This window comes from Patagioenas fasciata, chromosome 2, assembly GCF_037038585.1.
Source record: "Patagioenas fasciata isolate bPatFas1 chromosome 2, bPatFas1.hap1, whole genome shotgun sequence".
NCBI classification, from domain to species: domain Eukaryota; kingdom Metazoa; phylum Chordata; class Aves; order Columbiformes; family Columbidae; genus Patagioenas; species Patagioenas fasciata.
The window spans coordinates 58,572,996-58,717,174 of NC_092521.1; the positions used below are offsets into that span (position 1 = coordinate 58,572,996).

The following is a 144,179-nucleotide window of genomic DNA, read 5'->3' on the forward strand; positions in this document are numbered from 1 at the left end:
AGAAGAAAAACTGCTTAAACTGTCAAAAAAACGAGGGAAGAAGGAATTATGTATGTCCATTTATTCCTCAAATGGTTACAGTATTAGCCATTACATGGTAATTTTAGAGTTGCCAATGAAAATATCTTTAGAATAATAGCAGCCACTGCTTACAAGTGTCAGATGTTCTTTATTGGGAGCCAGAGGAGAGGAAAAAAATAAATCTACCACCAATCCACCCCATAAAAAAATACAAAACAAGCTCTCTCTGCCCTCACTTTTTGTGATAGTGCTTAGACATACACCAAAGGACTCCAAAATAGACAATTTTAATAGAAGTCAGTATTTTATATGAAAAGTGAGCACTCACAAGCCTCCCATCAAATTAATTATCTGAAATTCATAAATAAATTACTGAAAATTTCCCAACTCCTCTGTACATTAATGATGTCACTACTTGGGTCTCATGTTTAGAATTTGGTGCTAATGATTTATTGCCAACATAAATTTGGAATTCAGCCTATGAAATCAAGACCTTTATAAATGACTTGAAATACACTTCAGTGAATGCCAAGTTAGAGCTTATTATTTTCTTTCTTTGAAATCCCAGATAATTTTGCAGAGTTCTGTTAAGCTTGAAATATGATCCTTTTACAATCTTGCATCAGAAAAGTGTATTTGAAATGTCCTTTTCTTTTTTTTTTTTTAGATTATGCACTATTTTAACATATTATTGTGTTAAATTGTACAATAAACTAATTGATGTGAGACTGATAAAGTGTTCCACTTGCCTAGATGTATCAGAAAATAGAAAAAAAATACAGAATACTTCTAATTAATGAGCCAATTTAAAGCAAACTTAGTCTATTCCATATGAAGCAGGAAAATTTTATTTAACCTGTTTTACAGATAGGAAAATCAATCAACATTTTCTCAAAGTCACAAATATTCCTCTGGAGGCTTGGAAGTTGACTTGTGTGAGATTTTACTGTGAGACTGGTATTTAAGTACAGTAGAAGATAGAGCATAAGTGAAAAGTAAAATCTTCTAACAACCAATCGTAGAAACCATTTCCAGGCACATGAGGGACAAGAAGGTGATTGGGAGATTTGGTGTAGCCAGCAGGTACTTGCAAAATGGAAGCCATGCTTGACCAGCATGATAGCCTTCTACAATGAGATAACTGTCTGGGTAGATGCGGTGAGAGTGGTGGATATTGCATACTTTGCCTTCAGGAAGGGTTTGAGTCCTCTTCAACATCTTCATTAATTATTTGGATAATGGGGCACCCTCAGCAAGCTTGTGGATGGCATAAAGTTGGGAGGAGGAGCTGATATGCCAAAAGGTTATGCTGCCTTCCAGAGGTACCTTAATAGGCTGGAGAAAACAGCGGACAGGAATGTCATGGAGGTCAGTACAGGGAAGTACAAAGTTCTGAACCCAGGGAGGAACAACCTCCCCAGTATACACTGGGGAGTGGTGCTGACAGCACCAGTATATTCTGGGGGCTGACCATCTGGAAGACAACTTTGCAGAAAAGGACCTGGAGTTCCTGGTGAACACCAAGTTGAACATGAAGTAGCAATGTGCCCTGGTGGCAAAAAAGCCTAACAGTATCCTGGGACTCACTAGGCAAAGTATTGCCAGCAGGTTGAGTGAGGTGATCCTTCTCCTCTACTCTGCACTAGTGAGGCCACACCTGGAGTACTGTGTTGATTTCTGGGCTCTCCAGTACAAAAGAGACTGGAAACAGTCCAACAAAGTGCCACAAAGATGATGAAGTGACTAGAGCATCTCTCCTATGCAGAAAAGCTGAGAGACCTGGGACAGATTAGTCTGGAGAAGAGAAAGCTCAGAGAGGGGATCTTACCAATGTGTACAAACACCTGAAGGAAGGGCATAAACAAGACAGGGTCAGGCTCTTTTTAGGCACCCAGTGGCAGGGCAAAAGGCAATGAGCACATGTGGAAAGACAGGGGGTTCCCTCTGAACATCAAGAAACACTGGTTTTTTTAACTGTGAAGCTGACACAGCACTGGCACAGGTTGCCCAGAAAGGTTGTGGAAACACTCAAAAGACATCTGGACATGGTCCTGAGCAACCAGGTACAGGTGTCCTTCCTTGAGCAGGGACCTCCAGAGGTCCCTTCTGACTGTAACCATTCTGTGATTCTGTGGAAGTATACCACAAGCAGTTTCAAATATCTGTTTTGTGAAACAGAATATGAGTGTTTTCAGCTTTTCATGAAGATCTGTAAAGGTGGCTTGTGAAGAGCCGAGGGGAAAACCTTAGAGGCTTTCCCCCCTCCAAGACTAGATATGGCAGTGCAGGGCAACAGCTAAATAATATGAATTTTATAAAGAGTGGTGTAATTATTCCTCTCAGAAAAGATAATTCAAAGCAGTAGTAGAAGAGTGAAAAATTATGACTGAAATGTAAAAACAAATATTGTAAAATCAGAGAATGTTGCAAAGTCAGAGAAACTATTACTGAACTGAAATAAGAGTTTCAGAGGAAAAATAATAGAGTACAGATACACATTAAGACTTCAAACACAACTTGAAAGAAAAAAAGATGCTTTTTGTATTTTAAACTAATATTTTCCTGCAGGATTTTGTCATTTTTAGTGATCCTTTTCCAGTTTTTCTTATCAAAACATTTTTAAAAACACAACAGAATTATGAAAAGTATTCAGTTATGTAGTTTAAAATGTTGAGAAGTTTGAGCTTTCAATAGTTTGTCCTTATAAACCATTTATTTTAAAAATCTAAGTATTTAATCTTTTTTTTAAAAAATAAAATGAAAACATTACTTTGACAGTTGCTTCTTGCAGACAGATGTTAATATGTAACAGAACAAAAATATTAATGTATTTCAAAATGCACATCAATAGAAATGATAAGACAGCAACCAAGAAGGAAGTTAATATTAAAGCCAATGCTTGAAAGTTTGGAATGAGCGGAAGAGAAACACACCAAAACAACCATTACCATAGACTATGATTGTCTTGCTTGCCTCTGGGCTCATGCTGTAATCCCTTCATACCTGACAAACTGAAATGAATGTCATGTCATAGTCCCAAATTTTCATTATGAAGACATATACATATTATATATATATGGAGCTAATATAATAGCTGTAAAATTTCTCACCCCAGAAACTTCTACTAAGAAGAACATGAATGAAGAGTAATTTCAATAAAACTGAATGAGCAAGTGCCATCAGCTGTGATAGCTGGTGATAAAAATTCTGTCACAGACTGAAGAACCAGAATTTGTCATTCCTGCTTGGTGCCAACTATCTGTCCTGGGATATCAGCCAAGCAACTTGATGGGCTCAATGGACCCTTCATGTACAATTTTGTAAAACAGGTTAAGGGCGAAGGCTGCCAGCTGCATGGGAATCTCTATCAGAATTGCTTCATATGGTATTTTTAAATATTTGGAATTTTTTTATTCCCCTTGCACAGACAGTACAGGCAAAGCATATAATGCTTTAGGATCGTTCAGTCTGGAATCATGTTCCTTCTGGCTATCATTCCAATCTTTTGAGCACTATGTTTGTTTTTCTTGTTGTTTTTAATAGTTGTTTGTTTGTTTGTTTGTTTTTTAGCACAATCATCAAGCCTTACTTACTCTCAGCCAGGCAAACCGCCATGGAGGAAATTAGGTTTATTCAGAAAATCACATAGTCTTCAGACACCGTGAGGTCACTAGGCTAAATAATCTCTCCTTTTGTCCTCTAGACTTTTTTAGTGGGTAAAACACAGTATGCAAAAAGAACAAATCTTACTCTTTGTATTTGAGTAGTAGCCAAAAACATGTTCCTGTAGTGCTAGAAAACACAACCAAGGATTTTCATATAGAACACAGATGTGTTCTTAACATCATCATGCAGAAAGCGGTTTTCTCCTCCCTTACCCTTATCACAAAGAAGTATCCCCAATTTATGAAATCTGTCGCTTCATAGCATGAGTCTGGGAACACGTCACCGCCATGTGCCCCTGGTGCTGTAAGAATATGCATCTGTGTTCCTCATGGAAGGCGCTGCTCAGAGCAAGGTGTTTCGCACGAGCTCTGACCTCATTACCAACAAGGAGGATGAGACGGATGCTTTTTGCCAATCTTAAGCTTTGCCTGCTTTAAGAAAAAGCTGGTTATTTTATTCACGATTCCCTTTCCCTGGCCTTTGGCTCTCCTACAGAAATCACTGCAGCCTCCTGACAGCAGGACACCCATCGTGATAGAGAAACAAAGAAAGCTCAGTTGATAACCCCTTTCATGATTTCTTTTTTCTTCTTTTTTTTTTGTGTGTGTGTTTTTATTATGAGAATGCTTCCTTTATTATTTTACTCAGAGATATTTCTAAGCAATATTCTCTCTTTGTTTGGTTTGTCGATTTGTGCAGTATTTCAAAGCTCTTCATTTATAGCAATAACATTTCTCTATTGGCTAGAATTGCTTATTCTTCATTCTTTTTATTTATAACAATAATAATGACAAAACAAAACAAGCATCTGTTCAACTGCAGTAAATTATCTGGCTTTCTATGCTCTGTGCAGAGTAAAAATAGATGAAGTTTATTTCATAAAGTGAATGCTTTCAGGCTATAGTCTGCTTGACATAAGTACTGCTCAAAGGCAGAATTTAACCTTTGTTCTTTCATGGCTGGTTTAAAGTGCTCAGCTACACTCCCATAATTTTCAGCATTTTCTGGTCCTGAGTTTCTGTAAGTCTTATATGACCAATTAATTAGAAAAAAAGAGCACCACTTGAAGAAACAAGCGATTTATAATGGAAGGTCCACTTCTGCAATTTGCAGTGTTATTGGATACTGTTAGAGTAGTTAACTCACAAAATACTAATGCCAGTTCCCCTGAGAAGCTGCTCTTTTGAATTTGACCTCTAATAGTATAATAATCCTCACAGAATAAGTCAGGGCTAGGCTAAAACTAGAGCACCTCCCTGCAGAGAAGTGCAGGCAGGCAGGTGTACATATGTCAAGGCAGCCACATGTAAGCCAGTTATGTTTCTGAAACTGCATACAGGAGCTGGGTTTAGATCAAGTTAGTATACTTCCTTGCTAATGAGGGTTTATTTCTGTGTTTGAATGGTAATATGGTTTCTATACTTACAGCTTGCTGGCATTTGGACAGCTCAGATGATGGTGGGAATATTCACGATATTCTACATGTATCTATTTATTTGTATGTACATATATACCCCTGAACTGGGGTGACAGGAATGAAACATCTCCTGTGCAGACCCCTACCTGTACTACACTTCTGTTGCCACTTTCCCAGTAACGTCTCCGACAGCAGAGCATACTACACAACTTTATGCTGCATTGGGTATCCCTTTGCACAGCATTTTTGGTGAACTCATCAAGCCTTCCTGGTCCCTTGCACAGAAGCTCTTATTGTCTGTGTATATTGTAAAGTAAATAATTTTCAGCTGTTGAAGGGTGCGGATCAATATCCAGACTAACAATTTGTTTTTACAGTTAGTTTCACAATGACTATATTTTTAGAAACTGGAGGCAAAAGCGTCTCAGGAGGCAGATAAATGTTGCACTTAAAATGGAATAGATGGGGAAAAAAAAACAGGATGCAAGTTTTAATATCTTGTAATCAAACTAAATTGATGGGCATTTCTGAGACAAAATAACAACAGCTACATTCAACAACATTGGATTACATAGGTTTTAAGAGCTCTACAATGATTCTATACCTGTTTCAAGAAGAGTAACACTGTAAAACATCAAATAATTTAGCCTATTGCATATAGAAGAGTAATAAAAATAACAAAATCACTGTCTCATAAACAGAGACTGAATGCTCCAGGCTGCTGTTGGGTGATGGCTGGTCAACTTGGAATTCAGAAGTCAACTTTTAGAACTGCATAGGTGGACATTTTCTGAGCATGATTGTTCTTATTTCTTTAATGTCCCAAAGTCAGTTAGAGGGTTGAAGCCAGTCATTTCCAAAACCTTTGACAAGACCTTCAGTAACTTTTAAGTCCTTATTATTTACCGGTTTTCTCCTCTCCTCCTCTAACTGAACCCATATAGGTAAACCACAAAGAAGCCTGATTTAACAGTGGATGCTACAGTAACAGTTATGTGTGATTCAACAGAAAAGACACTTGGAAAGGAAAATAACTGAAATATTGAAGTTTGAAAGCCTTGTGTGAGTCTATTTTGAAATGAATCCTTTAAGAAAGAATAAGCATTATATGCACAATTGGTTTATGAGAAGCTAAAAGAAAAAAAAACAAAACAGGATGTAGGATAAAGACATTCCATATGAGAATAGTGTATTTCTAAGCAAAGTGTTCAGCTGATAACTGACACAAACTTATTAAAACCTAGAATTAAAAATCCCATCCTGCTGGCACTGAAAAGTTAATCACAGTATAAAGCTAATCCTGGATATCAGGATTTTCCCACCAATAAGCTCTGTGGTATATAAAGTAATATAAAGTAGAACCTACTGTAGCACATCTAAACTTTATATACTAAGACTTGAACCCATATGAACCATTTGATTTTTTTTTTTAAATAAGGAAAAATAATAAAGAAAATGAAAAAGAACAACAATAAACAGCATTTAAGTTAATATAGGAGCATGAAAGGATGTATATAATCATCTACTTAGTGGAAGCTGATTGTGCAGTAAGGACTGTCTCTTCAGGTTTCTTGTAAAGTAATGAAAAATCACTACTTAAATAGATGAAACATTATTTTATGCAATCAGCAGAAAAATATATAAATAAATAAAGCTGGCGGACTTAGCTATAGTTCATTAGGATGGTTTCAATAACTTTGCAAAATAAATTCAGTTGATGAGAGCTTTCAACACTGCAAATAACATCCTGCAACAATGAAGATGTATTAGAGTAGTGGTTCAAAAACCAAGAGCTTAGTCCTCCCAGTTTATTCTGATGATTTGCAAAGAGTTGCACAATCACACAGAATCACACAGAATCACAGAATGTTAGGGATTGGAAGAGACCTCAAAAGATCATCTAGTCCAATCCCCCTGCTGGAGCAGCAGCACTTAGATGAGTTTACACAGGAAGGCGTTCAGGTGGGTTTTGAATGTTTTCGAAGAAGGAGACTTCACAACCTCCCTGGGCAGCCTGTTCCAGTGTTCTGTTACCCTCACTGAGAAGAAGTTTCTTCTCATATTTAAGTGGAACCTCTTGTGTTCCAGTTTGTACCCATTGCCCCTTGCCCCATCATTGGTTGTCACCAAGACGAGCCTGGCTCCATCCTGATGACACTCATCCGTTATATATTTATAAACATTAATGAGGTCACTCCTCAGTCTCCTCCAAGCTAAAGAGACCCAGCTCCTTCAGCCTTTCCTCATAAGGGAGATGCTCCACTCTCTTAATCATCTTTGTGGCTCTGCGCTGGACTCTCTCCAGCACTTCCCTGTCCTTGAACTGAGAGGCCCAGAACTGGACACAATATTCCAGATGTGGTCTCACCAGGGCAGAGTAGAGGGGGAGGAGAACCTAATTAACTAACCATCCCCCTTGTAATACACCTCAGGATGCCATTGGCCTTCTGGGCCACATGGGCGTGGTGCTGGCTTATGGTCATCCTGTTGTCCACCAGGACCCCCAGGTCCCTTTCGCCTTCCTCTCTAACAGGTCGTTCCCCAATTTATACTGGAACCTGGGATTGTTCCTACCCAGATGCAAGACTCTACACTTGTCCTTGTTATATTCAATTAAATTTTTCCCCACCCAACTCTCCAGCCTGTTTAGGTCTCGCTGGATGGCAGTACAGCCTTCTGGCATGTCAGCCACTCCTCCCAGCTTGGTGTAAACAGCAAACTTGCTGACAGTACACTCTATTCCCTCATCCAAGTAATTGATAAATATATTGAATAATACCGGTCCCAGTACTGACTCTTGAGGCACTCCACTAGATACAGGCCTCCAGTTAGACTCTGCCCCATTGACCACGACTCTCTGGCTTCTCTCTTTCAGCCAGTTCACAGTCCACCTCACTACCTGATCATCCAGACCACAGTTCCACAGTTCAGCATCAAGGCTGCTGTGGGAGACTGTGTCAAATGCTTTACTGAAGTCAGGGTAGACCACATCCACCGTTCTGCCATCACCTGTCTACCTTGTTATGTCCTCATAAAAGGTTACGAGGTTGGTCAAGCATGACCTCCCCTTGGTGAAGCCATGTTTACTGCCCCTAATGATCCTCTTATCCTTGATACGCCTTGAGATGGCACCAAGTACAAGTTGTTTCATCACCTTTACAGGGATGGAGGTCAGGCTGACTGGTCTATAGTTACTCGGAAACTAGAAACCTAGTAGACAACTGATAAGGTTCTTAATAAAGCTTCTAGGCTAGTCCAGCGATCCAGAATAACACTCATATGAAAGTGCTGGGCAAAGATTGTAAAAATTATTTCAATAGTAAAACAGTCTATACAACTGTTCAGTGTCAAGTGTATGAGTATAGTCTTAATGAGCCCATGTACTTCTACAAACACTCAGAATTTCTAGCAGTGTGACTGTTCTGTGATCTTTTTTTCCAATCCGTTAGTCTAAGCAAACCTGCATGAAACTTCATCATCAGTGGATAATGCCATGCTTTGAAAAAAAAAAAAAAAAAACACACCATAAATATTTCCAGAATTACAGTATTATAAGGACTTTTCTAATACGATTTCTCACTATATTAATGGCTTTTCAAGATCTGTAAAAGATTTTTTGATTGTTTCTTTGTTTTTACTTTTTGTTATCAAAGATGATTTGTGACTTAGTTTCTAATCTGGGTTTTGAGTTGCATGTCTTTTGTTTTCTTTCTTATCCTCTCACATTCTTCTCTAAGGTACATTCTGGAGGGGTTCCCTTCAGCAGCTGTTAGGAGAGATAGTAGTAAGGAGGTAGAAATACAAAAAGTCATTCAGGTATACCCAGATTCAATCTTTCTTCAGGGTACTCCAGCTTCTGAAAAATGGCAGGGAATATTAAATTCCCAGGAAGTCAGGTGATTCTCATGTGTTGTTTTGCTTCTAATTATGATAAAACAAAGAAATAAGCAAGACTTGTTTCGTTTAGGATGTCATTTATCTCAGAATACAGTTTCTATGTTTTGTCTACCTGCAAACACATATTAAAGTGTTGGCAAAAAGTTGTTTGCACCTCTTAAATCATAAAAAAATAAACCAAACCAAAAACCCCAAAAAAAAAGGAAAGCCTATACTTTGAGCTCATCTCTGTACTAACAGATTTCTAGATAAGTACATGGTTATGCTACTTATTGCGTACCTTTCTTTTTTTCCCAGCTATAATATTTCTGGATGTAACTATTACGTTTGGTGAAAACTATCCCTAAAGTTAAATTGTCTAATATGTTGCTTTCCCTCCTGAATTAACTGAACAAAAGAGTTGGCAGTGAGTATCATATTAGCATGTGAAACTCCGTGCTCAAACAACTATTACGTCTTCCTGTTCACTAGTGGTATTTGGACACCTCTTGTTTTGGTTGTTGTCCATTTTTTTTTAACGTAAATCTTAACAAATTCATTCTATCATTCATACAAATGAGTGACCTTTGTCAGAGCAGGACACCTACAAACAGCCATAGAGCAATGTTTGCCTATGTCCTGATTTCAGCTGGGATACAGTTAATTTTCTTCCTGGTAGGTGGCATAGTTCTGTGGTTTTGATTTAGTATGAGAATAATGTTGATAATACACTAATTTTTTGATTATTGCTAAGCGATGTTTATACCAAGTCAAGGACTTTTCAGCAAGGAGGCTGGAGATGCACATGATGCCAGGAAAGGACAAAGCCAGGACAGCTGACCCAGATTGGCCAAAGGAATGTTCCATATCATATGTTGCCATACTCAGTATATAAACCTGAGGAGCTGGGGAGTTGGCCAAGGTGGGGTACAATCACTGCCTGGGAATGGCTGAGCACCAGTCAGCAGGTGGTGAGCAATTGCATTGTGTATCACTCGTTTTGTGTATTCTTTTATCCTTATTATTATTGTTGTTCTGCTGTTCTGTCTTCTTTTGCTGTCATATTAAACTGTATTTATCTCAACCCATAAGTTGTTTTTTTTTTTGTTTGTTTGTTTGTTTTTTATTTATTTATTTATTTTATTTTTTGCTGTTTTCTCCCTCATCCTACTGTGGGTGTAGGGAGTAGTTAACGAAAGTCTGTGTGATGTTTAGCTGCCTGCTGGGTTAAATCATAACACCATGTCATTTCAGCATATTGTTGCCTGCACCTCTATACTTCATCAGGTACATTTTGACAGCATTCCTACCCTTCAACATATTGAACTTCCAATTTGATGTTGTCCATGAACTTCCTTAAGCTGCACGGCCTACCATTACCCAGGGAATTGTTGAAGATGATAATCAGTATTAAGTTCAGCAACAACCAACTCCAAAGGAACACCACTACACTAGAAACTGGTGAAGTGTAGGTTATAACCCATTGAGCCCAGTGGTCTAGCCAGTTCCTCATCCATATTGTAGTCCATTCAGCCAACCATATTGATCTACTAGTTTAGGTAGAGTACCTCCTAACCACTCCATGGCATTAGTCCTGTAACTAGCCCATCAGATTCGTACATTAAACAGCTGCCACTTGGCATGTCAGAAGCTCCCAGATTGCTTGCACCCTACTGTGTTGCTCTCCAAGCAGATGTTGAGGTGATTGAGGTCAGCTATGAGAACCGATACAACATCTGTCTTTTTTTTTTTCCTTGCTGTGTGAGCTGGCATAAAGATTTGATTATCTTTTCCTTAGATGATTCCTGTAGATGAGGAATATCTATTCTTATATGTTTCTAAACTGTCTTGCTTCAACTGTCAAATTATTTAAAATAAAATCAGTAATAATAATAAAACTCAACAGGAATATGAGATCAGATCATCTGCATGCAACCATCCTGGTTATATCTACCTTAAAAACACCTTTCCTATTATCAGTTCCCTAGTAAGGGTTACAAAATGTTTCCCAGTACATTACCACAAGCTTAAGAGTTACAGTAAAATATCTGTAACATGCTACACTAACAGAATAAGATGATGGAAAACATCTCTGATGTCCCAGGTGTCTTTGACAGCAGGAAAGTTGTCAAGTGTTGTCGAGGTTTTGATTGCGAGGTGACAATAAAACCATAGCAGATGTATTGTTAACACCTTCTATCCTGCCTTCCCCCTTTGGCCTGTCCCTCTCCCCCCTTCCCACTAAGGACAGGCGATCGGGAGAGAAAAAAGGATAGAGAGAAGAGAGTTGGAAAAATTAAAAATGTTTTACTAATGCTACTGATAAAATAGAGGAAAATAATACAAAATATATAAAACCAATCTTGAAAGTCCCGGCAAATCGGAATTGCTCCAGCATATTGTAGGGCCGGCACCTGAAGTCCTGGACTGGACTCTGCAGCCAACTGGAACTGGATTCAGTCTGTCACTAGGCCTCAGTTCTCAGGGACAACTAGCAAGGTACTCTCCTAATGTCGATCATAAGGAAAAGGGACGATATTCTCGTGATCTCCCACTTTTATATGAAATAGTCACAGGAATGGGATGTTATACTCCATTGGTCAGCTTCTGGGCACCTGCTTCTTGTTGCCCCTCTTGCGAGATTTGTGTCCATCTTTATCAATAACCTCACATTACATTGTTATGTTTACCAAAACATGTATCTGGTTTTCCAGGAAAATGAAGATAATATGAAAGCTTTATCTGACAGGGAAATTCACTAAAAAAGAAACTTGTGTTTAACAAAACCAGAACAGGTATTTATAGGGTATTTTGTGCCCTGCAAAGGGAAAATAAAGGACCAAATTCTTCTTTTGCTACAGCTTAATTTGTAAAACACCTGGTAAGCTCCGTTTCTGATTGTGTTTCAAACTGCATTCCACAGTGGCATTTCTACATGCTGGCTGAGTTTTTGGTTCCCTCTTGCTCTTTCCCTTTTCTTTTTTTCTTTTTTTTTTTTTTTGTTTGTTTGTTTGTTTTTAAATAGCACACAAAAAGAAGCATCAAGGAAATGCTCAGAGCAAAAAGTGCACATCTGTCAGAATCCTACTAGCCAGTAAATCAATAAGGAGGGGAAATTTGGAAAGCTCAAATTGTTCTGTATGATCTTTGAAGTAAACCAAGAAAGTGTGAATTTTACAAGGAATGTCAGAAGCAGTTGATTTATGTCCTGAACACTGCAAAATAAAATTAGAAAAGTGGTACAAACTGGATGCAGTTTTCAGTGTCCAGAAGTATTGTTCCTTTCCGTTGACCCCACTGCTCAGGCCTAATATCCCACAATGATTTACTTCATCCCTAAGCAGTGAAGTGGGGCTCCATAGTGCTTTGCTGCAACAGCTAATTGGTGCATTTTGATTGTCCTCACAGTGACTTGCATTATGAAGCACTTTTCCTGGACAGCAAAAAAGAAAAAAACAAAACAAAAGAAAACAAAACAAATAAACAAAAAAGCAAACAAGAAATCGTCAGACACTTAGATTCTTCTTTAAATTTCTACTCTTCCAAAATTTTGCAAGTTTACAACAGAAGTATTCACTTTGTGGATCTTCTTTAGAAGATTTGGTCTCTAATCAGCAGGTCCTCATTGTCTCTCCCACTCTCCAATAACAATGGAAAATGACTATTACAATCCATTTGCAGTAAGTATTGCAGACTGCTTGTGGGTTTTTTTGTTGATTGTTTGGTTGTTTGTTTTTTTTTTTTTTTTAGCAAATCTGAACCATCTAGCACATAGTAGCAGCTATGCAGCAGAAGGCTGAGGAACTTTTCAACTGGGGGTAAGTATCTCTGAACCAAAACATATGTTGAACAGTCAGGAACTTCATATTGCCAATATAACCTTATGAAATAGTAAGGATGGAAACACACTTCTGGCAAATATTTACATATTGTCTTAGTTCTAATGTTAATTTATTTTTTTCTGGTAACTTAGACCAACAGAAAGGTCAGGGTTATCCTCTCCTTTCAGAGGTGATTACTCTTCCAGAAATTGTAGGAGACATTTAATTCTTAGTTTCTGATTGCGATTTCCATTTGAAAATCTTCCAGGCATTGTAGACTTGTAGGTAGTAAGTATGGAGATGCCACTGTTTGTAAGAGGTTTAGTGTCACAGAATCACAGAATAGTTTGGTCTGGAAGGGACCTCTCGAGATGATTGAGTCCAACTCTCCTGCTAAAGCAGGTTCACCTAAAGCAGATTGCCCAGGAATGTGTCCAGGCAGGTTTTGAATGTCTCCAGAGAAGGAGACTCTACAGCCTCTCTGGGCAGCCTGTTTCAGTTCTCTGTCACCCTCAAAGTAGAGAATTTTCTACTCATATTCAGATGGAACCTCCAATGTTTCAGTCTGTGCCAGTTGCCCATTGTCCTTTAATTGGACACTGCTTGAAAAGAGCCTAAGCCCATCCTCTTGACACCCACCATTGAGATATTTATAAACACTGATGAGATCCCCTCTCAGCTTTTTCTTCTCCAGGCTGAACAGACCCATCTCCCTCAGTCTTTCCTCATAAGAAAGGTGCTCCAGGCTCCTAATCATCTTTGTAGCCTGCCACTGGACTCCCTCCAGTAATCCCTTGTCCTCCTCAAACTGAGGAGCACAGAACTGGACACAGTACTCCAGATATGGCCTTCACCAGGGCAGAGCAGAGGGGGAGGATAACCTCCCTTGAACTGCTGGTCACACTTTTCCTAATTCACCCCAGGATACCATTTGCTTTCTTGGCCACAAGGGCACATTGCTGGCTTATGGTCAACCTGTTGTCCACCAGGACTCCCAGGTCCTCCTTTGCAATGTTGCTTTTCAATAGGTCAACCCCCAACCTCCACTGGTGCATGGGGTCGGTACTCCCTAGGTGAAAGACCCTACACTTGCCGTTGTTGAATTTCACCGGGTTTTTCTCTCCCAGCCCTCCAGCCTGTCCAGATCATGCTCAATGGCAGCACAGCCTTCTGCTGTATCAACCATTCCTCCCAGTTTTGTATCATCAGCGAACTTGCAGAGGGTGCACCCAGTCTCTTCATCCAGGTTATTGATAAACAGGTTGAACAGGACTGGACCCAGTGCTGACTCCTGGGGAACACCACTAGCTACAGGCCTCCAACTAGACTCTGCACTGTTGATCACACCCCTCTGAGCTCTGCCATACATTCAGTTCTAAATCCATCCCACTGTGCACTCATTCAACCCACATTTTGTAAGCTTATCTATGAGTATGTTGCAGGAGACAGTGTCAAAAGCCTTGCTAAAGTCAAGGCAGACAACATCCACTGCTCTCCTCTCATCTACCTAGTCAGTCATACCATCGTAGAAGACTATCAGGTTGGTCAAATATGAATTCCCCTTGGTGAATCCACGTTGACTACTCCTGATAACCTTATTTGTCTCCACGAGCATAAAGATGTGCAGAATGAGTTGTTCCATCACCTTTCCAGGATGGAAGCTAAGCTGACTGGCCTGTAGTTTCCTGGGTCATCCTTCTTGACCTTTTTGAAGACTGGAGTGACACTGGCTTTCTTCCAGTCCTCAGACACCTCTCCTGTTTTCCACAACCTTCCGAAGATGATGTAGAGTGGCTTAGCAATAACATCTACCAGCTCTGTAGGCACTCATTGGTGTACCCCATAGGAGTCAGGGTACTATAGGCTGCAGGACCTGCCAGTTCCATATATCTAACTGCCTTCGCTGGCAGATATCCCCTTGTCAATTATGGATATTTCTGACTACTCGTATTATCTATTTGCTGTGGTTAAAGTGTTTCATACTGACCTAAGTGGTCTCTCTGTATATGTTTTTTATCCTTCTGTACGCTATAGTTAAATCTTATTGTTCCTTGGACTCTGTGTATGAGAGATAAGGCTGATATAGACCCATATATGAAGTTTTTATTTCTCAATAAATATGAGAGTATCCAAATTATTGCTGTAAAATCTGCCAATATAAACATTAGTCCACTCAATTTTTCTTTAAAAAATATAGTTTTACCAATTTTCTGATAGAGAAATCTTACAGAATTTACTAATAGTTACTCATTTTTTTCATATGACTTCTATTCTATTTGTTCATATTCCGGATCAAGGGTAAAATGTATTCTTTGCCAGAACGTAAAATTGCATCATCTCCTTCAACTTCTGCTCCTCAGAGACCATACATCAGATCTGACTTTGAAGCATAAAATGCACACTGTCTTTTCAGAAATATTTTACTCTCATCTGACAGGGTTACCCCATACAGTTAAGAATGAGTTTTAAAACAACTACATTTCCAATGTAAATTTTGAAAGCAAAACTAGGAGTGTAATGACAGTATCTGTGAGAAAATGCGGTAGGAAAATTATGTGAATTAAAGACTGAGATCATCCTCGGTGACAAGCAGGATTGCTTCTCAGTGTTATGATAATAAAAAACCTACATTGTGATATGCAAAATGAAAAGCAAATGAAACCATTTTATTTTGAGTGAATTTATAAATAAAATACCCTTTTCCAGTCACAACAATGAGCCTAAAGGTGCAATGTGCTGTCAAGTGATTTTGTTCTTCTGAATGTTAAGCATTTATTAATATATACATAGTATTTATTTCCTTGACTTTTAAATAATAAAATCATTAACACAACACTCTGAATCCCTATGAGTGAGGAATGAAACAGGAAGCCAATGTTTTATCAGATATTTCAGTAGTTCTCAACCTATCTCATCACCATGTTACAGAAAAAGAAATATACAGGAACATCTCTTCAAAGTATCCAGAGACAAAAGCAGTACGTACAACCATAAGTCTTATGATCAGGCAGTAAGTCTTCCTTATATTCCCTCAGGCAGGTCATGAACAGCGCAATATATATTTACCATCTGATACTCTTTTTGCAATCTTCACTTCAGCCAAGAGCATAGCAAATTCTAGTTTCTATCAAATTTTAAAAGATAAAGCTAATAGAGGATTATCTTGGGAAAACCATTCCACAGTTTAATAGATCTCATATTCAGTAACTTTGGCTTATAACTTATCTTTATTAATTTCATAATATTAATTTTAGTGATATCTGTTATGTATTCAGTTTTGGCTTCCTCAGGATGTTTACCCCCTTCAAATAAGCAGACACTTCTACAAAAGTTTTTTGCAGACATTGTATAAAACAATTAAGAAGAGTATATTAAAATAAGTGTAAAGTTTCAGCTAAAGATCATTTAAGATCCATTTTAGACCATTATTCTCTTTCATATAGAAGTGATTGACAATGGCATACATTGGTTATAAAAATTACATGACAGCGGTATGTACTGGTTACAAAATTATTTATCTCTGAAATTCCTTCCAATGCAAAGAGGAAATTATAATGGAAGTGCAAATATGGTTGAGTGTTCAAGGCTATTTCCACACATAAATGGACAAAATCTCTGGATTGAGAAAGGATCAGACACTATTATCCTTTTTCGTACTAAATACAACCCGAAAATACATGGAATTCTATTAATGCCACTGGGACCATCTGTGGAATAAGGATTTATTTAGGGTATAACCCACACAAATCTATAGACCTAATCCTTAAAATGTACTTTTCACCATCTCCAACAACTAGTGCATGGATAGTTGTTCTCTCTCTGCTCCTCTCCATGAACAAATTACTAATATATACAGTATTATCTCAAAAGTTATTTTCCCACATCTTTTTGAGAGTTATTAAACACAAATATTACAGTTGTTAATACAATGTTTTTACTTATGCAGCATGTAAAGCTGTTTTGTAGCTGTGTATTCATACAGGCATCCTAGCATGAGACTAGCAAGAACCAGTTTTTTCCTTATGAAGTAGATGCTGCTTCGTCTGCCCCTGGTCAGATGACAGCCGTTCCCCTTATTTTTCCAGCTACAAATATAATGTATAATGTTTCTGCCCTTACCAGACATCACATTGGAAATCTCTCCTGATTTTCAAGCTCCTCCACATGTTTTATTTTTAGCTGACAGGAATTTAAACTCTGCATTGGCACTTTTCCATTAAGCCTACATGCCTTGGTTTTCTTCAGTGAACAGCAATTGTAGCCAACATTGCAGAGCCTGTCTGTTACATGTCTTTTTTTGTTTGTTGTTTCTGTTTGTTCGTTTGCTTTTTTCCTTGCGTAAGTATTTCCTGGCTCTCCATAGTACTTATCTAAAATCTTATTAAAAAAAAGGGGGGGGGGGAATCCCAATTTTGTTTATTCTGATGCCAGTTTTCAGCTGTGCATCAATGGATTAGATGATGTAGTTTCTGTAAAATAAATAACTGATGGAAGAGAAGTGAATAAAAAACAAGCAGCTTGCTTTTTCAGAAAGACTGTTTTGAACATGTTTGATGACCCTCAGATCCTGCTGGGTAGTAGTATAAGTAAGAATAAAGAAATATTCTGAGACAGCTTTATATTCATTATCAAATGTTTGGAAATAATACAGTGGGAAATTAATGTTGAAGTCTGACCTGAGTCTTTCAGAAGGTTTCAAGATCATTTTCAAAGTGGCCTAACATTAAAGCATTTTATTATCTTATTATCTGATGTTATACATAAAGTTTTATAACTATCAGCTTAGCATTTTAAAGATTCTTAATACTGTTATAATAAAACTGACTACTGCAGATAATTTTATATTCCACAATAAAAAAAATACATCTGTGCCTGTAATGCTGTTATCTTTTAAACTCTTAATAAAAGGAAAAATGCCTGTATTTGGATATCATTTTATTCTAATTACAGTAATATATAATATGGTCAATTGTAATATTTACATTAAATATTGATTCTGACTTGGACTGATTTCTTTTTTCTACCTTATCTGCTAAATTAAGTATTGGTTTATGCATTTTCCAATAACTCCATTAAAAACTAAAATGGCAGCAAATACTTGCTGATGCTATAATAGGTCTTTATTTCTACAATGACAGGAAAAAAAACACTTGTTTGAGTTTTACCATCCTAAGAATAATAAATAGATGATTCTATGAGTGCTTATATTAGAATATTTAGGGTCTATTTTTCACACAATTGTATTTATATAGTGAAGCATTATACAAATATGCATTTTTAACTTTGGTTAATGAACATATTCAACTGCAACAGCAAAAGTCTTAACTTTGGAAACAGTTTAAAGCTTATGGATGACAGAATATTTGCAATATCCAGTTATGGCTTCTACTCCTCCTTTTGTACTTACAGGATGCAGGTTTTCAGTATCCAAAAGGGGACCTAGATATCCAAAGCAGCACAGTTTGCATTTGGGCACCTAAATAGCCACCAGATTTTCAAACGGGAGACCTCATGACACACCTGGTGTGATTTTTAGAAGATCTCCACATCCAAGATTTTCCAGAAAAAGCAAACTTGGGCTTTTATTTTTCATGTTTAAATTTGGGATTTCCTCCTTTTTAAAAAGCCACAGGTTTTTTTGGTTGCTGAAGTTTAGGAAACTAAACAACAAACTAAATGGTACCTAATCCCCCACACTTTTATGGGAAGTGTACATGCCTGCAAGGTGTTTAAAGTGAGGTCCCCAGTCTCTAAGGTAGTCATAACTCTGATCCACATCTGACATGTTTGAACTTAAAGAGCTTAGGGATCCTGCCAAAGAACCAGTACCCTCAAACGCATAGGTCTGAAGTGAATCATATGGAGGTGCACTGGGATCCGTATTTGCCTCTTCAAGCTTTTCTGAAATGAATTGCCTGAAGACCGCGCTGTCAGGGCCAACTTGTAGAGACTGTCTGTAGAGGCTGTGGATTTCTGTGGTGACCTTCTTCCGAGGTTTGTGGGTTCGCATGACAGTGTGGGTTCTCAGTGCTGAAATATCAAAGGCTTTCGTGTCCTCCTCACCACCTCCTTCGTCATCATACCTGACAATGTTCTCTCTGAATTCTTCAATTTTCTCTGAAAAGGGAGACTTCTTTCTCTGCTGCCTTATGGCTAGAATTGCCAAAAAGAACACTGAAAAAGGGGAAGAGAAGGGAAGGGAAGAGAAACAAATAAATGGCAACCTTTGTTAAGATCAAAGCTATTGCAAAGAGAAGCTATTTTGACAAATTTAGAGAGCTCTAATTTTAATGGATTTTTTAATTTTAAGGTGAGCATAATATGTGGTGGTAAAATAGCTACAAAGGGACTTATAAAATAGGTACATGAAATGGAGCATTTGTTTTGTTAGATAGGAGTTTGAAACTGATGGAAACACAGGCTATGCTTTTTGAAACTGCTTTGTTTTATCACATTATATACCAGTTTCACATTCAGAATTTAAATTCTTAATCCTTTCCTTTCTCTCAGATCAAAGCCCCAGGAAGATCAAATGAAATATGAGTCAATGAGTAGGATGTTCTCCTCCGCTGGTTGAATCATTGAATTCCATAGACCATGCAGAGTGTGGTTCAATTATTTCTGTTATACTGGTTGGGATATCTGAAAACTATCACTAAATTTTGCCTAATGTTGCAGCAGTACTGACTACCAAGGTATATGAATCAGAGTAACCTGGTCCTCTCATATATGAAAACCTTTTAAAATTTTATTTTAAAGTATTATTTTTTAATCCTACCTCATTTCATTTTTTTTTTTTTCTGAATGATCCTTTAGAAATAGTACATGACTTTCACAGAGATTGATTTCAGTTTTTAACATTTAATGCAGTTCTCTTTAATAAGTAAGAAATTTGTGAACTGTAATTTTTTTCTCTGGACACAACATGATACAACTACCAACATCGACAAGATTTTACCTCACTTGGGGATATGAGGGTCCTAAGCCAGTTCTCTGTTTCCACATATTTACTTTATGCTATGTCATTCAATTGGGAGATACCAACACCAAACTTGAATGCATTGGAAACAGGAATTTCTACAATGTACTATATATTTACAAAACTCAGATACTTTCAACTCTTCTTACACTTTGCATAGTGAATGATTCTAACAGTACACATCATGACACTGGAAAATGGAAAAAAATGGAACTTAAGATTGCATTGGAAAACATACTGTATGTAGAACCTTCTGTTATTTCATTTTAATATTAATAAAAATTCATTTGAAGATTTAATGCATTTAAAATCATAGAATCATAGAATTGTTTTGGTTGGACCAAATATTTAAGATCATCGAGTCCAACTGTGAACCTAGCACTGCCAAGTCCACTTCTAAACCATGGCCCTAAGAACCTCATCTACTAACCTTTTAAACACTTCCAGGGATGGTGACTCAAACACTTCACCGGGCAGCCTGTTCCAAAATATGTGTGTCTAAGAAGAATGTGGTAGATTCTTTTTCTTTTGAATTAATATATTTATCTACATCCCTGCTTTCACTTTTGTGATGTGCATAAGGCCAGTACACACCAAGGGTTTATTCTATATGGAGGGAGGACCTCTACAAGCAACCAAGAAGCCTTTGATAAATAATTCCACTGACAGACTGGATAATGCAGACTGGATAGTTTGCCTCATCCTCAGTCCCTTAAAATCACAACACAAAGTGACCATAGTTCAGACATCCTGTAACAATCAAAGAAAACTTGAAATGCACACTGGCCAGACTGCAAGGTCTGAGGCAGAGACTTCAGTCAGGGGGCTTGCTTTCCAGTACCACTATTGAAGATTGCCTGGGACAGGGAAAGCTCAAATTTAAATAAGGTGACTCTGGAAGTACAAGCAAGTCTAGAAAACACAAATCCAATTGTATGTTCCTGTTTCCTCTGTTGGAAACCAAGAGATGGAAGCAGGGGAACTAGGGCATCCTTGGACTTTGCTATAGAGTCAAGAAATGCCTAATGTCTGGGCAAGAGTACTGCTTTCCAGACATAGTAATTATGAGGTACCCCTCTGTTGTTTTCATCCCTTCCCTTTCTATTCAATCTGTTCACAGCAATAAATAAAAACACATGTATTTTTTTTAGGTCATTCTGTTTCTCTGTTTCTGCAGTTTCCTGCATGTCACTTCATCTTGAGAGTTCAAAGCCATATGAAGGTGCTGACTCACAATTAACAGGCACACCCGTCTAACTTCTTCTGGGAAACCCATCTAACTGTGGGACTGAATTATACAGTTCCATTTTAGAATTTTCAATGAGTTCTCATGAAGACATTCAGTCAGGAGGCCAAAGGTACAACAGGAAATAAGTAGACACAGTTTCTGTTCCTTCTGCTAAGGAAAATAAGCAGTAACCTTATGTACAGAATGAAAAATATGGGTGATTTTTAACTTGTTAAATTTCTTTTTTTCACTGCTGTAAACTCAAAATAATTCCATTAGCTTTATTAGACTTGTCATTCTTGTCTTCTACTGCTACTATGGCAGATCAAAATACAGCATCACAATAGAGCTTCATTTTCTAGATTCAGCTTTCTTGTAGTTGATGGTGATATGCTTAATATTGTATGATGTTATTTATAGACTAGTAGAGGTCGTACTGTATGAAGGTAGAGAAAACAATGTTCTTTACCTAGATATCCTTCATATGAGAAAGAAAAAGGGGTGTGCATCTTTTTCAGTGATATGAGTTTAAAAATACTGCTATTGTATTTGATCTCATTAACAAATACATTGAGAAAATAATTTTCACTGAAGGATATTGTTTCTTAAGGCAATGTAATTTCTGTTATTATTACTTTCTTTCTGGACACTATATTTGTGTAGCTAGATATTATGGTGCAGTTTTCTTGTTTTTTCTTTTGTTTACAATTTTATTGAAAAACAATTTATTATAGGTTTGCACAACTTATAATGATGAGTTGATGTCAAACTGCTCATTGAAATCCTGATTCTATCTTCATTTTCTCACTTTGGAGTTGGTTGTAGTTTCATTTGTGGCAACATGGGTTTACTTACATAGCACATTGATTATTTTATGATGGTTTTGGATATGGCATTTTATGAAACATACTGCTATAAGCACTGTATGATATGTCATATTATTACACAGGCAACAGGGATTTGGAGGTCTTTCCCTGTCGCTTTATTTGCATCAGCTTGAATTTGGTCTTGAGGCCCATGACCATAATCAGTGACCAAGCTCTAAGGTCATTTTGCCTTGGAAAACAAATCTACCCATCTCTATCACTTTTTCTTCCATGGCCTCAGAAGCTACCATACCTTAGCCTCGCTAAGTCTGACAGGTACAGAGTTTCAGGATGGTTTTGTTAAAAAACAAGTTTCTCTTTTAGTGAATTTTTGCCTGCCAGCTAAAGCCTTCATATTAGCTGCATTTTCCTGGAGAACCAGACACATGTTTTGGTTAAACCTAGCAATGGAATGCAAACTTACTGATAAGCACGGATGGACATCTCGCGAGAGGGGCAACGAGAAACTGATGACCGAGAGACTCACCAACGGTGTATAACATTCCATTCACGTGAATACTTCATATAAAAGTGGGAGATCACGAGGATCTCGTCCCTTTTCCTTCCCTTTTTCTTCATGGCTGACATTAGGAGAGGACCTTGCTGGTCATGCCTGCGAACTGAGGCCTACTGAGAGACTGAATCCAGCTCCGGTTGGCTGCAGAGTCTAATCCAGGACTTTGGGTGCTGGCTCTGCAGTTGCTGAGACTTTGAAGATTGGTTTTGTATATATTTGTATTATTTTCTCTATTCTTATTAGTAGCATTAGTAAACCATCTTTAATTTTTCCAACTCTCTTCTCTCTGTCCTTCTTTCCCTCCCGATCGCCTGTCCTGAGTGGGAAGGGGGGAGAGGGAGGGGCAAAAGGGGGAAGTGGAGGGGAGAGGAGGTTAACAATACATCTGCCAGGGTTTGATTGTCACCCCGCAATCTTAACCCTCGACAGATGGATATTTAAACTTTAGGGAATGATTAGTGCAATGTGCCTGCCATTATAATGTGTCAGTGTCATCAAATCACTCGTAAGACACTGCAGGAATATCATTTTGCTGAGAAAAGGTAAATGCATTACAGCAGCGACAGCTACATGCTTCACCAGGTGAGGAAGCTGTTTTCCTGAGTACTGTCACTCCAATATGTCTTGCAGCATCCCTGGCCCCACGCAGAGCAGGAACAAGCAGCCTTGGACAGCTAGTCTGGTTTTGAGTGCCATTTGCCAGCCATGCATGACCCTTTGCAGAGGTATAAGCACAACTCCTGTGCATTTAAAGTGCTCTCAAACCTACTTTTCACATCCACAATCTTCCAAATGTAGTGGAGGCTAATCTGGTCTCTCCTAAGAGGAAAAAGGAGATGTCCAAAATTTGCAGAAAAATCTGTCTGGAGATGTAACCTTTTTAATTGATCAAGAAACATTCTGTTTTGTTTTGGAGTCGGTTTCTAAGAGTATAAGGTTATCTTTTTCTTTTATTATTTTTAATTGTTCTTAGCTTTGTATTTGGTATACCTAAGGCAGAAATAGTAGGGTGATGTGCCTTTTATTATATTCTTATAACTAATCAATTTTCCTATGTAGCATTGTCTTCACCTTAACCTGGGCTCAATAGAGACTTTAGATTCCGAAATCTTTCTTATTATCAATCCTGCAGAAGTAAGTAGGACCATGACTCAACTGGAGCCAACATTTAGGAAATCGTGTTAAAAATCAAATTTTACTGAAAACTGGAGGGGCAGGTAGGGAATTATAGTTAAGGAAAATGAAAACAAAACCAATGAAGCAATATTTGCCTTATCGCAATTTTTTTCAATGACACAGTATTTTCAGTCTTCTAGTCAAGAGAACATCTTTGTCCCTTAACCAAGCCCACTGTATAAAGAAACAAAGTAATTTCTCTTACTTGTACTTACCTAAGAGTATTAGTATGCAAGCCAAAATAGCAACTAAGGCTTCTGTGCTGAGACCTACGGAATACAGGAAAGCTCCATATCGACAGTAGAAGGTGCTAACTTCAGTGTCACAGTTGCAGACAGTGATGGTAAGAGTATTTGTGCTTGTCAGTGGTGGGGTTCCGTTATCCAGAATTAAAACTGGCAAGTAGAAATAAAACTGCTCTTCCCTCCTGAAGCCACTTTTTGCTGTGAAAATTCCAGCTGTGTTATCTAGAAGGTAAATTATTATTCATTATACACGTTTATCACTATTTAACAACATTAAAGCTCCAGTGGAATCTGGCCTATTTAAAAACAATAGTACAGTGTGAAGCTATACTTTTAAGAAAGTTAGAAAACTAAAACCAGGCACTGACATGTGGAGGACTTTTTGTGTCAATCATGAATAGATCACATTTATTTTTGACAGATGTATTCTAGGCGCAATAATAACATTTAACATAGGAGCTCTATTTTTAATATGCAGAGCAAAAAAATATTCCACTGTGTTCAGTACCTGACACCTGCTCAGACTAATTAATTGGTTCTCAAATAGTTCCCTGTAAGCAGCTGCTACCAATCCAGCAATTCACAGATGAAATACAGACAGTTTACCAGTTAAGAGGTTTCAAAAGTGTGTCTGGCAGCACACAGAGAAAGCAGGTGGCAAGTGAAAGAAGATAAACCCAGAGAAGATACACTAAATTAGTCTTTTATTTCTTTCTCTAACTCAAATATCGGAACTAGCTGAGCACCTACTATCTAAATTAGCAAAGAGTTGCTGGAGGTTCTTGTCTAGCTCTGTATTTAACTATTAGTGTTTAGAAATCAGTTCTGTACAAAAAGCAGTAAGCAGCTTAGGTTCAGCTCCTGCTGCATATCAGCTCATTCAAATCTGAAAATTAGTTTGTTGCAAATCCAAGTAACCCTTTCTAAATGTGTGTATGATGGAAATTAGAAAAATATATAAATATTTACATGTCAGAATATTTTAGCATGGCAGGATGAATTACTGAATGTGAGAATACATGTAAGTGGGGAAAAAAAAAAAGTTTCTGCCATTGTCTATATAATACATCTATCCAAACAGCCTACGGAAGTTAGCTCTCTCACATTTAAGTCCTAGGTTTCTGTCATCGTTCAGAAAGTAGCTCTGAGATAAAATGCTCCACACCTGCAGAGTCACTTTTGCTCTTGCCTAAGACTATCCCAAGTCACCTCTCCATTTCTATCAGTCAGCTGATCGGAGCCAGCCCAGTAAGAGCCAGAGCCGGCGAGGTTCAGCCGACCACGAGGTTCAGCAGAGATTAGGAAGCTCAGAGGGAAACTTACAGGGACAGCATGATTTCCGGCGTGTCCCCACCCCCGAAGCCCCGGCAGCCATTGCGAGAGAGCGGCTGACGTGGCGGGGGGGTGGGGGCGTTCCCACGGTGACGGCGACCACACCCCCTCCCCTTGCCTTGAAAAAGCCTTTGGAAGGTGCAGAAAGGAGCAACTGGCTTGTGCAGTGGGTGAGTTCCACCTGCACTGTGCTGCAGCAGCGGGTGAGGTAGCTTGTGCAGCAGGGTGCAGAGAGCGCTTGTTGCTTGTCAGTCCCTCTAACTTATTGCCAGCGTCCCAGAGTGCTGATGACCGTGGTCACCTCCAGAAGGAGAGCTTGTCTCAAAAAGACTGTGGCAACGCAGACTGAGGTTCTGTCCCAAATGGTGACTATTCAGGTCTCCGGCTGCAGGGAGTGCCAGAGCCTGCTGCTGCTGGGGGATGGAGGCCAGCACTCCACTTGTGTGAGGTGTGAGCAGGTGCAAGATCTGCTCGACATGGTTGTGAAACTTGAGGGTGAGATTGAGACGCTGAGGTCCATCAGGGAGTGCGAAATGGAGATCAACTGGTGGAGTAACACCCTGACATGCCAGTTGGAAAGGCCCCAGGGAGGTACCCCCGAAAAGGAGATGGACCTCCTGCCCTTCCGGACAGAGGCGGAAGTCCTGAGACAGCCCCACCCTTGTTGTTGTCAGGCAGAGGTAGGGGACCTGAAAGACGACAAGGGTTGGAAGTGTATTCCAGTTCAGCATCACGGGAAGCCCCCCTCCCTGCCTGCTTTGCCTCCCCAGGTGTCCCTCCGTAATAGGTTTGAGGCCCTGGATCTGGAGGAGGAGGTGGTGCCAAGCCTGCCTACAAGAACACATAGGAAGAGGCAGTTGACTTCACAACTTAAGACTGCCTCTGATAAGAAAGAAGGGTGATTGTAATAGGAAATTCCCTTCTGAAAGGAACAGAGGGCCCAATATGCAGGGTTGACCCTCATCTTAGGGAAGTCTGTAGTCTACCTGGAGCCCGGATCAAGGATATTGCTAGAGAGCTCCCCAGACTGGTGCACCTGACAGACTACTACCCACAGCTGGTCTTCCAGACAGATGGGGAGGAAGCTGCTTCCCGTAGTCTGAGGGGAATGAAGAACGATTTCAAGGTCTTGGGAAGGATGGTGAAAGACTCAGGGGCTCAAGTGGTCTTCTCTTCACTCCTTCCATCTCCAAGTGACAATGTGGGATGGAATAGGAAAATTCAGTCTCTAAATGGTTGGCTCCAAGACTGGTGCTACAGGCAGGGCTTTGGATTTTTTGATAATGGCTGGTTTTATAAGACTCCAGTCCGGACAGTGTTATGTGGGAAAGGTTTATCTCGCAGGGGCAAAAGGATGCTGGGGCAGGAATTAGCTGGGCTCATTTGGAGAGCTTTAAACTAGGCTCGAAGGGGGGTGGGGTAGTAGCTGGGCATGTCCCAGTGGGGCAGCATTCTAAACTGGATGAGGACCGGGTGGCCTCCTATGCCCCTAGAGAGAAATTGGTGTGCTCTGCTCTCTCCCTGAAATGCCTGTACACCAATGCGCGCAGCATGCGGACTAAGCAGGAAGAGTTAGAATCCTATGTTCGGTCAGGAGATTATGATCTGGTGGCAATTACAGAAACGTGGTGGGACAGTTCACATGACTGGAATGCGGTCATGGATGGCTACGCCCTTTTCAGGAAAGACAGGCCAACCAGGCGTGGTGGTGGAGTTGCTCTCTATGTGAGAGAGCAACTACAATGTACTGAATTCTGCCCAGGAGTGGATGAGGAGCGAGTTGAGAGTGCATGGGTCAGAATTAAGGGGCAGGTTGGTAGGGGTGATACTGTTGTAGGTGTCTATTACAGGCCACCAGATCAGATTGAGGAAGTTGATGAGGCCATCTATGGGCAGCTGAGAGTGGCCTCACAGTCACAGGCCCTGGTTGTTGTGGGTGATTTTAACTTCCCTGATGTTTGCTGGAAGGACCATTCAGCCAGCCAGCCACAGTTCAGGAGGTTCCTCCAGTGCATTGATGATAACTTCCTCATGCAGATGGTGGAGGAGCCATCCAAGAGAGGTGCACTACTGGATCTCATCCTCACTAACACGGAGGGTCTGGTCGAAGCAGTAAAGATTGAGGGCTGCCTGGGTTGCAGTGACCATGAGATGGTGGAGTTCAGCATCTTGTGTGGTGGGAACAGAATAGCAAGTAAAATTGCAACCCTGGACTTTGGCAGGGCTAACTTCGGCCTTTTCAAGCAATTGCTATGGGAAATCCCATGGGCAAGACTGCTTGAAGGAAAAGGGGCCCAAGATAGCTGGATTGCATTCAGAGATTGCTTCTTCCATGCTCAGGATCAGAGCATCCCCACATGTAGGAAGTCGAGGAAGGGAGCCAGGAGGCCTGTGTGGTTGAATCTGTTGGGTATGCTCAAGCAGAAGAGGAGAGTTTACAGGTCAAGGAAGCAGGGGCTGGCCACTTGGGAGGAATATAAGGCTACTGTTAGAGGATGTAGGAAGGCAGCTAGGATAGCCAAGGCCTGCTTAGAATTACAGCTGGCGAGATGGGTCAAGGACAGCAAAAAAGAAATTTTTCAAATACATAGCAGATAAAACTAATACCAGAGACAATGTAGGCCCACTGATGAATGGGGTGGGTGCCCTGGTGGCAGAAGATACAGAGAGGGCAGAGTTACTGAACACCTTCTTTGTCTCTGTCTACTCTGCTGGAGGCTGTCCTGAGAAGCCCTGTACCTCTGAGACCCTGGATGAAGCCAGGTCAATGGAGGAGTTTGCTTTAGTCGATGAGGACTGTGTTAGGGAGCAATTAAATAGTCTGGACATCCATAAATCCATGGGTCCAGATGGGATGCATCCGCGGGTGCTGAGGGAGCTGGCTGAAGTCATTGCTAGACCACTCTCCATCATCTTTGCGAAGTCTTGGGAAATGGGAGAGGTGCCCAAGGACTGGAGGAAAGCAAATGTCACTCCAGTCTTCAAAAAGGGCAGGAAGAAGGACCTGGGTAATTATAGACCGGTCAGCCTCACCTCTGTCCATGGGAAAGTAATGGAACAGCTTATCCTTGGTGCCATCTCAAGGCATATCAAGGATAAGAGGGTTATTACGGGCAGTCAACATGGCTTTACCAAGGGTAAGTCATGCTTGACCAACCTCATAGCCTTTAATGAGAATGTAACAAGGTGGATGGATGATGGCAGAGCGGTGGATGTGGTCTACCTTGACTTCAGTAAAGCCTTTGACACAGTCTCCCACAGCATCCTCACAGCTAAGTTGAGGAGGTGTGGTCTAGACAATAGAGTAGTGAGGTGGGTTGCAAACTGGCTTAAGGAGAGAAGCCAGAGAGTGGTAGTGAATGGTGCGGAGTCCAGTTGGAGGCCAGTATCTAGTGGAGTGCCTCAGGGGTCAGTACTGGGGCCAATATTATTCAATATATTCATTAACAATTTGGACGAGGGAATTGAGTGTACTATCAGCAAGTTTGCTGATGACACTAAGCTGGGAGGAGTGGCTGACACATCAGAAGGCTGTGCTGCCATCGAGCGGGACCTGGACAGACCGGAGAGTTGGGTGGGGAATAACCTGATGAAATTTAACAAGGGAAACCCCAGGTTCCAGTGTAGGCTGGGAAATTACATATTAGAGAGCAGTGTAGAGGGAAGGGACCTGGGGGTCCTGGTGGACAACAGGACGACCATGAGCCAGCACTGTGCCCTTGTGGCCAGTATGGCCAATGGCATCCTTGGGTGTATTAGAAGGGGGGTGATCAGTAGATCGAGAGAGGTTCTCCTTCCCCTCTACTCTGCCCTGGTGAGACCACATCTGGAATATTGTATCCAGTTCTGGGCCCCTCAGTTCAGGAAGGACAGGGAAGTGCTGGAGAGGGTCCAGCATAGGGCAACAAAGATGATTAAGGGAGTGGAGCATCTCCTTTATGAGGAAGGGCTGAGGGAGCTGGGTCTCTTTAGTTTGGAGGAGACTGAGGGGTGATCTTATTAATGTTTACAAATATATAAAGGGTTAGTGCCATGAGGATGGAGCCAGGCTCTTCTCGGTGGCAAACAATGATAGGACAAGGGGTAATGGGATCAAGCTGGAACACAAGAGGTTCCACTTAAATTTGAGAAAAAACTTCTCAGTGAGGGTGACAGAGCACTGGAACAGGCTGCCCAGGGAGGTTGTGGAGTCTCCTTCCCTGGAGACATTCAAAACCCCCCTGGACATGTTCCTGTGCAACCTCACCTAGGCGTTCCTGCTCCAGCAGGTGGATTGGACTAGATGATCTTTTGAGGTTCCTTCCAATCCCAAACATACTGTGATACTGTAAATGCAGCAGAAAGGGAGAAATTGAGGGCTGATCGTACCATATTTTAAAAAGTTGTGGTTTGGGGTATTTTAAGGGTTTTTTTGGTTTTTGGTTTTTGTTTTCCCATCAGTAGCCACCAAAAGGAACTGGAAGTATTGCCTTGTGTGTGGCTCTGCTCTGGCTTTGTGCAGAGTGAGCAAAGGTGGGAAACCCTTGCGGCTTGTGCACTATTTAACCTTAATGTAACAACTCATCTCTTTCTGGCACTGGGAGAGAGATTAATGAGGTTGAGAACTGAAATACATATTAATACATTGACTTTAACTTTGGGGATATTGAGAGAAGTTGTTCGTTGTTTAATATAGTCTGGACTTTCCAAAACTTATTTCCATTGATTTATTCATCTAACCAGACCAATTAAATAATTAGCCAAGTAAATTAGAACAACGTGTACTTTAGCTGAGTCTGAAGAAGCTCTTCTTTGTATTCTCAACAGGCTGACTCTAAGTAGTCATCTTCCCTGAAATTCCACCAGATATTGCACTTGTACATTTTCACCTCAGATTGGTTTTGCTTGTTATCTCTCTATATCACTCTTCTAATAGGAGTTTCAATAAATATCAGTGCTGAATATCATTCAAATATATATAGAAGACATGTTTATGTTGCCATCAGTAGTCAGTGTATGCAGTTTAAAATGTATTAAGGAATAAGATTACATTCTTATTTATTCTGTGTTTTGCCTTGCTGAAGTGATGAAGTAACAGACTTACAGTAACAGCAATCTTCTATTTCTGGTGATCTTGTTTCTTAGACAAATCACTAATTCTAACAAGAAAGTTGGAATTTTCCACCATATTGTATATTAATAAAATAAATTCTAAGGAATACCAGAGTATTTTTCATTTCAGTATTTTTTCGTTCTTTGAAATAACACTGTCTTTTGCTGTTTATGCTACTCTGCTGAAAAAGGAAAATAAACTCCTTGATATTACTGAATTATGTTTTTGAAATTCACTTCATGACATGTTCATATCTTATAATGACAATTTCTACCACTAGAAGCATGCATATTTCATTCAGAAGGTGTTAAAAAGCTACATGAATGACACTACCTTGATTATCTTTGATGGAAAAATGTGTGTTGTTTGTGGCCTCCTGAGCCAATAAGAAGTAAAAATGGTGACCTTCTGGTGAGTCATCTTGATCCACTGCACTGATGCTTTGAATTAGCTGGAAACACAGATAAACAATATTGTTTAAGAATAAAAGTATTTACTTGTCATTTAAAACAATAAAAGGACATATCAGGTAGGTTAAACTCTTGATGCTAGAGATATGAACTCCGAATACATATTGAGTTCGTGTTACGTACTCACAAATGCATATATTTTATACCCAAACAGGCTTATTGAGACTTGTATTCTGAAAATAATCTGCTTTGATTTTTCATCTATTTGAGAGAGGCAGGCATTACAAACTAGTGAAAATGTAAAAGATTTTCTAGATCAAAAGACCAGGTGTAAATAAAGTTTCCACAAATTGAAAAAATAGCCATGTATATAGTGTTTTGTCCTTTTTTTTCAAGGTGGAAAGTATGTCATTCTACATTTGAAAAATCCCTCTATACAAAACCCATTTCCTTCTGGTCCGCAAAGAAATTGACATCATTCAACTGATACACTGTAGCTCCAGTAAGTGAGGTATGGTGACAAGTTCATGTGGTGAATTGTTGATTCTGTATAACAGATTGATTATGTAACTTGTTGGCTGCTTTTTCTCAAGAGAGCAAAATAGACTTAATTTGTAAATATGTCAAACTAGACAGTAATTGCAAGATTAAATAAAAAAGAACAGTTGTAATTCAAAATAATATGGTTCATCTCTGTAAATAAACAACCAGCCACACAGCAGTTAACATAATTAGCAATAGTTCTGTTTAAAAATAGTTTATATTTGTTACTTTTGTCAGTAAATATCTAATGATCTGAGCATCAACATATATTAGTGAGTATCCTTAGCAATCAGGAGAAAAGCAAACTGATGCAAGCCCACCAACTTTCAGAAAAATAGTGTCCAAGTTGACCTTGGTCTGTATTTTAAGTCATTTCATGCTTTGTATTTATTTGTACCTAAGAAACTTGAAACTTCAACTTTCCCCAAATCAGAAAGCACCCAAATGGTACAAGCAGTGCTTTAAAAACAAAGCAGTAAGTCAACAGAAGTGACTACAGCCTTCCATCTGTGCCTTTGAAAACTCTTTCCTGATTAAATCATTTTTCAATCAAAGATCTAAGACTTCAGCAAACATTCTTTTTCTTTTCAAGCAAGCTAAGTTTGATTAAAACATCACAGCAGAGTGCAAAATGTGGCTGACACCCCAGAAACTTTATATTCTTAGCATTCTGACCTTTTTATATGTGACATTTATTTCAAATCTGTATTTTTACTCTATGGAAAAATGAGGACCCTTGGGATTTTTTTATTGCCACTAATGAGAGGAGTGATTGTTATTTATGTGCCTGGTGATATTGTACGAAGGATGAAGCTTCTTGAGGGAATTTTTTCCCTTTCCTCAGACCAAAGAAAATAGCTAAGGTGGTACAAATACAGGTCTAGCCATGCAGGTCAAGAAATCAGTGAAAAGTGATAACTGATCACTAATATTACTTTGATAATAACCCACAGGCTGCATTTTTATAAGAGAATACAGTTCCCAGAATATGTTCAATATGAACAACAACAGAGAAGAAAAATATTTATCCAGTATAAAACACAAACAATGGCACATTTTCATGATAATATTCTGCCATATGCCTCAAAAAATTAAAAAATACTATATTAGTGTTTGTTGATGATCTCCATGGCTGCAGCTGAGAAAAAGCTTTGTATGTATGTCTGTCTGTCCATATAATCCAGGGTGTATCAAGATAAAGTGAATAGTAATCCACAAAGACATCCTAGACATATCTGTTTTATTTGTTTGTTTGTTTTGTTTTTTAGCTCAGTTACTTGGTAGAGAAGAATTGCCTACCTACCAAAAAAAAAAAAAAAAAAGTAAATTATAGATATGATTTTTATACTTCATTCTGATTAATAGTTATTTAAGCAGGTATCAGCAATGTCTTTGTAGAGGATATTTTTAGGAGTCTATCATGTTTGAAAATCATAACATTATTGCAGTTGAGAATTAGATACTCTTTTGATATACCATTATTAACTGCAATTAGTTCACATACAGAATGTATTTGCCCCGTCAATTTTGTCTATACTTGATCCAATAAATAAAATTCTGAGGACTGTGTGTGTCTAGCTGAAAAAATCCCCACCTTCTCTTGTTTTGATCTATACTGTGCCGTTCTACACAAACCTATCTCCTATGGTTATTCTGGACATATTCATATGCCTTTAAGGATTCACCCTATAAGCAGGGGAATAGTTGGAACATAAGGGGGAATAGTTGAAACATAAGGACAGGGCAAACCCTTATTGTTTATTTCTTACTGTATTACTTCCACTAAGATTCAGCAAAACCCAGATGAGTCTATAAAATATTCATCGAGCAATAGGCAGCTCTGATTTTGCTGACTCTAAAGGAAAAATCACCCAGAGAGAAGGAAACTGCTTCTTATTTTTCAGGTTTCCTAGGCTTTTGTGCATCTAACCTTAGAGAGTCTAGCCTTTCACCAGGGAAACTGGCATAACACACTGAAAACTGCACTTATTGCTTGCGAGTCAAGGTTTAAAAAACCCCTGCATTTTAGAATGTAAACAAAGAAACAGAATCAATGATGTGTTCCTTCTGCAAAGTTATATCTGTTGCCATATTGACTAGGCTGAAATTTCATTGCTGTAAAATTTATTTCAGGTCTCATTAATCTAGAACCTAAAGTTCCATTTGAAAATGTACATTTCTTCAAAGCTGAGATTAATTTATTCATTTTTTTTCTTGAAAAACTGATATGAGTTCATGGTGGGTGCACCTCATTTACTATTTATTTCCACAGACAGAGATCACCACTGGGAGCAGCAGGACCTTCTTTGATCAAAGGTCAGAAAAAAATGTGACCTACTATGCTCAACTTCCCCATCCACCTGACTAGTTGGCACTTTCAACTGATAAATATCATCTGTCAGGGACTCTATGATATCAGTAACAGCTCTGATCTTTCATTCATTAATTATTTTGCACAAAAGAGATTTTCTGTAAATCCTTCTGGACTGTATATCTCACTGAATACTGTTTGTCTTGCAAATAACAAGTTATGGAGTATAAAGTAGTTGACTGCCTGGTAGTCTTGATGAAAATTCATTGAAAGTTTATTTCCTTAACCCGAAGTGATCTCACTGAATTGGAATTATAAGGGTCTTCAGAAGGAAGAAGAAAGCTTCTCTGTTACAGTCCTTTCTGTTTCCAGGGCTTTCTCTTGACGGAGTTCAACTTAAGGTATAGACTGTCTGAACATCAGTACCATTAATTTTTATGGTAGAGTACTTGAGTGTATACTTTGGAGACCTGTGTCCATGCTTCCATATCAAACCATAGTCTTACTATTCCCTTTTAGACAGATGGAAAGAAGAACAAATTTTCCACCTGTCTCTTTCTACTTCAGTTTATTTTGTTTTGTTTTCCACCCAACATCCTTTAGTAGGAGCTCTGCTATGTTTTATGGGATGTAAGAGATCTGATCACTCATCTGTTTTAGGAGTACAGGAGGGTTTTGTTCAAATTGGCAGAGGTCTTATGAGTACTAGGATTTTTCTTGTTGCTTAATTATGTTTGATAATCATCAGAGTTTAGTGCAGGTAAAATATTAAAATGTTCATTAATATAACCATCTGCATTTTCCAGGTAGAGCTTCAAGACCAAGGTTTTCCTTTTGACTGCTTCTCTGTCTTTTTTGATGAGCAAACTGGCACTATATTGATCTAATTTCTCTGGGTCTACTGTAGGGTGTTTCTCCTCAGCTATAAAAAAAAATGGTGTACATCTCAGCAAAGGAATGACAAACAGAAAGTTCATGCCATAGCACTTAGTTGCCTTTTAATGTTTGTTTGTATATGCTGATAAACTCTTCCTACCTGTTCCATCCTGCTATGAGATAATGTTGTTGAATCGTGGTCCATATAAAGCAGAAAAAAGGAATTTTCAATTGGCCACTGTGTCCATTGTTTCAAAATATCACAAGTTACACACAGTGCATCTTCAAATGTAGCTTAGAGTCAGGGCCTGTTAGAATATATGATGCTTTCACAGCTTCAGCCAGTTTTAATACTCTAAGATAGGGATGTCAAACTCATTTTCACCAGGGACCGCATCAACCTCTTGGCTTCAAGGGGCCAAATGTAATTTTAGGACTGTATAAATGTAGGAGTAGTTAGGAGGAGGAGTTTGACACGCCTGCTCTAAGGGATGCCCTCATTCCTTTTTTTTTCTTTTTGACTGTTTATTTTCTTATCATTACTGCTCAAATGTTACTTTGTAAATGACAAAGAGAACACAACAAGGTGAAATAATAAACATTACCTTACTAACCTATCACTATCATCTCTGTACTATCAGAAGTCATTTTATATCACGATTTATTAGAAAGGATCAGTTTTAGCAAACTGCTTGTTTTTAACATTGATCACATACCTCTAGAATTTGGTTAAAGATTTCCCCTCTTCTGTCAACATCTCATTATGTGAAGAAGAAATATCAAATGAGTACTCTTCACTTTCACTGTAACTGATGATTATTTTATTACATGTGAAGTACCAAGTATTTTTTTCCTTATCTCTAACTTGAAGTGCTTTGCATACATAGTCACTTCTTTGGAACTGATAAAAATTACTAGGCAAGCTGCAACATCAAAGCCTCTTCACATGTGTTCCCCAAATTACAAGAACTCAGAATTGCCAGAATAAAAATGCACTAGAGAAGACAGCATTAATTCAGAATGTAGGTGTGTCCAGTGTGCCTATAATCTGTTTTCTGCATGATATGGAGAAAGAAAAAGGGGCTGAAATTACCATGCATACACATCAGTACATTTTGGATGGTCAACTTGCTTACACGTAATATACAACTTTTGATATGGCTTACATCAGACTTTCAAGCTGCAATTTCAGGCTGAGTTAATTTATTAATGCCGTAGCAACTCAGTTTTCTGGGTCAAATCCATTCTTTCTGAGATGTCTCTAGTGTTATGTTTGGGACAGATTTAGTCTGCTTTGTGTTGTGATTGTTTTTGCAGAATATTTCCTCTGGAATTCAACAGTCTGTAGTTACCATACATGCACATAAAGGGTAACTATAAACAATGAATACGACATTATGGTCATCATTTACCACATCTACATGCAGTTATAAAGTAAAAAAGTTCAATCAAAATGGAATCCTGTATCTGGATGCCTTATTGATATTGTTCTATTTGATTTGATGCTAGCTATAGCTGTAGTAGGATAGGAGTCTACTTTGCACAGCAACTTTCACATTCAAGTAATTTTGCAAAGAATGTATTTAATACTAGTGGTGCCGTGAAAGTGCTTTTTCAATGTGCAAAATAACAATTTAGTTGTGGTTAGTATACAGCTGACTTTTGGATTATGGGACAGTACAGAACTATAACAACAAATGGATAGTGAAAAATCCATTCAAAATATCTGATAAACATGATGAATGGATTTTCCATGGTGACAAAAAAGTCACCTATCTATTTTCTTCACATTCATTTTTATTGTTAAATTTCAGATTATAGTCCCACAGACAAAAATGTGATCCTTTTGTTTGAATGTCTTTTGAAGGCTAAGCTAAACATTCTGTAACTCTCACAAAACCATGTAGGGATACAAAGATCAACACTTATTCAATAAAAGCAGACAAAGAATCTTTGGTAATCTTTCAGAAAATCCAGAACTTCAAAACAAGCCTTTTTCTCTGGACTGAAGCCACCATTAACTGCCTCTGAGTTCGGATAGATAGGACAACAATCAGTGTTATTCACTATGTGTTTCATATTCTTTATCATAACATAGTGTATGCTAAGGCTATATAAAAATGACTTATTTGCTGCATTGTAAACCAGGCAGACACCTAGAAAAAGGTCACACAAATAAGACAACTTATTTTTTGACATTAATTTTCCATTTGCAGTCCCTTTCCTTTCTTTCCTCCAAATACTATAAAATATGAATATATTTTGGAGTGTCCCATGAAAGGAGACACCATTCAGCTGAGATGAGGGAAGGAAGTGAACTCCAGAAGTCCAGAACTTCTCTGAGAATATCTCTCAGCATATCATTTACAGCTAAATTAATAGAGACAGCTACTTTAGAAATTGAAATATGATAGAGTATCTATAAAAGCTTTAATCTCAACTCATAACATGCAAGCATATTCCTGAGCTCTTTGGAATTGATTGCAGAAATATGGCTAAGATAAAAAGGTATGTAATGTCCTGATTAAGCCCTTCAGCTGCTTAAACTGATTCTTCTGAAATTTAAATTCTGTCGTTCAGTGGACAACCACACCATCTATAAAATCACTTTTGAACCTTTTGGCTTCTTGATGATGAAAATAAAGAAACTTTGTTTACTGTGAGTGAAAAAAAAAAAATTGCACTGAAGGAGACAGATCAGCTATCAATTCTTTTTTTAAAATCAGAAACATTACATAAAATATCATAAACTCTGTAATAATTATGTACTTCAGTAGTAATTTCACATTGCTCTTCCTAATATCATTTGTTAATAAGATTATTTAACGTTACTGTTGTGATCTTCAAAGGCTTAATGAAATATGTCTATGATTCTCAAAAACATATAGCAATGAAAAACAAACAAGCAAACAAAAAAACCAAAACCAAAACAAACAAAAAACCCCACAAACAAACAACACACTAGCGTAACAAATTGCGTGTCTGTAAAATAGGAAAAACATTCTTCTCATCCCTAATTCAGATATTACTATGTTAAACTGGAATAATTCTGTATCCTTTGCTCAAAGAGTTTATTATTGTTGTTAGTACTACTATTCTTTACAGTGCCACTTTCTCCAGTGATTGTGAAAATACTTACAGATATGTGTACTTAATTTGTTATTGAAAAGTAGACATCAATGGACTAGCATACAGATGCTATTCTTCAATAAGCAACTGTGGAATAATAAAAGCCTTGGCAAATAAATCACCTGGGTTTTTATATTGTAGGGTAGTCCAAAACATGAATTACAAATATCCATTGTATCAGCTTCCATATTTAATTCATGGTGCCCTGAAGACAAGGAACATGAAGTAGCATTTGCTTTAATGCCTGCACTTTGATCTGTTGATGAGTTACTCAAAGACCAAAAGAAATGGTTTGCTCCAAGCACCTCTGAACCAGAGGTAGCCTTTGCAGAGTGGAAAATTATCAAATGCAGAACAAACAAACCAACTGCTGATAGAGACACACAGAAATGGATGCAAAAAGCTATAAAGAAATTATTTTAGCTACAGGGAAAGCTTTATTTAAAGGGAGACTAATCAAGGTCAAAGTAATCCAAGCTGGTGTAAAAAGAGATGCTCTGTGATTCAGAAATCAAAACAGCAAAATGTTTGAATGGAACCATCACAGATATCCCAAAGGTCTCTTTCATATGTCCAAATAATACTTTAGACTGGTGAAAAACTATGTAGTTTTCTTCTCTCTATAGCTTTTTGTTGCTGTTTTTTTTTTTGTTGCTCATGTTGTACCTTTTATGTTTTTTTAAAAACTTTGAACATCCTGTTTTCCTTTTCACAGATTCCTTTTAGAATCTTGTGTGGAGCCTGGCAGAATGTTTATCGCACAGTTTGGTGGGCAGACTGCAGAACTGGCTCACTTAAAAAAAAAAAAAAACCAAAAACAAACAACAACAACAAAGAAAACTGTAGAGGAAAATTTATGCAGGAAAATAAAAAGTCAGCAGTGTACCTAGGGGTTTAGGGCATTTGACTCCCCATTCATGTGTGGAGTGAGTAGGAAATCAAAAGAAACATTCAGGGAAGGATGCTTAATACAACAATCCTGTAAGCTGCCAGTTAGGGAAGGTGCTGTAAGGACTGTGACTTAAAGATCTTCAGACTTCCACTGAACTAGACAAGGTTTGAATTCAGTTCACAATAAATATTTTCTAACTGAATCTGGTTTAAATCTGGTCTAAGTCTGGTTGTTCCAGACTACATTATACTGTTGGTGTAAATGTAATACTAAGCCTAGGTTTTACATCTGTGACATGAACTGCAATTAAATCCATGTTTTATGCTAGTTTCTTTGGTTGGTTGGAGTTTTTTGGTTTGGTTTGGTTTGGTTTGGTTTGGTTTGGTTTGGTTTGGTTTGGTCTGGTTTGTTTTTTTTTTCCCCCGGAAGTTTCTGCACGTATTTTTCTATTACCTGTTTTGCCAGACTAACAAGGAAGTATATTAATTTTGTTGTAAAGGGGGGGAAATGTATGCCAGTCTTCTGAAATTTAATTTTCAAACTATGCATATACCAAAAAAAAGCAATTTTGTAAATTGATTCAGTACAGCCTATACTCACAGTACCAAAATGATATTACGGTAAATAGTAACACCTCAGATCAAATCTTCATTGTAATTAGAAAACTAATGGCTAACTCTTTCACACTTACCTGTCCAGAAACTGCATTTTCACAAACAAAAGTTTCATAATATTTGGGGAACTCTGGTGCATGATCATTGACATCAAGAACTTGGATATACACATTTGTTTCTGAAATTTTTTCAGGGTTTCCTGATGGTTAAAAGAAGACAGAAATAAAGAATTATAAATAATCTACTGTCCATTTCAAAGTAATGTGAACATTAGAAAATTTTACTTGAATTCTTCGGAAAATAAAATAATCACTAAGATCTACAGATACATTTTATTCTGAATCTTTTTAATAAGTTCAACTATACCTTATACATATATATGATTTTTCATGTTCTTATAAGATTAGGGAAAAAATTCTTACCTGAATTCCCAATCAAAAGAAAGAGAGCATTTTCATTCTTTATTGGGATTCTGTTTAAAAGAATTGGTGGGAATTTGTTTTTCACCAGTCCATCACGATAATAGTATAATTTGAAATATAGAAGGATATTTCAGATAAAATTAAGACTTCTTCACTGTTTCATTTGCCAGGTTGGAAACTGATTTAAACATAAAAATAAAATCTGATCTGGAAAAATCCAATGAGGTTTTGTTCATGCAGAACAATTTACTGTACTAGTCATGTACCAAGGTACATGGAAGTGGGGTGTCTAGTTCTCTAAAGGTATCTGGTGAAGTACCTTTTTCAGTGCAACAAGAAATAATAAGCAAAGGAGGCTGCCATAAGCAAGAACATACAGGGACACAAACCTGAGGGACAAATGATAAGGGAGGGAGTGATGAGAACTGAGAACTTGAGTGATGAGAACTTGGTCTGGCACACTAACTGACAGAGACACGTTAGAGTGTGAGAAAATTTATTCCTGCAAGCCTATGTGATCAGGGAACTTGTCAATTAGGGAACCAAGGGAGAAAAAGGGGAAAACAGAAAATGTACTGAGGCACAGGCTTGACAAAATGTAGAAACAATGACAAGAAACAAACCTCACACTAATCAATGGGCTATTCAGATAACACAGGGTAACACTTGCAGGTAGATCAGCCTGGACTTGGAAACAAATAAGACTCTAAACCAGGGGCACCCCAAATCCAGAGGGCTGCAGAAATTGATGGATTTCTATGGACTCACGAGAGATGTGTAGGGAAAGGGGGAGAAAGGCTGACATAGAGGAATATGAAAGAGACAAGTCACGTGTAAAACAGAGGTTGTGGATGTCTGTGGTCTATGATGCTAGCTACTGGAGTGAGAGGCACAGGAGCTGAGTGTCCGTATCCTCCCCAAACTGGGTTTATGTGGGCTTATGCACAGATAATTTGCTTACAAAACTTAAGCTGGACGCAGTGGCAAGGAGGAAGTCCTCAGGTCTAGGCCAGAGTATTAGGTGGACAGGGGTCCATGCTGGTATGCTCAGGGGGAACTTGTGAATGTGGGGTGTCTGAGGGATGAGTGTGTGAATGTTGTGTTTGCCAGTGAGCATCAAGGTGGACCAGCTACTGACTTAGAGACCCATGAAGTGGATAAGAGGACCAGAGGTGCCAGACAGACAGAAGGTCTGTGCAGGTACTAAAGGGATTCGTGAGTGTGTGTGTGTGCTTGTGAACCTGGTAAGTGTCCTTTGTGTGTGTGTGTGTGTGCCTGCACTAATGACCTTCTGCCTCTGGTAGACGAAGACAAGGAATGGAGTTGGCTGGCTGTGTTTGTGGTTTACATAAGTCCTGTGTGAAGGTGCTGCTGAATGTAGCACCTTGTCTGCGACTGTCTGTGTGACCCCAGCTGTGTCAGTGTCTTCTGTGCATATGTGTGTATCTCTGGGACACATGTTCAGGTTGAACCTGCAGCTGGGAAAGCAGCAGTCATGTCCTTCAACTAGGGCAGAGGTACTGGGTTCGCGAGCACCAGGCTGGGCTCCAGTGGCTGGGCAGGAGAGTCCTGGGCTGGAGCGGCTGGAGGAAACGACCATGCTTTCTTACATATTTTAACATCATGGATACCACAACAATTGGTCACAATCCTTAAAAAAATCATTAAAAAAATCTTCCTCTTCTGTAATATTATGAAATTTTGAAGTTTTGTGAGAAAATTTCACCCAAACTCATATGCTTTCAAAATATTTCTGCCGCTGCTACACATGGAGTAATTGAAGTGGAGGCTGATACCCAGCACTAACCAAGACAGGAAGCTGAGACTCTTAGAAAGAAGGGTTTGAATTTGGAACAACAGTGGTGCTCAGTCCACTGTCCAAACACACATTTGCAAAGAAACCTGATTTTGCTCAGGCATGTCTAAAGCATTACTGATGACAGTTTTCATAGACTGAGCTTACGGTTTTGTTCCAAACATTATTCGCACAACAGGTTTATTTCTAGGCATTTTGTACTCACAGAAACTGTACTATTTCTGTTATATAAGTATACTTTATTATTGTGTCTTCAGATATAAAACCTATGTCAATATGACTTATTCCCACATGAAAAGGAAAAGAAACTTTGCTAATATAGGGAACTTTTATTTTTGGATTTACTGCATTTACACACGGTTACATTGCTACAGCTATCTTAGACAAGGAAAAGCCAGACCTGACTATGTTAGTTTCACAGTACAAAAGTTGATTGTAGACCAGTTCTAAAAAATATACTTGTTTATGTTATAAAAATGTTCATAAGTATGTTACCAGAAACCAAGACAAGGAAGATCTGCAGGTACTGAACACCTCCTGGGGGCCCTTCACCTGTCAGCACATTGAATCTTTACATTGCATAGCTCTGAGAACTGTCTGCCTTTCCCAAAATGTAACAATACTCTAGTAGGCTAGAAGTTTTACTGCAACAGAATCATTCACATCAACTTGGATGTGTTGTTCATTAAGGACCATAATGAAGGCATTTTTCAGGTGAATAAAATAATTTTAAGACATTCCAGAAATACTCAATGTCTATCAATATCTCAACCAGTTCTGTCCAAAGCAGAAGTATGTCACTCACAAGAATATTCATTGTTGTTAAAATATGCCTCATGGTGGGGACTGGTGCAACTGCTTCTGACCTGCTCAGAAGTCCTTAAGGCATTTTCTTAAATTAGTTAAATGGACCACTAAGAGAAGAACAAAACGTATTCCTTTCTGCCTCACCTCAAATTATACGGGCTTGGCTGGTTCTTACATTGCTTTTTTATGTATAATTCACCAGTTGCTTGAAGCAAACATTTGTTTTCTTGGATCTTATGGAATCTGTGCTGATAGCTTTGAGTGTTTTGCCAAAGGAAATGGCAACAAAACCAGCTACCACAGAGATAAAGGGCTAGATACTCAGCAGTTCCACATTGCTATTCCTCTTGTGAAATCATTAAAGACGTGCTGATTTCCCAACGCTTATGATCTGTCAGACTCATCTCAAAAATACTTCTTTATGAGATGACATTTCTCTTGTTGAATTCCAACATCCATAATAACACAATAGGCAATGAAACAGTGCTCAGTTTATCTTTTAAATATAACAAAAAAGTAGCACACATTCCTTTTAGAAATAATACCAACCTCTTTTACTTAGGTCAGAATTGGATGCCTAAGGCAGAGATTTGGCTGGATTGGAACTGAAAGGAAAACTTCATAATGCTCATTAGGAGACAGAGAATACCTTTGGTGGCTTCAGTTGTACACAAAGTGTAGTGGGAAGGACCCAGCTATCTTGGTCTGTCCCTAGCTTGCTTGTTTGTAAGAATCATGGATACTATATTGCCTTTAAGACCTACTATTTTCTTGCACATTTATATAGCAACTTCCAGCTTACAGCTGCCATTCACACCTGTTTTCTTCCACTAAATAACCCTTCTTTTTAATTTGTTTTCTTTGGTAATAATCTTGTTTCTACTTCCTTAGTTTATTTGGGTTGCTGCATTGTAGTTGTGGGGGTTTTTTGTTTGGTGGTGGTTGTCTGTGTGTTTTTTATTTTGCTGGGTTTGTGTTATATTTTTGCCTTTTTTTATTTATTTTTTTTCCTCAGCATATGGTTAAATGAAAAGGAAGAGCATTTCTCATGTTGTTGGAAAATAACAGTATAGAAGTTTTTAGTTTTTCTGAAATCAAGGGAATTTTTTGGGGGGAGGGAGCAACACATAATGAAGCCACTCTTGAAATAAGCATTTGGTATATATTTAATTATTATTTTGGGTGAAGCAGAATGACTCCTTTGGTTGCAATAGAGGAAGATAGTAGGCAACACTTATTTTATCTTTTATCTCTTACATGGGACAATAGTAGTCAGATATTGAATACAATACTTATGTCCTACATTAGGCTAATGATCTTTCAATAAGTAGAAAATTTCTTCGTCATAATCTCCATGAGAGAGATCAGAACTTGAAAAATAAGATATGAGAAAACACGTTATCAAGTGCAATAGGCTAGATCAGCATGAAGAATGAAGTTGATGCTTTAATTATTAGAGAACAAAATTAGTAACTTCCTGATTTTGGAGCTATGTGAAATGAGAAGAGCTAACCGTGTCTAGAGACAAGGAAGAACTCAATACTTACAGGGGATTAAAGAAAGCTAGGCATAGTCATCATCCAGTTAAAGGAAACTTGTAGTAATAATAAAAATAATAGTAATAATACTATTTTTAAATTCTAATTTAGGCTAAAGAATAATTACTTACTTCCTGAAGGAAATGGAAACTAATTTTTTTTTTTTTTTTAAAGGATGAACCTAAAAACGTGGAAGTCTATCAACAAAAGTATATATGACCAAAGTGGGTTGACACTAAAATAATGAATGAATTATATTACCCATGACTGAAACCTTCAAAGAGCTACAAGTTCTGTAGTCATGTAGTAGCTCTGGAACTCACTGTGAAAAGACATTTGTAAAACCCAGTGGAAAAATTACTGTTGTCTCTTGAGGTTAAGTTTGCTTATAACTGGTAGTGCACTTTTCCAGTGGACATACAGAAAAATGAGGATTGAAGTAAAATCAAGCTAGTTGCTACCATTGAGAATTTTTGTTGGTCATCTATAGTTCAATAGAGAGAAAGCTGAAGCAGATATTCCTCTTTCAAATTAATTAATTGTCAATTATTCTCTGACTCAGTAAATCAGTATCAAGTAAAGTTGATAGCTTAAAGATTTCTTGCTCTCATGAATGGTTAGAATGTTGCTGTTTATGTTTCAGCCTTCTACTAGGTGGAGGCTGATTACAGTTAAGTAAAAACTGATCATAGGAAATGATTTCGCCTGAGCTAGAATCATTTTATGCATAAAGTGGAATGAGACTTAACAGCTTGTAGGTTCTGACTGTTTGTACTTAAGGTCCAACGAATTAGATCTACTTATGGGTATCTTTAAATAGGCTATCTCAATGGTATGAGGATAGGATGATCCACACCACAAGTCTGCAATAACAGAGGCAAGCTGCTCTTACTAATCTCTGATCCATGTCATTGCAATGGAGGCAAAATGCTTGTGTCCTGTATTAATGCCAGGACATAAATAGGCTCTTGGAGAGGTTGCTATTGTAATGCAGTTTCAATATATGTTTCAGCTGCAATGAATATCTTGTGTGGATGAAGTATAACGGCATTTTGATTTGGCTGCAGAGAAGCCACAATGTCATCCACGAAGTGTTTCATACACACATTGTGTGTTATGACTATATTTCAAGGCATAAAATGCTACTAGTTCATAATATACATCTTTCCAGGTATGTCCTAACTTCAATGCTTTTTAATATGGTCTTATAGACAGTGACCTTATCATCATTAAAAAAAGAAAGATCAAGAATATGAAGATAATGAGGGCTGAGTCTCTCCACAGTAACTTTCATTACTGTGAAAGACTCACTTTCTTTTGCTGCAGGAGGCACTTATTAATTTGTAACATTTGGTTCTTTCCTATTTTATTGTTTAACTAAACAATAAGTCCAGACCAAAGTCAGCCTGCTGTGTTTCCATAGTGCTATTCAAGACATGACAAAAATACGCCAGAGATCAATTTTACCAACACCTGCCACCTTCACATGAGAAGTAAAATACATTTATGCTTAAAATCTCTCAGAAAAGCTGAAAATGAAGATAATGCTACCAGTTCCCGAACACCAAAGAAAGATATCAATGAAAACAGCTACTAGCTATCCCATATTAAACTTCTAGCAGCAATTTTTTATATATGTGCAGGAAATGCTCCCTTTGGGGAACAGTGCAATTTATGAATAAGTGTTTAAAGTAGTGTTAGCAATAAATAACATTTAACTGAGATTCGTGATTAAAAAAACATGATAAAGGTATTTGGCAAACCCCATCTGATTTATTGATTGTACTCTAGTTTTATATGTTTTTTCTCCTTCTTGAGGATGGATGTGATTTTTTTTCTAAATAATAATATCACAATAATCGTGTTAAACTGCCTTATAAATCAATAGCTGTTAATTTTCTAGAGTGTTGTTCCAGAAATAGGGTAATCAGATCACCAAAAGGACAAATGGAGACAATTTGCATTTGACTTTCAAACAAAACTGATGAGTGAAATCTATATAAAGGATGCTTCACAGATTTAATTGTCACTGAAGAGAAGTCTAGCTGATTTAGGCCTTACATTCACAATTAATTTGAGGCACAGGTTTCTGCCTGGTGTTAAATTAGACCCTGGCTAATTTCACACTAGTCAAAAATCCAGTGTGAAATTAACCGGGGTCTAATTTGACATAAGATCTTGTACTGCAGGAGCAATTCATATGCTTCAGTGTAATTTGAAAGCTTTACAATCTCGATCCTATTACAATTTCCTTTCTTTTTTTATAAGGTCATCTTTTATGAAAGAGCACAGGACCTTGGAGCTCAAATACATTTTGCTTCTATTCAACTAATCATTTTAATAATGCTCCTTAATGTAGCAAGCAACAGTAATATAACGAGAAAGGAGCATGTATTCTCCACTTAAAAGAAGGCGTATTCAGAGGATAATTACAATTCCCAGTGTATGAAACACAGCGTTCCTTAAATTTCTTACTCACTTGTTTCTGTGGCTGTAACAGTTAAGTTGTGCCAAGAAGCTATCTCTCGGTCCAGAGATTTAGTTGTAATGATAGTTCCATTGTGTTCATTGATGCTGAACAATCTCTTTAAATGCATGCCGTGGACAATAGAGTACCTGCACCAAAAAAAAGTAAAGAGATTCCGTAATACTGGAATGTTCCGTCAAAAGCAAGGGCATATAAAGCTATTGTCAGCTGAGAAAACAGAGTTGTGCATACATGCATATAAATGCGTGCTCCAACAACACTGGAGTCATGAAAAATGTACACTTATAAACATTTAAAATTCACTGCTGCCAAAATCAAGGCTCTTCTTTTTATAAAACTAAACATGTCTCAGATCTATATTAATGTGAACTGAATCCAAAATGCATTATTCATTCTTACTTCTAAGTCAGGCTCACAGCAGGTGAATGACTTCGTTGAAAAGAAACGGAAAAAGTGCCACTTGTGAAGTGAATAACACTAACAGCTAAGTGGAGGTATAATGGCAAATCTATTTTATCATTTGTGACATGCTCTGATACCAAGAGAACAGGCATTATAAAGAACAACTGACAACTATCTGTAATGAGGTGTCACTTAGGTAAGGTACAAAATCCTAATGCAGGAGACAATTGCAAACAAGTCCAGTTCCTGAGTCTTCACTGAAAAGGCTCAGGATACCATGTCTGTATGCAGACATGCACATGCACACCTACGTACATACCTGCCATTCAAATTGTTAAACTCTAACTACTGGTCACAGGCCAGAGGTGGACTGAAAAAGACACCAAAGATATTGGTTCAAATGGAAAGGATATTTACACATATTTTTCACAACATATAAAAAAAAAAATATGTCACAGTTCCTAAGAGAGTTTATTTCACTGAAATTAAACCTGCTTGAAGAGTTGAAAGGTTAATAGCATTCCAGTTTGGAATTCCAAAATTCAATTATTCCCTCTTTTATTGTACCTTTAATTGTGCTTGACAAAGTCTTTCTGTCTCCTGTTGGCACTTGGGACTCCAGCTCAGGTTATGTACCAGTGGTTGGATGACTCTATGACTTTGTTTTGTCTATTTTGAAAATCACTTAGAGCATAATTCAAGGTACCAGTACCACACAGTCAGTGAAACTTCTTATCATTTGAGACAAACATGTGATAGTTTTAACGTTCTGTTTTAGGGTTTTACTTTTTTTTTTTTTTTTTTTTTAATGTGAGTATTTCTCATCTTCTGCATACAAAGCTTGTTTAGAGTTTTCTGGCACTGGTGTCTTTTTTGGTTTAGGTTTGGTTGGTTGGGTGGTTTGGTTTGGTTTTTGGTAATCTGATCTGTGATAGATAATTTTCAGAAAATCTATGTTGGATTTTTTTTAGTTATTTTTTATTATTGATGTAGTGAGGTTTTGCCTTTGCTGGCATCCACAATGCAACACAGCTGGTTTTCTGTATTATAAGCAACTGCTGTCATTTATGAAAACAATGGTTTAATTCATATGCGTGGCACTTAGCCCAATAAACATATCTTTACATTAGAAGTTACATGCTCTATTTTAAAGAAACTCAGTGATGCAATATATGTGTCCCTGTTTTGGAACTATGCAGACATATTCACTTTGTAGCAAGTACCATCAAAATATTTCAAACTACGAAGTCATAGATGTGCACTATGTTTAAATGTTTCACAGGAGAAGCTGCAGTCATCTAAATAAACCACAAAACAGCCCTTTTATCTTGGGAAAAAAAAGTACACGTATATATATTTATCTAATCTTATTTAAAGAAATCACAGTAAAATCATAGTAATTGACTAAACCATTGCAATCGTAAGTATAGGTAGCACTCTCTCGATGTATATTTCTATTAGGATTCTGCAATAACCAAAAGTTATTTTGTGTCTCATCCATTTGTCCCTGTATCCTAGATTGTCTAAGTTGCACAGTACACGGTGACATCAAGTAACTTAAGAAGATATTTTAATTATAAACTCCCTGTTAAAGATTAATTACCTGTTTTCTCCCTTAAGAAACAGCAAAATTATTTTGCAATATTAAAAGCCTGGGGACTCTATTTATATGATATCTCTAGGAAGCACTTGTGGTAGATGTAGGGAACTGGTAAATTTTTGGTCATGCTGAGCTGAGCAGATGCCAGTGGAGCCATTCTGTGTCTCCCGTTCTGTCTCCCTCCGAGCAACGAGTCCATCTCTCCATATTTTAATTTATTTGGAACAGACTGGAACACCTCCAGGCACTTACAGGTTTGGCTGAGGTACCCTAGCTCTACTGTTATGCACAGTCTCTTCCAGGCTACTGTTTAAAATATTACCCCATCTCAAAGTGATTGAAAAGGCACACAAACAGAGCTCATTTATTGAGATTTAGGGCTAAGGGTCAGCTGATAACATGGAAGTGTTATAGTTACTGCTCAGCAGTGCTTAGAGATCATCATGGCCTTTTCTGCTTCTCACACCGCCCCACCAGCAAGTAGGCTGGAAGTGCACAAGAAGCTGAGAGAGGACACAGCTGGGATAGATGAGCCCAAGTGATCAGAGAGATACTTCATACCATATGACTTCATGCTCAGCAATAAAAATGGGAGGAAGTGGAGGCTGACCATGGCTACTGTTGCTTTGGGACTGACTGGGTATTGGCCAGCTGATGGTAAGCAATTGGGATTTTTTGCCTTTTTTTTAATCACTTGTTTTTCTTATTTTTGTTGTTGTCTGGTTGGGTTTTTTGTTGTTAATGGTGGTGGTTTGTTTTGTTTAGTTCCTTCCTTCCTTCCTTCCTTCCTTCCTTCCTTCCTTCCTTCCTTCCTTCCTTCCTTCCTTCCTTCCTTCCTTCCTTCCTTCCTTCCTTCCTTCCTTCCTTCCTTCCTTCCTTCCTTCCTTCCTTCCTTCCTTCCTTCCTTCCTTCTCCATTTGTTGTTTTATTTTTTTTTTTAATTTCATTATTAAACTGTCTTTATCTCAACCCATAAGCTTTCACACTTTTATCTTTCTGATTCTCTTCTGCATCCCACTGGGCGCGGGAATGAGTGAGTGGCTGTGTGGGACTTACCTGCCAAGCAGAATTAAACCACGCACCTAGAATAACATAGGTTATCACAAGAAAGCATGGTAACTGTAATCATACACCAAGGCAAGGAACAGAAATAGCCTTTGGAAATCCCAATCATGTTTGTATTTGAGACCTGTGCACATTTTAAGTCAGGTACCTGACTGGGCAGTCATCAGCGTCTGGATCTCTAGCAGTCACAATTCCCACCAGTGAACCACTCGCAGTCCCTTCAGCAATCTCCATCATATAGTTCTCCAAGGTGAAAACTGGAGGTTCATCAGCATCTTCCACATTGATTTTGACAATCGTTTTGTCTTCAAATGGTTCTTCTTTCAGAAAACGGTCATCAATGTATCTGTTTATAACTTTTGCTTGAATACTGTACCTCCTCTTTCTCTCATAATCCACTCTCTGTTAAGAAAGAAAGAAAGACATGGAATATTTATTTCTTCCCACTTAAATTAAACACAGTGCAACGAGTGGTGTGAGATCAAAGCCAAAATAGTGCTATCATTTTTTGGGAAATGTTTTAAAAGTAGCTACTTACAAGATTTCTTTTTTAACATTAAAAGCACTTTTAACTATGCTATGTGTTGTTTGCATTCACAGGTAGGCTGGCTTTAATGTTACAGTTAATACTGTAAAAAAAATCGTTCCTGTAGAATGTCAGCCCTAAGAAAAATAACAACTTCTGTTTGTACCTGTATTTCTAGCATAGGTGTAAACTTAGTGAGCGCTGTTCTTGACTCTTACGTAAAAAATGTGAATCAGTTAATCTGTAGGGGTTAGCCTGAGTATGTTAAAATTTGGTCCCTAAAGGAAATAAATTCCAGAAGGTAACAATGTGTGTTTAATAAACTCACAGTTATATTACGATTTTAGACATCCGTTATCTTTTTTAATTAAAAAAAAAAAAAAAAAAACTAAATAAATACCTTCCTGAATTGTAATAAATCTAAATAGAAAAACAAAACAAAACAAACAGAAACCAACAAAAATGACAAAACAACAAAAACTAAACACACACCCTAAATCTTATAGGATTCAGTTCTTTAGGCTCCTGGATTTCACTAGAGTATCAAACTCTATCATTATTTCAGATGATTACCCAGAAATCTTCCTCTTCCCATGTGATTCCAAAATAAATCACACAATATCAAAGCTTCTTAAATATCTTAATTCATAAACTGGTATCTTTTTGAGTGTCTTTTCAGAGTTTTGTCAAAACAAAATCTCCACTGTCTATTTAATACTGTAATATATTCCGCCTTTAGTTAAGTTTAACAGCACGTATTAGAAGAAGGGAAGGAAATACTGTGTACAATTTATTGATAAAGGTTTTACTGATAATGCACAAAAGAGGGAAAGCATTTTCTCACAATGGGATATGCTGTGTTGCACAGCTAGCTATAACATTAAGATACTTCAACTGCAGTATTGTGTTCAGCAGTAATAGGAACAAGGAATAAAAAGTAAACAGCAGGAAAAGGATGTTTCATTTTACCCTCCTAATATTCCAATCAAATCACAAATCCTGAAAAAAAGGGAAGATAATAGAATCCAAAGCAATAGACATTTGTGAAACTTCCAGCTTGCTTGAGGATCTTCTTTCCAGTATTTAGAGATTTTTTATTAGAAGGTCTCTGAAGTCTTACCTTTTTTAATAAGATAATTCCTTCTTGAGTTTCATTGTTAGTAATTATATCAAAAACATCCGAGTCATGTCCTTCAATGGAATAGTTCATGGCTGCATTCTCCCCTATGTCACTGTCTTCTGCGCAGACTTTGCCTACAGTAGTGCCCACAGGAGCATCTTCAGAGACATTCATGTAGTAGAGTCCTAAAGAAACAAATACTGGCATAGTGAGCTGCCATGGTTAATAGCTGTTGTAGATATGACAGCCTAAGGCTCTCAGAGAGTTGGGGAAAGACCTCAGCTTTTATTAGAGCAACGGATCTAATTCAGCAAGGAATAGATCTTGGGGGCAGGGGATGACAACCTTTCCACTTGTGAGTCTTCCTCTCTCAGCTAAGGAGAGCAAACAACATTAATAAAGAGTGGAGGGCAGCACTTCCAAACTGCATTTCACTAGTTCTTCCTGACAGACCAGTTAGCAGCTCCCATGTCTGGGAGAAACTCTCTGGACAGAGAAAGTCACATAATTTACCACAAAGTTTACCCTATCTGTCAGCAAAGGATTAAGGGACAAAATGATATTAAATATCTCTTTGACCAGAATTTAGGCTTGGGTAGGAAAAACTATGTGGAAAACAGTTCAGTAACTCATTTGTCTTCAAAGCCTAGTGATAAAAACAGCAGACCTGAGTCCTTTTGTAATGACAGATTCTATTTTCTACTTTGTATTTGGGTGTTTTTGTGGGATCCTTTTTTTGTTCTATTTTCTTTAAACCACTATGCTGAAGTGAAAGCACAGACCTGTTCTGAAAAGACCCATCTGTGAACTTAATAGAGATACAGTAGATCTAAATTTGCTCAGGACTTCAGATACTGTAAGTAGCCTATACTCACGCTGTTGAAATTTAGGTGGATTGTCATTGACATCTGAGAGGTTGATGGTAACTGTGGCTGTTGCTGAAAATGCTCCTGCTTGCCCAACCATATCTTTGGCTTGGATGATGACCAAATACTGATCTTTTGTTTCTCTATCCATTTCAGAAGCCATTCTGATGACCCCTAAAAATGAAACGTATAATATGATATCATCTAACAGTCCCATTTTTTCCCCCATATCTGACTATATAATATGGGCATAAAACACATCGCTGAACACAATTATGAATTTACATTCTAGACCACACACAGCACAATTGCCCTAATACTGGGAAGTAGTACTTCTGGCAACATCTACACTTTATGACAGATTTATTCTGCAATCTTAGAGTTATACACCATATATCTCCTTTACCATATATAACCATCTGTCTTCCTCAGAAATTGAGATTTTGTAGTGGTGTCATTATCTGTGATTTCTCCAACATAACGAGTGATAGAACTCTTAACTGAGAAGTGTTCCTAGGTCCATTTGTTGAATGGGGCACACAGAATCCAATTATTTTCTTTAGCAAGATAATTTGCTGAGTAAATTGTTGATTCTCTAGAGAGAAAGAAATTTTTTTTTTTTTTTTTTTTTTTTTTTAGATCTAGGAACTATGCAAAGATGTATAAGTGTAAGGTGATAACAGTTGATCTTTGTGTGAAATGAAGAAAAATATTTCTGCTTGAATCCATTTTATGTTAGGTTATGAATGTTTTCAAGTTACAAGATCATTTGTAGTACCTGTCTTTGGCTCCACAGAGAAATAGGGCTGTCCTTGAATTAGACTGTAAAGCAGACGGGCACTATTTCCATAAGAAGGATCATCACCATCTGTAGCTGTTACCTGTGTAACCGAAGTACCTCAAGGAAAAAATATATACTGTTTATTTTCTTCTTGTACAAATTATTTTTAATTACAAAACAGAAACTCTTTAAAAGCCTTTTAGCATACCAGTAATATTAACAAACAGTCCTGAAAATTTACAGAAACACAAGGTATCTTCTAAAATTTGCCATTAGAAAGGGAAAATATTTCCTTAGCAACTGTTCTTGTTGCATGCAAATTTTCAATTAAAAAAACAAAACAAAACACTTTAAAGCACTATATTTATGTTGCTTAGAATACTCTATATCTCATGCCTTTTTCCTAATTTCTGATATGTGAATGAACTATAGCAAATTGTTTCTTTAAATTTTTCCAAGTATTTTATGGAAGTTTCCCATGGAAATAAGAAAACGCAACCCCTTTATCACCAGTAGGCTCACTGGAGATAAATAAATTACTTGTTAGCAAGCATAGCAGCCAAGAAGTATAACAAGGCTCTGATAACATTTTTTGTCCTTGAGTCTTTAATGAGCCTGTCCCAATACAAGAGCCACAGCTGAATTCCCACTGCAAAGCCACAACAGAATCAATCTGTACAGCTTGATTTAGTCTCTAGCTGGTAGCTGGTTATATCCTAAATACAAGTTTGACAGCAATCTCATGGTACCCTCAGTGATGATGTCCTTTAAAATAAAATAACCACAGCATCATTTTATAAGTTAATTATTATTTTTAGCATTTTTTCCTCACCTAGGTTCTGTATAAGAATACAAATTTCACTTCTTGTGAGAAACAGCAGGAAATCAAGCTACTTTCTAAAACTTTCTGGCATATGTTCGCATGGTTGCACCTGCTTACCAATATAGCAGTATTGTTATGCTGGAGGAGAAAAGAAGAAGAAACGATGGAGTGCAAAGAGTTAGACCAGATACACCTTTTTTATGGAAAAATTAAAGTTGATACTTATCCCAAATAAAACAAATATATTAATTTCTCAGTTTTCTAGCTTTTTTTTTTTTTAACAGAAATGAAGAAGATTTTCTCATGTAAGGATACACTGATTGAAATATTTTGATTCTTTTATTCTTTTTTTTTTTTTTTTGCATTTTTCTGAATTTATTCAGTAGCACTCCAAATGATTCTATAAGGCATTTGTTTTCTGAGTACATTAAAATGTTATTTAGCACACTAAAATGTTATTAATTTCCACTAACTTTCGGAGTTATATAACCTTCAAAATATACCTCTGTTACCAGTCTTCTGCCATTAGGTGTGTATGTAGATGTATGCTTAGATATACCGCTCTCTATTGCTCTGAAGAAATGTTAAAGATTAAATGAGAGATTAATATCTAATAGGGGCACACATATTCTTCAGAAATAACAGTATTCTTTAAAAGATTGAAGGGGAAAATAAATCCTTAGCTACACAATTGTTAACTTCATGTCAGCTGTGGTCTATGTAAACTATTCTAACTAATCATTCATTCTCTAAGACAATTTAGCATGACCAGAATACAGTTACTTTGAAAAAAAAAAAAAAGAGTGCTAGATGGGAAGGGATCAAGTACTACGAACAATCCAATAGGTACAGTCTGTTATAAATGCTGTTTTCTACTAAAGAAACTCAACTACCCACAACCATGTTTAGAAAAGGACTTGTTTACAGCACCATAGTTAAAAAATCAGGAATAAAATCCAACTACAAAGTTAACATTACAGCTTTCTGCTTCTCATTAATTTAAGGTAGATTTATTTTCTGTACAGTTTCTAAACATTAGAAAGAAATGTTTAATCTAAACCAGCATATACTGCTTGTCTAAGCCCTAGCCTACTTTTCTGCTTGCCTGTTGACTCTTCCGGAGTATAGCAGAAGGCAGAATCATAGAATTTGCCCAGTTGGGCTCATGAGATGCAGCTGGTGAATGTAACAGAAAGGTGAGCAGGCAATGGGCATCTAGTAAAGACAGAGATGACCTTGAGAGAAGTAATAACAGACCTCCTACATTCTCAAAAGGAAGACAGAATCTGGCAGGACACCATGTGAAGAGACGACTATGACTTCTCCCTTTTTTTTTTTTTTTAGGACAAAGACTTCATGATCACAATATGAACCTCTATATCAAATTTGAACTATAGAATCATAGAATTGTTTTGGTTGAAAAAGAACTTTGAGATCATCAAGTCCAACTATTAACCTGGCACTGTCAAGTCCACCTCTAAACCATGTCCCTAAGAAGCTCATCTATGTGTCTTTTGAACATCTCCAGGGATGGCGAATCAACCACTTCCCTGGCCAGCCTGATTCAATGCCTGACAACCCTTTCAGTGAAGTTTTTCTTAATATCCAATCTAAACTTCTGGTGAAACCTGAGGCCATTTCCTATTTAGCAAGAAGAAGAAAAATGTTATCCTGGGTTTCAAACACCTCTTCATTTTTAAATTTTTTTCTCTGCTATGAAACCTATCTTTCTTCATACATTTAATCTGCAGTAAATAAATCAAGCCATTTACTGAATGGAATCATGTTTACCTAGACGTTTGTATTTGAGTGATAAAAATTACAATGCTAATATTACATACTCAAAAACTCCAAAAAGCCATTTTTTGTAACTCCATGTTTGGTAGAAGAATAATTGATCACATACAAATACTATATTTTTAAAAAATCCATTAACACAGAACTTTCTCCCACAAACAAACAAACCAACCCAAAAGTCCACCTTCTTGACACCGCAACCATGACATGATATAATTGACAATCCAACCAAGATATAGTTTTACAACATTTATGTGAAAATGGATATCATGGCAGAGGCAAATTAACTGAATATGTCTGTGGCTTTTCGAACATCCATTTTTGAATATGGGAGCCTGTGTGATGTTGATACAAAGTTTAGTTCCAAATACAAGTTTTATGTACACAGTACTGTTTTAAGTGGGACAGTAAACATGCTTAGACATTTTTTGCTTTTTTTAAGCTCTATTTAAGGAAAACTACATTTTGCTGATTGCTGTATAAGATTTTTGTATTCCTGCACCCTTGGTTTTACCCTTCCTGGGCAAAACATAGTAGTACCACTTGTATATTGCATCCCAATACGTAAAATGTAGGACCCTCATCTGGCAAATAGTTATTCATTTTTCTAACTAGAGTTTGAAGTCTTAAAAAAAGCCCAAAACAACCCATTGTGTGCTGATATATTAGGGTATCTTTCACTTAACCATTTCATCAGATATGCTGCATTTTACAAATTTAACAGTTATATAGAAGACAGCATAATTTTTTTTTTCAAATGCCTTAGTGAAAACCACAGTCCTGTGTTCTCTGAAGAGAGTCCATTTGCTGACACACTTTTCATTTACAGTGACACTTGTATATAAAATCCTAATATAATTTAGTACTGAAGATAAGAGCTAAGACAGAAGTAAAATGTATTCTAATTTGTTGTCACATTAGTATATTTATATTTGTATCTAATATCAGGAAAATTATATGTGCTTATTTTCTGTTTTTCAGTGATTCTCTGAGGCAAGTGGCTAGCTGTGAGTTATGCTCTGTTTGCTTTCTTAGTTGCAGATGAAATGTTCACTAATAGTGGGCTGCTTTTCCAAGTACTGATCAAGATTCCTGAGCATGTTTTCTATGAAGAAATTATGAGGATATGCCAGGTCTAGCACCAGTAAGCTGAACTGCTGCTAGAGAGCGCTGGCATAGAGCAAGGCCAGTCTCTGTATTGCACTGTAATATCTAAACTAATTCTGGTATATATCCATCACTATACAAAAGTATATTTTATTTTACTGTGAGAAAAGAACTGATGTAATGAACCATTACAATAGCAATGCTGCAAATTTTGGTTGGTTACTGTTTCCATCTATTGGGAGGTTAGAAATTTCACCTCGGAAGTTCAGTCTGTACCCTTTGAGAAGCAGGATGAGCTCAGAGAAATCCTCATGGTATGGCTCAGCTGTTTCATGTATTGGAGCTGACCACTATTAAGGTGTATGCTATTATCTACCACTCACACTCTATTTGCCAGACACAAATTAGTATGCCACTAGTGTAGTGGTGCCTATATGGAAAAAGTAGGTGAAAGAATGATCTCTGAAATAGCTATGTTTTACTGATAGACAGGTCAAAGTTAGAAGAAGCAGTGTAGAAAATATTTCAAGATCCATAGGACTGAATTAGGTTCACATACACTGGATGATTACAAATCTGTGATTTTAATTTTTCAGGTAGCCTGTGTCTAAGAGGGGAGGCACTAAGCATCTTGTGTTATGTTTTACCCATTCTGATAAATGTGAGGCACTGTAACTTCTGATTTTTTTTTTTTTTTCATTTTATCTACTTTTACATTTTATTGGAAACTTTAATAATCTTACAGGAATATCACAAAATAAATTGAACGTTTTACAGTTTAATTAATCTTTTGTTGAATTGACATGGTATTTTAGGAATTTAAATATATAATGGATGACACAGGAGATTGGATAAAGACTGCTGAGCCTTCCATTATTAGGATGTCAGTTTATAGCCAGCTGAAGCCAGTATAGATTGAAAGTTCCCATCTGTCAACTACTAGTTGATGATTCCAGGTTAGAAACGGAAGAATACGGGAAATAGTACTACTCTTGGTTTTGGCCATAAGTACTGCCCTGCCTACTTTTTTCTCACTGTATAATCATTATTAAGACAGGAGCTCATCATTAAGACAGGAGCTCATCATTAAGACAGGAAGATAAAATAGAAGGAATCCGTAATTGAATTTTTGTATATACTTCTGTGAACTGTTACAGGTGTGTGAATGCAAATTAAGCTGTATTAATTTATCAGCTACTTTAAAATTATTTTTACAAAAGACAAAATGCCTCATAAAAAATGCTTTAGCACAGGAATTATTACTGTGAGCACATCAAATAAATGCAAAGTCCTTGACAAGGCACCTGTCTTTTCATCTCCAAACCTGAGTCAATGAGTAAGATGTAAAGGCCAGAAGTACACTGTAAACAACCAACATATATTTAAAAAAGTTATTTGATCAAAAGCTCAGCTGGAGAAGTCTCAAAACAAATAAGTTTGTCTGCATGGAACAAAGTGGCAAGGAAGAAACAATCATACACCTAAAAGTTATTTCCCTGGTAGAAAGTGGATGCCTTTTGTAGCTACTGCTGGTTGTGATGGTGAGCTACTGCTTCCTGGCAGAAATTAGGTTACTAACTCCACGTTTGATTAAATCCCAGGCATGAATAGCCTTTTCTTGCAACTACTATCCAGGCTGGCAGAAAGTGATAAAATTTACAGCTTTGTTTGAAACTTTTACTGAATCTACTCTAAATGTTGACCAAGTAATACTGAATAAAACATGGTTTTTTATTACCTTTTATGATCACTGATGCTATTAAGTTAATTACCTCATTAATTCATACAGTTTTAGGTAGCACAATATTTGAATTTCTTTTAAATATTATTTGCAAGAGTAATATACAAAAGAGACAGAGGTAGGAATTTAAAAGATTATTGGGATCCTTTCTGTGAGATTTAAAGAAGTCAGTGATTTAATGTACTTGTTTATGTCAGCTGCATTCACATTTTGGGTTTTTTTAACGATTTAAATATATGTGTACACAAATGTGTATGTCCATGTATATGTATACATACACCCATACTTGTCAAATGTTATCTTTGCTTCATATTTGTTTAATTAGGTTTCCAGATACATGACAGATCCGAGTACAAGTCTGTTTGATCATGAGAAGGTGGGAAAGAAGAGATGCAGGGGTTAAGTTGTTCATCTTTGCATGAAAATTGCAAATCATATGCTTAGGAAATCAGTAGGTAGTCTTTTACTGTACACTATCTGATCAAAGAGAAGCTGACTGATGGGAGTCCTGGCGGTGTAAATAGCTAGGCATCATACCTGGTGTGAGGATAGTCATCACATCAGTCCTGCATTGGCTTCATACCATTCCTGCTCAGAACCCATTACTTACAGTAAAGAAACCCCATCCCTGTCTTTGGGGGTAGAAATCATGCGTACCTGTGATGTGAATGTGATTTTTTCCTGTTACGTACAATTTTTGTACTACTCGGGGTATAACAAAGACATAATGTTTAGTTATTAAGCAGAATCAGAGTAGACTGAAGGATGTGGTTCAGTACTTTTCAGTTCAACCAGCCTTATATTTCTGTCCTTAAAAGAGTCATCTGAGGTTAGAGGACTTAAAAATCTACATGTATGCTGCTTTTCTTTCAGATTGGTAGAAACCTGAAGAACTGAGAGGTTGTAACAATAATGATACCCTCAACAATTTTCTGGAGACTAAGGTGAAAAAGCATTGAAAAAGCAGTGAAATCTGTCAGCCCCAAACCTCCTTTGCAGTACTAACTGGTGACAGTACTCCGCCTATTTCAAATGGTCATGTTGTATTTTTTAAACAAGTACCAATTTCAAGGCTGAATCACTGATGGGAAAGACAATAGTCAATTCAAGCATATATCCAGACTCCGTAAAAGGACTTGGATACATGTAAGTACTTAAATATTTCAAGGCAAGGATGATAAGCAGAGGTATTCACAATCTTCAGTTTAAGCATATACCTTTGCAATTTCAGACCTTGTAAAATAGTTTGTTTCCTTCTCACTGAAAAGCAGTCCATAAAATAAGCTATTAAGATTTTATATTAACATAGATATCTAGAAAAAAAAAAATCAGGAATTGAAGTTTGGTTCACAGCATGTCATACCTTCAGGTGACATCTCTGGAACAGTGGCCACATAAGGTCCATCCAAGAACTGTGGTTCATGATCATTGATATCTCGAACGTTGATAATGAATTCTGATTCAGGTTCAACAGGAAGCTGAGTGCTCCTGTTTATTGCTTGTGCTCTTAGAGTGTAGAAAGGTTTCTTTTCTCGATCCAGCTTTTGTGTTACATAAATTTTGCCGTTATATTCATCAATGATAAAAATGCTTCCAGCTCCCTCCCCAGTCAAAGTGTATTTTAGGTTACCATCCTGCTTCTCTAAATCTGATTTCAGCTGCAAGTACAAAACAGAAAAACAAGCCACATTTTTTAAGGAATAAGTTTTGGAATATTCACTTTAGGCTTTGTTTGTTTTCATTCTACACTAAACCTTGTCACTAGTGAGCCTTCTTGGATACTAATATATAAAAGAGAGTACTGTCGTATTTTCAGCCAGTCATGGCTCAATTCTAACATAGTGATATAACAGACATGTAAATACATGGTAAACCTGAAAAAGATGCTTCAGCCACTTTGAAGTGAAGGGAATGAATGTAAATACCTGCTTTAGTTCATTGCTTTATCAGCTCCCATAAGCTTCTGCTGAAAACAAAGCAAAGGTCATTAAAATTATCTAAATTTTTTATTATTATGAATGACAAGTGTATTTTGCAAGTTTTATATATATTTTTTGTAATCACCAACACTAACTGTAAATATGAGATACAGTGGTGTTCTACTTCTGTTGAAACATGAAAGAGATGAAAAGCCATTCTGGGTTATAAGACTGCATTATTTATTCTGAAATAAATTGATAGACATTTTCCATTTCCTTCCAGGATTATCTGCATCCTCTGTTGTCTTGCTAAGATGAGCTTTGTGATGATGATCCCTCTGATGAAGCTGAGCCCTGGAGACCATTGAAGTCCAACTGCATTTGTTCATGCCAACAAAACAGTTTGTTAATGTTAACAATATGTAAGAATACATTTTAATAGCAATAACAGAATTTCTTAACATGCCAAGCATCCACAATTAAATGCTAAGGGAACAGCAATTTCTATTGTATCATTAATTCTCTAATTTTTTCTTTATTTATTTTGGGTTTAGAACAAAAGATGTCAAAATCACTATGACCCTGGATAATTATTGAAAAAAAAAACAAGCTTATCTCACCTGCTTATCCTATAAAGGAGCAGGTTTTAAATGCAAATAATATGTCAACCTGCTGACTTCAGTAATCTCACTCTTTTTATTCATGCTTATCGAACCTACAGGTCAGTGTAAGTCATGAGGGTACAAAATGGGAAAGAAGTAATATGGGAGTAAAGGGCACGGTTTCCTATTGGATCCAGTCAAAATATTTTGTAATAACTTCTGAAGTTGCAAAAATAATTTAAACTTTTATTTGGAACAATCATAGAATCATAGAATATTTGGGTTGGAAAAGACCTTCAAAGGTCATCTGGTCTGATGCTCCTGTAGGGAGCAGGGACATCTTCAATTAGATCAAGTTGCTCCAAGCCCCATCCAAACTGACCTTGAATGTTTCCATGGATGGGGCATCTACCACCTCTCTAGGCAATCTGTTCCATTGTTTCACCGCCTTCATCCTAAAAATTTTCTTCCTTATAACTAATCTAAATCTACCTTCTTCTTATTTAAAACCATTACCCCTTGTCCTATCGCAACAGGTCCTACTAAAATGTTTGTCCCCATCTTTCTTATAAGCCCCCTTAAATACTGAAGGGCTGCAACAAGGTCTCCTCAGACCCTTCTTCAGGCTAAACAACCCCAACTCTCTCAGCCTGTCTTCACAGCAGAGTTGTTTCATCCCTCTGATCATTTTTGTGGCCCTCCTCTGTACCGTCTCCAACAGGTCCATGTCTTTATGTACTGAGGGCTCCAGAGCTAGACACTGTACTCCAGGTAGGGCCTTAACAGATCAGAGTGGCAACTCCCATAACTTTGAAATATTTTCATAATGCATACTTTTCTTCATGCGTCAACTAGATAGTTAATTCAGATTGCGACTGGGCATTGCTCTGAGATACAAGGAACAGTTTTGAGTTCCTGCTCTAAGTTCTGACAGAGTATTTTATCCCTAAATTATACAATTAATTCCCCTTGCCAGTACTACAGATAGAATTTTCAAGACTGTGGAGTTTAGAACCATTTAAAATACAAACAATTCAAAGTGAAACGTTTTCAACGTAAATAGTTGTGTGCAAAACTTGGGGCAGATTCACCACTTTAAGAGTGGTCTAATCACACTCATTTTAACATCATCCAAATTTGGCATCTAGGTAAGGGGCACCACTGATTCTTTTTGATCCATAAATCTTAGTTTCCTTGTCATGAACCCCAGGGCATGGGAAAGGTGATGACTAACTAGATCTTTAACCAAAGATGGAGTTCAGATGTGATTACAGAGGACATCAAGCCCTTAGAGACTGGAAGCATGCCTCCGACTAGCTGTTTAGATGCAACGTGTGTTGAACCACTTCACTCAGAATCATATGTGCCCAAAAGATTTTCATGACCTTGACCACATTAAATGAGAGGTCTCTTACAGGTGACATTTTCTCAGAAAGCATACTGAAGGTTCTCAGCTTACCTGTTTATTAAGCTAGACACAAAAGAATAAATTGCCTTTCAATTTTAGATGAGAAATGGGAAGAAGAATTCTGTACTTGCTTTCATAAATCTGCAATTGCAGTCTTGATGGACACATTTCTTTTTCTTAAACATAATAATGGAAAAAAGATTCATGAATCTATGTTAAATGAAATTTGAAGACTGAGGTCTGAATCTGACTGCAAAAAAAAGTTGATATGGAATAGTGACTTAAAAACAGAGACTGTCTTCCTTTGTATTTTCATTGATGCAATTTCCTTCAGGGCTTTATTTACTAAAAATTCATGTGTTGATCACAGATTGTCACATCATTTACTGAAAACAAAACATATTCTACTCAAGAAAAAGACACAGGTAAATATGTTTGATTTAGACAGTGGTTAGACTGCAATAAATTAACCATAATCCTCAAGAAAAAATCCCAATGGTTTACCTGAGAGAAATAGAAAGGCAAGATTATGATTTTTTTCTAAATCTATGTGTAAAAATAAGACATTTTAGTAGTTTCTTTTACTGTTTTCTAGCTATAGGAAAAGTAATAATAATTTAAAAATTAGTATGTCTACACTTGTTCTTTCAGAAGTAAGACATCACACTTCCACAGTAGTTACTTCGAAGGGGATGTGAAAAAGTAATTAATGAGTTTTGAGCATTTCACCCTTTGGGCCCAATTAAGTTTTAGTGCTAGTTAATTAGCAGTTAAACTTATTTTGGTTCATTTATTTGGGAAGTGCCTTAAATAAAAGATAACTAGATCTCAATATTACAATTACTTCTAGCAAACAAAATTAAATAATAAACAATAAATAACAAATAATAAATAACAAATAACAAATAAATAATAAATAACAAATAACAAATAATAAATAACAAATAATAAATAACAAATAATAAATAATAAATAATAAACAGAGAAAGAAGAAAGGGGCAGATAAAGTCTTATTAAGACAATTATCTTAAAGCACATTTTTAAAGGAGGGTGAAAAATAATTGGTCATTGTGCTAAAGCTGCGTTAAACTAATGAACCATGCAGATTCCTGTAGCATCTCAGTGGTAACAAGATTTAGTATTAATCTGCTTCATTAAAAATTAATGAAAGGTAAATCAGCTACTACTTAGTGCAATAGAAAATCACGCTAAATACTATTTGTAAACTACATTGCACTCAGTATGGGTGCTTTGATGCGCTGCCAAAAATAGCACAAGCAAATTGCCAGATGTTGATAAATGAGTCCTTAACCTTCATTCAGAAGACAGAAAAGAACTTTTCAGCTTAATACCTTCATCTGCTATGTATGGAAGTAGTTTTAGTAGCAGAGTGAATGTACAGTTTCACTGACAGCAGAATTAGGTGATGGAAAGTCCTGGGTACTGCCATGACCTCCAGGACTTGGAGTTGTCTGACTTTGTCAGGTCACAGGAAATAAGAGATGTTTTGCTGGCTAAATACAGCTTGCTGAGCTCCTTTTCCTACCTTTCTTGGTATTTCCAGATCTCTGGAGATGCTTGGTCTTCCAAGTCAAGTTAGTAAACTGCTAATCAGCATGTTATATCTAACCTTGTACCACTCTTGAATCATTACTTATCATACCTGTCCAATATATACAGGTACCACTGAAGTCTGTTCCTCAGTTGCAAAAAGTGGCTCCCACACCCAGGCACGTTTCACCCTTCGAACTGCTGTGAAGGACTGATCTGTGTTTTGAGTGCCGCAGTTTTGTGTGCTTGGAGAGCAAGGCCAAGATTGAACCACCATCAGCATGAGAGATAGCAGTGCAGACCAATTCATGCTGAACCCTTCTTTCAATGAATTTTAATCTGAGGAAGAAAAAAGAAAAAGAAAAAAAAATTGACAAAGTATCACCTATGTCTCTTCACTCTTACATATTGATTCTGTGCTAGTCTAAGAGAAGACTTGCAGTATTAAAATCTCCCTAAATGGAAAGAACTGAAACAAAATCTGCTTTGGATTAAAATAGAGATTCACTTTAAAACTCTGGCATGAAAGTCAAGAGTTCAACTTTCCTTTATGAATATCCTACATAGGGACCTTCTACACAAAAAAAGGAAAATCATCCTTCAATTAATTCATCTTCCAAATTAAGCTGGATAATTGTGTTGTGTAGCCTAGGAATAATTTGATTGGAATAATTGTATGTTTCTGCTTAGACAGGGCTCATTTTGAGCTGCAGTCACAGAACTGCCTGAAGGGTGCACATCTAGCCTTAGTGGTCATGATGACTGACAGCTGAAACCAAGCAATGCAGATATTCTTTAACCTCTTCTTTCCCTCTTTCCCAGTTCAGCAAAATACCCGTAAAATGCCAAAGGTATCATGAAGAAGGAGCAAAAATATGCATCTTTCTCCCCCCTGGTCAATACGAATTGTCTTAACCAATTTTGATACCTCTGACTTCCATGTATTTAAATAAACAAAGGGCAAATGCATCTTGAAAGCTGTAGGTTTCATTGGCACAAAGTATTCTTTCAGAAAATGAAGGCTTTGAACAAGCTATATGCTATTATTGACTTATCAGTGATTTTTAGTACAATAAATGAAACTCTGGATTTTAAATAAGGTGCTACATTCAGTTGAGAATAGCCATCTTCTATGAGACAAAAAAGAAAATTTTGAAAATTTTTACCGTAAATATTTCAAGTCTTAAAACCTTACTTTACAATGTCATTAGCCTTTCTTTTCATGGTTTTAGCCTTGAAGAATAACATTACCTATTCAGCAGCAGTCTGGTTTATGAATTTATCACACACCAGTCAGTTTGTAAAACACACAGGACAAAATATTTGGCTGCATATATATTGGGCCTGAAAAATACATGAACTTTTTACCTCTCCGGGATAAGATACAAATTTATGTATTATGAGATCATGATTTAAATCACAGTTTTATAAACACCCATTCTTATGCAAAAGGAAATATCATAATTGTTTAAAATGACAGGTCATATAAACAACTATTTCATTCCTTCCAGGAATTTTATAGGTCATTGAATATTATTCTGTTAAAATGTTATCTGTGAATGTATATTTAAGAGAAAAAGATAAAGGAGTTCTAATAGTAAGGCATAAAGAATTGTAGTTGTTAGAATGCAGGTTCCAATTTCTTACATTTTCAGTTTTTGAACTGTAAAGCTGTAACCGTGCTAGACAAGGTTTGAATGCAAGGAGTGTGACCTGGATACTCTCTCATTTCAGTTTTCTGTGGAAAATTGCTTGCTTGCCTAAAGCTGGAAGAATAATATTTGTGACATGGAAGACAAGGCCAACAAAACTCAACTTGGCTATCAAATAAAGCTTGAGTGAAGCTTAAAAGGCCTTGGAATGTCTCTCTGTAAAATGGCTATATTTAATGCTAAGCAACAATTTGAGAAAACTAATCTTGAAAATGAAAATTAATCTTATTGCAATACATAGCAAAGGGCAGACAACTCAAACAACAAAAACTGAATAGTCAAAGAGACCTTTCTGAGGTATCATAAAGAAAATTATTTCAATCACTCCTTAAATGAAGAGACAGGTGTTCCAACTGGGCCATAGCAAATGTTTCTGGCTATCCCTTATCTGGTGTTTTGGCCGCTTCTTCTGACGCTGCCCACCTAGGTCAACAAAGTATTTTAGGCTTGTGGGCAGTATTTCATGCAGAGTGAATGCGAAACAGATACTCACTATCAAACGCATCTGACAAACACCACGTATATACACCAACGTATCACAGAATGTTAGGGATTGGAAGGGACCTCGAAAGATCATCTAGTCCAATCCCCCTGCCAGAGCAGGAACACCTAGATGAGGTTACATAGGAATGTGTCCAGGCAGGTTTTGAATGTCTGCAGAGAAGGAGACGCCACAACCTCCCTGGGCAGCCTGTTCCAGTGTTCTGTTACTCTCATTGTGAAGGAGTTTCTTTTCATATATAAGTGGAACCTCCTGTGTTCCAGCTTGATCCCATTGCCCCTTGTCCTGTCATTGGTTGTCACAGAGAAGAGCCTGGGTCCATCCACGTGACACTCACCCTTTATGTATCTGTAAACATTAATGAGGTCACTGCTCAGTCTCCTCTTCTCCAAGCTAAAGTACCCAGCTCCCTCAGCCTTTCCTCATAAGGGAGAAGTTCCACTCCCTTAATCATCTTTGTTGCCCTACGCTGGACCCTCTCCAGCAGCTCCCTGTCCTTCTTGAACTGAGGGGCCCAGAGCTGGACATAATACTCCAGATGTGATCTCACCAGGGCAGAGTAGAGGGGGAGGAGAAGCTCTCTCGACCTACTAACCATTCCCCTTCTAATACACCTCAGGATGCCATTGGCCTTCCTGGCCACAAGGGCACAGTGCTGGCTCATGGTCATCCTGCTGTCCATGAGGAACCGCAGGTCCCTTTCCCCTACATAGTGAGGACAGAATATGGCTGTGCTGGCCTACTGTTGGCCACCTTTTAGCAATGCCCTCAGCAGTTAGCCATCAGCACTGAACAGTTTAAAGAGCATAATTAGTATTTTGGTCCGTTTCGGTGTGTCCTCTTTATGGTTTATGTTAATAGCCTATGATACATGTCTTCAAGCTTCACATCTTGGACAAATTGGTGGGAAACAAATATTTTCAGATTTGGACATGTTACACATTGTTCTGTGTATAGAAAGACTTTAACTTGAAAATACAGACAGCAGTCAAATTATTGTAAAAAAACATTGAGCTTTGTAATGTAATTGAGAGCTCTACGTATTTCTGGTTTTCACTTCTCTGCTATATCAGACATACTGTATTTGCCTTTACTGTCAGACCTTTCAAAGCACATTTGCTTGCAACATCTTCCTACTCATTTGGCATTGAGACACTGCCTCCAGCCTCTGGCCAGCACATGTTGCCACTTTTTATAAATCCCATTTTTCCCTTGCGAAACAATCACCTTCATTCTGTTTAACAGACTGTAACTCACTCTCAGAAGAAGCTCTTGTAGAATACCCAGAAATTAATTCCTTATTCCCTCTAATTCTAGTCTTCCCTTAAAAAAATATAAAATAAAATAGAATAAATCTAAATTTCAGTATTGCATACTTAAAGGAAAAAAAAGAAAAAACTACTGGCAGTGTTTAGGGTGGTTCTGTACTGAGATTGCTGCATATCACAGTGACTAGTGTTGTCTCATTATTCCCTTGTACTCCTCTGTCTTTCCATATCCAACAGTCGTCTCTTGATTTGCACTCAATTTGTAAGGTCTTTGTAAATGAAATTACTCTATTCTGTGTTATAACTATAATATGTAGCAGAAGGGAAGATTAGTAAAAACACAGAGTTTTATGTGCTGTAGTAATATGCACAAATAGATAATTTTTAGTAGCATAATCTCTCACTGAAAAAAAAAAAGACAAATACGTTTTTCAGAGATGAGCAAATGAGCTGTCACTAATAACTTCCCAAGAGAATCAGAGAAATGGGGACTCTTGTTCTGCTCCTGTCCTATTCTTCAGGAAGTACATCTCCACTCTCTCTCACATCGGATTGCAATAGTAAAGACCGATACTTAGAACAGAGTAATGAGAATATCAATTGCAGTTGTAATAAGCAGGCTACAGTTTTTAAAGCAGTATCTTCCTTTTATACCTAATGAAAATCACAAGTTTCGTGTAGACAAGGAACAGATTTACCTTCCTGGCACAAAGTTTCAGAATCCTGTGTTAGGTTTGCTCTAGAACTATCACCAACTCACAATTCGAAATGGGACATTAGTTTTAGGTGTGCTGGTAGTCTGACTTGTTTCTGAATTCCCTTTGTTTTAATAATAGTAATTTATTTTAAATTATGACCATGTGCTTACATTGCAAAATAATACCTGTTACTGCATAGGATTGCAAGAATAACAGTAGGAATAACAAGACGTTTAAAATATACAGCCTCTAGGATGTAGTGAAGTTATACATTTGTTAGTGGGAAAAAAAAAAAAAGACTAAGGGCAGACAAAATAGCAGTGTTCTAAAGCATTAAAAAAAATGGCACACAACAGATTACATTGAAGGTGGGGATAAATTCTGTTCCTGTTCTGTTAGCTGAGGAATAAGTGAAAACAGCTAGATTTTGTAACCAAACCCCCACAATGATATAAGTAAAGCCTTTTAATTACTGGAACATGATAACAAGGGGCATGGTAGATACCCCTTAACTAGAGACCATTAGGACCATCTCATATGTGTACTTAATCCTACTTTATAGAAGGATTTTGAAACCCAACCCCCACAATGATATAAGTAAAGCCTTTTAATTACTGGAACATGATAACAAGGGGCATGGTAGATACTCCTTAACTAGAGACCATTAGGACCATCTCATATGTGTACTTAATCCTACTTTATAGAAGGATTTTGAAACCCAACCCCCACAATGATATAAGTAAAGCCTTTTAATTACTGGAACATGATAACAAGGGGCATGGTAGATACTCCTTAACTAGAGACCATTAGGACCATCTCATATGTGTACTTAATCCTACTTTATAGCAGGATTTTGAAACACTGACTCATGAGAAAAATAAAACTCTCTGTCCTTGAATGTACTGAGCAGAAACAAAAATGCCAGACTGAAAGACATTAAATTTGTGGAATTTGATGTTGTGTTTACTTGTTTCAATAACATCAGGCAAACTACAACAACAATAAAGTGGAAAAATTCATGTAAGCCAATCTAGTTCATTTAAATGCAACATCTGAATCACATTTCTTATCTCAAGCAGAGGCCTGACATAATGTTTCAGTTGCAAGTCCTATTTTGTGCATCAGTCTTATTATGATTATAGTGAAATTTGTCTCTCTCATATGTTGCTATTTTTAATTTTCAATTAATAGGATAAAGAAGAGTATTTGTAACTAACACTTACAGATTACTGTTTTAGAAAACACATGAGTGTATAGAAACCTTCATAGTTTCAACTATACATTTGTTCATTTGTATTATGTCCACTGGCTATTTGTCCTAGTTGCACTTCATGCAGTTAATTACTGAGTGTATTAGAATGCTGCTGCTCTATTCTCCTTCCAGAATTGGCTGTGTATGGGCTTATTTTCATTGATCAGTTTAGATATCACACAATGTGGTAGACACCTAGGCTATATTACTTCTACAATTCCCAAAGAATTAATCATATATATCAACCAGTTTAATTTATGGGGTTTTTTGTTTGCTTTTGTTTGTTTGTTTTTCTGTATAGAACAATGACAAAATCTTCCAGAGTGTGCAAAATAGTGAAGTTCATCTTATTCTTGCTGCTCCTTGCTGTTGCTGAATTTCACATAGAGGCAGATAATATTTTTAACAGTTTTGGTATGTTCAAAACTCTTAATTACCATTTTCATTGATTTTTTTAGCTGTGATTTGATCATTTGTAACCAGTGCCAATATATTTTTAATGTGAGTTTTCCATTCTTCATGTATTTTTAGTATGTTATTTGAAGACCCTAGAAAAGTGCATACTAAACCTCTAGGGGATAAATACGGCATATTTAGCTCCAGCTATGCTGGATTTGCCCTCTAGTTCCATTGACAACTACCATCACAGACTGGCACAGGAGAAGTCACTATTGTGACAATAACATTTAACTGAATTGATAAAAAGCAACAGTGGGAAGAAAGGACTACAATTTGAAAAAAAATTACTGAATATCTCAATTTTCATATGCCACACATACATATTGTGTGATTGATTGATTGATTGATTGATTGATGGGTTGATTTTTGTGAATGAATAAATTTGATATCACTCCTGCTGTATGTAACTTTTTGTATAAAGCCTCTCAGTTTATGTTTTTCTGTTTGATTTATTTTCTTTATGATCAGTGCAGTGTTCAACATTGTTTTAATTTTAACTATTATTTGTATTGAATTTAAATACTTACATTTAGTGTTCTTTGACTTTCTGGTCTTTCACTCACTTTTTTGTTTTTTAATAAATTTGGACTGCTACATCTAACAAGTAAGCTGAATTTAATTATGCTGTGGCTATCAGAAGTAACATCTAAAATGTAATAATGTCTTCAGTAAATTTATTAGAGCCATGTCAATAACAATCTTGCTATGCTGTTGTACAACTAGCTATTTTAGAAGCTATACTTAACCTTGAGAAGTCTTTTTTTTCCTGTATGTCTTGATGTGACATTTGACCAGATTATGTTCATCGGTAGTGCATATTAACATAGTACAGCTGCATGTGTCTCCACTAGTCACTCAAACTTCACTTACATGGAGAACAATTACTTAGATACTATTAATTCGATATAAATTTCATTTTCATTATTTTCTTCAATTTGTAAATATGCCACTGCACCATTAGGGAAGGCCTTCAAACGATTACATAGAATTGCCAGAGTAATTGTATGTCAGTTACACATGGACAAAACAGCTCTAGAGAAATGAATTTCTAAGTTGATTAGTGCCTTTAAGCCTGCAGATTTTAATCAGTGTAGAGCTGACTGACTAGAAATCTTGTAATTCCTATTTTTTTGTGGTTTACCGATTATCTTTCCTGGTAGTGTATTAACACGTATTACCTGACCCCAGTATTTTCCTAGAATATCTGTGACACTCTAAAAAAAGCCCAAATGTCATTTCAGATTAAAAAAATCTGAGTCTTCAAAGTGTAACAAGCAGTAGCCAGAAGTCTGTCCATATTAGAGATTCAGAACATCTTTTGCAGTACCAAAGTGTGATATTTATTTCTTCAAATCCTATGTCTCCCATTAAAAACCTTTAGGAATTGTAGGAAAAAGTAAGAACATCTGTTTTAAATAAGGGGAAAGGGGACAAAAGTGAAGGTTGAGATTTCCTGCAGTGACTGAAGAAAACAAGCAGTAGAACTGTTCCCTGTCCAGCCCACAAGTCAAAGAAGAAAGTATAGAAGATGGGGTGACATTTTATGTTTTACAACTCACATCACAGTATCTTAGGTCATTTTTATTTCCTTAGTGGAGTTATATTAAACAGCAAAAAAGACATGAGTAAACCAACATGGAGAAAGAGCCTTTTTCTGAATAAAAACCAGTGACTATTGGTGCTATTGTTAGAACTTTGTCATATAAAACCAGTTGCACAATACCTGTTTCCTAATTGAGATGAGATAGCCAGTCTCTTACCTTTTTCAATCCTGTTCCACTAGTGTTTTTAGAACTGAGCAACTAGTTACTGACACGCAGTTTGCGGGAGATATGTGCAGCTGGGACCAGCTCTATAGTTCTAAATCTGGTTCAGCATTCTTATGTTTGACAGTTGCCTCTTCTGTGACTCTATGGACAAAGATTCTTATGATTTTGGAAACATTAAATCATTTTTTCACTCACTGTTATCAATCATAATACACAGAAGTGAAAGCGCATCCTCAAACGCTTCAGTCATGTCTGAGGCAGAAGGAGAAATTCTTTTGAGCTGCTTTAAAAACACTATGATAAAGATGGGACAGCCCACAAAGAAAGAGTCACCGACACCATTCTGATCAAATTAATAGAGTGTGTGGGGAAGGATAAGTTTCTGGTGGGCAGGACTCTGCCAGACCTCTTTCATTCTGCAATGGTGATCTTTGCAAGCGCTGATTAAGGTAAAAACCACATATGGGTGGAGCCAAAGGGAATTCAATATTACTGGAAACTTTCCCTGCGAGGGTTTGTGTTGCCCTTTTTCAGCTGCAACCAAGACAATACTAAAATTAAATCTGGAACATCAGAAAATAAGAAAGAGTAATTAAAGGTGTCTTTTGGAGTCTACTGAAATCCCTCAAAGGGACCAGCAGGTATCACCAAAAACGTCACACTGACACACAAACAGAACTCCGGCAGATTCCCCAGTGGTAATTAAGCCTTTAGGATTTCTCTCAGGTTGGTTGTTATCTTGTCTTCTTTTGGAAGCATAGCTTTTCAACATGTTAATAACTGAAGAGTATAAAGAGTATAAATTGTTTAGTTAGTGGTTTCATAGACAAGAGAAAGGTATTTCTACTTCTTTTTCTTGCAAGGAAGTAAAAGAAAAATGAATTAGGAATATCTGTGTCTCTTGTCTAAGCACTGGTAAATTATTGATTATGTTTAGTTCTTTTTCACAAGTTATTCTACCATGCATCTACATCCTACTTCAGTCCAGATGCTTCCTAGCTAAAGATAAATGGAAATGCTTACATTAGGAATTTAAAAAAAAATTAAAAAAAAAAAATCATTTTCTGCAGTCATTCAATAGCTTCAGCAATTTTATTCTGATGAATAAATCAATTTGGATTCAGTTATGCTGTAGTTGTGGAACACTGCACTCTCTACACTAAAAATAAGTAAACGTTTAGTTTTAATTGTAGCTTTCCTTTGCTATGACTATTATTTATTTTTAAGATAGTTTACACTATAGAAAATTATGACTAAACCCATGTCTTTTAGCGTAAATATTTTGCTGATTAAAAAGACTAACACATGTACACAGTAAAACCAGAAATTCTTGCCTTCTGGCATTTGCTTTTTATTGTAGACAAGTAGCAAATCCAATTACAAGATGTTTGATTCACTGGGCAAATCCTACTGGAACATTTTCGGCTCTGCAGGATACCACTCAGTACTGAAGAACCACTTGTCAGCATAATGATGTAAAGGACCACATTCTGTGATTCACACTTGAATCTGTTTGCCAAATGATTTTCAGGAAGGCACTTCATGAAATGCTCCAAAACTCTCTTTAGGATTTATGTTCCTTTCTCTGCTTTCATTCATAATTATTCTTTGCATACATTAAAACTAGTTGCACAATGAACTCACCTTTCCCATGGTTTTCGAGGAGATTTAATTCCTCCAAACATGAAATGCTCAAGGATAAAAAGAAGCTTCAACATTTCAGTTAAGCAGATGGTTTTTGCTGTACTATGACTTATTGTTAAACTGGTGGATTTGGTTTTAGAGTCAATTTTCTACATAAAATGAGGTAAATTATGAACACCCTTAAATGAAATCATTCAGTCTATATCAATGGGAAACTGGACTGAAATCAGATTCAAAAATTCTTATCTAAGAAAATTTAACAAGACTCATTTGTAAAGTAAATAGTAATAAAAACAGTCCATTACAAGTAGTTAAAGAATCCATACCTTCACATTAAAAAAAATAAGGAAAGAAAAAACTATTTTTTTAAAATCTTCATTAACTCACTTTGTGCCCTGTTTAATAGAAAAAACAAAAAACAAAAAACAAACAAACAAAAAACCAAACCAAACCAAACCAAACCAAAAAACCCAAACAAACCAAAAAAACCCCAAACCATTACAGTAAATAAAGCAGGGAACAACTACTTTTAACCGTATTATTAATTTTCATCATAAGCGAGAAAATTTACTCTGATACCTAATATATTTTAAAGATGCAACTTAAATTCATGAACAGACAATGTCTCTTGCATGCATGCATACATTCTGTGCACCACCACAGTGGAAGTCAGCTGAAAGAATGCACCTCCCTCACAAAGAGTGCAATAATATCAGTCACTACACTAGTTCTCAGCTGATGAATATTCTATTATCTCCTGCAGTGGATTAACCTCAGTTTCAGTTTTGCTTAACTCTCAATAAGCACAGGTTTGTCTCTCACTATTTTTTTTTTTTTTTAATATTTAACTGTTCTACTCTGCTAGCAGGAACATATCCTCTTTCTTCATTTATTCTGTCAATTATGTTAGAAGCTAATATATATATATATATAAAAATCTATTTCATACAGCAAAGATATATTAATCCAGCACAGTTCTTACTTGATTCCATTAAACTTTGTAAGCACTTTCCAGGCAACGAGGTGTTCAGAAAAGGATAGGAACAGAGCATTAGGTCACCCAGGGCAAATAAAAGGTGTTGCATAATCAATTCCATGTCAAAGATTTTTAAAAAAGGATTTTATTTGTTTTCTTTTCTGTTCTGTTTCAAAGAGTGGAATATTCTGAATGTAGTTCAATAAACCCCATCAGATTTGCAAATTGTGCATTTTTTTTTTAAATGGATCACATTTTATGAGAGTCATTAAAAAATCCTAAAAATAAAATGCCGTTTCCAGCTATTGATATTGCATCTTCAAAAAAAAATTATTGACTTTAAAGCTATTTTTAAAGGGTATGAGTTTCTTTAGACCCCTCCTATATTCTTATATTCTAATATCAGAGAATAGTTTCAGGTTAATAGTATCCGGGACCTAAGTCTTAACACTCTTCCTGGTCAACTTGCCTTTTCTTCCTATCATATTTCAGAGTATAAATTTGTCCACTACTTTCATGTTTATTCATGTTTATTTCATGTTTATTCAGAAAATCCATTAATTAGAAAGCTAGGAACACTGTTAGAATTTGTGTTGAAACTTGCCTTTTAAAAAGTCATTGTATAGGTCAAATTGTGTTGTTTGGTGTTTTTTGTAATGTATTATACCTATGTAGGAATTAGCCTTTGAAAATTCTTGGCTATTTTTTGGTGTTTTGAACACCCACAGAAACGTCTGGTAAAGTTTTTTTTGGGGGGAGGGGAAGGGGTGAAAATAAGTGCAGTAAGAGCAGTGCAAAATGTGATTAAAAATTCAATATGGTTGAAGACTTTAAAGTAACTCTAAAAATTCAGCTAATTGTTGCTGTTAGTTGATAAGATTATTTATCTTCTGGACTAATATTCTTGACAGAAGAAAACCAGACATCCAGTTCTGTTTGAAACTTGCAAAATGTTTTGTCATTTCTCCATATTTTCTACTTTTTTTTTTTTAATCTTTTCATTCAATTCTGTCATTTTACTTCATTTGAAAATTGTTTCTCTTCTTGCACCTAAAATTGATGAACTACCTACTCGCTTGTCAGTTCTGTCTCCACCAGTGTAACTCACCTGTAATAACAGTTTATTGCATCTTTATCTGAGTTTTTTACCTCTTTTTAATCTTCGTGTGATTTTATCCCCTCATTACTTGTATTAGCCTCTGTTGCTTCTTTGTTCAATGTTATGTCTCAATCAGACCTTTCTGTACAGATTTCTTTTGATAGCTTACTTCATAGAAGCATATTGTAAAAATTAAATTATGCTGTATTGTATTGTTGAGCCAGAGTCCCTGTGAGTCATTCAGAGGGTAATTTTGCCTTTTTCAAGAGTTCTGATATACTTTGTAGCCTCAGCTTTTGTGTTACCAACTGAGCAGATATCCTCAGTACTTTGGTTTTTGCTAGGGTGTTAAAATGCATATTCAAACTCAACATTTTTAAACTTCATCACCTGCTTTTTCTTTTACTAGAAGTTGGTTCTTAAGCCAAGAAGCAGGAGTTCACACTAAAATTAAATCCTTCCTGGGATAGGTAGGAATCATGATAGTATTAAGTATTCTCCCAGTTGTTTCAAAACATTATTAAAAACACCAAAGGCTAGCATTGCTGCTGTGACATAACAGCGGTGCATTGCATGGGCAAAGAAGTTTCTCTGGAACGAAGGAGGTAAGAGACTGGGTTAAGAAAATAATAATAATAATGATAATAATAATGATAATAATAATAATAATAATTATTATTATTATTATCATCATCATCATCATCATATCTTGATGATGAAGTGTCACAATATGAAATACCAAAATAAGTTTTGCAGCCAAGAAAGGAGCAGAGTTTATGGAAGGCAGAAGTAGCCTGAGAAGATTTCGAAGATCCATGCAGAACTGTATTGAAAAGCAGGAGACAGAAGGACTGGGAGTTGAACTAAGGAAGAAATATGAGGCCTTTGCAAATAGGAAACGTCCACAGATGATGCATGTTTGAAGAGCTAACAGGCCCAAGAGTTCTGTGTTTCTTTCAAATAAGGATGTCTAAAGCTAAAATATTAATTTCCTGAATTAATTTTCTTGATGAAACAAAGTAACAAGGTAAAGTTAAAAAACAAACAAACAAGCAACAACAACAACAAAACAAACAACCAACACTAAACTAAATGAAACTTGGAAGTACATAATGGGTAAAACTGACTTTCTGTAACTAACTTTGTACCATTTTCTGTATTAATTTTCTTGCATAGAAGCAACTACATAATAACCAATGTTAGACATTGGCAACTCACCTATAAAAATTAAACACGTATAGTGTTTTGTTGGCAAATTATGATCAAGACAATTTCTGTCATTACCACTTTGGTAAATTTTAATTTTTATATTTGTAACTTCTATATTTCTCAGTAAATTCAGCTAGCAACTCATGGGGAAGAGCAGGAAAAACAAGCATGAATTGTGTTTCCCATCCCTCACTGAATTAATTACTATGTTTATGAGAAGAGTGGGGGAGTTTCCTCTAGGAAGTAATGTTTTAAGAAAATCACAGTATAGGAGATAAGAGACTTCTTCATGGAGAGAGGCATATATTTTGTGTGAAACTGATGCATAAGACTGAGTATTTCTTTCTAAGTTTATCCCTTCACATTGGATAATGCACTTTTGTAATGAAGAAATGGCACTTCGAAGTCCATTGAAATTAGTGGATACCTTTCAAGTCACTTCTTGGTCTTGGACATGGCCATCAGCAAGCCTGCTTTGTAGTTATTTCATTTCCTTCATCAGGTTTGAGAGCATTCTCTGGTTTCTACTCAGCTGAGTGGATAGCTTCAATGCATGTAAACATACAAATAGGCATGAGCTCTCAAAGATGTCATGATTCACTTGATCACATTGTTTAAATTTGCCCCTAAAATAAGTTCTTATGAAATAAATTACTGAAATAGGTCTCTGTGGATATCTTAGTTCTTTAAAGCCAGTTTCATCCACATAATCCCCCTTTTTTCAATAGTCTTTTGGAGTTTCTGACTGTTTAATTCATTGCAAGCCAGCTGAAACTGGAAAGTCCACAAAGTTGCCATAGTAACTGAATGGACAAAGACTTAATTCACTAGTTTATATAAACCAGAACTCATATCCTGCAGACAGTAATGGTTTTGAATTATTTAGGTGTACAAAGTCCACTGTTAATGGTTTTTATATATACCTATATATATATTTAATAATTAGGTGTCAGTTCCTTAGTTAGTGAAAAATGGGCTTAAATAGCCCCATACCATCTCAAAAGTTGTTGCATGCTGGATAGTACACCAATCAAAAAAAACAAAGGGAATGAAAAGAAACAAGAAGCCAGGTTATAGTAGCAGTAGTGCTTTCAATGTTAGGAGAGGCTATGAGTTAGGTTGTTAATTTATTAATTTACTAAGAGTCCATTTTGAAAAAATTCCCCAAACTGACTGTTATACTCCATATAAGCCATATGGATTTCATAGTAACAGATGACAGCACACTTTAAATTTTACAATCTAATGAAAACAATGGGACTGAACTCAACTGTTATTGTTCCCAGCCCACATATATAATTTGCAGTGACATTGCTCAGGTAGCAAGAAAGATGTGGAAGAGCAAGACTGAAGGAGAATTCTCTTGAAGAATGTGTTATGAATCATCATTTTGTCATGGGCAGTGTGATTTATTCAGGGGCACTGCGTTCTGTTTGGTTAAAATAAGAGTGTGGCATAGTTAACTGTCATGCTGAGTAGTGTTGAGATGGATGTGACAAAATTAAGTAACAAAAATAATGATATATTTGCTTAGTTCAGGCAATTCTATGCTTCCCAGTTTCTTGATCATAAACTGAAAATCTTTTACTTTGAATTGATTTGAGATCACTCACTAACTCTGACAACAACAACAATTTTATTTTTTTGTCCGCTGAGTTTTGCTGTCCTTCCACACACCTTCTGCTAACATCAAGCAATTGGACAGATTAAAATTGTAAACTAGGCCTGCTGCACTGCAACTTTCCTAAATAGCATTGGCAAATACTGTAAATACCATGAACATTCTTTGTGAAATGGTAGAAAGATATTTTAATCGTTGAATGTACCTATAAATTGAATATCTCAGAGAACCAATTCTATAGAATTCAGTTCCCTAGATTAATGAATTCTGTAGCTCTGTTTTTGTGAGATTCCTGAGTACATCAATTATTCATTTTATTCCTGCAATTGTGAAAAGAACAGCCCAAATGAGAATTGCCACTACAGCTTTATTGTATTTTATGTTGCTTTATTTAATTATTTTCTTGCATTTTAATTCCAGTGACAGCTTTCAGCAGGATGTTGAACCTGAAAGTTTCCCCTGCACATTTAATTAAAATAAGACTGACACCTATATGTCTCCCTGGGTGGATTTTCACTGCTCATCATGCTATTAGACTTTATGTCTAGTCTAGATTTACAATTTGTTTCATGCCAACTATCTCTCATTGTTACAGGTGGCTTAAGTCCTTTTATAGATTCTTGCCCAGGACTTGTAAATAAATGTAAACTTGTAAATAAATGGCATGAGAGGCAACAGGATGTGGAAAACTATTCAGAGAAAGAAAAATAAGATTGTTAACAAAAGTGAAAGAAAACAGGGAACAGCTAGATATGACACTATTGTACATTTGTTTCATTGTCCCGTACAATAATAGAAGGGTTGTGGATATTTTTGTGATTTTAGGTAAGTTTTGCTTTGTCCAGAAAGCTCTCACGAGCTGTAAGATAACATAGGCAGCTGTCTTAATGATGGGTTTCCTCTCATCTCCCTTCTCCAACCTCCACTACTGTTCAGGACTTTTTCACATTTTAGAGATATGTTATTGAAAATGTTTTTTTTAGAAGATGTCCTATAATTCAGGATTTCTGATATAAAACTAGTTTTTATAGTTTTTTTTCAGTTAGGCATTTTTTTCCCTCAAAGGGTGTTACAGACCATACAAAATTTGTATTGCCTATACTACAACCTATTTAGCCTTCAACAGTAAGTGTTAATTTTAAAGTGAATATCTGTCCTCTTGACACTCAAAATTAAAAGGCCACTCTGAAGATCAGTGCCAAAATCCAAGAGATCTAACTGCTTTCACAAAAGACATCATATGCCAGTGTGCAGTGATTTAAAGCCAACCAGCAACTAAGTATCACACAGCTGCTTGCTCATTCCCCTCAGTGGGATGGGGGAGAGAATCAGAAGAATAAAAGTGAGAAAACTCATGGGTTGAGATAAAAACTGTTTAATAAATAAAGCAAAATCTGCACATGCAAACAAAGCAAAACTAGGAATTTATTCACTACTCCCCATTGTCAGGCAGGTGTTCAGCCATCTCCAGCAAAGCAGGGCTCCATCATATGTAACAGTTACTTGGGAAGACAAACACTGTAACTGCGAACATCCCCCTCTTCCTTCTTCTTCCCCCAAAATATATACTGAGCATGATGTCATATGCTATGGAATATCCCTTCGGTCAGTTGGGGTCAGCTGTCCCAGCTGTGTCTCTTCTGTCTTTTGTGTACTCCCTGTCTTCTCATTGGCAGGCCAGTTTTAGAAGTTGAACATTCTTGACTGCTTCAACGACTGAAACATCAGCATGTTATCAAACTATACCAGCTACTGTGAAGAAAATTAACTCTATACCAGCTGAAACCAGGACATAGTGTAATGAGTGGAAGTGTATTTTCTTACACAGGGTATTTCCAATATACAGACATTCTCAGTTACCTTGGGTTGAAACTTCATTCAGAAGTACATCATAATTTCACTAGTGAATTGTTTAAAGAAACCTGATATTAAAGTATTTAGACAACTGGCTGAAAATTCATGCAAAGATAAACTGAGATTACTCCCTGGACTCACGTTTTTGCTATACAGAATATACACAAAAAAGCACTACAAATATTTTAGCACTGAGTTCCTGCTGTTATTACCAGCAACTGTCACCTAGGAAAGCAAATTCTGTACATTTTCCCTCTCATTTTCATTCATATTGCTTTTGTGACCTCCTCACTCTTAACTGAAATATGACTCCAAACGTATGTTGCTAATACTGATTATGTTATTGCATTATTTCACCCTCGCAGCCGCACGCTAACAAAGGAGACAAAACAGGGACAGAGAGTTAGCATGGTGCTGTGGAATCTTAAGCATGGCACAGAAATCCCCCTCTCTGGGAAGGGGCCAGGGCTGTTATCCACATAAAGAATGTTAGGATATCAATGTGAAAACAAAAATAATCTCCTCTAGATAGATTGTGCATTTTTCCCAGCAAATAAATACAAGAGTTTTAAACTTTCTTAGTAGAATATGAAAATAGGTTCTACTCTGTGGAGTAACCAATCAATCTACTATGTTAACTTTACTCATTGCTGAAATAGTGTCAAGAAGAATTAGGTAAAACAAAAGGAAACAATGTAGGAAATATTCAGTTACAATCTCCAAAAGGAAAGAGGTAACATGTCAGCTATAACACGGAGTAGGTAAGAGATTCCACATCTTTTAAATTTGCTTTTTGCCATGTCTTGCCATTTTCTGTCGTTAGTATCAGGTGAGTTTTACAGAATGCACACAGCATTATTTAAAATAAATATTTAAAATAAATCCAAGCTGATCAAATTCTCTGAAATGCTTCAAATGTTTCTGTCTGCTAAATAGAATAATAAACAAACAAACAAACAACAAAAAAAACCCAACCAACAACCCAACCAATAACTAAAAACAACAAAAAAAGCCCCCACCTCATAGAAATCCACTGGGTTCATATAAACAGTAAAACAGACCATCTTTATCCATGGTTCACATCACTTGATATTTTTTCAAGTATCGATATCAGACTGGATGCTGAACTATTTACAGCTAGGATCAGAGATCAAACAAGCTTTGTGAAAAGGCAACCTTAAAGCAAAATATATTCTATTATCAGGATTCTCACAATTCAATCTATTTGGATTTACAATATCATTTTTGTGGAAACAGCAACTGATTCAACCTACAGGCCACATAGTTTGTCTGCAATGTAAGCACTTCACCTTAAAGAGCACTTCTTCCACTGGCTTTCAAGTAGAACACGGTTTTGTATTAAAAATTCAGTTCTACCTGTGTTAAATGGTAAATGAATTGTAAGTATACTCCTTTTTACCCCCTTAGAGGATTACCTTGCTCTTCTGCAATTCTCCTAAAGGATAGTTTATACTTCATAGCTTATAGTTTAACATATGTTTTTTCAGTAGCATAACAACTTTAACCTGCCTTTTCTTTTTTGTCTACCACCAGCCACTTTTGCTGCCCCTGGTCACCTCCTGTTGTTGTTTCTTGTTTGAATGGACAATTTTTATGCTATGAATTGAACAAAGTATTGTTATTTACAACTTGTGACAGTACAATAGAGGAGACAGTTTAAAGGGAGGAAATGCCTGATAAGGTAAGAGGATGGCTGGGATGCTTACAACATATTTATGGCCTCAGCTTCTCAGGAAAGATTGGGCTGTTTCTTCTCAAGGTTAAGGTTAATATCATCATGTCACAGGGCTTTTTCTTGCATAGTGTTCAGTTTTTTTGAACTTCCTAATGCAATGTCTAAGGACTACTTTCAACCTCGTTACATCTAAATCCAAATGCTTGTTCAGCTTTAGAATGCTTAGACAATATACCCAAAGCAATAGTTTTCTTCTATCGTGTTTGAAGCAGAGGGAGGAAAAAAAACTGAAAGAAAATTAATATTTCAAGATAATGCCTTTTGATAAGATATGAGCACATTTTCCTAACTGATACATAAATAAGACTGGCTCAATACAAGGACCAATGCAAAAGAGAAAGCACTTGAAGCTTAGTCACTTTACCCATCTGATAACCAAGACTCTCCCTGGCTTTCTCATTACAGAAAGAGATCTTTGACTGGGTGGAGTTTAATGGAGTAAACTGAACTCTACAGGCTTTGTTTAAATTTATCAGCAGATGGCAAATTTATCTCAAAATGTGATAAAATACTTCCCTGCTATAAGGGTAACCTGCAAGATGGTTACAAGAGAAATACTTTATAATTATTTTTATTTTATCACAGATTCAGAAATGGGAGAGTTAGAGGGTGTTATGAATACTGGAAAACAAAACACAAATTACATATACAATTACTGGAATTTTAAAAGTATTTCAGAAGTTCAAAGTGTAAAATAAGTTCTGACACTGAAAAGGGCAGCTTTTTAACACACCATTAGTATAACTGGTGGACTATTGCTATGTAGCCAGGTTGTGGCTTTGTAATGGTCAAAAAATCCTCCAACTTATGTTTAAAAATTAAGAAGCTTATATGTGACTTAATGAACATGCTACAAAATAATTTTTTAATACATGTAGTTAATTTTTAAAGTGAATGGTAAATAATAGTAAATGCACAGTCCTTATGCACAATTACCAATGTGTGTTGATAGTTAGCTAATTAATGGAGAAGTCCTGAAGATCTAAAACTGAGATATGCCCTCTAAAAGCCTTGAAGTCACTGTGACTTCAGCAGAATCTCTAAATGAAATCTTTTAAAAAAAAAAAAGGTTTTCTGTGTCATTCTATTATCAACTTAGCATTTTAGTTTTTCAAAACTTGAAAAAGATTGTTTGTTTTCTTTCAATTTATTTTCTCTCTTCAGAGAGGGATGTAGGAACGTATAACTTTAAATCTGAATTTTCAACAAGATTTTTAACGAATTGTGAAACAATTTTTAGCTGATTGTTAATATCATGAAGCAATAGAGAGCAAGACTGAGCAGGCCATGACTAATAAATCTCCCATGATTTGTTCTCAGTGCAGCAGCATCCTGCATGCCTGAGCTTGGTGGTGTGACTGGCAGCAGGGCTGGGCTGGATCAGCATCCTCTGGGTAACTCCTTCCCCCAGGTCTGAGAGGCAGCAAGCCATTGGAGGCTGCTGAGGCTGTCACCTCCTTCACATCACGCAATCGATGTGTCTGACAGGCAAACACCTTGCATTGTCTTTTACACAGATGAAATTGCCACTGCTTTTACATCTATTAAGGAAGGAAGCATTAATGCTGTCCTCTTCTCTCTAGGGTTTTCTATATGCTACCTCTGACTGTGTCCTAAATCAATCAAGAAATCAATTTGCAGCCTCTCTGTCTCAGTTAAATCAAACTTATTCACAGTTTCTGCTAAGTAAAAAACATCTAACACTTCACCACAGGTACCCACTGTCACTTTGACAAAATGCATCAGAGCCTTGTCCAAAAATGCAATGCAATGCCCAAAATTTTTGTTTTCCTTTTTTTACCTTTACTTGTTACTTTTTTACAATTTTATTACATTGCCTTAACTAATAGTGTTTGTGTGAATTAATTCTACTCCTAGAATCACTGCCTGCTAAATAGAACTGCTAAATGAGGTAGAAAAAATAATTTTATTACCAGAAGAACAGAATATAATATGGAGAAAGTTCCTTTTTATTGAAAAATTGTGACTATAAGATGAAATATTACAGTGTTTGCTACGGACTCAGATATTATAGGCCTACTAATAGCCTCAGAGTTCGTCTAAGTTTTTTCCATGCATGAGAATGATTATTCTTTATGGCATAGATAACATTTTTGGTTTTAATAATATAAAGCCTGAGGCTCCCATGTGTTCTTAAGACTGCATTTGTTAATTTAATCACCTGAAAGCTAAAGACCTAGTGTAATGTGCATATGCTGGCATCCTGAATAGTCAATGAAAAGAGAAAGGCACCTGTGTTGTACTGCATTGTAAGAAAGGTGGCTAACCTATGAAGTCAAAATCACCCTCTTCCTGTCTAGAGAGGATATTTTCAATTAATCTAAGCTACCAAATTACCTAAAAGGCATCTACAAACAGATCAGAAGAACTGCATTCTTAATCTTATTGCCATCCCCACAGATATATTCTATGTTTAAGCAAGTTCTTTCACTTCTGAATTCATGTTAATAATAGTGAAGATCAAGGTATGTCTTGTTAAATATGTTAGTACTAATTTACATTTAGGCGTGTAGCTTCCAGTTTCTGTGCTAGATATGTTTTGTATTTTCGGTAGACATGGATTGTTCCAGTAAAGGAAATTAGACCAGAACAAATATATTTGATAGATTAACTACCATAAAATAATGTTTGAAATTCTCATAAAACACACTATTTGTTTTCTTGGTACAAGTGACTTTGAATTATAAAACAAACACTTTTTAGAAACCATTTGTCTCTAGTCTGGACAGGAGGAATAATGTTATCCATAGGAGTGGATATTTCTGTAAGTTTTCCAGTGTACCAAAAAAAAAAAAAAGTTCAGGAAACTTTTACTCACACATTTTGAATCCCTGCTTAACATAGCTGATTACCAGAATGCTTTTCCTCCATATGACTAGTATGATTTATGATCAATATGATTACTATCATAATGTCATAATAGCATGGTATCATCCTGTCATATGCCAATCATAAATATAATGTCATAGCATAGAAAGAAAATATGCATGTTTCTTTTGGATGTGAAAAAACATCACAGTCAAACTTTATTTCCATACTTTATAATTTTCTGTGATTTTGACACATATATATATGAAAACTCACACATTTTTCATGCTTTACACATGAATACAATTTCAGTCTTTTACTGACAAACAATTCATTCTCCAACAGGTTCTGCTATGTGAGCCTGTAGTTTCATCTCAGTTCCCTGGTTTAGGTGTATCAAGCTTTGCTCTAACATACCCAGACTTAAAAAAGAAAACCTACACACAAAAATTAAAAATTCCTAGAAGTCTAAAGTTGCTGTCTGTGAAAGGTCACAGAAATTCTTTCAGCACAATTTATGGTCAGATAACTTACTGAAACAGTAACTTTCTATTCTCTAATTTAAGATTAGTAATACTCAATTATATAGTCTATATTTTTTATAATGCAACACTTTTTGGTGTGCTGCCTTGTTTTCATTTGAAATAAAATGGACTGAATCAGGTTATAGTAACTCAGACTTCAACAGTATTTCCCCACATGGAAAACAGCTATTCTTCTGGAGAGGCTATCTATCAGGAAGAAAAAAAAAATGGACAGAAAAGCACATATCTATTATTTATATGACAACTTGCCAGTTATTCACAATTTTGAATTATTTACATTTCCAGTTTGTATAATATATCTGAGAAATGTGATTATAAATTTGTATTTCAGAGTTCCTTTGAATGTTTCATACATGCAACAAACCCATATTTGGGGGTGAGTTCTTGCTTTAAATTTTCCTTTGACACAATAGTTTAATTTGCAGGGGAAAAAAAATAATTATATTGTCTGCTAAGAAAACATTTTTTATTTTAATGTAATTTAATTTTGGGTGTGGTATTAAGGACACGGTGTAATAGGATTTTTTTTTTTTTTTTTTTTTTTTTTTTATTTTAAAGGTGGATTGATAAGAACAGACATTTACTTGTCTGGGTTGTTTGTATGGTGATGGTGGAACTAACTGGCTGTGCCTGTCAAGAGAGGACCTTTTAGAATCTGGGCTGGGTTTAGCACCTGAGGGGGATTAGGCTTCCATTGCACACAGCTTGCAGTGCCACTCCATGTTAGCTGCTTTTCTGATTTATTTCTTGAGACATTTGTTACCTTTCCGTATTTGCATGGCTGGGCCTGGCAGTGCTAGGATATGAACCCCACTGCCCAGAGGAGCAGCCCTGTCACCAGAGCAGTGAAGAACCTCAGGTACAACCAGCCTCCCCACAGCTGCAGGAGCTACCAGCAGAGGAGAAAATCCCAGAGGGACCCGGCCACAGCCACAGCCATTTCCATGGGCTGGTGCAGGATGTTGAGGGGATTTAAACAGACTGTTTCAGTTGGATATTGATGGGGTTGGTGTTGCTCAGGGAGAGATCCTGGAGGTACATCGGGGAGGGACCCCACGAGTACATGTGAGAGGACTCTAAGAGGATACAAGAGAGACCTCAGTGATCTCCATGGTCATACCCTGGTCTGTGCACCATACAGTGGGAGCTGCTGTGCTGACCTGCCTGATCTTCTTCTTGGCAGGCACCATTTTTTCCCAGTAGAGACCAGGGGAGTCATGTCATATAGCTATGATGAAAATGTTCAGGCATCTGAGACCATTCAGTCTCCACACTGTCAAATTGATCTTAAGCTGTGACAGTCTTTGAGCCTAGGCTCTGTTTTCCCATAATCTTTAAGTGGGAAAAAGCTTTTCATAGGATGATCAATTAAAAAAATAGCTGAGGTAAAGAACTGAGTAGAAAAATACATACATGTAAGGACCGACAAAATTTGTCTAATTTTATAACATTTGCTTACACTTCTGAAAGCATGCATATGAGAACCTGAGCAATCAGCACTGTTTATCTCTATGTGACATTTCCAAATGCTGTTTATATATTTCATGGGTCAGTCTTTTATGAAAATAGCCATGTATACCAGCTATCTAAAGATCTGGCATTTGAAACCAATTCAATTTATATGTTAAATTTGATGTTAGGGGAAAACCAATACACTGAGCACATTTTCATTCTGTAAGTCTGGTTGTCATCTTAATTTGTCTGGAAATGTCTTTTTTATTTTCCAGAGGAACCTCATGGGATATAAAGTAACATAAATCATTCTAGCTCATCTACTATTGGGAATTACTGCTAAGGGTAAATTTTGGCCCAGTCCATATTTGTCACAATAATACAAAAAAAAAGAGAACCAGTGATGCCCTTAATCTTCTTCAGTGGATATCTGCACCTCATTTAGAGAGATAGAGTGAGAGAACAGCTGTTTGAAAATGAACAGGACACCAAACAAGCACTGTTTTCTAATTTGCTAGCAAAGATGGAATTTTAGTTTGCTCTGTATCTCCCTCCAACTTTTCCCTCTGATTTTCTGCATGCTCCACAGAAATCTGGGGTGCCTGGGAAGGGCAAACCCTTACAAACCCTCAGACAATGATGCCTTTTATTTGTTTTTCATCTGAAGAATGAAAGAGGGAAGGAATTTACACCATTTAGAGAAAAAAATTCCCATTTTATATCACCTCAAATGTCATGAATAAGTCAAAAGGCAACTAAAGTTAAGACAACTCCTAGTCTCTGTCCGTTTTCTCAAAAATACGTGCAAATGAGTCAGACTGCTAGAGAACTTTTGTAGAAATTTGAACATTCATACTCCTCATGCCCTCACATAACACAGAGCATGGTTTTATGTAGAGGCATGTGTGCTTGTATGACTGTTTTCAGTAAATTTCAAAAAATATGCAGAGAATACTTGGAGTATTTTGGATCATAAAAAAAATTGCATGCTGCTGAGTTATGAGTTTCTCAATGTTATTTATGAAGTTTGTTGGCGTGTTCATGAAATTTTCACACCGCTTCCAATCATCCAGAAATCATAGAATAACAGTTTAACAAAAACTCTCATCTTCTGCTTTTGACTCCTGTATTTAGTCATCATGAGCAAAAATCCCAGGAAGTGAGTTCTGTTCATTTGTGACCACATCCAGTGAACCAAAATCTGTTCAGCAAGCAATATAAGACATAACTCCTTCTTCTATCCCCAGATAAATGTTGTTTCAGATATCTTAATCTCACATAACAATTTAAAACTGTTAAAAATGTAATTTTCTTTGCAAAGTCTTTTGATCCTATTTTTTTTTCTTTCAACCAGTTTTCAAAGATGGCATTATCCCGCTTCAACTTATAAACTGCGGGAGGGTAAAAATTACCATATTGCCATGTAAGTTGTTCTCTGCATACTCTATGTATCCTATTCACCATTTTGGAAAGGTTCTCTGCAGAGAAAGGAGTGTGCACCATAGTCTCATTACCATTGTCCCTTTTAATTGCCAGAATGTAAACAAGAGCCACAAACCTTCTTTTTGCTGCATGAAAATGAGGGCAGGGGATTTAAAATGTTTGTTCATGTAACAACAATATATAACACTGCTAAATATAGTTGAAAAAACACTTTAAACAGAAAATTGACAAAAAAATATAAAACTTCAAGAACTTTGCTGTTTTGTCTACGCATTTTATTTACCACCGACTGTCTTAAAGATTTGTAAAATAGTGACAAAGAGTCTATTTTGCAGAGAGCTTTTATCCTGGCTAGATTTGAATCAGAATCTCTGATACACATGAAGACAGTGTTCAGCCACACTGAATTCGATTATTCTTTTGTTATTTACATTTTATCATTTATTCTACAAATCTAACTGTGTATCGGAATATATAAAATTCAGAGTTCTCTGTTTAGATATTTTTAATAACTTGTTTCAAGTATTATAATATTTTAGTTGCAGTACTGTATTACAGACATAATCTTTTATTGATGTTTTACTCTTTTTTTCAGTTGAATATCCTTTTTTTGTTTTTTATTTGAATGTTATTAATTTTATTGTCTCAAAAATAGTTTGATGTAACAGTTAGATTAGTGGCCTGGGAATAAGGGATTATAATTTAATATCACCTTTCATTTACAAGGTCTTCACTGTGTTTATGTGCCTGACAGAAAACCTGAGAGTAATGCCCTTTGGCGGACATTGTTAACAGTCGCAGCTTGTTAGCACTAGCAATTACAATTCCATTAATGTTACAGGCAATGTGGTGTGGAGAGGAACCTGTATCTGTGTAGTCAAAGCACAATTATATTCCCAGGCCTGTCCCACGTGGTCTTGTTGATATTACTCCATTCTCATCAGCTTCCTCTGTAAAGGATATGTACTTCGCCTACTTAGCAGGATCTGGAATGAAATCTCCCACAATATTTTACTAGGTTAAGAATACTGAAAGGATGGATAAGGAAGACATTCTGTAACACTTTTCTGTGTAGCATAATGTAGACACAAAAGGGCTTGGGAGCATGGTTAAAATAGAGAAAAAAGTTAGGAACCGTGGTGGAATCCATTTCTACTGCCTGTGCTAGAAATCAAGACTTTCTGCAACTTCCAAAGTAAAACGGGAATAAGAGTTTTCACCTACAAAATACCTCATACTTTAATTCAGTATCGCCTACTGTATTGTTAGAACTGTTGGCAAAATTACCTGGTTTTAATTAAACTGGTTTAAGAAATAGCCAAATTTTTCTAATCAAAACTAAGCAAGAAGTTTCCAGATATATTTATAGTGAATAAAATGGACTACACAATGGAAATTTCACTTCAAAGAGTTAGAAAGTATAAAAGAAAATAAAACAAAGTACAATGCTGAAAATACATAGGTAGCCGAAACCATAGGCATCCTTAAAATCTGCCTGCATAGGATATCTTACATTGCTTTCTTATTTCAATGTAAAAATCTGCTGATAGTGTCTGACATTTGCTTCAGGTTCGTAACTGTAAAACATTCTGAAATAGAGAGGCATCATATTGAGTTCATTTTAAAAATTTTCTATATGTCAGCAGTTCTGAATGTAAAAGGTGCTTTATAATTCCATAAACTACCTAACACTAGGTTAAAATACTTACATTTTAGTTCTAAAAAGGCACGGCTTTCTGTAGTAGAAATGCAATATTGTTCTTCAATTTTAAACTACTTTTCCTAGGGTATTTTGTGGCAAGTTCCTCTTTCTTCCTCTCCTTTATCTAAAAATAATTTTAAGAATGGATTTTCATTGTCTGATAGCTCTTAAACCTATGCATTTTTTTTAGTCTCTAAAAAAATAGGAAATCTGAAATCTAGACACAGTCTTATATTCATTTTATGTAAATGTTTGGTTTAACACTAAGACAAAAATATTAAAAATTGAAATGTAACTCCTAAAATTGAGTCCACAGATCAATTTTTGTGCCTTATTGTAAATTTATCCTTGTATAAATTAGAAGTTCATCTGGAGTGCTTTTGCAACCACAACTGATTCTAAATCACAATCTATTTAAAAATAATTCTATAATCTAAAATCCATGTAATATCTACCAGTATCATACCAAAATAATTTGTAGGATTGAACAAGCTGAGAGGGATTCAGAATTTTAGTAAACAATGAGCAGCTACTAAATATCTCTGGACTATATTCTACTGGGTGTTTCTTAACTACAGTCTAATCAGAGAATTTAAACATGAAAAATAAATTATAGCTATATCTCCTATTAGAAGACCTAAAAAAGAAACATGCAATACAAATATTTTGATAGAATATACAGTACCCAACTCTTTGAACATCTTATTTATTAACCAATTGCCACTTTACACTTCACATCAAATAAAAGTAGATGCATCCCTTTTTTTGTGGTCTGACAGATTTTAGAGTTGCCAGGTGTGGGATTATAAAGAGAAATGAGAACAGAAAAGTTAATATAATGTTAAGACAAAATGAAAAAGAAGATTCTTATTGCTACAGTAGAATGGAGAATAGAAAATCAGGGAGTGTTCCTGTAAAACAAGATTCTTCCTTAGACTCGGAAGTTGTACACATATTTTAGTGACAATCACTTGCATGAGCGTGGATGAAGCTAACACAAGGAGTCTCTCAGAGGTTGGGATCTTGCAAAAAAGTGATTGATAATCAGCATGTAAGTTTTTCCTCTGGTAATTCCAACTTAGAAAGTTGCATTTTCACAGCTATAGAAGTTAGCCAGTGGACTCTGAGGAAACAAGAAAAGTGGATTTCTCCTTCTAGAGGTTTTAAGTCACTTCTGAGTTTGTCTTTGCCTGTTGTGATTCTTGCACTGCAGGCACCCACCTAAATGTTTTAAATTTGGTTTTTTTTTTTGGAGATAATAAAGAAAAAAAGATAGAGATCTTACCTGTGTAACATCAGGACCTTCTAGTTTTAAAGTATGGGCATTGTAAAAAGTCAAATTAAACATCTGATGCAGAGAAGTAAGCAGTTTCCTTTAACTTCATAGATCCTTGGAAAGCTTTAGAAGTTACAGCTTCCTTCCAGTGTAAGTCACTTCTGCTTTTAGTTTTGAAAACTCACAGTGTGACACTGCTTACTTCATGCTATTTTGGGTGCCCTGAGTAAAACTCTGAACACAGGCACTTTTGTGCAGAACACCATAAGGCCTCTCTGATGTTCATTCAGAGTTCAGAATTAAAATGCAGAAGGCTCTAGCAAGCAAAATACAAGCTGATTTTCTTTTTCCTAGTGGAAAAAATAAAGTACTCCCTGGCAAGTAACCAAAGTGGTGGGAAGGTAATTCATTTTCTGTGAGACTATTTTGCAAGTGAAAGGGATATACTCCCTGTTTAGAGATTAGTCAGGGAAACAAGCAATCAATTTAGAGTAGTCACAGAAGTGAGCAAAAGAAGAGAGTTTCTACAGTCTGTTTTTTGCCTTCCAGCTTTTTTTTTTTTCTTTTTCCAAATACTTTATTTTCCAGAATGACAAAATCTTCATGCTCATTAAAAAAAAAAACCCACAGGTATTGGTTTATGGTTTTACATATTTTGAGTGATTTACTAAATAAATAATTTTGTTTTCTTGCAACTGTCTAAAAAAGTTGGGTTTTGTCTGCCAGCTAGGGTGGGTTTATATAGTCAGCTGAAAAAATAATATAAATAAAATAATCATCATTAAAAAGAAATAAAACTCTCAAAATCTTGTTGAAAAATTATGCAGAAGACTACATTTTTCATAGAAATCATAGTAATTTTTTTTTTGTCAAGTAAGTTTAGGAAATTTTGAACAACAATTCAAGTATTCATTATGCATTTGTTGTTCTCTCAAAAAGACATAAGGATGTTTTGGGAATAAACAAGAACTATGGATTACAGTAGCACTTCAGTAATTATGATGGAAAACAAATTTATGGTGAGATAATTTAAAGTTTAGTGCTGTACCAGTATTAGCTCCAGGCCAAGACGACTTCTGAGAAATCCTACATGTTAAAACAACAAATACGATATTTTGTCAGACTCAATGTACCCTGTTAATGGTAAAACCAAGTAAAACTGCCCCAAAAGCTTCTAAATTAACTTTAGACTTAGTACTGTGAAATTAGTAGCTTAAGGAATAAATATGCCTTCAATTGATAGATTTTTTTTTCTCCTTCTTATAAAAAAATATTTTACTTCCTGAGAAAAGTTGCCTCTCCTTCTTTCTTCTTCCTCATCCAGAATAAGAAGATTCAGAAACTGTTCCTGCATGGAAGTTGAAAATATTTTGACTGATTTTCTGATCACTTTTTCAGGATTATTTCTTTCTAATGACTTCAGTATAAGTAATATAGTTTGTGTATCAGACTGGCAATGAGCACACAATTTATCAAACTTTGTACAGCTTCAACTTTGAGAAGTAGATAGGTTTGTTCATATTTTTTTTTTTTTTATCAAATCAAAGCAAACATGATAATATTATACAGTCTAATGTTCCTTGATAACTTTGTCTTCTCAATAATTTTTTCATCTATTAAATTAGATATCAAAAACAAACTGGCCAAACTCCACATTTCTTTCTGGTGTTCTTACCTCATTCATGTTTTCCCCTGCTAGGGAAAATTTGATTTTTTATTTCTTTGTCTAAAACTTGATGTCACATTTGAGTGAGGGAATGAATATGAACTAAGATCTCCTTTTCATTGGTTCTGCTCTTTTTAGCATGTTTTGGTTTTTTGTTTTTTTTTTTTTTTTAAAAGAAACAGGAATATTTGGGAACAGCTCTATTTAGTCAGAATGGTTGTATCCTACTTTTGGTTCATGGTCTGACATCAGCTCTATAGAGGATGAGCTATAATTTCTGTAGCAGAGGGTGCAAAATGGAAAAATGGGATGAAGAATAAAAGGATGTTCTCATAAGATCTGTGCAAACTGAAGAAGTATAATTGGAATTCAGTGATATGTTGTCATTTACCACCTGGAAAAAACAGCTTTTTTATTGATGCTACTTCTCACTCACTTTCTAGCAATCCAGAAGAGGTGGAGTTTTATTTACCAGGTTAGAATTAACTGGACAGAAGTGTAAGAAAAGGATAAAACCATTGTTGACAGTTGTTAAACAAGATACACTCATTTACTGAGAATGCTGAATCTTGTCAAAGGACATAATCTAAGATATACCATATGAAGGAAACAGAAATGAGCAGTAAGAAGCAAATAAAAATGGAAGTTTCTTGGGAATGTTGAAGAACTGATAAGGCAAACTGGCCAGAATATGAGGAACTTCTGTCAGATTACAAATAGTATGCAACAATAAGGGAAAAAAAAAAATAAAAATAAAAATAGTGTCATTGCACCTTAAAAGACAAAAAAAAAAAAAAAAAAAAAAAACAGAAAGAAAGAAGAACTAAAAGAAGAAGGCTAATTCACAAAATTATAAGAAAACCTTTCTCAACTGAGAAGAAAATACATACTTATTCCCAGTACAGTGTTCTCATGTGGAAAACCAGTTTCTGCTTCTCTCTGTCTAGACACCTGTTAATGACAGGCAAGATTTTTGATATTAACATTAAAAGGAAATAATTTGGAGTGTCACATATTAATGAACACAGTTACCCTGTTAGCTCCTTCCTGGTTACACAGACCATTCTGTTCCCTGCAGAGAGTGATCTCAGTAATACGGTAGCTTTCAGCAGCCACTGTCACCTTGACTGTTATCACAGCTTCCCTTCAAGGTGTATTAAAAGCTTAACATCATCTCGCTCCACAGGGGAGACCCGTTGTTTGCTGATAGCAGAATTAGTAGCAGAATCAACGTGAAGGGGCAACCCAGTTCAGAGGGGACATGCGGTGAGCTGTAATTATCACCTGAGCAAAACCTTACTGGAAGTTTGGAAGAGTTGAGTGAACTTTATTTTACAAAAATTAATAAATGAGTTGTCATATATACAGCCAGAACTGAGAGGCAAACTTCAGAATTTCAGTTAAACTGTTTGGAGGCTTTTCTTTTCCATTATTTCTATTGTCATTAAAAAGAAGTGTTTTATCCATCCAAAACTTATAGCTGAAGTTAAGTGATAATATGATAATAAAATTAGAATTACTATATACTTTCAATTTAAAACTTGATTACGGATCATTGAATTTTTATGTGTTTTTTTTATTTTAAAGTTAAATTTCTCTTCAAATGTAACTGTCAATCATATTTTATAGATATATATGTATGTGCTATAATGATGTCCTGGTTTTAGCTAGGACAGAATTAATCTCTTTTTAGTTATTTTTCTCTTCAGTTAAGTTTCTTCCAAGTAACTGCAATTGCTGAAGCTAACTACATTTTTCAGTCAGTGTCTGCTCCTAGAATTGATAAAACTTGATGTTTACAGTTTTTGTTAATGTAATGATAGGACTGGCATGCAGAAAGACCCATGTTTATACTTGTTCTTATGTTTCTCAAGTGAAGGGTCACAACTGTAGGGAGGAGCAAACAGAACAGGTGACCAAGAATTGACCAACTAAGTATTCCATCCCCTACATGTCATGCTCAGTTTAAAGCTGAGGGATTACAGGGGTTGTACTATCTTTTTCGGTGGTCAGTGTCCTTGAGGGACTCTGCCCATTCTTCTCCTTCTGATCCCAATCCATGCTTTCCTAAATCTGGTTCCCATCTGCTGCTGAGTCAGGATGTCTTGGCCCCTGGCCTGCAGCCTCAGTGATGTGCACCACTGCAGCACATAATTTCGTGAACATTTCGGGGGATCTCAATATGGTTTTGTATTTTTCATTATTTTCTACTATTGGTATTATTAGTAATGCTATTACTTTTGTTATACTATTTTTCATTGGTGTTTATTATTATTATTATTATTATTATTACTATTATTATTATTATTATTATTATTATTATAGCTGTTCCAATTTTTCAGCTGATAAGTTTCTCTCCCCTTTCTCCTTTTCCCTTTTGGGGAGGGAAAAGGTTAATAGAGAGCATCTACCAGTCTCCTTAATTGCCAGCCCAGCCTTAATGACTTGAAGAAAGACATTCCTAAGAATTCAGTAGAGTTAATTCAGTAGAGTTAATTAAGGAAATTCTATTCCGCTTTTCCAAAAACTAAAGGAAAAACCCTAAAAATACTGTAAAAATAAAAAAAAAAAAACTGAAAAAAAAAAATTAGAAATTGTTCATTTCTCATTCAGGGAGACAAATGAGATTGTATCCACTTTCTTGACGCATACCAAATTGGACTGATCTCAGAAGATTTCACTGTCTTGGGTTCATTCATTAGGACTACAGGTAAACCATTCTTCCCTTATTCAGTTTCCAATATGAGGACAAATCAAAATACAGACAGATCCTCTGCGAAGGGCAAAATATTTTCTTGAAAAATCTTTGAAAACAATAAGTGGAGACAAATAAACAAAAACAGAAAAAAAAAAGAAAGAAAATATATGAACATATTACTTTCCTTCTTATTTCATTCATTTATTATTATACTTCGTTTGTAGTCTGTATTTACTGAAGGCAGGGGTTTAAGGGAAGTTTAGTGATGAGATTTCAGAGGGGGAAATTGTCTCATAAAACACAGGGAAGAAAAATTAGACTTTACACCAAAAGTAAAACTGTTTTTTTTTCTTGGAAAATATTTCTCTTTGGAAGGTGAAAAGCAAATGAATAAAATGCCTATGTATTAGTTTACAGAGAATAAGAATATATGGTTTTACCTACAAATAAATATTGTTTGAAAAAGCTTCATATTTTGGAAGTTAAGTTAGTCAAAAACCTGCTGAGTTTTACAGCAGGCCACTATATAAAAGCAACATACATAAAGATATATCTAGTAAGTCACATCCTCGGTTTTGATAGGAATATATTGCTCCTGTGAACTAAAACTGGAGGGATGGGGTGGTATTCATCTCCATATTTGGTCTCAGAATATCATGCAGGTTATAATGTTTTTACACTTTATAGATTGTACGCGTGAAACATGAGAAAAGTGAAGTTTTATTCTTTGATTTTTTTTTTAAGTATAATGTGTTTCCAACTTCCATGTAATAGCTTATAATCTTTGAAAATAAATCATGGAGATAATAAGGTAGGTTATCCAAATATTTATTTGATACCAGAGTTGAATTTATTCAGGATGAACAGTGAGGGAGAGGGATAGAACTCCAGATTTCAAGGGGGATGATCCTCCTGAATCACCTATAACCAAATCATGCCTGTTGTGTATGGAACGGGGTATTTGGAATTTACATCAAACTAAGCAGAACAATTAGGGGTTTTCTTTCTTTTGGTGTTTTTGTTGTTATTGTTGGTTGTTGTTGTTTTTTCTTTTTGTTTTGTTTTTGTTGTTGGGATATTTGCCATTTCTATATGGACTTTTCCTGGGGATTCAGATATGCAGCTTTTCTCAAAACAAGTCTTTACTATTACCACTTAAGTGAGGTACAGCTCTGAGAAGAGACAAATAGAACCAAGAGAGGAAGGAGAAATGGGGCTTGGAGGGCTGAGTAGGTCTGAAATGCAACATTCTTTTGTATTTCTGAGCAATGTCTTGTCACTATACAAAAAAAAAAAAAAAATACTACACTGCATTAAAGCATTTTGTTGAATAAATTTATTATTTTTTTCCACTTTAATAACTACAATGAAGTGAAAATTCAGTTCCCATTATAATATCTTATAAGTCACAGCTTCTGGAACAGAAGTTAGAAGCTACACATGAGGAAATGTAAATACAAAAATGTATGGATTAATCTACAATACCAGTGAGATTCATTTTCACAGAATTATTTGGAATCAGTTTCAAAATCTCTTTGTGTCTTATTTGTTTTTATATTTAATGATCGACTTCTGTGTTTCTGAATTTTTCCCACATGATTCTGTGTTTTCTGTGTTATTAAATCCCTTTTTTATTATTTTCTTCTCTCCCCCCACTTTTTGTTTTCCACAGGGGAAAGAAGTTTAATGAATTGCAACAAAGTATAATTACTTAAAATCAGTGTGTACTTTGTAGTATGTGTGAAAAGTCTGTGGAAATGGTGTGTAACCTTCTTAATTAAAATAATCTGAATATCACACTGTAATCAAACCTTTTCAAGGATAATTCATTTATCCTTTCTTTTCCCCTTCCCTTTTCTCAGGGAATATTATTATGATAGAATACATCATGGTTAGAAAATAATACTCAGACACCTTATTTTATTTTCCTGTTTGTATTCCCACCACAAGACAGAATGAATAAGAGCAAATTTGGAGCAAGAAAATCTTCCAGATGATCCCCTGAAGGAAGGAGCTCCCTTATTGTCTTACTGCTATACATTGTTTGAATATAAATTGAATGAAATTGGAGATGTAGTCTCATCTCTGCCTTTAGCCCAAGGTCTCATGTTGATGATCATATCCTAAGAAGAGCCTAAATTCAACTGATTTCTGTAAGTAACTGGTTTATACTCTCCCACCTGTCTCCTGCAGAGCAGGGAGCAGCTGTTACTAGATACAGGTCATATATAGTGCAAGTCAGAATTCAGTCATGAATTGTTATAAAATATGTTGAAGAATAACAACACAAATATTCCTTTCCAGTTGTTAGCTATGTAACCCTCATATGTTTTTTTTCACATACATATTCATTCTGCTACAAATATTAGAAGGCTATTCTACCTCTTTGGTAGGTGGTGAAGTTAACTATTAGTATACTCATTTACATGTAGAAAAAAAAAATGAAGCATGAAGGGAGAACAAATATTGGAAATATTAACTACAAGTTCATGAAGACCAAATCTATAGCTGTGACTGGTCACCCCTGTTGCATTAAAATGGTTAATTTGACAGAAACTAAACCCCCTTGGGTTCCAGATTTTCCTCAGTGTATTACTGTGGGCTGGGTGTGGCTAACCTTGGCTTCTGAGTGATGCCCAATTAAACCAAAATGACCTCCAGTCAGCACTATAAGTCTGATCAGGCTCAACAGCCAGTCCAGCATTATATTGAATTCACACAACTACAGATTCACCAATAGTGCAGGGTTGGGTCATGGTAATTGAATGTACAGGCTTACACAGGTTCACAAATAGCGTATTATATACTGTAAGTCTGAATGTATCCAGTGAGAGAATAATGAGGAAACACTTGCTATAATTAAGGGTGCAAATCTTACCCAAAGGTAAGATTCAATAATTTGCCCCATTAGTAACGATTCCACAACCCCAGTGTTACCTCTCAGTATAAAAATGTGTGTAGAGATTAGTACAAGAACTGGTATAGAGATCACATGGCCAGGTCAGCCCAGTTTGAAAAAGACATTTATACACAAGTTTCAGTGGCAGAAGAATAACTCTGTTGGATTAGTTCAACAAAAAGAACGTAAGTATTCCAATTTCAGGAATATCAACATGTTTAAGATTTTTTTATTCTTTAAAATATTTTTTTAATTAATCCCTATGACATTTCCATTTCAAAACTAAATTAAATTCAATAGAATAAAATAAAATTAAGTATTCCTTCCTGAAGGATTTCATAATGTCAATATTTCATCCCAAATGTTAGTTTGGAATACAATTGTGAAAAAAGCCTCTGAGCTGAGCTGCTGGGTGAGGAAAAGATCCAAGTCTCATCCTTCCTGCTAAGAGGGAGAGGAAAACAGAAGATCAATTATTTTTCTTTTTGTTAACAGGTGTTAAGAAGATGACATAAGACAAGGTACCCTCACTCTGTGGTCCACGGACCACCCCTCATCTCTACATTTTCTTGATTTGTAGGTGAGGGATAAGGGAAAGTAGTAAGGAATTTTTTTTAAGCTCTCTGGTTTTCTAGAATGAAAATACTAGGCTTTTCAGTTACACTCTGAGAAAAAGTCTTTCAGCCAGCAAAAAATATAAATTAGCGGAACCTTGCTTCCCCTTCTTTTTGTTTGTTGTTGTAATTCAAGGGGGGGGAAAGCTGGGGAAAAAAGTGTTGTGGTTTTTTTTTTTTTTTAAATCATGTTTTGTATTGGGATTTAGGAGTAGACTCTTGACACAAGACAATTTAATACAGAGATTACAGCTGCATCCTGAGTATTAAAATTTAACCTCAGCTATCATAGTAATGACACTAATCCTAACTTGTTTCCTTTTGTTTTTACCTAGAGGATATGTGACTGCTTGTATCATACTAATACCTATCACAGACTGAAAGGATTGCTGGTTTAGTTAAATAAACTAATTAGTTTTTAAAAGGAAAAAAAAAAAAAAAAGAAAAAAGGGCCAAATTAATAACTTGAGCTGAAATAATTCACTTTACCTTCTGTAAAACACTTGAAATCAGGCTTATAGTGTGGTTTATTTTTCTGTGTTTCTCATTGTAATATCCACAGTGACATTCTTCTATTTAATATCTGTGTACAACTGTAAGTATAAAGAGAATGTTCTGTCTAAAAAACAGTTTGAAGTTGTACTAATATCAATGGAAACACTAAAGTAGTTGTACTAATATCAATGGAAACACTAAAGTAACAAGTAGGTCAGTTTATGTGGAATCCTGAGTAATTAAAAAACAATAACAAATTTTATGGGGTTTTTTTTGCTTGTTTGGTTGGTTGGGTTTTTTTCAGTGCTACCATAGCTGTTATTAAAGAGTTAACATACCATTGCCTAACACAGATTTATAGTTGCTATAACATAGGTGTATCCTATCTTTAAATGTCAAAGATAGGTTGGGCGGTACTGAGTAACTGCTGCTTGTAAAATGTCCCTATTTGATCTGTGAGCAGGATGGGCAGATGTAAACTTATCTAGCTTCATTGACTGCTGTGTAGTCTATGTCAATTAGATCAGCTGAAGCCCCTGACATGTATGCTACATGAATAACAGCATGGAAATGCATTGACCTTTAAGAGTCAGAGGCACAGTTGACCAATAAATAAAGACTCTGTGTGATGAAAACTGAGGAGAAAAATCAGCCTAGTTACACTGGAATATTATATAGTAAACCAAAAATATTCACAGAAGCTCTTCCTTTCTAAACCATTATCTGTTTATGCATTTAATCCTTTGGTACCAAATATATAAGAAGTACATGTGAAATTAATTTTTACAAATATGTGTTGTTAAAAGCCTTTATCCACCAGAGAAAGAGGAAGGAATGTATGTGTGCAGTTGATAGTGGTGTATCAAAGGGACAACAAGAATATAGTAAAAATATAAAATAAATATTTTAGGCTACTCTTTTTTTTTTTTTTCTGAGGAAGACGGATTGTTTTACAAAACTGTGGAGAGTAAACAGAGAAGCTGCATAAAGATAGAGAAGCAATCTTGTGAGTGAAAATTTCACAGCATTTAGGAAACCTCCTGCCAGCTACTGCACAATGGAAAAGAAGAAAAGGATGAGAGAGAAAGAGAGAAGGAAGGGAGGGAAACCGCCAGATTTCTTCAGAATTATGCAGAAACCTAGCCAAAATTCAATATGTTATAGATGCAGTAAGTAGGCTGAGGACAGAGGGTAGGGAGAGACTGACTATCCTAAATTAAGAACACGTAGTTCATCTTTCCAAGAATAAACCAGATGGAGAAACTGTGACCAGATATCTTGAACACTAGCCAGATGGAGGACCAGTTTGTTCTGGCAGTCAGAAACGGAGAGCAACCTATGGGAAGCACAGCAAAGTCCCAGACAGATGAAAATGTGGGTAGCCCAGGAGCAAGGTCAGCCCTGCCTTGGGTACTGGCCAGCTCACCCGCAGCCAGATGGAGAACAGCTCGTGCAGCGGTCAGGCCAGTGTCTTCCGGAGCCACCTCACCTCCTGTGCAAACAGCAAGGCTGTGGGGTTTCATGCAGGGAAAGAGGCTGATAGGAGAAGGAACAATTATTGCCATTGGATGACTCTATTCTTTATAAACAGTTTAGGGATTCAGGAAACCAAATGAAGCAAGGATGCAACAGAGGCACTTAAATTCTGTTGTTTGGTACAAAACATCAAAGCTCTACTTTCTCTTTTTGACCTTGGCCAAATAGTTTTCATCCTAAATTGAAAAGAAATACAGTTACTATTTACTCAAATTGTCCAGTGCTTTCAAGATTGTTGGTAATATATTCTATAGGGCCAGTCTCAAATTTGACTGCTGCTTAGGGAATGTAAAAGTAGCATTCATATTATTGTCACTATTAAACTAATTAAAATGCTTAATCGTTATTTCACAGAGGAAAAAATCAAACATTTTTCCATGTTTACTTTAGACAAAAATTCTAGCATAACTTTCATTAGTATAGTAATCTAATCTATTGGTGTTATCATTGTTTTAATTCCAATATGACAGATTGAAATAATGCTTAAATTGCAGTCCCAAAATAGTACATTTGACCACTAGGGAAAACTTTTCTCCACGTCTTGTTTTTGTTTGGTTGGTTTTTTTTTAATACATTAATATTTTATAAGCTGTAAAGGTTAAATCTTCATTTCTCTTTAATAGAAATGCCATACCTGTATCCAGATACATATTTGACATCTGAATGTTTACACTATAAAACAGTGCAAAGACATATGAGATAGTGGAAACCTGAGTTAGTAAGTCTAGAAACTAAGATCTAGAGGTGATATCTATGTAGTTTCTTTCATAGGTACCAATGTACCAAAGATACCAAAAGGCAGGGTTTTTCTGCTTTGTTAAACTTCTAACATATGATTGTATGTCCATTCATATAATTGTTCTACTTTGTAATGAAATAACAGACTTCAGAGTAGTTTTAAGTATAGCTCTTTGCCCTCTTAATCTCAGTGATGAGTGTCATATGTACTAGAAAGCTAAGCATGTCCTGGTATGCAGGACACCTGTACACTGTGGAGGATTATCTAGTGACAGAGGTTACCTGGTTGGAACATGGAAGTTCACTGAAACTGGTATGAAGAGCAATATCAGGGCTAAATTAATAAACTGTGTATCCATAGCTATATACTTCTGCACTACATTATATGGACTTGACAGCTTGGTTTCTTCCAGAATTGGTATCACTATTTTATAATCTCTACAGAATCGTAGTTTCCCAGTGAAGTAAATTGTTACATCCAAATATTGCTTCAGATCTTTGTTATAATCAGTCTGGACTATATTTGTCATGAAGAAAGTAGCAATTTCAAGATGTATAGCTCATTAGTTTAAACTGTGCTACAGAAAACAAAATTGAATGGCATATGCCATCATAAGTTCTGTCTTACAAATATGCTCCAGGCCTGACCTGGAGATAAGAATTTCTGCATAGTTCCCTAGATGATTTTATATTTATAGAAAAAAATATCTACTATGCTGGAGTCTACCAAGACACTGAGTTAATCAGAGTTCTATTCTCAGTGACCTATTGGTTGACTTTGGAAAAATTAATCTGTCAGTCTGTGATCCCATAAAGTGACTTCTAACAGCTTCTTAGGGCCATCTCTTTCAAGAAAGCAAGTGCAGACTTCCAGGTCAGTAGAATGATGTCTCTGCTTGCAACACGCTACAGGCTTTGTGCTGAGATAACAACACATACCCTAGGACTCACCAGACTTCACCTGGACTCAGCCCTGAAGATCTTTTTTAGCTTTTTTAACCATAAATGTGATTATCCAATGATCAGATTAATAATTATCTGATTTTATCTTTGTCTAGCTGTGTAATATTGTGTAATTAATAATATGTATACACATGCATATGTGTTTGTTTGTATAGCTTTGTATATTTTTGTAGCTGTTTGATATTCATATTTAGCAGCTTTTTGGTGTAGAATGAACTATCCATGAGCCTGGTATGAAATGTTGCATAAAGGAGTGTAGGCACAGGATAACAACAGAGGGCTTAAAACTGTGGCCATTATACCAGACATGAGATACTGCTGTTTAGGAAAAGAATGCATCATGATAACCTAGGTGAACATGTAAGTCATACCATATATAATGCATTTGGATGTGACATGGTGCTGTAGACCAATGAAGAAAGAGCAAAGTACTACAAATGTAAAAAATATCGCCTCAGACAGTGAGGGGGAAGATGCTGTCCATATCAACATGTAGCTATTTCCACTGAAGGGCTGAAGCTTCAGTGCACATTTTCCCCCAGCCCACACTGAAGTTGTAAATCTCAGCATCCAGCAGGGCAGTAGAGGGGGTGAACACTTCACCAAAGATATGGGGACCATACTAGGAAATTAGAGCATATTAATTTGAATTTTATATATTTTGAACTGCAACTTATTGAGATGGTAATTGGGCTAATAATAATTATTATTTCATTAAACTCTTGAGACTTTAACTAACAAGTAACAAGTTATTGATTTTGAGGATAACGTGTTTGTTGCCCCTTACTCATAACAAGGTTTGGGAGTAATTAATTCAAAGGAACCCAAGCAACCTACTCTATTCTTTGTTCGTCAGCTGAGTCAATGTTTGCCCTATAGCATGAAGGTTTTGAGATTTTCAAGAATAAAAAAAGTTTAAATTCTTACAAGTATTTATTTATATGGCTTTCCTCAACATTCTGAACAAAGCAAAAATGATTAGGTGTACACACAAGCATACACAATATAGATAAAAGAAAAAGAGAATGTTGCTTTCTCATTTCAGTTAGGAGATTCAAGAAGAAAATTTCAGAAAATATTAATAGCTTCAGCTTTGTAGTGTCTTCCTAGGTCAAAACATATATTCTGCATGTTCAATTATAAGAAGGAATAAAAGTAAGCTTCATTAATTTAGTAAACTTTAATCTGATTTTAAAAACAATAAACCAATTTCTCAAAAAAATGGGATGCAAAGAGTGTATCACAACATATGATAGAAGTAAAAATTGTTATTTTCTCCTGGTTTATAAATCTTTCTGTAACCTACACGGTAGGAATATTAACATTCAAATATTTCTTCTTTAACAGAGTAAATATATTCAGTTTGTAGTCTAGTAATGATATTTCCAGCAATGGTTAGATAAATTTGTCCCTAAATGCCCAAGGAATCTCTGATATAGACATGACAGATTAATTTTTCTCCATTAGTTTATCTGACTAAACAGATACAGTGGGGGTGTAAAGCATTATAGGCCAGTAGGAATATTTCAAAAAGGCCATCTTTGACAAATGCAGAAACAAAGTGTTCAGAATAATATCCTAAGATTAATTAAAAAAGGTGCCAAGGCTTTCTGATCTCTGTTTTTAATGTCATATAACAAAAAATTAGTTCTTTTTTTCAGTCTAGAATTTTACAATCATTCTTTGAACCAGCAATACAGAAAGGGAATGTAGAATTATTCAGAGCATAACTTGTAAGTAATAAAATTAACATTTCATATTACAAGGAATAATATTCATTCTCTAGAGGTCAATGATATGACATTTCATTTTTCGTTGTATTTGACTTCCTACCCTTTTTGCTTCTAAGGTAAATATATCATTACAAACCAGCTCACTCTTTCATTTTGCATCTTTACCACTTGGTTTTATTTTATAAATCCTTCATACTACTAGAAATATAATTCTGTAAAAATTAAGGACACAACTCAAGAAATAAATTCATTCTGCAGTGCTACCCCACTACTAGGAGGCTAGAACAAATTGCATTTTCATTGTGTTAGGTACTGTACACACAGAGAATAGAGTAAATTCTTTCATCCAAAAAAAAAAAAAAAAAGCAATCTAAATATTCCAATGAAAAATGAGAGTTTCTGCTGCTCTTTTAAAAGGTTAAGTCTGATATTCATAAATTAAAAAAGTAATTCATCGTCCATATATGATCTGTTCATTTTAAGCATAATCAAGAAAAGATCAGAAAATTGATTTTTCTATCAACAATAAAAATAAAGCTTGGAAAAGTTTATATGTTCAGACTAGAGCTCTTCAAGTACAATGAACTTGTCATCTGTGAACTGTCCAGTTTCTGTGGTCTAAAAAGCTGGAGATTTTCCAAGACCATATGGTTGTATAAGATTTTGAATATTCTACTCAGTGACTCTGGCAGATCAGAAACACACATACACACACACACACACAAAAAAAAAATCTGAGTTCTCAGCTTCTGTGTCTTGCCATTCAGGAAGTGTAGCTAAAAATAGAAATGAAAACTAGGAGTTTAGATTTTCACAGATATTTTTAAAAGTTAAAAATTGTGTATCTCTGTCAGTTCTTGATTAATTCAATTTGCTGTCCTTGTGTGTAAGAAAAAACAAAAGTTATCTAGGTCTGTTATGCACATAAAATGTATTTTGACTGTATTTGACTACATTTCTTGGTTGGTTACTTAAACAGATTTAAACAGACTTACAAGGTATGTTATTCATAACTTAATGTAATTTCCAACCTCATTTACCTGAACTATGAAAAACTTAACAGGGATAACCACTTACAAGCATCTCTACAGTCATTTGTGCATGATCATGGTTTCACCTGAGAATGTTAATGTCCGTGACTTTCAAGGTTACTTAAGTTATAGAAGAGAGCTTAGATTTTTCAAGTGGTGGTAGTGTTGTACATTGGCCTAAATAACTGAAGGCTCTCCACAGAATGAATAAGTCGAAAGTATGTGTCATGATGTCCACTACAGGGAGATAAAGTTTATTCACCAATTTTTTTCCCTCATGCTTGTTGTTTCTCCTCTGCTGCACCTGACCCTTCATCCTTTCTGTACTATTGTGACTGTTTTCTCTTGGGCTTGAAATGTATACAAAATTGAAAGTTGGGTAAGAATTAAACCTCTCAACTTTAAATCCAAAGTTTAAATAGCTAAAGGTTGGTTTTAATGTGAGTTTTAGAATAAAGGGACATCAGCAATTACAGAAAGGAAAACCATGAAACTTTACAGTGACTCTGCTTGAGTAGAACTGGTTAGGCTGCACTTTTTGAAGAAACGGTAAGTAAATTATGATCTGAGGAAATAACTCCAGCAAAATTCTAATATGTAAAAAATGATAACTCAAAATTTACTTCCTGAACCATAACATTCAAGATTTGGATTCAGAATTATTCTATTTCATGGTGTTGGAGCACCTGTACTAGCAGTCCATTTCCATGCCTGATGTAAAGAAAATTTCATAAAGGTTCCTTCCCTTCTACTAAAAATCTCAGAACTCAGCGGTGTGTGGATGGGTAGTTACTAGGAAAAAACACCAACATTAGGTAGGCACTATAGATATCTCCAAAATACATCCAAATTCCTGATCAGAATAGCATGGTAATATGTTGTGATTTTCTGTTTCTTTTTTGCCAGACTTGAAAGACAGCTGTCACTGCAAGTGGATAATAGGGATCACTATTCACTCCATCAAATTTATCGAGGGTGAGAGAAATAGTGATCTGTTATAAACTAAGAACAACTATACAATAAAAGGAAAAAGTCAGATACCTAGTAAAATACTGTGATACGAAATATAACTTGATACTAAATTGAAAGGCTGAAAGCAGATAATTATTTTTAAATATGGCACCAAATTAAGGAACACTTGGTATTTACAAAGAGCAGATGTTAAAGATCATTATTATAACCACTGGCAAGATTGTGTCTTATAATAAGCAGTATATTAGCACAAGATGGTGTGGGAGCAAAAGGAAACCTATGTTGAAAGTACACATTTTTAAGAGAAAAAAATGTCTTGATTAATGTTAATTTACATTTTAATAATGCAATACATACCTTAAACAATCTAACAAAATCATGCTTGCTCACAAAAAAAAAAAAAAAAAAAAAAAGAAGTAGAAATTAAGTTCACCAAACATTCTGAGTAAAGAAAGAAGCATAAAGAACCATGAGAGTGACACCTTATTATGTAGTGCTAAGTGGGAAAGAGCTTCTCACATCTGCAATAGAGCAAACGACAAACATCATTATTGTGAACATCAATATCAGCATCTAGGTTAAATGCACATCTGAACAGTGCAAAGATACTACTCCCAACGGGAGATGTCATCACCTGCTGTTAGCCAACCAAGGAAAACAATGACATTTCCTGTACTCTGTTGTAAATATACTGGTTTGGAGTCAATGGGCCACTCAACAGAGATATTAAAGATACGAAAATTTAAACCAGTAAAGTATCTAGCTCACAGCCTAGCTAGTTAACATATGAAACAGGAAGAAATTACTTGCAGGCAACAAATACAAAACCAAAACCTCTGGAAGAGTTTCTGGGAAAAAAAAAACAAACAAACAACTGTTTAACAATAGAATGTTCCCTAGCTTCTGTAAGTCTGGGGAAGGTTGCAGGGAGAGGGATGGATTTGATGTTTTGTTTTGATCTTTTTTTCTTTTTTTTTTCCCTAGAATTAAGGACTGTCAGAAGCTGGAAGGCTAGATGACCCTTGAGAAAGAAGTTCTGAGAATGGTCTGCCTTGATCCTTCCTTCCTCTGGTTTGTTTCTTTTTTTTTGTTTTGTTTTGTTTTGTTTTGTTTTGTTCCTGGTTTTGTTTTGTGGTTTGTTTTGGTTTTGTTTTTGTTTTCCCACCACTGGTTTACAAAAAAACATCTTGAGAAAGTATGCACCTTCTTTTTGTTGATGATAGCAGCAATGATTTAAGTACACAGATTAGGAAAACAAATAAAAGACCTGGGATTATATGCCAAAAAATTATAAACTACCGCTTGGAAAAAAAAAATGCGTATCCATGTAAATTAGAATAAAGGTATTGGATTTTTCCCAGTTTATGTGGGAGAGCCTCGCTTGCATCTTTATGTAAGTTTTTGGAATGTTTTTCTGGAGGCAGTTAAAATATCCTCTACAGTCTGAACATGACTTGGTAGTCTCAAGTTTCTGTTTTAATATTGTTGCTTATTATATTTTATTTGTTCCTCTCCTACTTCCTAATAAAAAGATTGAATCTGCAAGGATAAAAAAAGACAAGAGGGGAAAGACTTACATAATGTAATTCATACAAAAGTGTTGTACGTGGCTCATTTAGATATAGTTTTGACATATGGGCTAAATTAAGACTTTAAATAGTGCAATATATCTTTTAATGCAAAAGGAGTATAAATGGGATTCAATTAATGAGCAGAAAATGTAAAAGGCATTCTGGAAAAAGCTATAAATTGCTTACTAAAATAAACGAACAAAATTAATAGATAATGACTCTTGCAGCTCACTGTCATGTCCTCTTAACCACAACATCCATCAGAAAAAAAAAAAAAAGCATGCTTACACCCAGTTATTTTAGTTAGTAAAGCTGCATGGGTGAACACTCTGATGAGGATAATTCAAAGTCTCTTAAACTGTGAACATAGAAGTAAATCAGGACTTTGGATTAAAAAAAAAAAAAAAAGAGGAGTAAATCCTTCCATCCCCATGTGTTCACGCATGGTTCCCTGCTTCTGAAGAACAAGGAGGCATCTATCAGCAAGCTCTTGAATCCTCAAAGTGAGGGGATGACTTCTGGTCCCTCCTTCAGCTCCAGGGAGGGTCTGCCCTGCCTCCTAAGTTCCTCTTCCTTCAAGAGGAGATGGCCTGCAGTTGGATGGTGGAGCACTGTCACAGCAAGAAGCCTCAAGGGAAAGGGAAAAGCTCAGAAAGAGCTGGAGAAGGGGCAGGTCTCTGCCACAATCCACTGGCACTGGTGTGACAGCTTTTCTTCCCCAGGGCCAGGGAGGAAGGGCACAAGGCAAAAGGACACATCGCTGTGTGTTTAACCACAAAATTACTAAGACAACGGAAGGTTTTATTTCCTCTCCTATAACTGTTGAAGCTACCGCTACTACCATTTTGTGAGATAAATAATTCACTTCAGGCTTCAGCAACTCTATTTCATGCTTACTGAGGAAAAACTGATGAGGTGTTGTGATTATTTATATTACTGCTGTGAATGATGACTTTAGCACTAACATCCCAAAACAATGTATAGTTCTGCTTTACATGGTACAAAAGTTACATGTGATAGTTACCATCTCATTTTTTGTTAGTGAACTAACTCAAAAAACAGCAGATTTTTTTTTTTTTTTGTACATACAGGTATGCAGGTATGTATAATACAAAATATTATTTCTGTTCTTTATTTCTGACTTTTGTATGAAGTGTTTTTCCTTGTTGCAGTATTTTTAATTACTTCTATGGCAATCTAGCCAAGCATGCAATGCCTCAGTTTTCAAGGAATCTTTTTGTATTAGTATACCTTTCATCCAGTTTCTGCCTTTCTTCCCTAACTACAGTTATAGGGTGAGGGGGCATTATTTTGTTTTGCTTTTGTTTTCTTTCTTTTATTTTCCTTACTGGTGCTTAACATACACATGGTACCTTCTGATTATAATTTTATATATAATTTACTATAACACTATTTCCAAGAATGGTTGTTTATTGTCTACAGAGTAGATTCTCTGTGTCTTCAAACATGTCTGACTTCTCCATTAATTATTCTTCCAGTTTTGATTTACACACTGTTGGGAATGGTCATGAGCTGGTATTGCAAAAAGGGACAGGAGAAAACAGAAATTACATCAGTATAACTAAAGCAGGCACAATATGCCCTATTTTCAGACTGCAAATTATGATGTAAAGGTTCCTTAGTCTGAAACTCAGCAAACAATAGAGGAAGCCTCTTTGGAAAGGAGATGTGTGTGCTGTGGTCTTCACTAGGCTTCCAGTTGCAATAAACATTGATATCTTTATACAAGCCATTGCAGAATTGGCAAACACATGTTTTTACTGAATTTACCTTAATCAGAAATGTTCCCATAATTTCTAGTCATTTTGTAAGCCCCATCATTCAGCTACATTGGACATTACTGGTATCTTTGGCAGGAAACACAACGGATGTTGTGGGGAGGCTGGCATTGCAATAGTTTCATAGTGATACCAGATTGGGATTACAATTTTGGAAACAAACATGGCAAATTATAAGTCTGTGCAGACATTCTTGCATATATTATCATCTTGAGACAGAACTATCAGAAATTAAACCACTTATGAGAAGTCTACAGAAACCTGGACATATTGAGGTTTTAATGTGTACATACTGTATCTGTAACTTGTAGATATCTATGTTTTCTTTCCCCCTGCCTCTCTCCTTATATTTTTCTGCAGAGGAGAGACTGAGAAACCTGACCACTTAGGTATATTTCCCTTTTTATAACTGCACACATCCACAAGGCTGAACCTTTCTATCTCTAGTTTAAGATAACCTGTTTAATTGTGTTACATTGCTTCAGTTACAGTTTAATAATCCTACCTGTAAAACAAATATGCATTTCTCTGTTTGTTCTGGGAGCTTCACGCAAGTAAATAATATCAGTATTAAGTTGGGTCATTCACACAATCCCAGGCATAAATAGTGCAATGATTTAGAAAAAAAGTGTGGCAAAATGTGATTGAGAACAAATACTGGATCCAGACTCTTCAACGTGGAGGAGAAGCAAGCTGTTTTAAAGGAATTAAAATATCGCTTTGATGGTAATATTTCAAGCAAATGCATAGTAGATAGAGAACATTACATCTGAATGTTGTTGAACCACCCAGGCAATGAGATCATGTTACAGATAGGACAGTCATTCCACAGAACTGAGGAAAAGCAGAATATTTTGAAACAGCTACCCAGTCATTTTGGTGTTTAGTAAAGAACAGCTTAATCATGATAGGGCAGTATATTACCGTATATGACTTTTTTGATATGCCGAAATCTGCTAAGAACATAGGAGAAAGGAAAAGAAAATAATGAATAAGATATATTTTTCACCATGATCACCATAGGTAGGAATGTAAGACAGCATGAGGATAGATATCAGGGTAAAAAATCTAACAGTGAAAATAGGTAAGTGTTATTACTTGGTTATAAAAAAGTAGGCATTGAGATACAGATGATTCAGGAGTTTACAATGTAATGTAGCAAGAATGTCTAGAAGAAAAACGGAGGTTGTGTAATAACATTTGGCAATGTTTTAAGGTTAGCTAATTCTGCCTGTGAGTAAAGCAATGACTTAATGATGTGCTAAGGTCCATCCCGGTTTTATTTCCTATGATTACAGGGTTCTGGGATATGCAACCATCTTATGATCATGTTTTTTAAGATCAGAAGGTTACCAGGACAATTTATTCTGAAAATCAGTTCTCAACAACATAATAATTTACCATAGTCAATCCTTCTACCTATTATCTATCACTTAGAGATTGACTTATACTGAATGGATGAAGACTTTTTCAGTCTTCAGTAGTTTTTAAAACCATTGAATTAAACGTGGAAAGAAACATCTTTTTTAAAAAACAAAACAAAAACAAAGAAACTTTATCTCTCTGTACTCCTCTGAAATCTTTTAAATCTTCCTACGTCATTGACCTCAGAATGTGTTGTTTGCTTTTTTTTTTTTTCTATTCCTCTTCTTGTGCCTCTGTAAGCTCTCATCAACATCAGATAGCCTGGCATCAAAACTAGTAAGGACAGTGATTTTGATTAGCACTAGTGACTACAGCAGTTTGACCTCATTTGAAACTTCGGCTTCATTCTGAGTTGAGTATAAGATCTGTAAAAGCGCATTGTTTTCTGTCTTTTCTTAGTCATGAAGACAATCTAGAAAGAGCTAACATTAACTTTTATATTTACATCCAATTTCTGTTTTTGAAAACCAGTGAAATACGGCAATCAATATTTTTTCTTCCTTTATAGAATTTATTTCACTTTTGGATTAGGATTAATCTAAAAACATTCCTTAGGGTTTGGATAGACATCTCTCCTACACGGAATTAAATAACTATGTCAAGTTAACCAAACAAAAGAACAAGCCTGAAAGTTTGTTTCACATATTCACATAAAAACATGTATTTTTAAGTTAAATATTTGAGAGTAGAGTACTGATACCAGAGTGTGAAACTTATTTTTAATATGCAGGTTTACCCATTTAAAATAAAAGACCTTGCACAACTCCCAAATGATTTTTTTGCTGGAAGATAAATAGCTTAGTGGCACTTACGTAATGTCCTAAAGTGCTTTACGTCAACAAAAGTTACTATCATAGGTATTTGAGTGAATTTTTACTTCACATTGGATTATTATTTATGTCATCCCTGCAGATATATGACTCCTCTACAAAATAGTTTCATTAAGATTTAATAGGTTATTCCTAATGAGTTTGCTTCTTTATTCCTTTGCATTTTTTCCCATAGTTGCACTTGTTACTAGATAAAATAATATTTTAAAAATAGTGTACTTCGGTGACATTTTGTAGTGGAGAGTGTATTTCTGAGCTCTTAACAGAGCAATACATGGGAAATGATATCTTATGAAGGTTGGAATACTCTCTATTTTTCATGTGATAGTACAGTAAGAAACAACATGACAGGCTGGGAGGAAGAACCTTGAAGTGATAGCTACAAGTGTAGAGATGAAAAATGGAGGGAAAGAGTTGAGTGACCTTGCTCTGTTGTATGTGTGTTGTACTCCCAGATCAATGATCAATTCTAGTAAGACATAGACACTTGCCTTAGTGACCTCAACTTGCTGTTGCTGCTGGGTGTCAATTACTGTTGTAAAGATAAAAAGAAGTGGTAGACTGATAAATAGAAGAGAAAGGAGGGGGGAAAAAAATGAGACAGTTGGGTAGAAATCTCCAGGCGGTATGAATCCTTGGAGAAGGACTGTTGGCCCAGCATCATATTTGCTGAGTGTTTTTGTTGTTGTTGCTTATTTGTTTGGTTTGGTTTTGATATGTATGTGGAACTTGACAAAGATTCATTCTCATGCCAAAAACTATATTTCACATTTTGTACAGCCTACCAAATTTTATGAATTATAAAAATAAGAATGATTCTTATGACAGGATAATTGAATTCAGCACTTCCATGTCTCTAACACATAAATCAAACAGAGAAATAGGTTAGAAATTCACAGCAATGCACTGCAAAGGAAATTTGCTTTGCTAATTGCCTAAAGATCATATCAAATACAAGACGAAATAATCAAACTGGTTTATTCTGCGTTTCAGGAGACTGCAGGCTTTTTTGGTCTCCTGTATTTTCAGGGAGATGAGTGAATAACTAGCTTTGTCCCAAGTTCCTTCAGTGTCTCATCTATCAGTTGCAGTTTTGATCCAAACCAGAAACCCCATAATTGACATAATTTTTATTTGCATTCCGTTTTAAAGCAAGAACAGAAACAAACAAACAAACAAGCTTAAGATGTGAATATTTAATTGTTTCTTCTGTGTAAATTGAAAGCAACCCCAAAGTGAGTGATCTAGCTTAATGAAGTATACAGTGTGTTAAAAAGATAGAATGATACAGACATAAAGATTAAAGATATGAGGTTAGATATAATGATAGATATAAAAACATAAAATAAACTCCATATGTTTTCTATAGTAGAGAATTTTTCCCTCCCGTGTTTACCTACACAAAATCTCAAGGGCTAAACCAGAATACCTCAACAGTGACTGCTAAACTGTATTTTAATGTCCAAGACAGGTTCTAATGCTAAGCTCCTACAATCTTTGTTATTTTCAGCAAGCTTTAATTTTAGTCTACAATGTCTGTCTTGCTTTTCACTCTCTTGAACATGATGCACAAAAAGAATATTTCATTTCAGTATAAAGAAAAGCTTCCCATTTGAATGCTTCATATTGAACAAAATACCTACCAGTGTAATTCTCCTTGCTAAATAGAATCATAAAGCACTGTGCATCGCTGTTGGATTTCTCTAACTGAGAATATATGAATTAGTGTGAACAAGGGCTACAGTCTGGTTCTAAAATGTTCTTATGAGTGATTTGTACATTATTTGTCTGACTGTCACTTGCTTTTCTCTCTAGTGGTTATTCTGTCTTTTTCTGCACTCACTGTATAGGCAGCCTCATGTAGCACAGGGAAATTATGCCCTCTACCAAGCAGTGTGTCTCTGCCCCAGAGGATGCTGAATAGTACATCTGAGCCAGTTAGGAGGACAGATCAAAATCTGTGCTCTCAGTGGGTTGTCAAGGGTACTTAGCACTCTCACTAAGCAGGCAAAATTTTTGAACCTTTTCTCTTATTTTTCTTTTAGTGACCCTTTCTCTGCTTGTGCATGCTACACCTATATTCTGTATTGTATTTATTTTTGCAGCAAAGCCATGTTTAGGTGTATACACAGAAGATTTATGGAAATAAAGTAACTGATGAGACCTTGGAAATGTGTGCAAACATGCAAATACATGTCCACGTACACACACACATGCACTCCTTTTTGCATCCAGAATCGATGCTCCCAAGCTTCATTACTTTTTCCTGCAAAGCAGAAAACAGCATTTCACATTAATCATCTTGACTATGCAAAAGACCAATTAAACAAAACTATGGTTTAAAGACTAAGATGCCTGAATCATGGAAGCTGACTTTCTTTATCATTAATGTGCACTGTTATCAAAGCAAGCAGACACCTGGCTGCGTTCACTTTGATTTACTCTGCTCAACTTTTTACAGATGTAAAACTGCTTTACCAAGACAAATTGAGTGCTAAATATAATAAACTAAATGCTCATTGAATGGCACAAGAAATGGTGTCAGGATCTTGCTGAAGAATTAAAAGCACTGTAAGATATACCTTTCATCTTTTCTGAAAGATAGACTCCAAAGACCGAAGGAAAAATAAATGCCTTTCTGGATAGAATGAAACAACGACAAAGATGCAGTGACATGGGGGAGGGTCAGCCCTGCTGGGGTGAAGGCTCTTTCTGTCGGCTCCCCCTCCCGCCCCGCCCCATGTAAAGCAGCTCAGCAAATTGTGGCAGATGTCACCCTGGCAGGGAAAGTGGCAAGAGGCCATCTCCACTCTGCTTGTAACTTCTTTCACAAGAGTCAAGCTGCTTTTTCCACTCCATTCAGCATGTTTGTGAGTGCTGGGTTTGTTCAGAAGACAAGAAAGGACAAGAGCTCTAGAATTCAATAGAAGGTCAGAATGGCAATCCTTTTTGCCAGGTCGGGCCTCCTTTTGTACTCTGACATCTGGCGCCATTACGAGAACAAGTTAGAGCAATTCAAACCACCAGCAGGGAAAAGTGGGTTTTCTGTTTTTCCTACAGCAGAGCTACAAATTTGAGAAAAGGAACTGGGGCTCCCAACAACTCAGCATGGCAATAGATTTGCTACACTTGTTTTACAGATTCATACAGCAACAAATGTGATGAGTGATTAAGTTAAAGATGTCCATCCTTCATTACAGCCTCCACAAAAGGAAGAGAAGAAATAATTACACTGATGAGTTTGCACTTCATTTTCAGGCTGTTACAGCATGAAGCACTAACAGTTCCAAGGAGGCATGCTGCAGAATACACAGCACTCTTCCCCTTCCCCCATCTGGTATTTTAGTATCTGTGGCTAACAGAATTGCCTTTTATTCTATATTCCAGTAAATAGTAACACATATTTTACTTATAGATAAGACTGTAGCCTTCTTAGACTATGTGGAACATTAAGTCAGTTACTGATACTAAACATTTTTTAATGTATCGACATTTTTAAGCTATAGTGTTCATATTCTTCGCCATTTTCTCCTGTAGTTAAATAGAACCAAATTCTTTCTGTTGCTTGCAAGAGAGAGAACTGCACAGTTAATACATCTTCTAGGTACATTAGCTGCAGGCAAAACTGGGTTTTATACAGGTAATCTATACTTGTTAGCGGAACTCTCTTCAATGGTAAAACAATTTAGTGTGTCAAATTGGACTGAATCTCACTTTCAGGCAACTTTTACAGCTTTTATTGTTAAAATCTTTTCTCTGTAAGAATTCAGTTTTCATGTTGGTTATATAAGCTTTCTTTACAAAGTATACCTCTCTGTGATCTTTCATTCAGGCAGGAGAAAATGGGTTTTGATGAGATTGAACAGAATTTTGTGTACAATACTGAAGATCCTGATCCATTAAATGGAAATATGTTATTAATATCACAGACATTATGCTGCCCTCTATTAACTCAGCATTTGTAAGAATATCCCCTTCAGGCATAAATCTCATCTTCAGCCTTAAAGCCTATTGTGACTCATCTCTGACACCTTACCATTGGGCTGCTGGCTGACAGATAATGCCTTTCACTTAGTGCTGAGTTACTTGGATTCCAGATCCATTGCACTGTTGGTCCCAAACTGCAGATTGTTTGACTAACTGGTATACACCCATAGAAGGCTCCTAAGTGTATTATTCATAATATAAAATAAAAGTTCTTGAAAATGGATTTTTAAGAATACCATGAGTACCCTTTAAACAGAGATGAACCATTTGTTCGTACTGTACTCAATGTGGATGGAGTAGGATTGAAGGACCTAAAAGTTGAGTTCCAGTGACACTGTAAAATTAATCTATTAATGGAGTAACTGTTCTAACTCTACCAATAATAGCAACTTAGTTTGTTTGCTAGTTTTCTTTGTATCTTCAATAGCAGGTTTTAATTTTCCAGAATTGTGATCTCATGAAAATGTTACTGACTTAGTTCACAGGGGCATAGTACAAAATTTTCACTGTGCTGTGTACTAGTTCCTATCTGCCACTGTTGTCTCATTACATCATCTCCAAGCAGACATGATGCTGTTTTCTCAACACAACCCTTGATACTTAAGGACATCAGTCATCAAACAGATCAGCAACATTTTAAAAAGCTGTTGGGAGACTGGCACATGCTTCCTTATCATCTAGATTGTTAAAAAAAAATAAAAATAATCAATTTCTTTCATTACTTGTTATCCAAAAGTCTTGAAACACCCTTTAAAGATGAAGACCTCATTATGGAGAGATTATTGCTTATATAATCTGCAATTCAAATCACTGTAATTGTTCTCTTTGTTCTGTTTGTTGGTTTGTTGGTTTTTTGCTTTTTTTTTTTGGGGGGGGGGTTTTTGCTTTGTTTTGTTTGTTTGTGGTTTTGTTTGTTTGTTTGGGTTGGATTGTTTTGTTTTGTTTTGTAGAGCTGGACAGAGTCTCCAGAAAGATGAATGCAAACCTAATATGGTGGAATTTTACTGTAAATCCACCACTTTTTATCACTATTTTAGGTGCTTATCCATTAAACTGCCACAGCCGATATGTGAGACCTAGTCAACAAAGATTACATTACTTCTTTTCTCACAAAAATAATAGCGGTAAAGATAAACGAAGTCTTCCACCACTACGTACAATCTAGTATTTACCTGCCAGAATAAGTCAGTCTGAGCATATACTTGCAAATACAGAGAATGAAACTGAATTTACCCAGATTTGATCTGTTTATCCATTCATTCAACACAAAGGGTCACACTACCAAGAGCAATTTACAAGCGACAATATATGGCTGCATTTGACCCTTGACAACATGTCAGGTTAGTATGATGAACCACCTGAATCATCAACAAATATTTGTGAATATTGTTTATTTAGAATTTAGCAAGCACTGATGAATTAATGGCTTTTAAAAGGGCACTAGGACTTCAGCTAGGCAAAACCGTTACCAAGTTGAGTTTACATTTTATTTGGCTCAAAATGTACCATAACTTGTTTATAATAACGAAAAGTCTTAATTTCAAATGACATCTGAAAGTAAAAACTATGTCCTCTAATAGTCAGCTCAATCTAAGAAAAAACATCTCAACATAGTAGATATGCTATATCAATTTATTAACATATATCTCACCTTTGTGGAAGTAGTCATGTAACCTCAGTTTATGATCGACCTCAGTACAAACATATTTAGGGCTTTAAATGATTTGCATTTCACAGAGCATATTTTTACCTAGAGGCATTTATTTAATTGAACTATTTATTTCAGAGTCAATATACCTTGTCTTTATAGCTTCATTGGAATATACATCTTCCTGCAAATAATTAATGTCACAGTACCCTGAGAAGAGGAGTAAAACTATCTAGTGTCTCCTTTATGATAAATCATTTCATGACTTTTGACAGTGACAGCTTCCATAGAGAAATAATGTTTTAAGATATTTGTCTTGTGTATTTATTTCACATTCAAAATGACATTCATTTTGTTCATTTTACTTTTGCTACAAAGAAACGTACCGCTTCCTGAACATGCTGACCAAATGTGAATCATATTCAAGGTTCATAACACGTTGTTTTTCAAAATCCATGTCAATCAAGATAGTACTTTGTTAAGTTCTTCCATCTAGCCTACCTCCCAACTATTCTCCTTGAAACAGATGCCTTCTAAATGATCTGTAGTTAATGCTTAACTGACCTGGTTAGAGCAGAGGAAGGGATTCTGACATCATCAATATCACAACACTCTTTTCTCCAAAGCTGCATCAAATGACATGTGAAAAGCACTCTTTCCAAAGACAGAGAGCAGGAAGCATAACATGAATCTAAACCAAAATGGCCTGTAAATCAATATCCAAAACTAAGATTCATAATCTAAATAGTTATTACAACCAGTAAAGCAGAAATAAAGTCCAATAGATGAATCACACTGAGATGGTATAGATAAAATGCAGGGATTGCAAGGAATACAAATTATTTATTAAAATAAAATTATTTTGAGTGAACTTTTGCATTAATCTCTTACACATTCTTACTAGAACACTATACTGCAGAGCTTACTGAGACATGGGATCATAAGATGTTTTCAACTATATAATTACTCTCATTGCCTATTACTGGAAACATTTCTAGAAGTGTTTTCCTTTTATTTTCCCCCCATTATATACTCAGAGTGAATCGGCTCTGTCAGGGAAAGCCAAAGCTCTGTACCTTCACATGCAGAAACATTTTTCTTATTTATTAGGTTCAATAGACAGGATTACTGTGTAGGTAAAGGCTTGTAGAAAGTCTAGGTAGAAAATCTCAGCTCAGATATTCAGAGGCAGGTCACATTTTCAAGCACAGGAGTAACTGTCTTCTCACCCTCAGGACACAGAGAGTCAAGGTTTCCCTTTTCTAGTCCATGAGAAACACACCTGCCTGAACACAAGGTTTTCTATTGATTTATTGGAGGAAATTACAATAACGGTTATTAAGCTGACTTTCACAGAGAAGGCAAAAATAATCTGTACTTCTTTGTTTTGTGTGTGCAGAGTAGCAGTCACACTGTCCTCGTAACAGTAGTCTGGCACAAAAAACAGCCTAGTTTTGCTGTGGGCTTACAGCCAAACATTTTGTACAGGCTAACAATAGAAGATGATTTCATAGGCACAGGGTCTGCCCTGAGCTCACCCAGAGGTTTGAAGTCATTCACGTGAGCACCTTGTTCCACTTTGTCCTTTCCCCCTTGTGCCTTTCATTGACATCCAGAAGACAAACCTTCTTGACTAAATTTAATATTTAGATGAAGCTCTCTCTTGCCTGCAACCAACAGATTTCCAGTGCCATTAAGTAACTAGCTAAAACCTCAGTACAAAAGACTGGAATTCTGAGACCCCACATAATCAACATACCATGCATTTGCCAAATGAGATAAAAATATGGCAGCTACTTCAAAATGGACAAATTAATTTTCTGTATTCAAAGCCATAGTACTTTAAAAAGAGGTTTAACCTTTGAATTTCAGATGAATGTAGTGAAGGTCTTGGATGCTATGAAGAATTCCCCTAAGATTTTAGTTCTCACCTGACAACACTTGAGCATGGACACAGTGGTGAGTCACATAGGTCACATTTCTCAGACCTGACTGGAGGATTTTACTGTAAGAGACAGACTTTCCTCACTCCGAGAAAAGTAACATGAAAAGTAGTATTTCCCAACTTTTAAAGCACTAGCCAAGGGTTCAGACACTTAGTATTAACACTTGATTCCTGATAGAAACTGCCTCTCTTGTGTGTCACATAACCCTTCTTCCACTGCTCCCTAGCTCTTCAGGAGCTGTGCACCACTTGGCTGAAGCCATGGCTCCAAGGAAAACTTCTCATGGACATCTTTAGCATCCAGCCAGTTACTTGCTATATGTGTGGTGAGTTCAGACCTCTAAAGGAAAAAGAGAATCCTGTTCCATCATTGTCATTTGCAAATTAATTTATCTGTTTGAATTTCATGAGTCAGGAGTGGAGAAGTAACAAACAATGTATGTTTTACACAGCCAATGGTAAAGTAAAAATTTCAAATGCTTAAAAAGAGGGTAATGCAAACTGTTTCAAGATTGGCTATCAGATCCAAGGGGAACCTAATAACACTTTTCTTCAAAGTTTTCTGATGTTGGGGGTTTGTTTGCTTGTTTTGGGTAGTTTTAGTTTGTTTTTGTTTTAAACCTGCCTATTCTAATGAACCTGGAAAGTCCTTAAGTATGACAGTTTCTAAGGGACTTCAGCATTCCAAAATAGTTCTGGTTTTATTATAGCAGGTAAGGGTATCATTTTTCTAATAATATTTCATAGATCTTATTTTCTTCCCAATACAATTTCTTTGGCTAAATATACAAAAGCAAGGAACAGTTAGCAATGAACTGTGTCACAGTGTGTTACAGCTAAATTGTTTCCTACCTGGTTTGGTGACAAAGAAAGAATGAAACCATGACTAGATCACTTAAAAGTATTCCTGACACAGATTAGAGATTAGTCTTAATAACTGAGTGTGTTTTATCTCCCCAGATTTTTAGAAGTAACCTGTAAGGCTTAGCTGGAGAGTTTTGTGTACTCTTCCTTCCCTTTTTCCTTATCTTTCAGTCCAAGGAAGGAAAAAGTAAACTTCCATAGCACATTAGTTTTTCCTTTGTAATTTTTCCTTTTACCATGCTGTTTGTTTTTCTCTCATCTCCATTTCTAGTATTTATTTAGCTTCACCTCAGTGAGAAAATCTTAACTTCAAGAGGCAGAAATGGATGGGCGAAGTGATGATTGCTTTGCAACTCACAAGTTTTCCTGGTTTTAATTATCCAGAATGTTTTTTGCATATTCATATTGCCTTTTATACAGCACTGGTACAGTAATTCAAACACATTTGTAATACTCCACAGCAGCTTCAGTAACCACTGCTAAATACAGTAACAGTTCATAATAAGCCTTTGGATTACTGTGAGACAAAAAGGTCGTGGGGTGTTTTTTTTTTTTTGGTTTTGGTTTGTTGTTGTTGTTGTTGTTTTTGTGTGTGTTGTTGTTTTTTTTCTTTAAATTTGTTGTTGTTGATGTTTTTGTTTTGTTTTACTATTACTTGCAATGATGATTATTTTTCATTGAAACATCTAAATGTGTTTTCAGATATGATGTCCTGTTTTCCTCATTTGTCTTGAGCACTATCAGGAGGGATCAGTGATGAACATATAGACTGGAAGACCAAAACTGTACTATTTTGCCCTCTAGACTGAGAAACACTCCTTGAACTTGTAGAATCATGCCTGTTGTGTATCTCAGAGGGAAAAAGATTAGATTCCAAAGTCAGTGAAAAAAGAGAGATACATGCAGGTGTTACCTTTTATACCCATATGACACACATAGTAAAAAATAATCTATATAGTCTAATTATATTTACAAACAGAACACAAATCTGATTTTAATGCATTTTATCTGAAAGATTTATTTCAAACTAGACTAAAATCTCAGCTGTGAATGTGATAAACTTTATACAGGAAAGAACACAAAATATGTCCTAGATTTAATTGAGCACCCTTGCCTTAACACTGCAGGACTGCTGCAAGAGTTTTTAGAGACTTTTAATCCCATAAGCTGTGAGTTTTCTGGTGCTTTATAAGGATACTTTCTGTACGTGCCTGAGGTGCATAAGACATGAGCTTCTCCCAGCAGCTCTGATAATCCTTGGGCACCAAAGGGCCTAGACCCACTAGGTCTTGTAAGGTTTGCCTTCCCCATGCATCTCCAGCAGCTCTACCTGAAGATTAAATTCTTTTAGCTTTACAATTAATGGTTTTAAGAATTTTTGTGTCAAGTATGATTATTACACATACAGGCACTTTGTTCATTCTTGAAAGCAAACTGCTGTCAGACTACATGTCAGACTACATGAGAGGTATCAGACAAAAACAATAAACAACAAAACACTCTTCCCTGCCTTACTGATCTCATTGCTCTGAAGTGTCTTGAGATACTTCTGGGGGAATACTCTTACGCATCCTCTGCATGTCAAGGGTTCTGTAAGATCGAATACATTCTGTACTTTTACCCTTTCTCGAGTCATGCCTGGTCCTATAATTAAGCCAGAGTAGCATTCTACCTCTACCTGAAGACCATAATTTCCCAAATGCATGAAATCAATCATTTTCCTTTCCTTCACAAAGCTTTCTCTGAGTGTTTGTAGATTTTACCTATTTTTTTTTTCTTATTTCCACAGTCATGTGTTTTTGCTGTTCAGTGACTTACAAGCTTTCACTGCTCAAGTTCTATCCCCATAAAAGTTATTTTCCTGCTGAGACAGATATTTTAATAATACATCTGAGAGCATACTGACTTGCAAGGACATCACCATTACCTGATAGGAACACAGGCACAATATCTTTGCTCCTGGCCCAAGAAAGTTTTGTTTCAGCTTGTCTTTAGTAATAGCAGCTTCGATGTTTGCCTTAACATTCAATGATACAACAGGTAAAAAGAGAATGAATGGAGCTTCAGAGCCTGTATCTGACCTCATTAACTGTGCTCGCATTTTGGTTTGTTTGATTTGCTCTCCTGGCACACCTCATTCCTGCCCATTTACAAACACAAATTATGCAGCTAGGTTTGTTTTGTTTAAGGGAGTTTCAGTGTTTTCCTGGTTATTACAAAATCCACTAGCACGAAGAAGAAACTTCATGGTAGACCTCAGAGTCTCGCTTTTTACACTGACTATAATCAAACACTGAAATCCCATAATTAATGTGTTGTTGCACTCTGTCTCTGCAAGTTTTTAAATAAAGACTAAGAACCTTTGTAAAATAAATGTTATAGCTCCACCAATTGTTATCTATACTCACACATTACAATAACGAGGAACAATATAAAACCTTAAGACAGATAAGAATTATGGGAGAAAGTCTTGTCACCTTTGCAATTCAATAGGTTAGATTGACCAAAAAGTCTAATCAAGTGGCTGGAAATTTTTTTAAAGAATAAGGATGCCTTGTCATCTTTTTTTTTTTTTTAAATTAGCCAGCTAAACCTTGGAAGAGGGCTGTTAAAGGGACTGCTGAAGAAGCCCTCCACTCCATAAAATTAAGGCTGTATTTTGAGAGAATCTGGGTCACTACCAAGATTGACCTTTGAGAAGCTTTTCAGCAAAAGTGAATAACTACAATGCTGAGATATCATTACTGAAAATACAGTATATGTAGAGAAGGAACATTTTAAATTCATCCAGCTTTCCGTTCTTGATTTTTATCTAGTTGCTTTTTTTAGTTGTATAAATTTATTTTATTCCTACCTGACTTCCATATGTATCAGTTTTTAAGTTCCTGAATAGTTATTTCTTCCTTCAGGAAAGCGTCACAGTCTTCGTTCTGTGTGTGTGTGTGTGTGTGTATTTGTGCCTGATAGAGGTCTTATGCAAGAATAGCTCACTATGAAATCCCTTTCAAAAGCAGAAATTGTATGCAAAATAAAATAGCTAGAGATCAACTCCTGTGTATCCTCAAACCATAAATATTTGAGCATTTACTTAAAAAGAAATACAGCTATTTACTACTTAAGATGTAGTCTGAATGCCAACCTATTTCCAACCTATTCCTTTCAAATGCAGAAATTGCATGCAAGAGAAAATAACTTTATAATGGAAGAAAGCATCAAAATTGTACTCAGTTCCCTTATCTAGGTTTGCTGTTCATTTTGGCAATGAAGGAACCTTGGCTTTTCTTTACATGAAGAGTCCAGGACCCTAGAAAGATTCCAAGCAATCCTTTAACTGCAGCAGATCTCTTAGGAACCCAGACATCCCTAAACTTGAGGAAAGCAGTTGAGAGAGTGAGTGTTCAAGAGAGTCAAAGAGAAATGACTGGATATATTTGATCCACATGTTTCAAATGGTTGGTCTTTAGGAACAATAAGGTACCCGGCCAATCAGTATCACAATGATTGAGAAATGTTGTTTAGAGGGTTGAAGGTAGTTGGTTTGAAATCCAATTCTTGATTCTAGGATTGTTACCAGTCATTCAGCTGCTGCAGCTTCAATATCAAATCCAAATATTGCAGCTCAAATAATGACACAAAGTGTATTAGGACAATAGTGTATGCTCATGTATTTAAAAAAAAAAAATACAAGAAGATATATCTATGCTGAGTTAGTATTATTATCAAGATTGAACAAGTAAAAAGGATAACTGAGAGAGCGGGAGATGCAGTTATAATGTTGTCAAAGGAGAATGCAAATCTGCTTCTTATACTACTAATTTATTTTTTATTCAGGATTTAGAATTTACTTATGAATCCTTTTGTCACATCATCCATCACAGCCTGGCACTAGAGAGAAAAAAGATAGAAAAATTAAAAACCCACTTGTTACTGTAAACTAAAGAGCATGAACAACATCCATCAAAGACAGACAGATGGAAGATAAAAATGTGTTAGTGATAGCCAAGTGATTTATGCTGATTTTCTTTAAAACATTTATTAAAATACTCTAAATGTAGATTCACTTGTTTTTGCTAAATATTTATTGTTATTTCTTTTGATGTGGACTGGAAATTGCAAACAGTAATAAATCAGTTACAAAGGTTTGTAATTTTACTCTTGCTTTTATATATACATTTACATCTTCTGCTGAAGTGTTCTTTTTTAACTCTGAATTATCAAAGTTGCATCCTATATAAACTGTTAAGAAAGAATAATTTTTCCTTTTCTTGGCTGAGAGAGTCACAGAACAAGGCATCTGTCATTAGTGGAGGACAGATACTGCACAAGGGACCTGATACAAAGCTAGCTACTGCCAGTGGAAGTCTTTTTGTTGATTCAATACACTTTAGATCAAGCTAGAGATAACTCCTGTGTACCCTCAAACCATAAATATTTGAGCATTTACTTAAAAAGAAATACAGCTATTTACTACTTAAGAGGTAGTCTGAATGCCAACCTATTTCCAACCTATTCCTTTCAAATGCAGAAATTGCATGCAAGAGAAAATAACTTTATAATGGAAGAAAGCATCAAAATTGTACTCAGTTCCCTTATCTAGGTTTGCTGTTCATTTTGGCAATGAGGGAACCCTGGCTTTTCTTTACATGAAGAGTGCACCTTATGCACCTCGGAGCTAAAGCAACCATGCAGTCAGATTATGCAGTATTGGAATATATATCAGAATGACTTGTCTTTGTAGACAGAGTTCCAAGATGCAACACTTACGACAGCAGTGTTAGTGGGCCTCAGACAGCAAGTGCAAGGAAGGAGTAAAGTGTAAATATGGCTCTGACACATAATGCGCAGTGGGAAACCTCTAACGAAGGAAACCTTAGTGTGCACAAAGCAAAATTCAAAGGGTCTTGCTGAGGGGCAACTCAAGTAGCTCTACCCACCAATTATACCAACAAAGCTGAAGGGAATGGAGAGGATCTCTTTTACCTACAAGGGAAAGAAGAAAAAAAGTGTATTAAGGAACTTCGCAACACAGAAGAAAAAAGTTAGGAGGTTCGAGCAGAGTAAGTTGAAGTCAAAAAAAGTGTCAAGGGCTTAGCATATGTTCGTGTGGGACTACAAGAAAACAAAAATTAAGAGACATGCCAGGGTATTATATTAATTGTAGTGTAGAGCAATGTGAAACACCTACCAAGAAGCAAAACAAATCCATATAAAGTAGTAGATCTAAAATTATTTTTAACCTAGTAGGGAAAAAAGATCTATGTATCAACACAAGCAGCACTGAACTTGATTTCTCAATGCAAAAAAGTGGTCAGAAAAGCTGATAATTTTTCTATTCCATAATGAGATGTTTGAGAATAACATGATAGAGTGTTTTAGTTTAAGTTGACCCTCATTTTCAGTACAGGACTGATTTGTATGACATTATTCCAATTTCATGTCAGTAAAGCTCCATTAAAATCCTATACTATCACAGAGCACAGACTGACAGCATTACATTTTGTTCACAGCAAAAGAGTTCATCTCTCAGAAAAGCATATTGGTTACTGACATGGCATTCTCTTTAACAGACTCTTACCTCTGCAGTGGTCTGTTCTGCAAGGTCAAAAATAATCCCTTCAGCTTCTTCATAGACAACAAAACATGGGTCCCTTGTGAAACTTGAAGATTCCTTTTTTTGCACTGGGGTCTCACAGGGCTGTGACATATGAATATTTATGTATTAACCCCATTTAACTTCAAGTATCTAATTTAAGAGTGTGCAGGCTCTTAACTTATTTACTGAGTGTTGAATATTCCTCTGAGAAACCTGTTAACTCATTTAGAGGCAAGGTTCCATTTTCATGCACCTAGGGTACATGTATAAAGTTAGACCTTAAGTTAGGTGTGTATGTGGTACTGCCACAACAAATTTCCCTGTTACCCTTTCCACACTATCATAACCTAGGGGTGCAGTTATATAAGAAACTGAGATGACTTAGTAGCTTGCTACCTCCAAAAGGGAGATAGCAATGCCCTACTACTGTACTCTGCTGCTTCAAAGTTTCTCCCTGTACAACCCTTCCCAACATTGAGCCATACTGATTCTTTTTTGCACGAAAAAAACAAAGCAAATAATTTTGTGTTGTTATGAAGAGTCAAATGACCCCTTACTTTCACAGACTCTGATGTGCAGTTTCCTTCAAAAGCAGGTGTGTCAGAGCAGAGACAAGACAAGCGGAATTGCGGCATGGAGATGGGAGCAGGTATGAAGTGAGAAGGGAGGAGTTGGAAAGGAGGGAAGATTACAGGAGGAAGAAGATGGAGATACCGTAACAACACTTAGATTGTATTTGTTGTCTCACTGAGCTGCATCCAGAGAAGGGATTAACTCTCTTTTTGCCATGTCATAGCTGATGGCTGTATTTTCCCTCACTTGAAGATTTTAATATAGGGCAATTTTGGTTAAATAATAACACAGGTAACATATCTTAATTACTATGTAATTTCCCATTTGCTTTTTTTAAAACAGTTAACTACCAATAGAAGAAGCCTGAATTGTGCTTATGTTCAGCCATTAATTCCAAAAAAAAACCAAACAAAAATATCTTCACTGCTTCCCAAAATGAATGGTATTTGCTAGTTTTCTTGAGAAGTGAGTTTTATTTCAGTTGTGTTACTGAGGTTAGAGGAACTACGCTGCAGTAACAGATACCCAGCAAGACTGACACTGGTAGAAGCCTGTAGCAAACATTCATATTCCAATAAAACAGAAGAAATCTTCTAATTTCCTCTCCCTAAACATGCTTTCCTCCTCTGTGTGAGATTTGTTTTGTTCATTTCCCTTATGAGTCTAAAAGTTACATAGAATAAAAAAATCTATGGGTGTCTCTTTTTCTGCTTAATTGTGAACTCAAGCTTTAACTTCAATTTTAATCTTAACTTCATGCACATTCACAGCTGGAGACCTCTCACTAGTGTTAATGAGCACCTTCAGTTTGAGCTAGCTGGCCCATTTGATGTTCTTGGTTCAAAACCAAGAGCTCAGATGTTATGTGCTGCTGTTGCCACCACTCTGTGCAGTGGCTTTGCAAAATAATTCACTTAAGTGTTCAAAACTTTAGTTAACATTGCTGTGAAAAAAAACCCAAGAGCTTGGATAAACAATGAATCTTGAGATTGCTCTAAATTTTACCAACTGCTGTGGACCTTAACAGGGCATCACAATAGCCAAAGATCAGTAAAGACCTTCACTAAAATGCCTTAATACAGACCTAAATCTAACTCCAGAAGAAAGCTGTCTTTCCTAAAGCATTTAATTCTCAGCTGCTTTGATGAAGTTCCCAAATAATGCTAGTTCTGATGATGGGTTTCCTGGTAGAAACTTACTTCCCAGGAAATGAGCTGTTAAAATCACTGCAGCCATTTGAAACATGCTATGGGAGAGATACTAGACTTTGAAGAATTTATCTCTTTATCTGAGTTAGACAAGGACCAATGAACTGCAGATTAAAATCTTTAGACACGTTGGTGGCAAGTGAAATTTTCAGCCAAAATATTAAGGTTTTTTGTTTTTTTAAATTACTAGCATATTTAGAGCACAGTTTATTCTGCAAATATAATACCTTTCAAAAACTAGGTAATTAGTTCCTATATTGGATACAACTACTAGCTTCTTTTCTATTTCCTTCATAAGTTGATGGATAAAAATCTGTGTGCAATGGGAACCAGATATCAGGCAGTTCACTGTTTATGGTTCTAACTGACCTGTTATGTAGTTAGAAAGGTAGATCATTGGGAATACACTTGAGAAAACACAGTATTGCTTTAAACTATTGTTATGAATATTTGATGAAAACAGAAAATGTACCTGCATGACTACAGACCATTCTTTGAATTTCAATAGATGAATCAAAATTGGAGCTTTCCAGTTTATGAAAGGAACCGATACATGTCGGTGGCAGATTTAGAATTTGAAGAACATTTTATAACATTAAGGATCTAGGAGTAAATAGAAAATTATAACATGTCTTATATAAAAGATAATAAAGCCATAGAACAAGGTTCAACAAAATGAGAATAAAAGAAAGAGTGAGTTCAAGAGATTCCTAGGATACAATTGTTTCTCAACAAGCAAGAGATTGATGGATATGATGAAAAGGTGAGAAGTTGAATTGTGGGAATAAGATAAACCTAAGGGAGGAAAAAAAATGTACACATGCTGAGCTGCTTGGGCACTTTGTATTTCAAAAATGTCTCATGTTCACTAACCTCTGATAGAATTCTTTATCAGTTTGATTTGATCATACTGCAGGGTGCACTGTGGCAGACTTTTGCCAGAGCTGCCCATTGCTTCAATGAGAGCTGTAGCTAGAAAACGTGATGCTGTCTTTAATTATTTCCCTTGAAATATGGAGCCCTATTGTGTACATTGCATTTTATTTTTAAATAAGATTCATGCCTTCAAGAAAGCCACATGTGGCCAAGTTTTGCTGAGGCAGTCCTAGGTTTTTGTCTGCTGCTTTAGGGGAAATTTTATCTTTTTCATTTTGTAGAAGGCTTAATGTGGCTTGCTTTTCATTTTGGCCATCAAGATGTCCAGGTTGTAGCAATGATTACATGTTTGTTCAAGTCATATCATCACCCTGGTAAAAAAGTATTGCACAACCCGTTTTCACCATATGTGTGTGACAGCTACTGTTTGAAGACAAGCTTGCAGGTTTGATATTAGCCCAATAAGTTGACAACCTGACCTGAAAATAATGAACAAGAGAATAAAAATTGGTGTAAAACCTTTCTTGTTGCCCGTCAAGAATAGGTGAGTGGTGGAAGCATACACAATTTATTCTTTCTCTTCCTTCAATTTTTGAAGGACAAGTGTGGTTTCTCTGTTTTCTTTTAGTACGCTCTAGCGCTCTAACCTGGTCCTCCCTACACAGGTAGGAACCAATGAAAGTTCAAAACTTGCATACCAAATAACTAAGTCAGTAATCTTATTACATAATACTGAAAAGCACAGCTTTGCTTTTTCTTTTTGAAATATTGTTTCCTAAGATCATTTTCCTGTTGTTTTCAGCTGGAATAGCAGCAAGCCCATAAGAATGCCATGTCTAATTATAGAGACTGTATTGTCTGGTCTTAATTGACATGTATTCTGTGAGGGTATTCATACACTCTTAAACTTAGAGACTTTTGTTCCTTTCAGTTACAGAAAAAAACAGAGGCCACAGCTAAAATCAAGAGAGAAATTTGGCAAGGGAAAATAGGGAACACTGCCTGTGTCTCTACGCTTTTACTTGGTTTCTTCTGCTTTATCTGTATCCCTGTCCAGACTCAGTCATTATGTTAAATAAATAAATGAATCTCTGAAACAGGGAAAGTCAAAGACCATTGTCTGTTTGTTTTTTTGTTTGAACACAAGCATCCCAAGTTTTATAAATCATCCCACCCTTCTGAACCTATTCAGTCTGGCTATCATGTGGACTCTCTTTTCTGAATGGAACTTCATACCTATTTTGTGAGCTCTCTCTGGAAACACAAAGGAAAATGCTCCTCTCAGGTTGGATTTGGATTCACCCAGTGCTGAGCACTGTGGCTGTGATCCAGCAAAGCATTTAAGGTTAGTTTATCTTTAAGCATAATCCCATTGAAGCTAGTGGTGTGATCCATGTACTTAAATTTAAACTCACAGTTGAGTGCTTTGCTGGATCACAGCCAGAGTACTCAGTACCTTACAGGATCAAACTCTCTCTCCTCTTTGACACTGGCCTAAGGCAAGATATACAGAAACGTGTGTATGTATGCACTTTGTAGTACAGAGGTTATGTACAGTATTATTCTTAGGATTATTTCATATTGCATTCAATAAAAGACATCCTCCAGTGTCTTAAAACTCTTGACAGTTATACTGAACGTGAGGACATTTCAATTCCAAAAGAGTCTAACCTAACCTGTCATTTCTTTCTTTTTTTTTTCGATTGTGCTGAATTTTATAACTTGGGAAATTCAGGTCAAGTTGGTCTTCTGAGTGAATCTAATTTGTTAACACGTTTAAATCCCTGTAATGTTCTGCTGACAAAGGCTAGCTTAATATGCAACAGATTCAACACGTCTTCAGTGCTAGTATACATTTTAAATGAAAGTGCATTCCACAGTCTGGACTAACTTGAGCCATTTGATTGAATGTCAGGTGCTTCAGGCAGACAAAGTTAAATATTTATGTACCCGTAGAAGTTTGTTTAAAGTTGGTTTGGATAGTAAGACTTACTGTTCCTCTTGAAATATGGACATGCTTTGAACATTTCTACATTAGAAAACATGTAATCCACTATACTTGGCATCTGCTGAGGTGTGTTATTGACTTAGTGAGATATTTAGTAAGTTGAATATCCATAACTGTAAGGGTTATGAAATTAATTAAATGAGATAAGGAGAACATTGTTTAGTTTGTACAAAATCTGGGGAACTTGTTGTTGTTGTTGTTTTTGTTGTTTGTGTAATGTTTGGGGGGGGTTGGTGTTTGTTTTTAATTTTCAAAGGTATGTCAAAGGTAGCCACTGCACTGTCTCCATCAGATTAAACCAACTATAATGCCTATAAGTGAAAGGAATTTATTACTAAACGTATTTTTTAATTGACTACATCACAGAATATTTAAAGATAATCTCAAATCAACCTAATGAGAATAAGCTTGGCTGCAAACATGGATACACTTGAGAGGTGTTTTTATCCTCCTTCTTTATGATTGCTTTTTTTTTTTTTTCTTTTCCTTCCCAAGCATTCTTTTTAAATTTAAAGTCCATATTCATTATCTGAATATCAGCCAATCAGATTTTTTAACTGCACAGACTATTAATACATTCCAAGTATTATTTACTTGATTATAAAGCCTGGTTTGATGGGATACAATCACTTTCCTGTTCTCAGTGTCCCACTGCATGATGACATTACTCAGAATTCCATTTAGATGATACAAATGATCTAATAGGTTTGTCTTTTGCCATGGCAATAACTGAACTTAAATGTCAAAGCAAACTTAGTAAACAAAATCTTCTTTCATATAACTGAAATTATGCCATGGGCTGCTTAGGGACATTATGTCCAGAAACTGATTTTTTACTTTCATTTACAGGACATATGTATATACATCCATACTCATTTTCTATACTGGCATTTCAGGATTTTTTTTTCTGTTGTTCTAAGCAAAGAAGAAAGAGAAAATGCACAACAAATAAACAAAATGACACTAAATTAAAACCACAGCACAGTTATTTTCTTTTGAATTCTATAATAAAGTATACCTTTATTCAAAATTTGGACCAAGTTTTCAATGCAGCAAATATTTCTATTCTGCTTATTCAAGTGCTGATCATAGTTGTTCTGTTTCCTCTATTTGTTTTTCTACCTTTACAAAAAGCATGCGTCAAGCAAGCTATGAATTAATATCAGTACAGTATTAGTAGAAATAACCACAGTATCTCATGGTTATTTGTATCACATACTGTGATATGGGTCATGCAGATATATCAAAACTAACTTTAAACTGTATTTCTTGGTAGCAGATTAGTTTTGACAGCATTGAGATTCCTGGGAAACAGATACCTGTTTCTGCTTTTAAAGCCTGTATAGCTATCACTGAGCTTGCTGTTTTAAGTATTTTATCCAATGTTCAAGGTATCTAGTGAAAAATAGACAAATAATGTGTCCTGTTCTCAAATCTTGGTTACAATACAGGTTTCCACAAAATTGTCACCCGAAAAATGGGCATTGTCTTCAGATTGTCTCAGGTACAGAGAGTTGCTTTTCAAAAAGCAAATGTTTGCAACTACACCTCTGTCCTTGCTTATACACCCATATGGTGATATCGTGCAAAAAAGGTATGCAGTGGTGAAATGCTGTCAACTAGACTTTCCAACTATTATTTTTTTTTTCTCAGCATCATTCTCAGTTAACTTTAAATTAAATTTTATTGTTTTGGGTGAGTTCTTATGATGATACTATGCTAATTACAGTGTTTCTGTAAGAGTGAGAAGCAAAAGCACCCATCAATGTTAGCAGTGGTTCATCACAAGTGATCCTGCCTTCCAGGTTGTCTGTACTCGTATTCCTGACCTACTATGTATCTTCTTTTAAGCTGAAGATCAAGGCTGAAGTTTGGTGATCTGCCACAGAAATGGTACTTGAGATTCCTTAAGGGAAATCAAGATCACCTGGTATCTATGGCATTGGTGTGAATTTTTTTTTTTTTTTTTATATTAAATGTACAAATGTCAGTGTCTATACAAATGTTACAGATTGTTGCCGAAAATGTTCGCTGTTGGAGAGTCTGTGGCTTGGTATTGCATTGCTCTCTTACATCATGGCATTGGTGTGAAACTGAAGTTATTTTTCTGTCAGCAATACCTGCCAACAGGGTGATTCTTGTAGACATCATATTATCTACTATACACAAGCATATGAATCTCACATGAAGATAGAGGTTTCAAATTTGAATTCAAATCAGAGCTTCAGCTCTGTATACACAGGCATTAGATTGAACTCTACCAATGGCTATATTTTGCTTCTACGGGAAGAGTGGAATTATATCATATCCACTGTGTGCAATGTTGTCAAATGTGTTGTTCATAAATGTCTTTGTAGGATCAGTTGTACAATATTTATGGACTGTAATATACTAAACCTTCTAGATGGATAAGATTTACAGAGGTCCACCTGAGCCATCCTTCAAGAAACTGATCCAGGGGAATGTGTTTTTTTCTTTACATCCCATCAAGTGATTCAGCTGAAGACTAAGAATGGCTAGGCAGGTACTGTGAAGAAAGCCACATTTGCAAAAGAAAAGTTTGCTTCCATGGGAGGGATGACACTGGATTCAGCTATGAAAAGAGAGCTATTGGACTGTGAATCACAATTTTTAGCTGATTGTTCTACAAGATTGGCAATTTCATAGCATAGAAAATACACAAACAGTTCTACCCACCCTCACCTATCTGGATAGAAATACTTCATCCTTCACAGAAGTCACAAAGCTTTTGCCCATTGTTGTTGCTTAATTCTCTTCAGAATATAGTAAACAATTATTGTGGTGAGATGGACTTTATAACACCATTGTAGAAAGAAAGAGTTAAATGCATCCCAACCTTACAAGATTCTGCAAACATTTAAGCTCTGTGTGATGTAAGGATAGATAAATTCCACAGTAGAGAAAGAACGGACATGGATACTGATTACTCTTCCCAATTGCCTTCATGATTTTTTCCTGGGGAAGAGAAATAAGATTTTTTTTACTCTTGTATTTCATATTTCAAAACACGACTCTTCTTGCAGTGGGCCAGAACAGGAGAGGTCATTGGACCAGGCTGTCTACCATGTAATGACCCAAAACAAGAATGCTGAAGCCTTTCCTTGGTTAGTCACCCTTACTACTGCTGAAGGGAATAGTAATAGAATGGTTAAATATTTAAGCCTCTTCTTATTGTCAACAAGCTTTAGACGAGCAAAAAGTGTCAATTGTGATAAAACTAGTGTCACATTTTACATAGACACCTATAATTATTGCTAGAAATTGAACAGAAGAACCACACTCTTATTCACAGCTTCTCAGGACTGAAAGAAAATACATGAATCATTGAGTACTGTAGTCTGGAGTAATATCACACCTTTCATTGATCAAGTCAATCAATGAAAAATTGGGTTAATTGATTTTGTTCCTCAAAGCCATAACCATGGCCATAGAATAATTCTAAGCTCTAGAAATAATACTGAGAGAATGAATAGGGGTAAAAGAATATACTGTCTTCTGATGATGAGTATTGTTCTTCCAGTGACCAACTAAATCACTTTCTGATCACTTTCTGATCACTTTCTTCTTTGAAATCAATCATAATTATAATGATCATGAGAGACATAACATGACTCATAATGTTTTCTGGTTTTATATTATAAAGTTGAACTGAAAAATAAAGAAAATCTATGAAAATACATAGGAAACATCTTGATTAATTTTTTCACTTGTCTGTTCTTAGCTGTAAAACATTTTGAAGTCTATGTGTTGTTTTTCTGGCTGATAAGAATCCCAAATTCTATGAAAATAGAAATTAAACAAGAAAAAAAATAATGACTTGGTAATCACTAACATTTTTAATCTAGATAATTAATAATTAAATTAAAAGTTTCTTCTTTTTTTTGGTTTTCCTAAAATGAAATAAATTCCCAAATGGAAGGTCATTTCAATCAAATAGCTAAAATTTGATCAACTAAAAATTGAAAATATGAAAGCATAATACTTTAATAATATAAAATCTTTTTCCTTCCTGTTTAAGACAAAGAAATTTGTGAATACTTACATTTCTCCACCTATTCATTATATTGCTTTCAACAAAAGTTTTTTTTTTTTAAAAAAAAGGTTTCATTAGAAAATTCTCAGATACTTATTTACAGTTGCATAAATAGAAACGCTATTTTTTTTTTCCTAGAGAAGTACTTTAACATCAACAGTAAAAATGTTTAAACAAGTAATTTTTGAAGATATTGGAATCTGTATATTCTTATGGTTGCTGAAGGCTACCACTTCAGATGAAGTGGATCAACTATAATTTGTACTGAAGTGAGTTTAAAGTGTCTTCAATGACCCCTGGATGAATGTCAGTGAGTCACACTTTAATACTCACTCAGCACTGTTTGGTTCAGGACCTAAGAGCAGGGTTGATAAAAGTCTATGATTTCACTTATAAACTCTCCTATTTTTGCTGGGGATAGATGAAAACCTGGCACAAAATACTGGAAACTTTTTGATTCCTGCTTTCACCCTCTGGTGCTTCTGAGGCAATTATGTCTATTTTAATTAAATATTTGCCATATTGTATTCAATGTAGACTATATTTATGTTTCCACATTAATATGATCTGACATAATTCAAAGCCAAAACTCAAAATGTTCTTCATCTTCCAGATCTTACATCAGCTTCTGAGCTTCTCAGCCAGGGTTTGAAGATGGTTTCAAAACCAGGCATTGAAGAATAGAGGGAGATAAGATTAATAATTGAAAGATAATGACAAAAGCATTCAACTGTGAAGTGTATGCATGTTTTCTATTAGTTGCAAATGTTCTTTACAGGGTTTATTATACAAGAGAAGTCAGTTTGGAAAAATCACACATCCTTTCAAACAACAGAAATGCTCTTTAGGACAACTCAGGCAATTTGAAACTGAGGAAAATACATGAACACATAAAGTGAAAGGAGGAAAACTAGCAACATGCCAGCTATTATGACGGATTAACAGTAAGGCATAGTGAATCACAAATCCCTTCTGATTATCAAACTTACCTTCTGAGACAGTCAAAAACAAGCCCCAAAGTTTATAGAGTAGGAAGACAGATGTGCAAGGGAAAACTAAATGCCATACCTGCTCTCTTCGTAAAATCAGTTGTCTCTTGCTGTCAAGGAATTTCTCTTAGATTCCTCTTTCTGTATGTGACTGTGTCTGAGCATTCACCCATTTTGTACATCATTTATCACTACCAGCACTGGGAACTACACCATCATCTGTGGGATACGTAGTATGTTTTGGATGAAAGCTCTCCCTGTTACCTTTAACAATGGCAATTGTTCTACATCCCCATTGTTCTGCAATCATCTTTGGTGGTTAGAAACAGCATTCACAGCTGCAGTGGGAAAGAGTTTTGAATAAATATTAGACAGACAGTAAACATAATATACATAAGCTTTACATTAATTCAGATTTGGACAGAGACCAGCATTTGGTAGTGGGATCCCTTGATTCTGCAAGTATGCATGTTAACTTGAATGATTTAGATCAAAAAATGAAATCTTAGAATGAAAATCAAGCTAGTATGATATCAGAAAAATTGTGTTGAAGCACGTAATTTAAGGGCTTACACACTGACTTGTTCTTTCAAGCAACTTGCCTCTTCCTATCGACACTGTGGAGCTTATTATTTTTATAAATGAGATGACTAGGACCTGCTATAGTGGTTGGGGTTATATTTGTTCAAAGACACTTTCACTGCAAAAGAATGTGTCAAAAAATTGGGTTTTAGTCTTCCTGTTAATTTAAGATTTGGAAGTTGATGAGAAGGCACTTAAGTTAGTAGTAAGTAGTATTAAGTTGGTCTTCATTGTTTCAACATCTAGCAAGTACTATGACCAGGATTTTTTACAATTCATTATTTCCAAAAGAAATATGCACTGGATGCTTACCAGGTTTAATTTTACACGTGTGTTTGATGTTCCGCAAGACTCATCTGTGGAAAAAAAAAAAGTTTAATTAAGTTGAAAATTCTGATTTTAGTGTCAGTGAAGAATAATCATTTAATTCCAGCAGTTCTTTCGTGGTTTTATGGAATTTTAGAATCATTACAATGGTAGCAGGGATTGAGAACACCTTGTGGACACATTTCGTATCACTTGCATGTGGAAAATACAAAAAACATTGTACAGTTCAGATCAGGGTCAGTTTGATCATGTGATCATTAACCATGCAATACCAATCTTCAGATATTAGTGTTGATAAAAACAAGGAAAAAGTCTTTCAAGACACGATGATTACAATACTAGTTTATCCATATTTTTCTTCTTTGATAGTAAAATGGTTTACATATTATGTCATTTTTGCAGATTCACAGTGCACTTTGCTTTTAAAAATCTGCCTTTGGCTATGGATCATAAAGAACTGAGAATCGGTATTCACTCCCTAAGAAAAGTGAATATTTTTCCTGGAAGAATGGTTTAGAGGCTATTTTCCTCTTTTTTTTTTTTTCTTTCTTTTTTTTTTTTCGTTTTTTCTTTCTTCTGAAGAAAGGACTTTCTACAGATGCCAAGCCATGAAGACAAGAGTAGACACCGGTCCCTTAAATGCTCATCTAGTGCCCTGCTTCTTATGTTATACAGTCTTGATTTTTCCATAAACTTAGAATAAATATTCACAGAAATACTTAAAAAGTGAAAAAATTCCAGGCTTCAGTATTTTAAATTACCATTCCTGAACTTTGAAAGTAATTTTGATGAACCCTTGAGCCTAGAGTGGAAACTTGGCTTTTATTGCTAAACGCAGATGACTCATGAGCAAAGTAAAATGCTTGAGAGACACTTGCATGAACGCACAGCACTCATGTAATCTTTCTACAGATATAAGATTATGAATTCACATGCTCTATAATACCTCATTCTTAGACTGATAGGGGACACAGCAGAGCAAGAAATATGTTTGAATGATGTCTGCTTGCCTGACCTTACCAGTATTGGTGCTTAAGTCCTGAATCAGTTCAAAAGAACATCATGACTATATATAAATGTGTTCAAACTACACGGGCTCAGCTAAGCAGTCTAATCAGACCAACAATTTGACTGTTCCTAAAATTATAAACTGTGAGTGCGGTGCATCTGTCTTCATGATCATTGACCTTCAGTGTCTGGTTCTGATCATTGAAGCTATAGTGTGTTGGGATTCTGGGTGTTGACATGAATATTTAACTATTTTCTATATGATCTTCAAAGCCGAATGATTATTTGGCTGCTTGTGGCTTTAAATTTCCACGGCCAGATGAAGAGGTTAATTTATTTTCCTTTTTTTGTTCAAATGCAAAATTGTACTGTGAAGTATTTAGAAAGAGAACACCAAGCACAGCCTTAGCAAAACAAAGATATTATTTCCCTCACTTATTTCTTTAATAGAGACATCAATCTCTTGTCATGGTTTTGTTGTCATACACATAGAGAAAATCTCTTTTTATTCAAAGTTGATTTATTTTTATTCTAGATTGAGGGAAACAAGCAAACAAACAGAAAAACAGCAAAAGAGGAACTATAAGATGTTGCATCCCTACTGAAACACTGAATGAGAGCTGTTGCAGCAGGGAGTATGCTGTATTTAAAGGTGCAGTGAATGCTGAATACTCTTGTGCTATTTATAAAATGTTACTACTTTTTTTTTTTTTTTTATTAGAATACAATTTACTTTACTGGGCTATATGAAGTGCTGTGACAGTCTTCCATTTTACATACCACATTGTATGCAACACCTGCTCCTACAAACAGTTTAAATATGGTGGTAAACTAGGGAGCAGCGAAAAGCTAATGCTACCTCAAACATAGACATGATGACTTGAGGGTAATTACAATTTTATTCTGAGTAGTTTGGACCTAAGCTTTCAGTGTTTTTCCTGGATTTAACGGCTCACAGATCTTCGCTCTTTGTTTGATCTCTCCTTCAGAGATCTCAGGGTACTCAAGTATCATTGCCACAGTATGCTAATGTGAAATGAGATCTTCTTAGAAACACCTACTTTATGTTTCTCTTGTTCTGTTGATTCTGTCTTGCTCTTATCCAGCTCTGTAATCAAGTGATTATATTAATGGCTCTGAAACTATAAATAAATCTACAGAAATCTTGCCAAGTCCTAACAAAGGTTCAGTTATTTCTTTTTTAATAAGTAAAATAATTTTCTAAATTACCTGTAACTGCGTGTGAATAAGCAGCAAATAAGTTGAAAGAGTTAAGCCTCAGCAACATCTGCATCTGTCCATCTGAAACTTATGTATAAAAAGTGATTTTAAAGGTGTTTCTTGCTCTTTTTTGTAGTGATTAATGGTATATATTATTTGATCACTGTAGATAAGTTTACACATATGTTTAAAATTCAAAGCTAATATTACTGCAGTGCTTCTTACACAGTGAGTACTTCAACCAGGTTCTTCATATTTTTCTTCCTTTTTAGCTTATCTGAAATACAAAAAGCTATTTTAAACTTCAAATATACTACGGCCAGTACTGAAAAAACTCTATTTCTATTTTAGACTGATTTAATAAATGCCTAATCTTCAACTTTCTGAGCATCCATTTACTACGCAGAGTTAGTATGCACAGCATCATGTTTAGACTAAAACTGAAAATTTTCTTTCAGAAAACAAATAATAGAAATTTTGATGTAGTGGCTTGAAAATCTGTTTTGTGCACATTAGAGAAGATGAATAATATTGACTGTTCAAGACAGAAAATTTACTTTATTTTCTGGTAATAGGTAATAGAATTGATGGTCAGAATAGTGAAGACTGTAACTTATTTCCTGGGTGTGTCTGAAAATCCATTATTCCAGAATTTTCAAATGTGATTCTGCCATGCTAAATAACTAACACTTCAACAGTCAGGTACATTTCTAGATATATTGAGAAACAGACATAAATACACATAAATGTGTAGATATAGATATAAATCACATGAATCTCTACCCTGTTTATCATTTATAAAAAGGAAATAGTTCTGCACTTCTCAGCCAACATCTTAAGATACGTCAAGGAAGATGCATTACTCAGATAGACAGAGAGAGAGAGATAGAGAGATAGATAGATGGAAGGAAGGATATACTTAAAAACTAGTCTTCCAAATCAATTAAATATCTCAGTTTTGAAAATGGAACATACAACTTTTAGTTGCCATGCAATCTACATCTAGAGTAAACTACTGCATAAGGAACGTGTTAGATTTTTAACAGAACTGAGAAAATCTTGCCTTCATTCTATAAAATGCCATGTTTCCAGTTGAGTCATATTTAAAAAAAAAAAAAAAACCAAAAAAAACCAAAAACAAAGCCACAACACAACAGCAAAAACAACGACAAAAAAACCCCACAAGTTCTTTACTTGCTCTTTACATGCTTTAAATCAAATTCTACTTCATTTTTCTTACTTGCTACGTTTTTAAAAAATTTTCTTCAATGCTAGCAGTTCTCAGAAGACATCTGCTTTTCACAATGTCTCCAGACGAGACACAGTGCACAGTGAATGTTTCAAACTGTGACCAAATAAATTGACTGGATTGAGATCTGGAGAACACCATCTTTCCCCTACTTCTGTCAATGTGAGGATCTCGGTCCATTAGCAAACATCCAGGAGAATTATGAGGAGAACTGACAAAATGTCATCTTGTTTCCTGTCATATTTAATGTCATTTTCAAAGGGCAGTAGATTTCTTGTCTGCACATGAGCCACGGTTAACCTTCTAGGAATAGCAGAAATTAAGATTCAGAGTTCATACTGATTCAAACACCTGTCAATCACCCTGCAATTTTGAGATTTTGATATGACTTTGCTAAATCTGCTCATGCTAATCGAGACCAATAATAAATGAAAAAAAAATCTCTGATCCTCCACATTTCACTAGACTGCATGTACCAATATGTTCTTGATAAAATAACAATATCTTACTCATTTGACAAGTTTCTGCAAGGGCTAAAGATACGCCCACCGTAAAATATGCATTCCTACCTAAAGTTTTCATTACAGTAATTTCTTTTTTTTATTATTTCCAGCTTAGAGGATTTTTCTCTGATAGAAGATTGTTTTATTTTAGATTATCTTGTTCCCTATAAATTCAAATGGAGGAAACCAGTGACAAAACTTTGATAACTTTAAGCAATATTTCTGATACTGGTTTGGAATTTCATTGCTGCTTGTGTTTAGACTTCCTTATTTTGCAACACAAATTTGACAACATGCACATATCCTTGAGAAATTACATAAATCATGATGAAAATCTCAGAAGGACTTTTCTTGCTAAAAACTGAAAAAAAAAAAAAAAAAAATTATCCCTAATGTGCACTAAATATATGCAGGGTCCCCTAATAAAGGTGAAAGGTGCATGGTTCTGAGGTTCTAAATCATTTGCATGGAAAATGCAATACCCAGAGAGTTCAGAGAAAATAGCCATAACATATTGTTCTATGCTATGGTTTTCCAATCTACAGAACATGTTTTGTTGTATGACTTTTCAGTTCCTTTTATCTTTTCCCTTGTTTATTGTTAAAGCATTTGCAACTTCTCTAACCCTCATTACTACTCACCACTCAGAGTAGTACAAGATGTAGACATATAAAGCAAGATAGCTTGGTCGCCAGCTCTTGATATTGTTTACAAATAATGATGATACACTTGTTGAGACATCCCAGTCACGTATGTGGGTTCCAAGCTGTCTAAGTGTGCTTAAAAAGATGGTCATAAAACAGAAGTGTAGTACAACATATTCTGGTAATTTTTTATAGTTAATGGAAAATTCTTCAGGCGTACCTGAAGGAGTACAGTCTATCTCTAAACTATCTACCTGTAATGATGTCTAGTCCTCTGGTAAACCACCTCCCTGATGGACTATGTTCGTGGGTAACATAAATTGCAGTCTCTCAATTTAGAGATTTAGAAGAGCTGAAATAATTCCCCAAATGACAAAAGGCTGAGAAAAACAAACAAACAAAATCTTGTCCCTTATATTGTACTTTAAATAATAAGGTTATAAGGACTGCATTTCTAGGTAAAACATAGTTACCTCAAGGGAGGGGAGGGAAGGAAGAAAACCCAAAGATTTTGCAAATTTGGCAATATCTCTAAATGAAGAGAAATTTTCTTCACGTCTTTTTTTTTTTTTCTATTCTTTATTCTATCACACATTGTACGAAATAAGGCTGCATGAGTATCCAAGGATAGATATCTTCAGTGTTTTTAAGACAATAAGGTTTTTTGACTTTAATTCTCAAACTCTTAGTGTGCACGTGACCTTACAAAGTGTTATTCTATTTGCTCTGATTTTATTTTCTCGTGGTTCACAAGTACTACCACTCGATGTATTCACAACCACTCAGCAAACAAATTCTATGTATTAGAAGACACTAGGAAACATAATTGTCTCACAATAAATTTACTATCTTGCACTATTAATATTTTCCCATATTTCCAGAAAGATTTCCATGCTTCATTTTTTTTTTTGCATCTGCTTTAGGAGCACACAAGGTTATCCATAACTGTTGCTCAACTTGCTTTGCCACATATTCCAAAGTCCCTTCCTTTCCCTCAGCTTCTAAAACTTTGGGTCTTTGTTAAAAGACAAATGCCTCATTTTTCTAGCACTGTTCATACATTGATTCAGCACCTAAGAGTCAACAGTGAAATGGGGAAGAATGCAAACTTGTTTTCAGTTCTGGATGACCTTATTTTCTGATCATTCTGTTTCATGACAGCAAATGAGGCTGACATCACTTCCACTAAAAGAACTGATAATTCTGAATTTCTGTACAAGTAATTGTGGTTGCGTAGATAGATAGAGTCTGGTTCTGGAAATTAAAAGCTTGAAAGTAAGCATTGTTTTTTGCTTTTTATGACTCTTTTCCCTAACTGTACTTTTTCATTTGCCCTAACATTTTTTAATAATATTCTATTTTTCTCAAATATAAAAAAAAATCATAATAATTAAATATATTTTTTAATAAATAAATCTATTTGTGAAAGAAGAACATGTTGATTACTTCTTTGAGTGTGGCTGTTTTCTCTTGTTAAGAGGAAGAAGTGGAGTATACGTGCATTTTCTGTGTTGCAAAGTTTTTCTGGCCTTGTGTGTTTTCCTACTTAGGAAAATAGATTATGCTTTGGGTTTGATTTTGTTTTTTACTATTACCATTCCTGAGTCCATTCTTATTTTCTACTGTTGATATTTTTCATCTGCAATTCTGAAGCAATGGCAGATTACTTTTCTGGGTTAGATAATATAATCAAATAGATCAGTGTCTTAAGGAATACTATCATCTCAAAAATTACTTGTGTTTGAAAACATTGTGCTTGCTCTTGTTATAACTTACAAGAAACAGACTGTATTTCCATAAAGAAAGAAAACTAGAGGATAATCTAATTCTTGTTGTGTGCTTATGCATTTCATAGCACTTTCTCTACAGCCAGTTTCAGTTTCTTGTATAATGTCTGCTAGACAGACTCCTCTTCTTTTCTATTTCTTTCATACTGGACAAAGTATTATTTTAGTTGAAAATCACTACTCTAAAATCACAAAAGGTGAAGGAGATATTACATAGCATATATAATAACTGAAATTAATTTTTATATATGTTTTAAATCGTTTGTATTTCAGTTTGACAGTGCCTTGCTAAGTAAGATTTTTTTTTTCAGAATTTTCATTGAGAATGAATTATTCCTTATTTCCTCTGTGCATTAACAAATCCTGCATTTTTCAGACATTAATTATTCAAATCATTGAATATTTTTTTTCTTACTCTGAATAAACATCAGCTTCACAAGACTCAATGCTTCCTGCATGGAGAAAATGTATGTGTGTGTACATATGTTTGAATATATATTATCTAGCTATGTATAATTACACGTACAATTCTCTAATGGAAATCTTGATATTCAATTCCTATAGACATAGAAATTTTAATACAAGTTTGTACTTGGTTAATATACAGTTAATCAAAATCAAGAGATACTTCCATGCATAAAATTCTGTTACTAAAATCACACTATTACTCCTTGACAATGCATCTAAATCCATATATCTTTAAGAAACAAAAATGTCTAAATGGTTGTGCCATGATGACTGAATAAAATCCTTCCCTTCCTCTTTTTCAATCAAGAGTGTTTCACATATGGAGAAGAAGTAGACTTTCACAGAAATTGTAGTTCATCAAATGGATCGTTAACTTCATGTAGCCTTCTAGTGGTCTTCCAACATCAACAAGAATTCAAAGTGTTGGGAAGAGTCTTTCTTCTGTAAGTTAGAAAGAATAATTGAAGTATGATCACATAAAATGAAGAGAAAGCACTTTAGAAAATAGGCAAGTGGTACCACAAAGGCCTCTAAATGATAGACAATAAACAGTATATCAGAAACTGAAGGAAAGAGATCAAGAGCTTATTTGACTGGAAAAGAGAAGGAATATAAGTTAAGACCTACTGTGAATTGGAAGACAGTAGCTCTACAGAAAGGCAGGAGACAGAAGCTGAGGATTTATCCTGAATTAGATGAAATCTAGTTCCTTTGAGCCTACTGATAAAAACATGACTGGCCTATGACTTTATATGGGTTATTTTTTAAGTTAATTTTTGGTTTTATGTAAGAATTGAAGACATCATGGTTAAGAGCATAATATAAAACATCTGAAATCCATGCACCTCAGCTGGAATGATAATTTAGAATAAAACAAACAAACAGAAAGTGATACAAAAATATTTGTTGATATTTCTATTGGGCTGTCTGTAGTTTTTTATTAAAACTCACTTTTTTGTTTACATACAATTGAAAATGGAACAGGAATTTGGCAATATTAAGTGTTTAAAAAAGGTCACTGGATTTAGATATCTGAATTAAAGAAAATGTACATCTAGTTCATAATTCAGGTACAATCAGTGGGAAACTGAAACACTACGGAAACTATTTGAACTGTCATTTCATTATTATTCACATTAAGTGAATTACTCATAATAACACAGGGTTCACTCTCAAATGTCATGCAATGTAGCTTGTCAAATGTCATGGACTCCCATTA

At 35.9% G+C, this 144,179-nt stretch overlaps 1 protein-coding gene across 1 annotated transcript; it reads right to left on the reverse strand.

The window, feature by feature from the left end:
* Positions 1-16,009: 16,009 nt before the first annotated feature.
* LOC136098508 (cadherin-19) lies at positions 16,010-90,652 on the reverse strand. Its single transcript, XM_071804276.1, has 12 exons — positions 90,466-90,652; positions 63,503-63,729; positions 59,274-59,568; positions 52,440-52,559; positions 51,671-51,835; positions 50,796-50,980; positions 49,294-49,551; positions 46,074-46,206; positions 39,089-39,210; positions 30,570-30,687; positions 23,783-24,034; positions 16,010-18,975 (listed from the first exon to the last, which is right to left on the reverse strand). The coding sequence occupies exons 2-12, from the start codon at positions 63,698-63,700 to the stop codon at positions 18,485-18,487; spliced, it is 2,337 nt and encodes a 778-aa protein (XP_071660377.1). The 5' UTR covers positions 63,701-63,729; positions 90,466-90,652; the 3' UTR covers positions 16,010-18,484.
* Between the last annotated feature and the right edge of the window lie 53,527 nt (positions 90,653-144,179).

Excerpts from the sequence above, each read along its gene's own strand:
- LOC136098508 (XM_071804276.1), bottom strand. The coding sequence starts at position 63,700 with ATGAATTGGTCTGCACTGCTATCTCTCATGCTGATGGTGGTTCAATCT. Across the intron at positions 52,560-59,273 it reads TCCAGAGATGTCACCTGAAG|GTACTTCGGTTACACAGGTA; the intron begins GTATGACATGCT and ends TTTTTCCTTGAG. Across the intron at positions 49,552-50,795 it reads GAATTATCTTATTAAAAAAG|AGAGTGGATTATGAGAGAAA; the intron begins GTAAGACTTCAG and ends CTTTCTTAACAG.